The 121896-nt window shown below is 37.2% G+C and overlaps 1 protein-coding gene and 1 pseudogene across 4 annotated transcripts; one reads left to right on the top strand and one right to left on the bottom strand.

Annotated features, from left to right (window-relative positions):
- Positions 1-947: 947 nt before the first annotated feature.
- LOC744313 (putative uncharacterized protein encoded by LINC00158) lies at positions 948-47765 on the top strand. 4 transcript variants are annotated; one of them, XR_010154484.1, is made up of 6 exons: positions 7380-7775; positions 11528-11620; positions 31074-31157; positions 32956-33077; positions 35616-35851; positions 45968-47765. XR_010154484.1 is itself a non-coding variant. In XM_016938440.4 (5 exons), exons 1-2 carry the CDS (start codon positions 1028-1030, stop codon positions 2437-2439), a joined length of 246 nt encoding a protein of 81 aa, XP_016793929.1. In that variant the 5' UTR covers positions 948-1027; the 3' UTR covers positions 2440-2575; positions 7683-7775; positions 11528-11620; positions 45968-47757. The 4 variants fall into 4 exon arrangements, 1 of the variants encoding a protein (XP_016793929.1); XM_016938440.4 differs by lacking the exons at positions 31074-31157; positions 32956-33077; positions 35616-35851 and adding exons at positions 948-1165; positions 2332-2575 and having other exon boundaries at positions 7683-7775; positions 45968-47757; XR_010154485.1 differs by lacking the exon at positions 31074-31157 and having other exon boundaries at positions 7421-7775.
- Positions 47766-69957: 22192 nt separating this feature from the next.
- Positions 69958-70615, bottom strand: LOC101059334 (large ribosomal subunit protein uL13-like; annotated as a pseudogene).
- Positions 70616-121896: the final 51281 nt, after the last annotated feature.

Below are 121896 nucleotides of genomic sequence, written 5' to 3'. Positions count from 1 at the left end.
CTTCCTGCAACCTTTTATATGACATTTACTCACATTGAGTGAAAAAAATGGGTTCAATGGATTGGACCAGAAATCAGGAGGTAAAGTGTACTAGTGAGAAGGAGATGAGAAATCATGTGAATTAAGAGAGATGATCTCAGTTTCCGATTTTCCAGTTCCCAATATATTTATAAGAGGTCTGGGTGTATTTTATTTTTCACTTGTGAATGTCTATGAAGTTGTCCTTTATAGTCTTCCAGCAAAAATGTTTTTATTTGCCCTCATTTGGGAAAACTTTTTTTCATCACTGAATAATCCCTGACCAGCACAAAAATTAAATGGGGGTAATGTCATGTATATAATATAAACTCTTAAAGATAACGGAATACATCTACTTAAAAAGAAAAATGTTCTTTCTCTTGTGGAACTTAGGTTTCAGAATGGAAATGTATTTTATATTGGCCGATTGGACTGGCTGTGAAAGACCAGTAACCAAGCAAGAGAAGTAGATGTTGCTTTAATGAGGTATAAACTATATCTTGTTAAATAGGTCTTATCTTAGACAAGTAGTATAAATGCACACCCAAACATCATTCATTTGCAATACAGAGGCATTTAGAAGTGATTCACATGGATTTTTTCCTTTTATTTTTGGAAAGGATTAATCTAAGCTTCTGCTGTGTATGGACCTGTGGCTACATTACAAAATTCAGTTGTGAAGCTATAAAATCAATTAGTCTAGACCTCAAATCTTATTTCCTATGAAAAGGCGCAAACTTGTAGCTGTATGAACAAGTGTTTTTGGAATTTTTTTTTTTTTTTTTGCTAGAATGGAGAGAACACACTGGAGATCACAAATGCATTTATTCTTTTTCACCAACTGTTTCATTGGCCTTAAAAAATACTAGGCTAAACTTAAGTGGTAAAGATCTGAAATAAAAAGATTCATCTTTATGTCTGAACAGCAATTTTTCATAGGTCTCTAATATCTTGCATTTCCTTATCTATGGATAAGGAGATCTGAAATTGATCTACATTTTCTTTAGTAATGTTTTCTCTGTTTATTGAGAACAGATATCTTCATCTCCTTCATGCATTATCCTTAGTAACAGATGTCAGTAGGATCCAGAGCCATTTTGGAACTTTACCAAGGATTAAGGATGAGCACAGATCACATCAAGAGTCTGTAAGAAGACGGTATTTCTGATTTAGACCCATAAAGACAGTATCTCATAATTGTGAGCAAAGATTGCATTTGAAGGATTATGTTTCTTTTTCCTGACAAGATGTTGCATACTATGGAATGTAAATTTTTGTGATGATTGGAGAGGAACTGAGCTCCTTTCTAGCTCAGTTCCTTTCTAGCTCAGTCCCTTTCCAATCACCATAAAATGGAAGCACAAACCTTCAACAAAATATATTCCTTAGCTGAGCTTGAGATTTTGCATAGCCTCTCATTTATTCTTTCTAGAATCAGTAAAGTGCATTAGGATTCAGAAGACTCCACTTGTTCTATTTGCTCTCCATTGCATTATGACTTCATCAGGCACTGCTATCATGGGGCACTGGTAACAAATGTATGTACTTTCTAAATACTTACGATGTAGTAGCTAGGTGGCTACATGTTGGGCAAAATGGGATAAGACAATATCATTTTAACATGCTTCAAGTACTATGTCAAGGTCTTACTATGTACTATTTCATTTTAATCCTAAAAAAAAAAACACTCAAAAGAAGGTATGATCGAGTATATTTTATAGATACAGAGGCTAGAGTTCAGAGACATGAACCTACCTGGCCCCCTCTGCACATAAACAATTATTAAGTAAGTGGATGTTTCGGGAGTCAAATCCAAGTTTATTTTGTTCCAAATCTGCTTCTCTTAATTAATATATTCTGCTGCTTCCAGATACCATTATTTACCTTTAAGTGACTGAGATTCTAATGATACTGGTAAACCTGTTAGTAATAAACCGAGCAGGTTACGATGAAAGAAAGTATAGACTCTAAGAGGCTATAGAGAAGGCACATAAGCTGGGTTGACAGGATGAGACAAGGCATTCTGGAGAAGGTAATTGTGGTGGGGGAGTAACAGGCAACCCACAGTGATGGAGGGCAGCCATATTTCAGTCATTGGGCAGGGAGTGTGCACATTCTGGAAACAACACATCATTTTTGTAAAGTTGGGACCTAGAGTGAAAATACGGGAGTGATTGAGGATGAGAGTAAAGGGTAGGAGCCTTGTATGGCATCATTTATAGCACCCTTAACAGATTGGATTTTTCTATAAATCAATGGGAAGATGTTGATGATTTTATGAATACGAGTAATATGATTGAATCTGAATTTTAGAAATATCACTTTGGAGGCTATGTGCAGATCAGATTTGGAAGTGACCAAGACTGGAGGCAGGGACACCAGAGTTTTCTGTTAAAAACTGGTCCATGCAAGAAAAGATGACTCCTGAAATAAGACAGTGATCATTAGGATGAAGAGGAAGAGAAGATTTGAGGAATACTTAGAACAGAATTTACTGAATTTACTGGTTGAATTGAATGTGAAGAGGAGATGAATAAAGAAGAAAACACCCTCAAAGGTAATAACTAATTTTCTGTCTCGACTGAGTGTTTGATCAAACGAATGGCTATTCAGGAGGAACAGTTTATTGTGAAAATGATGGGGTACCTCTACAGGACACCCAGAGAGGGAGGTTTAGGATAGTACATATGTATCTGGAGCTCTGCAGAGAGGTCCAAGCTAAAGATATCCTTCTGGAACTCATCAGCATAGAGGTGGTAGTTCAAGTCAGTAGAGAGGAAGAGAACTTTTAGGGACAGTGTGAAGAAACAGAAAGGAGAAGATGAGCAAAGAAGCTCCAACATTTAGAGGGTGGGTAGAGGAGAGGAGCCTGTGAAAAGCATGTAGGTTTATTAAATGACTATAGTCAATAAAACAAAGGGAGGTGAGAACGACTAGAAGGGATGAGGAGCAGCTTCATATTCTACAGAGAAGTGAAAAAGTCTGAAAAGAATCTTTTGGATTTAGCACCAGAATGATGATTGAGATAACATTTCTCTTCAGTTTAATAACTTTTGTTCCTCAAAAAGTTATTAAAAAAATCCCTATCACCTCCTCATGGTGATAGGGCTTAGTGTGGTTAGAGTTGGCTCAGGAGAGAGGCGTAAGTTCAGGGTTTATAGACCACTCCAATATTCACAAAAGAGGTGGCATAGTAGAAGAGATTTTTTTTTCTCCTTGAAATAAAATTATAAAAATAAGCCTTATTTAATATCTTTCTCTGTTTGTGTACCCCACCCAAGGAAATCAAGGGATTTCTCCTCATTAGAAGGTATTGCCCTAGGAGTAAGAATTTATCCCTTTCCACTTTCAGAGCCCCCTCTGAGCATACACTATACAGCAAACATTGGATGAAGAATGTGTATTTTCAGTTTCAGAAGCTGTGAGTGTTCAAATTATATGTTAGTATATTAGCTTTAAGAACATAACTTCTACCACTCAAACAAAGTTAGAATTGTGTTCTTACACCTTGTGACACTGAGCAATGAATCAGAAACAGAAATTTTCAGTGCATGAGCTTGAGTCAGATAGGTCTGTGTTTGGACACCACCTCACACTTTCTAGGACATCATGGGGAATTAATTTATTTTGGTTTCACTTTCTTTGTAGGGGAAGTGGGAATGATGATATCTACCTTGTAAGGTTTTCATAAGTAGTTAAGGAGATAATGTACATTCAGCATTTAAACAGTTCTGTGCAAATAATCACTGCTCAATAAATGTTAACCGGTATTATTTTTATTCTAATTTTAAAAGTCAACCTTTCTTCTCTGCTTTGGGACACATCCTTGATTGTGGCTTTTCAGACATTGCTCCCACACCTTGCCACACTCCACTCTTCTTAGGGTCCTCAGTCTTTCCTTTTTAAATTCTTTCTTGTTACCAGTCATGCCCAGGGATCACTTGCCTTAAAGAAATCAACGTTTTTCTTTGGATATTGATACCTATTTAATAAACTTAAAATTTATTTCTCTTCATGATCAACTCTTATAATGAGTAGTCTGTGCTTACTCTCATTTTTTTCATTTCGTTTTATTTGTAAACTTTGAAATTGAATCTTAGCCTACTGGAACATAGACTCCTGAAATGGCTCATTGGTGACATATTGCTAGTGAAAATAAATGGCCTTTTAAAATCTTCCACCTCTTGGGTCATTCAGCTGCATGTGATTTTCTTGAGAACCTCGTCTTTGAAAAACTTCTTACTCTTCTATTATGTGTCACCACAACATCTTCAATCTTTTCTTCACGGGTCCCGCTTTTCCCTCCTACATCACAGTCATTGGAGTGTCTCAAGGATTGGTCCTTAGCTTTCTCTTCTCCTTTTTACACCAATCCCTTCACAGAGTTTTATCTACTTAGAGTTTTTACCATGCTTTTGATGATGAAAAGCATCACATCTACATCTGTGTTGTGACCTTTTAACTCGTACCCAACCTCCGTATCTGCAAATATGGGACCCCCTAGAATTCCTGTCATTGTCTCATTGTCTTCAGTAGATAAGGTCAACTTTCACCCTTTTTTTGAGCTTAACTATTTTTCAGTCAACAAAGACTTCTACCCTTAAAAAAATTATTTTTTGGCTGTACCATTCAGATTAGAATCTGCCTTAAACTATGTGAAAACCCTATCATCCCTAGCTTCTGTGTGCTTTGAGGTCAGCACCCACATTTATATTTCTTGTGTGACATTCAAATACTTCACAATCAACTACTGTGTCCACTTAAAAAAAAAGTCAGTGTTGTAGATGAAAAACAAAACATAGGTAAACATCAGATTAGAAATACTATTATTATACCCTAGAGTGGTCTAATACTTACTTGGGAATTTGTATTTATTGTCAGGCTAAAGTTTGTTTAATAATATTAATAGACATAATTAGAAGTGAGATTTAAGTGATTAAATATTGAGGGTCATATAAAACAGACATACTAAACAAATTTTTTTTTTTTGTTAATTACTTGGCACTTGAACTTAATATAATTTAATGTGTTTCTCCATAACTCTGGTTAAGAAATGAATGGGAAATTTTCAATGGAAGTATTAAATGGGGTATTTAGCAAACATTTTATGAGCCACAATTTGAAGAATGTTGTTAATTCTTAATATAATTACTTTCATTAAAATCCAGTAAATCTGATTTGTGCAGTTAACTAGAAAAAAATGCTTGAGTAGTAAATTCTCTGTTGAAGAAATATTTTGCTTTGTGTGGTATTGAGCAAAGCTTTCTTAAACTTTCATGTTTTTCATTTGAAAAGATCCAGACTAAATCTCAAACAAATGGTAGATTTGGTAAAGTCAAACAAAACACTTTTTGGAACAGATCCGCCCAAAAAGGAAGCAATTTTTCATAGATTTGAACAAAAGGACTAAATTTCCCTTATTCCTACTTAGTATACAGGTCAATTTCAGTACATAGACTTGTTTTGTGTATTTTCTGGTTAAGAAATGACTTAAATTCTATTATGGATAGGGATACTTAGTAGGCCTCTTCCGGTGGTCAAATAATAATTTTGATACTATTTGGGGCTATATGTTAGTATATCGAAAGTCCAGTTTGAATTATTTTCGACAGCTGAGTCACCACAGTGATTTTGCAAATGACTTTTATTTTTTCGCTTTGATTTCTCTATCACAATTCAAAGAAGGATTTTGATCAGACACTATACTAAATTATTTAATAATGAGAAAAATTTGAAGTCATTAACAAGAGAAAAGTTGAAAACTAATAAAGTTTAGCAGAAATTTTGCCGAGAGAGATGAGGGCCAGATGTGGCTGACTTACAGCTGAGACAAGTCAACAGCATCAATGTTTTATCTTAGTCTATCCAAAAAAAAAAGTGTCTCCAAGATGCCATATTTATGCCTCCAGGTATCTGTTTTATTTGATGTGTTGCTACTGTACTTTCATTTCTTCACTTCTTTATTCTATCAAAAATATGTGTATTACAATTTGCAATTGTAAAAATTTGGAACCAGCCTGAATGATATACCATGGAATACTACTCAGCAATTAAAAGGAATGAAATAATAGCATTTGAAGTAGCCTGGATGGAACTGGAGACTATTATTCTAAGTAAAGTAACTCAGGAATGGAAAACCAAACATCATTGTTTTCACTCATATGTGGGAGCTAAACTATAAGGATGCAAAGGCATAAGAATGATACATTGGACTTTGGGGACTTAGGGGAGAAGGTAGGGGATGGCAAGGGATAAATGACTACATGTTGGGTACAGTGTACCCTGCTTGGGTGATGGGTGCACCAAAATCTTGGAAATCACCATTAAAGAACTTATTCACGTAACCAAACACCCCATGTTCCCCAAAAACCTATTTAAATAAAAAATTGACAAATTAAAAAAATAAAATAAAATGAATTAATCATAAAAAACCCCAAAACCAAAAAACAAAAATAAGTGTATTAAATACCAAATATGTGACCAGATACCAATGATTGGCATTGCCTCTAAAGCAAGTGAAGTTACAGCCCTGACTCTTGCTAAGTTCTTCTCATTCATCTTTACCCACACCTTATTCCCAGATGGGAGTCACTTGCAAGAATCACAAGATGTGAATGTGGGTTTTATACTTTGGGGATTGTGGGATTCATGGAAGTTACAGTTGGGAAAATATGTATCTGGTTTTGAACCCATTGTATTTCCTCTGTTGTCTCTATACTGGAAACACCAAGGAATTCAGTAAAAAGAGGTAGAACTTGGAAAGGCTGAAGCCCATTTTAAATAGATCAAGTCCTCCCGGAGTGGGGGAAGATGGCCACTGTGAATTACAAGACTAGGCTAATGATGCTGTAATATACATTTAGGTAGTAGTTGAGATGTAGAAGGTGGGAGACCCAAAAGAAAGTTAGCATAACTCTGTTTTTTTATTCTTTTTCTTACTGTAATGAATCACCTGAGCTTCCTCTTTCAATTCATGGGGTAATCCTTAAATAACTACAGGAGAAGTGGGCATAATTATAGATAGGTTCATTCTTTTCAAGATATTTTTATTCCAGCTATGCGTTTCTTGATATTGTGTCTCCTTTCTCTCTCTTATTGTCCTTTATGTTTACACTCTGCATATTTTAAAAGAGTGATTCCTTTTCCTTGTAAATAATTAGAAATCATAGAAGTTTCTAAATAAACACAAAATAAACAATGGGATGGTGTCTCCTTTTATAGTTAAAGTTATAAGATTGTAGAGAAAAATGATTGGAAATAGGTTGATTCCATGAAGCTAGGAATAGAAAGAATAGAAGGGAAGAGGATTTGCATGGCACTTTTTTATGATATCTAAAATCCAAGTTATTTTCATAGGGGCTTGTCAGTCCTACAGAACATTCTCTATGTAGAGAGGAAAGTCACTACTGCAGAAGAGATAACCTCCTAGGGTGCGTCCCCAGGGATCCCAGCTTCTTCAGGCTTCTCTGATCCAGTAAAAGTTACAAAACTTACAATCAGTGGGGAATTTCCTTATTTGAAGTCTTGCCACTTCAGTGACTTTCTAAATAGAAATTAGAGAACCCAGAAAGGTTTTGAAAAAATTTTTAGTTCTTCCTGGCAATTGCATGTATATTTTTTTCTGCATGTTATTTGGATGTGAGGAGCTGTCATTATTATTTTAGGAACAAATATGAAACAATCTCTGGAAAATGGAATTTGATTTTGATTCAACAACAGGAGAATTCTGTTTTTCTCCAGCAGCTCCACGATAAAAGGTATGTTCAATATCATTGAGAAGAAAGGCTACAAATGCTGCTTTTTCTTCACAATTATCATTTGGAATAAGTATAGTGAAGGCAAACTTTGAATAATTAAGGGCATAAAATTGACATGTGCTTTGCTTTTCTTGATATTAAAAAAATGTATACTATGGATAGTCATCTAGAAGTTTACTTCAAATTTCCACTGACTTTCTTATGTAGAAACAGATATAATATTCCTTTTCTAAAAAGTGAAAAAGGGAAGTGACAAAGAACAAATGTTTCACGGTTCATTGATTATAGGACCGAAAATAAGAAGACTGCATGTGTGATATGTGTGTATGTAAAAGTGAACGAGAGAAAGAGGCACAGAGAAAAAGGTGTTTGAGGCAGAAAGGAGAGTTTTTGGTAAATAAAAAAGGCTCATCTATACTTAAAACATAAAAGCTTAAAATAATGCAAAGTAGAAAAACATGGCTATAAGGGAATACTAAGAAGAGAGAAATTGGTGAGATAGGATATTTTCCATAACAATTTTTAAAGGTCATAACTATATTTTTATTTCCTAAGCTCAAAGCTCTATGATTATAAATAACTGACATGACTAGGTTCTGGTCACAACTTTGAACTTAGTTAGATTTGATTTTTGTGTTTTTCTTCATCTATCTACCAAGTTGATCACATTGTTGATAAAAAGGATTTAGTAAAACTAATGTAATCATTTATAATAATATTAGATTAATGAATCAGACCAGAATAATTCTCTAAAATGGTTTAAAGTCATTTAAATTAAATCTATTCAAACGTCTTTATTCCAATGGTACTTTTCTTAATATTCTCTCTCTTTTCCCTTTCTCTTTATCATTTTAATTTAAATAATCAAAAATAGAGTGGTTAAAGGGACCATGCCAAGATACTGGTAAATATGAAACTATTCTACTTATATCAGAATTTTTATTAATACATTTGTGTTCAAATAGAAATCAATTTCCCAGGATAAATCTTTCTTTGATTTATAAATTGTTAACTATTAGACCTCATTTCTGGTGCTCATAGATATGTAACATATTAGCAAACTCAGACATCACTTTTCTTCCTTCCTTGTTCAGTTAGCTGTAGAATACAAAAAGAATGGTTTCATGCTGACTGATTGCTGTCCTTCATTCTAGTATATTTATAGACCTAGCATACATTATGAAGCTTCAAAATGTTTTCCAATATAATATAAATAGCAAATTTAATTTTGAACCTATTGATATTTGGAATAAACATGTAGCACAATGTTTGACCCATAGTAGATAATCAATTAGTTTTTGTGGAAAGGATGAAATCTTCAAGTTGACTGTTCTAGAAAAATTGGCTAGCTGAAATTTGCTCCATGAACATAGACTACTTTCCTGAGCTTATATAGTATTTTGCAACTTCCTGCTGTAATTCAGAACTAAACCAAAGCCTCTTAACTATAGATGTGTCTGAACCAATCTATCACCAATTCAACAAAAATGCTTAAAAATAGACCAAGAATTATTCCTTTGGATAAGTAACTGATATACTAGTTTATATTTAAATTAAAAAATAATTCAGACTTATAAATTGAATGCTACCAAAGTATACAAAATTAAAAGTAAAAATAAAAAACATAACCTTAAAGCACATGGCTGTTGTTGAATTGGGAATGTAGACAAGCTACTGTTACTGTCGACAGTACTTGCCAAGGTCAGGTTCAATTAACGGCCAATGCCATGAGCAGGGCATCAAAACCACCCACCTTCACAAAAAACACTTGCAGGCACCAGGCACCATGGGCACATATTCAAGAAGAGGCCAAAAACTTAGAGAGAAGCAAAGGGACTCTCATATTTCCCCTTATTTCCATATTGTTTGTGATGAATAAAGCCTTAATATTCATAAATATCCAAATAATTCTAATAAACTACTCAAAACATACTTTTTAGATGACAAAAACACACGTAAAATGATTTTTTTTCTGGAACATCAATTCCCTATGGTTTCAGGGAAGATAAATATTAAGTGTCTTAGAGATACATGAAACCTCCTGGGTTTCATGTTTGCCACCAATTGATGAATCTGTCTTTTCTAATAAGAAATGATCCTAATATTCTTGTAGGTTATAGAATTTAAAGAGATTATAAAAATCACTCCTTCCTTCATTCTTTAAATCATTTACGAAATACAGAGAGTCTCTTAAGTTTGTAGTGGGAGTAGAGAAATAAGAAAGACAGAAATAGCCTGTCTTCATGGGATGAAACGTGAAAGTTATTACACCTAAAAACCGTGAAGAAAAAGCTATCATCAGTTCCAAAAGTTGGAGGAACATTTCAGTTAGACAGGAAGAATAAGTTCAAGAGATCTATTGTATATCATGATGACTATAATTAATAACAATATACTGTATACTTGAAAATTAATGAGTGTGAGGTAATGCATATGTTAATTTGTTTGATTTAGCCATTCCACAATGTACACATAAAATTAAACCACGTTGTACACCATAAATATATAAAATTTTTATTTGTCAATTCAAAAACAGTTGGAAGAAACAAACGAGAAAAACAGAAGCACACAGCATGGTGGTTTGCTTTTTACTACGGTCTTTTTCATGTTCTTCTATGCACCTGTAACGCCCCCTTCAGGCATTCGTGTTCCACTTTCTAGGCTGGGCTCAGGGAGCCATCTCTGCCTTTTTCTAGTGCCTTGTGTCTGTGTATGTACCTCTCTCATCCTCACTATGCTATTAAAATCGATCTCTTTATATGTCTGTTTCTATCAGTGAATTACACACTTCTTGAGGGTGGTGACAGATATTATCTTTCAGCCCTACTCATCATGATGCAATTGAAAAGTGGATGAGTTGATTTGCTGAAGGTTGAATTCTTGGCAGGAGGCATGATGAAGAAGAAAAGCTTCACTTCTCTGGAGACAGGAAGTCTGAATTCTACTCTGTGGCTGCCACTTACAAGTACATAGGAACTGAAAACAAGGACACCATGTGAACTTGTGTGGCCACTTTCAATGCTGAGCAGTGGCAGATGCTTTTGGTACTTTGCATCTCTTCCTCTCGGCCCCTTACTGATTTCAGCCACTGTGTCAGTGGACAATCTCTCAGAGTTCAGAGACTCATCTCTTGCTGGCAGCTATCTCCTGTTTTCCTGGGATTTGGCTCAGGAAAGAGGACACTGGAAGAGGCAGGGATTTTTGTCCTTGGGCAATCATTAACCAAGGACAATGGGAAGCTGTTGGAGAAAATTTTCAGCCTCCTGTCTTTGGCCAGAAGTGGGAGAGGTGGAAGGGGATGACTGCAGGGCATTTGGTTTGCTTCTCAGAGGGCCTGGCAGAAAAAACCCACATTTATAACACAGCCTTATGTTTCCTTTCCTTCTTCTCACTCTTCTGCTCATTTATTTCAGCTTCCTGATATCTCCTTCCAAATAAACCACTTGCCCCCAAGTCTAAGTCCTTGTCTTAGGCTCTGCTATGGGGAAGACTCAAACCAAGACACCAGCCTAAGCGGCAGGGTTCTTAAGTGGTAACCTAATAAGGCCAGTACTTTTCTGTTTTGTTTCCACATAACACGTAATATGATTTTCCTCCCAGCCTGTGCATGCATTTTCTCATTGATGGTTAGGTCCAGCCAAGGACAACTTGACGGACTATTTTTTTTTTTATTGTCATTGTCTTAGAATATCTTCCCTCTATTTACTAGGCAAGATTTATGTAATTTTTGTATTTGTCTCATTTGTTGACAGGGAACCCTGAGCAGAACACATGCACAAACTCATGCCATACCCTAAGGGACAAGGTTCCCCACATCTACTTGGAAATCTTCGGGATGCTCAATGGTAAGTACTGTAAGTTGCAAGATTTCAAAAATATTCAGGAAGAAGAAATTTGTGAGCCAAGTAGCTCCAAGTCATTCAGCCTTCTGAGGTTATGCTGTCCTTTCAAATACAAATTCAATAAATGAGCCCTTCCTCCACAAATTCAATAAGTGATGCAGTTGGCTAATACCCTTTCTCGTATTTCCCTGAGTCAATGAGTGAAAAGAAGTGGGTACAAGATGCTCTTGGCTTATATATTCTCCCATTTGACAAACTTCCTAGTATCCATTTCCTATATCACTTTCTTTAGCTCTGGAGCTATTATCCTCCTGGTACCTGTCTCCTGCCTATACCAATTCATTCCAAGCCAGAAAGGAGTACCTTTCCTTCAAAACCTTCTGTATCATTAACTCAGGGCTGTAACAGAGAATTTACTTTACCTGAAGGTTTGGTCATATAGCACAAATAAGGAAACGACCTCAAATAGAATAAGTGAATCAGCTTTCCTAAGTTCATTAGCCATTTCTGCTTTAGGGGACTCATATTTTTTATGCTTTTTTTTTTTTTGGCTCCTGGCCTGCTACTATTTTTGTGGGTCTGCTCTCTTGTGCCACAGTCGTTTTCCCCTTTTCTTCAAGTCCTTAAATTCACCTCCCACCCATTTCAGACAAAACCTTTTTACAACACACATTATTACTGCATGTGGAACTTACTGATCATTTGTTAAATGGAACAATTTAGCTATTTAGCTTCCTTTGTGTCAACCTTCTCATTCCAGACTCTGCCCTAGACATTGCCTTTTGTAACAAAAAGTCCCAATAAAATGTTCTCTCAAACAAACTGCCGGTTGGCAATGCACACTTAACAATACAAGGATTGGCAGAAACTTTGAAAATCACAGCTCTTCTTTAACTGTTTAAAGATAAAATTCTTAGGTGGTCTCCAGGTCGAAGCATTACTCATGACTGTTCTGTCAGGGGCTTTGTTAGAGGAAGCAGGATGGTGGCAGAGTTCTTTGCTCCTTCTCGGGACATAAAATCTGCGGGTCAGAGTGGCCCCACCTGCCTCCCTGTCCTCCACAGTCAAACACAGCCTAGACTGCCTGATTTGGGATGCAGTCCTACTGACAGCTCCACTTTATGTCTCTGGTGGATTTCCCAGGTTTGCATCATGGTCAGGGACCAGAATAAAAGAAAGTGAACTGGGAAATTTTTAGGGTCAGAAAAGGAGTTTTAAACTCATACACACTTTATCAAAATCTTTTTTTTTGAGACGGAGTCTCACTCTGTCGCCCAGGCAGGAGTGCAGTGGCACGATCTTGGCTCACTGCAAGCTCCGCCTCCTGGGTTCGAGTGATTCTCCTGCCTCAGCCTCCTGAGTAGCTGGAACTACAGGCATGTGCCACCACATCTGGCTAATTTTTGTATTTTTAGTAGAGATGGGGTTTCACCATGTTGGCCAGGCTGATCTCGAACTCCTGACCTCAAGTGATCCACCCGCCTCAGCCTCCCAAAGTGCTGGGATTACAGGCATGAGCCATCGTGCCCGGCCAAAATCTCTTTTCTTGAGTTGGGCTTAAGGTGCGGCACTGACTGCTGTTGGACTGCTGCATCACGAGGCTAATAGAGCTTTTCTAAAATTCAGCAATCCAGGCTCTAGCTTCTGAGGATGTGTGGGGTGGGAAATGCAGGGAGCTAGTATTGCTGAGATCTTCAGACTCTTTCTCTGAATACTTTTCCTAGACCCAATCTCTTTCTCCCTCCTTTCTGAGACTAATCAGTGACACGGATATTAGATATTTGGTGATTGTCCCATAGGTCCCTGAGGCTCTGTTCAGTTTTTTCCCAGTCGATTTGCTCTTTGTTGTTCAAATTGGAAAAGTCCTATTCTACAACTTCACTGATCCTTTTTTCCTCTCCATTCTGCTGTTGAGACTATCCATTAATTTTTTTTAAGGTATAGTATTTTTCAATTCTAAAATTTCCATTTGGGTCTTCTTTATATCTTCTATCTCTTCACTGAGACTTTCTGTTTTTCGTTTGTCTCAAACACATTCATAAGTGTTTATTGAAGCTTTTTTATAATTGCTGTTTTAAAATTATTGTTAGATATTCCTGGCCTTTGTGTCATTTTGGTGTTGGTGTTTGTTGATTATCTTTTCTCATTTATGTTGAGATTTTCCCAGTTCCTAGTATAAGAGATTTTTGATAGAAACCTGGACATTTAGGGTATTATCAGACTCTGGATCTTATTGATCTGGTATAACAGTCTTCTTCTGGTAATGCTTTGGTGGGTGAAAGGGGCACTGTCTCCTTATTTCCAGGTGGGGCTACAAGTATTGAAGTCCCAGTTCCCAAGTCAGCCTCTGTTGACTCCTGAAGATAGGCAATTCTTATTACTGCTGAATGGGCAGGAGACTTCAGGCTTTTCCCTGGTTCTCTGTGACATCACCCTGGCATGGAGAGGCAGGAGTGGCTCCACTGTCACTATGAGACAAGGATGTCCTTTTTACCACTGAGCTTGTTCTAAGTTTCCTCTGGACCTCCTCTGTTGATAAGCTAGTGGGGACTCGAGGAGCGAGGCTGGAAGTCCAGCCTCCCTGCCAACACCTCAGGGATGAAGGTGAGGTCTTCTCATTGCCTGGCATCATAAAAATCTCTGCTTCCATCTGGGCTTTCTTTGATATTACTCTGGTGGGAGGCTTGGGGTGCCTCATTAGAGTTAGCAAAGGTGCCCAACTTGGCCTTTGTTTGGGAGCATACAGTTATTTTCTATAGTGCCTGGCTAGAGTAGAATGCTTATTTTCTAAAAATTTTCTATCTTTCCGGGATGCTCTTTTTTGGATAATAAGAGCAAGCTTTCTTTGGGCTTTTTTTTTTTTTGCCCGTACATATTGGTATTTCTGGATTGTTGACTTGGGATAGATGAGGCATAGAAAACCCAAAGAAACAGAAGCCCAGAAAACTCACTACTATGTCTTTCCTTGGGTCCCGAGGTCCCTAGGCAGCCTGCATTCTTCTTTCCACATTTCAAAGTCTTCTTATGTCTGTTTTTTATATAATGTCCTAGTGTCTTTTTTTTTTTTTTCTTTAACTCGTAGTTGGGAGAAGAGCAGGAGGAATGGGGAAAAATACATCTACTTCATTTTTCCAGCAGTGAGAATGTCTGATGTATTTAAGATAGAGAACTCTAAGATAGAGTGGGATTAGAGCCTTTGAAGTGTGCCACTCATCTAACCAATCTTCAGAGCTGTAGAGGATCACTGGGCTCTGACCAGACTCTCACTGTCTGGTTACTTGATCTAGGCTACCCATGAACCACAAAGTCTCTGGCTGTAGAAGGGGTGGTGCCTTCTCCTGCCCTGATTTCTACCATATCCCAACCCATACTTCCATCTCTCTACCCTTTATTGTTAGATATGTGTCTTTTCACTTACTTTCCCTATGTATTTCCCAATGTCTGGTCTATCTCTGTACTACATTGAAAAATTGAATAAAAATACTCTGTAGTCTAAAGAATGAGTACCAAAAGGGAGAAAATAATTATAATTATGCTATTATTTGGCAGGTTTGTTCATATCAAATTTAATTTAGTAATTTCCCCCTTTAAGTGGGCTTTTTAAACTTTTCTAAAAACAGAAAAATAACTTTCCTTAAAAGAAAACGTTTTGATTCTCTTCATAAAAGAAGTGTGTGTGTGTTATATTGCTGAATGGTAGAGAAAGACAAAGTAATGTTGGAAGTAATACATGCAGAAAAAAGGTCTCAGTTCAGATACTGTCTCTGTGCTGTTGGAAAAATGTTTGTGTAGTTATTTTTAATTCCAAATGCCGCAGTATTCACAATAATTACTGTTTTTTCCCCTGGTAATGAGAATTAAGAAAGGCCAGACAGAAAGAAAGTGAAATAGAATGATTACTAATGCAGAAAGTGTGTTTAACCCCAGAATCCTAATATCAGTTAAACTAATATTATGGCTTCATGATTTTGTTTAAAAATTAATTTTCCCTCTCTAAAGTGTTTGACAAGCTAGTTTTTGCTACCAGCCATGTCTCAACGGATATGAACTGACTGGAAACTTTGGACATCCATAGAAATGTTTATTGAATTTTTGAATAATAAGGTTATCCACCAAACAATAAGCAAGCACATGTTCATGTTTGTTGAGCAACTGTTCCTAGTTGAAGTACAAATTTGGGTTAGAGAATTCAGAAGAAAGAGCAAAGTATGCTAAGTTGTTTGCATGGATTATACATCTATAGATAATAAAAAACAAATAAACCAATCAATCAACCAAACGAACCTTAACTGAAAACACAATGAACATAAGACAAGTTTATTCTCTATTAGGACAAAAAAACATGACAACAGTGTGTGTTAAACACAGTTCTTTTCTAAGGAGTTCATGTTCAACTTTTCTCTATGCAACTTTTTATGCTTGGGATAGCTTAAAGGAAAGAAGGGTGAATATGAGTTTCTACTATTCCTTCACTTATAAAGGAAATCTAACCTGGTGGAAAGACCATAGGATTCATACTCTACAACTGCCTGTTCAGTGAGAAAATACCTTCTCAAGATCATGCTTGTCTCCACTAGAGCAGAGTGGGGCGGGGTGGGGGGACTGCTCTTATTTATTAAAATGGATGCCACTTTTTTGTTAGCTTCTGATTGTTAAAGTCATTCTTTATATGGAGCTGAACTTTTCCTCTGTGTTCTAGTTTTGTCTTATGCAGCAAATCTCTTCCAATATCTCTTCTGTACGATGGGCTTTATTTACTATTTTACATGCGCATGTTTTAAATTCAATTATTTGAGAATTAGTTGCTTTAGCTTTGCATGACACTTCACTCCTTATTCATGACACTTCACTCCTACATACTTAAATGAGTATCTCAGAAGAACAAGAAGATTCTCCTCATACCCACAATGCAATGATCACACTCAAGACATTTAAAATTGATATAATACCATTATCTAATATATAGGCTTTAAAAAAAGTTCTTCAATTGTCTCTATGCAGTCTTTAAAATGTTTTTTAACTTTATTTTTAATTAACAAATACTATAAATAATTGGTATATATTATATATTTATGGGGTCTTGATGTGATGTTTTGATATTTGTTTACATTGTGGAATGATTAAATCAAACTAATTAACAAATTCATCCCCTCACATACTCATTATTTTTTTGTGGTGGGAACATTTAAAACCTACTCTTTAATTGTTTTTTATAATCACCTGTGCAATAGATCACTAAAGCTTATTCCTCCTATCTAACAGAAATGTTTTGCCCTTTAATAAACACATATGATAGACTTTAAATGCTTTTTTCTTCTGTAAGATCTCTTCAGTAGACTATTCATTATTGACAGCACTTGTAGACATTTACCATCATAATAATCTCCTTCCTTCAATGTTCCCTGTTATGGATAGAATGGTTGTGTCTAACATTTGTATTTCAAAATCTAACCCACAATGTGATGGTGATATAGTTTAAATATTTGTCCCCACCCAAATCTCATACTGAAATGTAATTCCCAATTACATGGGGCCAGGTGGGGCCTGGTAGAGGTGTTTGGATCATTGAGGTGGATCCCTCAGGAATGTCTTGGGCCATCCCCTTCATGATAAGTGAGCCCTCGCACTGAGTTCATGTGAGATCTGGTGGTTTACAAGTGTGCAGCACCTTCCCCCACTCCCCAGTGTTACTCTTGCTCCCGCTCTGGCCATGTGAGAAGCCTGCTCCCGCTTTGCCTCCTGCCATGAGTAAAAGCTCCCTGAGGCTTCCCCAGAAGCCCAGCAGATGCCAGGGCCATGCTTCCTGTACAGCGTGTAGAACTCCAAGCCAATTAAGCCTCTGTTCCTTATAAAGTATCCAGTCTCAGACATTTCTTTATAGCAAAGCAAGAATGGCCTAACACAGATGGTATTTGAAGGTGGAGTCTTCAGGAGGTAATTAGGTCATGAGGATGGAGCCCTCACGAATGGGATTAGTGCCCTTATAAGAAGAGGACAAAGAGCTCTTGCTCTCTTTCCACCATGGGAGGATACAATGAGGAGTTGGAAGTCTGCAACCCAGAAGGGGATCTTTGTTAGAATCCCACAATGATTGGACCCTGATCTCAGACTTCCAGCCTCAAGAATGTTTGTTGTTTAAGTACTAGTCTATGGTATTTTGTTACAGTAGCCCAAACTGATCAAGACACTCCCTATATTGCAAATGCACCTTCTAAAATGTGATAGAAATATTGGTTTAAGAAAATTTCAATTCAGCACAATTCAATTCAACAATGCAGGGAACAATTATCAAGCATTTATAATTTGCCAGGCACTCTATTAGGCCCTAGGGCTATATCAGTGAACATGAAAGATGATCTCCATTTGTCTTCCTGAAGATCACAGTCAGCCAAGACAGATATTCAATATTATTGAATAATTCATTAGTGGTAACAACTGTGATGAGCATTGCAAAAGAGGTTGTAAAGTTGTCTAAAGCAAGGGGAATTTAATCCTGGAGAATCATGGAAGCCCTCTATGATGAGGAGATATGAAGTGAAGACTTGAAACATGAATAGAAATTAGAAGGATTTCTAATAGAAATTTTCTGGGATAACAGAGGTCCAGGCAATGGAAGTGGTACATGGGGAAGATGTGGGGCTGAGAGGTGCCTGAGAGCCAAGGGAGACAGTGTTTAAGAAGAGGATTCCAAGTTCCTCTATCAATGCAGCAGGTCCTGCGTGGCCATTATTAGGTAATGGGGAACTCGCTGTTCAAAAAGGAGTAATACCTCCACTCTCTTCTTTCTGGGTCTTGCTATTTAGCTTTTACACTCTTTCCTTTTATTTCCTTGCACCATGGTGTTGACAACTATCTTGGTTATGTGAACATATTACTTCAATAATAAAGCTTTAAATGTTTCACTTATGGAAAAAGTGCTCAAGGCAGATAATCTCTCTTCTTCCTCCTTAGTTATATTTTTGTGTCACAATAATCAATTAGATAAAGACCAATCAGTGTCCATTGGGTTTAGCAGCAAGTAGCTCACTGGTAACATCACAAAGAGCCCTTAGTGGCTTAGTGAGAGAAAACCAGATTGCAGCGGGGTGGGGAGTGAATAGGAGGCGAGCTAGAGACTACAGGGAATGCAGCCACTCTTAAAAATCTTAGTTGTCGGGGCAAGAAGAGAGATAGTGTAAGCATCTAGAAGAAAATAGGAAAAAAAATGTCTTTTTTATTATTATACTTAAAGTTCTGGGGTACATGTGCGGAACGTGCAGTTTTGTTACATAGGTATATACGTGCCATGGTGGTTTGCAGTACCCATCAACCCGTCACCTACATTAGGTATTTCTTCTAATGCTATCTCTCCCCTAGCCCCTCACCCCCTGACAGGCCCCCATGTGTGATGTTCCCCTACCTGTGTCCATGTGTTTTCATTTTTCAACTCCCACTTGAGACCATGGCAAGCTTAAATATTTCTGGAAGAGCAACAGTATTTTGCAAAAAGTTAAAAATAGAGAAAAAGTTTTTCCTAAATGATGCCTCATCTGTGAATTTTGATGATTTCCAATTTGGCTTAAAAGGTAAATTTAATATACAAGTAATGACTAGGACAAGAGCCTAGTTGTATGATTTTTAAAAAGTAAAAAAAGAAAATTAAGTAGTATGTATTATGGAGACACTTGGGTAGAATGGACAATACATTCAAAAGGTTACCATCTAAAAATCAACTTGGGCAGGAGGTTTAGAAATAGAAAAGATTTTGAAGCTTGCCTGCCTTACCAAAGTAAGGGAGTTACTTAGCCTTTCCAAGCCCATGCTTTCTGCCTGTAAAAAGGGGATTATGATGCTGAATTTGAATGTTTTTATGTTTGTGAAGAAGAGGTAGTCCTTGTAAAGTTCCTGGTATGGTTGATGTACAATAAATGATAGTTCATATAAAAGACTTAATAGAACACAGGCCTTGAAGGACAGAGAGGTTTTATGCTGTCATGCTTTGCACAGAACAGTTGTTCTGAGAATCAGGAATAAAAGAGAAGTGAAATGCACACTGTGAATAAAATATATGAAGCTACAGAACATATGTGAGGGAAGATATGTTGGGTCCACATATCATGTAGGAAAGTTTAACTGTGTTCATATTAGGAAAATCTGGGCATCAGATATGTGGAAGCTAACTCATACCCTGTAATTCACGATATAAATGGTAATTATATTTTCTATCATAACAGGTACAAATCTCAGTCCAAACTAAACCAGGTGTGTAAGAAACATTATTTTTCTGTGTATCAATGGAATTTTTCTTTGAATCCTCCATTTCCCTAGGATATCAGACACTAAAACTCTTTCTCTTTTCCCTGGGCTGTGTTTAAGTTCAAGGGAGACTTATGTAAGTGTGAGGTATTGCATGACTCGTCTTGTCCTTGAGCCATCTGTCCACACAGATATCTGCTGACCATTCCATGGTGCCACTTGGTCCTTGCTCACCAATCCATGCAGTAAACTGTCAAGACAATTCTCATTCTTGTCTACCTTGGACTTCAGGTCTAATGGATCACTCTGGTACTTTCATGCTATGCTTGAAAACTGGGGCATCATTCCATTTCTTCCATGCTATTCTCTGGCAAAGGATTTATCCTGGGACTTATCTATGACCCTATTTGCCTTGATATGGAATGTGGGGCTTTATCACTTCTTGGGGTTTATTATCTAAGAAGAGGGGCAAATATCCAAATTTATTCTCTGGCTTTAATACTAAATTGGTATCTTGCTCCTTCACTGAAATTCTAATTTGGAGAGTGGAGTCAATGTTCTGTCTCTAAACCACCTTAATTTGTTTTTCTTCTGCTATTCCCTATGCTTTTAGCCTTCTGGGGAAATCCCTTCCTGTTCACATCTTGATAGGTTCCTCCCAAATTCATTTTTGCCCCTAAAAATAAACCCCTTTTAGCTTTAAGATTTTGGAAACATATAAATCAGAGACTTAGAGGAAGTTTCCTTTTTGCACTGTACCCTGTCACACCTGCATCCTCAGGAAAGAACTCAGAATGGACTATTTGCCTGAATTGGCTGAATAGATAGGAAAGGGAAAGTGGGAACTTTAGGGAAAAATAATTTATAATTCAACAATTAGTGACAATGACAATACATTGCATTACTTTACAACTTGCTATACAATTGGAAATTGATAAAGACCCTATATTGGTCATTTCACTTTGGCTATTTTCCTCCAGCAATGCACCTCAGTACATTTTTATTCATTTGCATTCTTCATTTTCATGTCTTGGAAAAAAAATTTCTGTACAAATTCCTTTAGCTTAACTGACCAAAGTTTAGATTATTTGGCAGAAATGTTAGTGTCTGGCAATCACAATTCCGAGATTGTAGTGGCAACATTTTAATATGGTCGTATGGGTCTCGCCGTTCATCTTACAAAGGAAATTACTTCAACCCAGACTTTTTTCTCCGGAATATTCCTGGAAAATCAATATTGATTCTTGTCCAAGGTTCTCGGTCACTTCTCAGTGACATAAAGTCACTTTTGGAAGGTTTGTGCAAAGTTGTGTAGCATATACTATGTTAATATTTTATTCAATATAAATATTTTATCCAAAAGTTACCGATTCTACTGTCTTGTGTTGCCATGTTGAATTTTTTTTTGCATTTTCTTTTGCATGCCAACTTTTTACTAGTACTATTTCTTAATATTACATGTTTACCTGTAACATGTATTTTAACTATTTTCATATACTGTCAATAGAAACATGCACATTTTGTACATTGTGCTTTGTTTTTTTTTTTTTTTTTTGGTGGGACATACGCAGTGTGACCCAGTTTTCCATCATTTCGTTGTGCTAAATTAGGAATGTTGGTCATATCAAACATTAAAAATGACCATTCTTAAATTAAAATTAACTTTTAAGTGTTTATAAGAGTATAAGCATTTAAAATAACTTCGTGCTGTGAAGCGATCTGAGATCTGTAATATTTTTGTCATGAACTGCACTGCTCCTAATTATTGTAATAAAAATAGTTATGGTAAAAAAATTGTATTCAATATAAAAATCAATTAACGGGTTGGTAGATTTCCACTTTCAGTCAGTGCCTTCATAGAAATACATTCCTGATCTAGCTATGTAAAACGAACAACATGGATGAGTTCCATTTGGAAGGAGATTTTCTATTTGTAAGTGCTTTTATTCTCCAGGGAGTTTCTCTACTAGATATCCTCTCCACATGAGCCTTAAGATAATTTACCAACCCCTGAGACACCTGTGGGATATGTTCTAACACCAGTATTTTCAGTGACACAACACAATATGATGAAAATTTAATATTGCTTTTCTAAATGTCCAAATATTTAGACAAATATGTCCTAGGCTTTGGACATATATCTTCAGTACTGGATAAAGGAATTTATAATTAAGAGTAGTACTACCCTTTGGGAGGAGTTATACATGTATTCTGAGTGGGTATGATGTTATTCTTGAATAACTGATATCTTGGGGCCATCTGGCATTTTGTGGCTAGTCACTGCATCAATACCATATGGTGAAGTGTCAGGGGCAGGAAACCGTGGTTTATTTCATTTGCTTTGATAATAAAGACTCAGAAGTCAGTAACTTCTTGACAGTCTTGAAAGTGTCCCCAAGTTGGAGAGCAATGAAATAATGAAAGGGTTAGACAATAAAATAATGAACAGGCTGAGCAAAGAATGTATGTGTGTGTGTGTGTGTGTGTGTGTGTGTGTATGTGTGCATGCAACACATAGAGTTGCCTCAAGGATATGTGAAGACCTGATTTTGTCTCTGGAGCAAGTAAATTATAGTTGGTGTTACTATTAGGGGTAAGAGTGAAATAATTCAAGCAGACAAATATTTTGAAAGGTAATAATTTCATTTTTCTCTTTCCACCTGATGTGGAAAAGTGAGGGTGGCCTTATGAAGTCTGTCTCTGAGTATGTCCAATATTAGTCCTGTAGTTAGGATTATTCACCTAGGATCTCACAACAGGAATCCCATATATCAGGGCTTTCATCAGAAGCATTGAAGCATTCTGGGGGATGCAGAATTTCCAAACCACTTAGCCTAGAGTGCTTCTCAGTAGGTATCAGTTTGAATGTTTGTAGTAACATCTGTAATGATCAAAATCATTGCCATATATTTGGACCAGAACTTTAAATACAGGTCTTACCATGTTATTGTATTTATTTTAAATTTCTTTGTCTTTTTAAGTGTTATATTATTTTAAATTGACAATAATTGTGTATATTTATGGGATACAATGGGATGTTCCATGCATACATAGTGGAATGATCAAATCAGGATAATTGGCATATTGATCACAAGTATTTATCATTTCCTTGTCATGAAAATCCTCTTTTCTAGCTTTTTGAAACCTAAAATACCTTAATATTAAGTTATTAATATTCACTATAGTTACTGTACTGTGCAATAGAACACCAGAACTGATTCCTCCTATGTAACTGAAAGATTGTACCTATTAACTCTCCGCATCCACACCATCCCTTCATCCCCTGCCTGTAAAACCACCATTCTACTCCCTGCTTCTATGAGTTCAACTATCTGAGATTCCACATGAGTGAGATCATATGGTATTTGCTTCCCTGTGTCCGGCTTATTTCATGTAACATAATGTCCTTTAGGTCCATCCGTGTTGTCACAAATAACATAATTTTATTTTTTAAAAAAGGCATATACATATAAGGTGGGTTTGCTAGATGATATGGTAATTTTATTTTTAGTTTTTTGAGGAACCTCCTTATTGTTTTCCAAAATAGCTGTGCTAACTTACAATACTACCAACAGTGTATAAGGGTTTCACATCCTCCTCAACCCTCTGTGGGTACATAGTAGGCGTATGTATTTATGAGGTTCACGAGATGTTTTGATTCAGGCATTCAATGTGAAATAAGCACATCATGGAGAATTGGGGTATCCATCCCCTCAAGCATTTATCCTTTGAGTTACAAACAATCTAATTACATTATTTAAGTTTATTTAAAATATACAATTAAGTTATCATTCACTATAGTCTCCCTACTGTCCTATCAAATAGTAGGTCTTATTCATTCTTTCTAAATTTTTGGTACCCACTAACCACCCCAACCTGCCCCCCCAACCCCTCACCACCATTTCCACCCTCTCATAAACCATCCTTCAACTCTCTATGTCAATGAGTTCAATTGATTTGATTTTTAGATCCCACCATGGGATGTTTGTCTTTCTGTACCTGGCTTATTTCACTTAACATAATGATCTCCAGTTCCATCCACATTGTTGCAAATGACTGGATCTCATTCTTTTTTATGGTTGAAAAGTACTCCATTGTGTATATGTACCACATTTTCTTTATCTATTCATCTGTTGATGGACACTCAGGTTGCTTCCAAATTTTAGGTATTGTAAACAGTGCTGCAAGAAATATAGAAGTGCAGATATCTCTTTGGTATACTGATTTTCTTTCTTTTAGGTATATACCCAGCAGTGGGATTGCTGGAGTATATAGTAGCTCCATTTTTAGTTTTTTGGGAACCCTCCAAACAGTTCTCCATAGTGGTTGTACTAATTTACATTTCCACTAACAGTGTACAAGGATTGATTCCCTTTTCTCCACATCTTAGCCAGCATTTGTTATTGCCTGTCTTTTGGATATAAGCCATTTGAATTGGGGTGAGATAATCTCTCCTTGTAGTTTTTATTTGCATTTCTCTGGTGATCAGTGATGCTGAGCACCTTTTCATGTGTGTGTTTACCATTTGTATGTCTTCTTTTGAGAACCATCTGTTTAAATATTTTGCCTATTTTAAAAATCAGATTATTAGATTTTTTTTTCTGCAGAGTTGTTTGAGTTCCTTATATATTCTAGTGATTAATCCCTTGTCAGAGGAATAGCTTGCAAATATTTTCTCCCCTTCTTTGGGTTGTCTCTTCACTTTGTTGATTGTATCCTTTGCTTTACAGATGCTTTTTAACTTGATGCAGTCCCATTTGTTCATGTTTGCTTTGGTGCCTGTGTTATGGGGTATTGCTCATGAAATCTTTGCCCCGCCCAGTGTCCTGGAGAGATTCTCAATGTTTTCTTTTATTAGTTTCATAGTTCGAGGTCTTAGATTTAAGACTTTAATCCATTTTAATTTGATTCCAAAGTGCTGATCCCAAACTTGAGTGCCTGCAAACCTCCCATCAAGGGCCAAAGTGCTCTTAGTCCATAAGTAAACTTGAAAGGGAGTCTAGGCCTTAAGGACTGTGACTTATAGGCAAGTCCTAGGGCTAAACTAAGCCCAGAGACAGTGGATTGTGAGGGGCATGTGACATACTGAGACACCAGCTGGGCCAGCCAAGGGAGTGCTGGCATTATTCCTCCTCTAGCCCAGAGGTGGCACAACTCACAGCTCCAAAAGACACGCCTTCCTTCTGCTTGAGGAGAGGAGAGGGAAGAGTGGGGAGGACTTTGTCTTTCATCTTGGATACCAGGTCAGTTACAGCAGGATAGGGCACTGGTCAGAGTCAAGAGGCCCCTGTTTCAGGCCCTAGCTCCCAGAAGACATTTCTAGACACATCCTGGGCCAGAAGGGAAGCTGCTGCCTTGAAAGGAAGGACCCCGTCCTGGCAGCATGTATCTCCTGCTAACTGGAGAGCCCTTGGGCTCTGAATAACAAGCAGTGATACCCAGATTCTAAATCAAGGGACCTGGTGAATGTCTGAGACTTGCTGGCTTCAGGTACTTATACCACCACAGCAGGGTAGAGCACCAAGTGGGTTCTTGGGGTCCCTGATTCCAGGACTTGACTCTTAAATGGCATTTCTGAGCCTACTGCCCTGAAGTGTGAGTCCCAGGCCATGCAGCATTTACTGCAAGCTGATTTAAGAGACCTTGGGCCTTAAGGGAACCTCAGTGGTAGTCTGGCAGTACTCCTTATGGCCAGGAGTGATGGTGGTGGTTGCTACAGAGTGAGGCTCCTCTGCCTTTGGAAAGGGGAGGGAAAAGTGGGAAGGACTGCATCTTGTGGTCTGAGTGTCAGCTCAGTCAAAACAATAGAATACCAGGTAGACTTCTACCTGTAGACTTCTATGTTTTTTGACTCTAGTCTTTGACTCTTGGACTGCACTTCAGGACCCATCCAGGGCCTGGGGAACCTTGCTGCCCCGGAGGGAAGAGTGTTATGACATGTTTGAAGTGCTTAAGGAAAAAACTTTTATCCTGTAATAGTATATCTGGTAAAAATATCCTTCAAACATGAAAGAGAAATAAAGACTTTCCCAGATAAACAAAAGCTGAGGGGTTTCATTAATATCAGACTCATTCTACAAGAAATACTAAAAAGAGTACTTCAATGAGAACAAAAGGACATTAATGAGCAATAAATAATCACCTTAAGGTACAAAACTTACTGGTAATAGTAAGTACCCAGAAAAACACAGACTATAATAACACTGATATTGCTGCATCATATGGTAGTTCCTTTTTCAGTTTTGGAAGGAACCTCCAGATTATTCTTCACTGTGGCTGTACTAATTTACACTACCACCAGTGGTGTATGAGGCTTCCTCTATTTCCACATTCTCACCAGCATTTGTTATTGCCTATATAAAAGCCATTTTAACTGGGGTAAGGTGGTATCTCATTGCAGGTTTGACTTGCATTTGTCTGATGATTAGTGATATTTGGCCTTTTTTTCAATACCTGTTGGTCATTTGTATGTCTTCTTTTGAGAAATGTCCATTCAGATTCTTCACCCATTTTTAAATAAGATTATTTGATTTTTTTCTATCAAGTTGTTTAAGCTCCTTATATATTCTGGTTATTAATTGCTTGTCGGGTGGGTAGTTTGGAAATATTTCCTCCCATTCTGCAGGTTGTCTCTTCATTTTGTTGGTGTTTCCTTTGCTGTGCAGAAGCTTTTTAACTTGTTTTACCTATTATCATTTATTATTTATTTATTTTTGCTTTGGTTGTCTGTGCTTTTGAGGCCTTACTCAATAAATCTTTGCTCAGACCAATGAGTTGGAGATTTTCTGCGAAGTTTTCTAGTAGATTCAAAGTTTCAGGTCTTGGATTTAAGTCTTTAATCCATTTTGATTTGATTTTTATATATGGTGATAAATAGAGGTCTAGTTTCATGCTTCTGCATATGGCTGTCCAGTTTGCTCAGCACCATTTATTAAAGAGACTAAAGAGACTATGCTTTCCCAATGCATGTTCTTGGAACTTTCGTCAAAAATGAGTTCACTGTTAATGAATAGATTTATTTTTAGGGTCCTTATTCTGTTGCCTTGACCTATGGATCTGTTTTTATGGCATTACAATGCTGTTTTGGTTACCATAGCTCTCCAGTATAATTTGAAGTTAGATAATATGATTTCTCTAGTTTTGTTCTTTTTGCTCAGGATAGCGCCTGTTCAGGCTCTATTATGGCTCCATATAAATTTTAGAATTATTTTTTCCTTGTGAAGAATAGAATTGGTGTTTTGGTAGTGACTGCATTTAAACTGTAGATAGCTTTGGGTAGTATGGGCATTTTAACAATATCAAATTTTCCAATCCATGAGCATGAGCATCTTTCCATTTTTTGTGTGTCCTCTTCAATTTCTACATTTATTATTATTTTCAAAAGTCATGAAGAACTATAGACAACTTCTTCAATCAATATTTTATAGTTTTCATTGTGGAGATCTCTTACTTCTTTGGTAAATTCCTAGGTATTTTATTTTATTTGTAGCTATTATAAATGAGATATTTTCTTTATCTCTTATTCAGATTGCTCATTGTTGATATATAGAAATGCTACTGATTTTTGGCCAGGTGCAGTGGCTCACACCTGTAATCCCAGCACTTTGGGAGGCCAGCAGGGAGATCACCTGCGATCAGGAGTTTGAGACCAGCCTGACCAACATGGTGAAACTGTGTCTCTACTAAAAATACAAAATTAGCCAGGTGTGGTGGCACATGCTTGTAATCCCAGCGACTTGGGAGGCAGAGGTTGCAGTGAGCCGAGATTGCACCATTGTACTCCAGCCTGGACAACAAGAGTGAGACTCTGTCTTAAAAAAAATATAAAAAAAGAAATGCTACTGATTTTTGTATGTTGAACTTTGTATCTTGAAACTTTACTGAACTTGTTTATCAGTTCTAACAGTTTTCCTGTGGTCTTTAGGGTTTTTGGTTTTTCTCTATATAAGATCATATAATCTGCAAACATGGATAATTTGACTTATTTCTTTCCAATTTTGATGGCCTTTATTTTTTTCTCTTGTCTGATTGCTCTAGCTAGGACTTCCAGTACTATGTTGAATAACAGCGGTGAAAGTGGCCATCCTTGTTGTCTTCCAGACCTTACAGGAAAGGTGTTCAGTTTTTCCCCATTCAGTATGATACTAGCTGTGGGTCTGTCTTATATAACTTTTATTATGTTGAGATATGTTCCTTCTATACCAAGTTTTTTTTTTATCATGAATGAAGGGATGTCAAATTTTATCAAATGGTTTTTCAGCATCGATTGAAATGATCATATACTTTTTGTCCTTTGTTCTGCTGATATGATGAATCATATCAGTTGATTTGTATCTGTTGAACCATCCTTGAATCCCTGGGATAAATTTCACCTGGTCGTGATGAATGATCTTTTAAATGTATTGTTGAAAATGTTTGCTAGTATTTTATTGAGAATTTTTGCAACAATATTCATCAGAGATATTGGCTTGCAGTTTTCTTTTTTTGATGTGCCTTTCTCTGGTTTTGGTATCAGGATAATACTGGCCTTATAGAAGGAGTTTGGAAGTATTCCCTCCCCCTTGAATTTTTTGGAATAGATCGAGTAAGACTGGTATTAGTTTTTCAAATATTTGGTAGAATTCAGCAGTGAATCCATCAGGTGTTGGGCTTTTCTTTGATCGGAGACTTTATTACAGCTTTGATCTCATTACTTGTTATTTGTCTATTCAGATTTTGGATTTTTTCATGGTTCAATCTTTGCAGGTTGTATGTATCTAGGAATATATCCATTTTTTTTCTAGGTTTTCAAATTTTTTGGCATACATTTTCTCATAGTCGTCTCTAATGATTCTTTGAATTTCTGTGGTTTTAGTTGTAATGTCTTCTTTTTCATCTCAATTTTATTTATTTGACTTTTCTCCTTTTTTCCCCATAGTCTGGCTAAAGGGTTGTATTAGTCCATTTTCACACTGCTGATAAAGACATATGTGAGACTGGGAAGAAAAAGAGGTCTAATGGACTCACAGTCCCACATGGCTGGGGAGGCCTCACAATCATGGCAGAAGGCAAGGAGGAGCAAGTCAAGTCTTGCATGGATGGCAGCAGGCAAAGAGAGAATGAGAATGAAGCAAAAGTGGAAACTCCTTATAAAACTGTCAGATCTTGTGAGACTTATTCACTATCATGAGAACAGTATGGGGGAAACCGGCTCCATGATTCAATTATCTCCCACCAGGACCCTCTCACAACATGTGGGAATTATGGGAATACAATTTAAGATGAGATTTGGGTGGGGAAACAAAGACAAACCATAACATTCCACCCTTGTCCCCTGCCAAATCTCATGTCCTCACATTTCAAAATCAATCATGCCTTCCCAACAGTCCCCCAAAGTCTTAACTCATTTCATCATTAACTCAAAAGTCCACAGTCCAAAGTCTCATCTGAGACAAGGCAAGTCCCTTCTGCCTATGAGCCTGTAAAAGTAAGTTAGTTACTTCCTAGGTACAATGGGGTACAGGCAATGGGTAAATATACCTGTCCCAAATTGGGGGAAGTTGGCCAAACAAAGGGGCTACAGGCCTCATGAAAGTCTGAAATCTAGCAGGACAGTCAAATCTAAAAACTGCAAAGTGATCTCCTTTAACTCCATGTCTCACATCTGCATCACGCTGATGCAAGAGGTGGGTTACTGTGGTCTTGGGCAGCTCTGCTCCTGTGGCTTTGTGGGTACAGTCTCGCTCCTGGCTGCTTTCATGGGCTGGTGTTGAGTGTCTATGGCTTTTCCAGGCACACAGTGCAAACTATCAATGGATCTCCCATTCTGGGGTCTGGAGGACAACTCGTCTCACAACTCTGCTAGGCAGTGCCCCAGTAGGGATACTGTGTGGGAACTCCAACCCCACATTTTCCTTCTGCACTGCCTTAGCAGAGGTTCTTCATGAGAGTCCTGCTTCTTCAGAAAACTTCTGCCTGACATCCAGGCATTTCCATATATTGTCTGAAATCTGGGCAGAGGTTCCCAAACCCCAATTCTTGACTTCTGTGCACTGGCAGGCTCGACACCACGTGGAAGCTGCCAAGTCTTGCAGCTTGCACCCTCTGAAGCCACAGCCTGAGCTCTACATTGTCCCCGTTAAGCCACAGGTGGAGCAGCTGGGAACCAGGGCAGCAAGTCCCTAGGCTACACACAGCAGGGGGACCCTGGGCTCGGTCCACATAACCACTTTTTCTTCCTAGGCCTCCAGGTCTGTGATGGGAGGGGCTGCTGTGAAGACCTCTGACATGCCCTGGAGACATTTTCCACATTATCTTGGGGACTAACATTCAGCTTCTTGTTACTTATGCAAATTTCTGCAGTTGGCTTGTATTTCTCCTCAGAAAATGGGATTTTCTTTTCTATTGCATTATCAAGCTGCAAATTTTCTCAGCTTCTATGCTCTGCTTCCCTTATAAAACTGAATACCTTTAACAGCACCCAAGTCACCTTTTGAATGCTTTGCTACTTAGGAATTTCTTCTGCCGGATACCCTAACTCATTTCTCTCAAGTTCAAAGTTCCACAAATCTCTAGGGCAGGGGCGAAATGCTGTTAGTCTCTTTGCTAAAACATAACAAGAGTTACCTTTGCTCAAGTTTCCCAAAAGTTTCTCATCTCCATCTGAGACCACCTCAACCCAGACCCTACCATCCATATCGCTATCAGCATTTTGGGCAAAGATATTCAGCAAGTCTCTAGAAAGTTCCAAACATTCCCACATTTTCCTGTCTTCTTCTGAGTCCTCCAAACTGTTCCAACCCTTGCCTATTTCCCAATCCCAAACTTACTGCCACAATTTTGGGTATCTTTTCAGCAGTGCCCCATTCTACTGGTACCAATATCTGTATTAGTCAGGGTTCTCTAGAGGAACAGAACTAACAGGATATATATATATCTATGGAGTTTATTAAGAAACTCACACAATCACAAGGTCCCACAATGGACCATCTGCAAGCTGAGGAGCAAGGAAGCCAGTCTGAGTCCCAAATCTGAAGAACTTGGAGTCTGATGTTTGAGGGTAAGAAGCATCCAGCACAGGAGAAAGATGTAGGCTGGGAGGCTAAGCCAGTTTAGTGTTTTCATGTTCTTCTGCCTGCTTTTTTTTCTGGCCATGCTGGTAGCTGATTAGATAGTGCCCACCCAGATTAAGGGGGGGGTCTGCCTTACCCAGTCCACTGACTCAAATGTTAATCTCCTTTAGAAACACCCTCACAGACACACCCAGGATCAATACTTTGCATCCTTCAATCCAATCAAGTTGACATTCAGTATTAAACATCACAAGGTTTGTTGATTTTGTTTATCTTTTCAAAAAACCAACTTTTTGTTTTATTAATCTCTTGTGTTTTTAAAAATTTCAATCTCAGTTGTATTTGCCCTGATCTTTCTTATTTCTTTTCTTCTACTAATATTGAGTTCAGTTTGCTCGTTTTTCCAGTTCTTTAAGATTCATCATTAGGTGCACATTAAGTTTTTCTGCTTTCTTGATGTAGGTGCTTCTTGCTATAAACTTTCTTCTTAGGACTGCTTTTGCTGTATTCCATAGGTGTATGTGATACTTTCATTTGTTTTAAGAGATTTTTAAGAATTATCTTGTTAATTTTTTCATTAACTCACTGGTCATTCAGGATCATATTATTTAATTTCCATGTGTTTTATGGAAATACTTGTGCATGTTCATTGATATTCGGAAACTGAAGATTTATTCTAATCATCACATTCTGGGCTTGTTTGGACTTGTCCTTGTTGAGAAGGCTTTTCATGTATTCAAAGAGAATTGAGTGTTGTGATCTAAGTCTTTGGTCACTACATCCGTATCCACACTAGAGGTTGCTCCAAGCCCAGTACCTCAGTAATTCTTACAGACTCCTAGAGGTGCTGCCTTGGTGGGCTTGAATAAGATCTGGAAAAATTCCCTGGATTACCAGGCAAAGTCTGTCATTATCTTTCCTCACTTTCCCCAAACAGAAAGAGTTTCTCCCTCTGTGCTGGGCTGACTGGAGCTGGGGGAGAGGTGATGTGAGCAGTCCCTTGGACATCATAGCGGGGACTATGCTGGGCCACACCTGAGGCCAGCACAGCACTGGGTCTCACCCAAAGCTTGTGGAAACTACTGCTGAGCTACAGCGGATGCTGATTTAAGGCTTAAGGGACGATTGATCAGCAAGTGGGGAATCCTGCCAGTACTGGGTCCTTACCTTCAGAGCAGCAGGTTCCCTTCTGGCCCAAGCAGGTTTAGAAATGCTGTCCAGGAGCCGGGCCCTAGAATCAGGGGCTTTAAGAATCTGCTTTGTGGTTTATTTTACTGTGACTGAGCTGGCACCCAAGTTGCAAGACAAAGTCCTCTGTATTCTTCCCTCTCCTTTCTGCAAGTGGAAAAAGTTTTTCCTGGAGCTGAAAGCTGCGCTGCCTGGAGTTGGGGGAGGGGTTGACACAAACAATCCCTTAGCCACCACAGCTGGTGTTTCACTGGGTTGTAGGTAAATCAAGCCTAGTGGCTTCAAGCTCAGCACAGCACCAGGAATGTCCTTGTGAAACCCTTGTGGCCTGATTGCCTTTTTTTTTTTTTTGAGATGGAGCCTCTCTCTGTTACCCAGGCTGGAGTGCAGTGGCGCGGTCTCAGCTTACTGCCAGCTCCGCCTCCCGGGTTCACGCCATTCTCCTGCCTCAGCCTCCGGAGTAGCTGGGACTACAGGCGCCCACCACCACGCCCGGCTAATTTTTTGTATTTTTAGTAGAGACGGGGTTTCACCGTGTCAGCCGGGATGGTCTCGATCTCTGACCTCGTGATCCGCCCGCCTCGGCCTCCCAAAGTGCTGGGATTACAGGCGTGAGCCACCGCGCCCGGCCCTGATTGCCTTTTAAATTTATCCTGGGCCCCAGGCCCCTGTAGTCAGCTGGTAGCAGAGCTAGCTGGGTCTCAAACTCCTACCACTGGGACACAGCGTTCCTCTCTGGCTGGGGTTGGTGTTTCCTTCAGAATTCAGCTAAGTGAGCACTGGCTTGTGTTGTGTTCCGTTGTGACAAGACAGCCCTGAGTTCCAATGCAAAGTTCCACAGTCACTCTGTTCTCCCTCCCCCAGGCACACAGATTCTCCCTCCACTTGCTGCTGCTGGAGGGTAAGGGAGAAGTGCTGTATACAGGGCAGGCCTGCCTTTCCTAACCCCATCGGTGCCTCTTTCCTTGATATGATGTCAGAATCAGGTACTGTGATCGTTCACCTGATTTTGGCTTTTATGAAGGTGCTTTTTTGCTTGAGTAGTTTTTCAGTTTGGTGCTCCTGTTTGGGAGTAATTGCTGGAGGGTTCTATTCAGCTATCTCACGCCTTAAAGGTTGTCTGTTTAATTGAAATTAAATGTTCTAATATAAACCCAGCCCAAGGAAAGTACAAATTTATTTCAATTAGCATTTTTGAGGACTATAATATATGAGAACTTTTTTTTTTTTTTTTTACTTTACATATGTCCTCAATAGATATATCAAGCTTGTCTGGGTGCACAATTACCAATGGAACAATCACTTCTGTTCGACTACTATAAAGCAATTCCTACACCAAGAAAGTTGCCCAGGATTTTTGTATGTTTTTAAGCAGGTCCTTAAAAAGGGGGTCACTTCCCCTTTTGTAGGAGAAAAGAGCAATAAATATATTTAATGTTATACTCAGAAATATGAACATAAAGTGTAACTTCATGCATCCTGATTCTAACTGCAAATAATTTTCATTCTTCTGTGGTCACAACGCAGATAATCCGTTGTAATTAGAGGTCACGGATAAAAGCTAATCCTTGGCCCAGCCTGCTTATTCTCTCCCACTATCTGTATCTTACCCTCAGGCCCTCTGTGTCTGCTGCTCTTCTGTTACACTCAAGGTCCCCATGTAGACTTTTATTTAAGCCAGCAGTGTGTGGCTCTAGAACTTGAAACCATTCATTTTTAGAATACAGTGATACCTCAAGCCTAGATGAAATAACTGCTTCAATTAAATAGCGCCTTAAATGATAATTTGTGTTAACCCATATGCTATTTTAGTTTTTTAGTTGAAAATAAATTTGTATGTATTTATGGTATAAAATATGATGTTTCGAAATATGTATGCATTGTAGAATGGCTAAATCAAGCTAATTAGCATACTGATAGTAAACTTTTTTTGTGGTAAGAAAATTTAAAATCCACTCTCTTTGCTATTTTCAAGTATTCAATACATTGTTTTTAACTAGTCATCATGCTGTACAGTAGATCTCTTGAACGTATTTCCTCTGTGTAACTGAAATATTGTATCCTTTGCCCAATTCTCCCCTCTGCCCTCAACCCTGGGTAACCATCATTCTAATCTCTGCTTCCATAAGTTCGACTTTTTTAGTTCTACATTTCAGTGAGATCATGCAGTGTTTGTCTTTCTGTGCCTGGCCATATGCCCTTTCATCTATGTTGTGAGTGGCTCTCACCAAATCAACAGCGACAGATTTAAACTAGGGAAATAGATAGCCAAAAATTACATTTGCTTTAAGTTTAAATGGGCAATGAACCATACCTAAATAAAAAAATTAAAAAAAATCTTTTACACCAAGAGTGGCTACAGATATACCTAGAATAGTCAGCTCTAACACACATGGTGTTACTCAGAGTGATGTAATACCCCTTTGCTGCCTAATACATTCTTGTTGTCTTTTGACCTGTTAACAATAAACAGTATATGGCACTCACTTGTGCTGAGCACTGTTCCCCACCTCTCCTGTACCTTGACGCCTGGGGATAAACCCTGTATTCGCATATCGCGCCTTCCATACCCACCTGTAGCCTATATGCGCCAGGTAGAAGTGTTTCCATTCTCCCCTCTCCAATGGACTCTTTTCCCTGGTTTGGTAGCTACCTTTCCAAATCCCATCAGAAGATACATGTTTTATTCTGGCAAAACATATATTCTAGAACACGTCTTCAAATCTCATTAAAGGCCACTCTTTACCCCTTATGCCTTAGTCCAGTTAATACCTTCATTAATGATTTTTTAAAAATTCAATGATTAGAAACCTTTTATCCTTCTTCCAGGGAAAGACTTTAGGACTTAACCATTAGACTTCCCTCATAAATATCTCATTCCCTATGAGGCAGGCATCTAAAAGCTTATAGCTAGTTGGATTTTAATTTGAAGGTTAAATTACAAACAGATCATTCTCCCTGAAATTAGTTAAGACTCTGTTTGTATAGAATAAAAAATTAATTCTGTAAAATGGGATATTAGATTGCAATGCTTTTTAGAATATTTTATACAATTATAAGATGATTATACATCTTAAATTCAGAAACAAAAGAAATGATTTTTTAAAAATGGAATATATTCTAAGACTATTAAAAGATTACATTGCAAAATCAATCAGAAATTTCAAATATACATAAAAACAAAGATGGCTTTCAAATATCTTTCACTGGAGATTTTAAAGTAAAATAATTCTCTGAAGGAGATATATATATATTATGGAATCAATTCATTCCAAGTTTCTAAAATTTTAAAAATCCATTTAATCTCTATCTCTTCTGTGTTATAATGTAGAATGTATTCATATTCAGATTATCTCTTTAAGTGGCCTACTTGATTTAAAGGAGAAAAATATAACCTAGGCATTGCGTTGACTGAAAAGATATGGCATTTTAAATGGCATCAAGATTGCACTTTCTACAACATTTATGATTTTCCTTTTGATTTTACAGCAGCAATACTGTAAAAGGTTTAATTTATTTCTCAGATTAGCTCTTTGGAACTGAGAGATGAGATGAGGCCTGGAAAACTTCCCCCAGTACAGTCAAGTTCCTGTTGACTAATTCTGTGACCACCAGTGACAGTCTTTGAGTCCGTGAGGCAGCGTTGCGGCAGCACAGGCTTTGCTTGGAGTTGGATGGTTCGCACCCTGCTTGGCATGGTTTCTAAGAGACATCCTCTGAGTGGATGAGGGGAGAATCCAGCAGGCCTCTAGTCACACTGGTACGAATAATTTTGATGGTGGGAGATGGTGGTGTGAGTGGAGGGTCTGTGGGTGTGATGAACACCTGAATGACTCATGGGGAGAGGGGTGTTAACAGGACAGATGCCACTTGCTGTAATTTTCATATGATGTGTTTGGAAAGCCCCCTGCATGGAGGAAAGATAGATCGAGGTCCCTTTCAAAAGTGCTCCAGATGAAGAGGCATTTCCACTTTCAGAAACCCTGAGAACCCCGAAAGAACCTCTAACTAGTCATTGTACTGGAGGCCGCTCCTCTATTGCGAATACTGCTGTTCACTGTCCCTCTCAGCAAACTGTACTGCTCCTATTGCAACCTGAGTTTAGGAAGACTTAAAGCTATGTCAACTGTTTAATTATTTCTCTCCTTGGAGAAGTACCTGTGTCAGCTACCCAAGGTTAACGTCTCCACCAGGTTCATTATTTTATATTTTAAATATATTTTAAAATCAAAAGTGTTTGAAGGACTTGCTTTTTTCCCCATGATAAAGGTAATAACTCCTCTCTATAAGAAATTTGGAAAAGTAGCCTGGGCGCGGTGGCTTATGCCTGTAACCCCAGCACTTTGGGAGGCTGAGGAGGGCGGTTCACTTGAGGTGAGGAGTTTGAGACCAGCTTGGCCAACATGGTGAAACTCTGTCTCTACTAAAAATACAAAAATTAGCTGGGAGTGGTGGCAGTTGCTTGTAATCCCAGCTACTCTGGAGACTGAGGCAGGAGAATCGCTTGAATCCGGGAGGTGGAGGCTGCAGTGAGCCAAAATTGCACCACTGCACTCCAGCCTGGGAGACAGAGTAAGACTCCATTTAAAAAAAAAGAAAGAAAGAAATTTGGAAGTAAAATTATTTATAATTCCAGTCAATCAAAATAAACCATTGTTAATTTTTAATTTTTTAGATCCAAACTTTCTCATTTCACACTCTTTGCCCCATAAACACTTGTCTCACCCCTTTTGGTGTTGGGTTTTATTGTATAATTATAACTTCCTTAAGAGTTATACATGCTCACTCTTGATAACAGGTAAATGAAGACAAGTACATAGAAGCAGAAAAAATACAACCAATGTTAACATTTTGGTGTATTTCCCTAATAATGGTTAAAGAAAAAAAACTCAATGACACTTTAAAGTACTACCATACTTCAAATAAACAGGCAGTTTATCCAGGACCATTATAATATGGGGACCATTGCAGTGGGATTTTGCCGTGGGGAGAAAGATTGGGCTTAATTCCAAATACAGTATTGGCAAGAGGGAATTTATAGCCAAGGTGCAAGGCGGGAGTCATGCATGAAAAATTACTAAGAAATAACACCAGGAGTAAGCAGGATTCTGGCCAAACTGAACTAATTAGATTCTTGCTGAGGATAGACCAGGATGATCAGATATCATCTGGGGGATGGTGGAGGGTTATGATCAGATATCAAGGATGGAGGGTTCTTGCTAAAGTTAGCAGGGTTCTTCTAAAACCGTGTTTTATAAGAAAGTGCACAGATAGGCCTCGGAGAACATTCACAAGCTGGACCAAAGTCTGGTCAAGCACAGAATCTTTGTCACAATCATAATTCATAAAAAGTTTCCTTTTTAATCAAAAACTTTTAATAAATGTCACTTATGGAAGCTGAATGAGATAGAACATTTTGAGGATCCATCCAAACTATTTTTCTTTTTTCTTTTTAACATCGACACACAATAACTGTACATGTTTGTGGGGTACATATTGATATTTTGATACATATAATATATGGTGCTTAGATCAGGGTAATTAGCATATCTGTCATCAAGCATTTATCATTGCTTCATATTGGGAACATTCAATATCCTTCTTTTACTTATTTGAAACTCTATTGTTTATTATTATTCAATATAATCATCCTACAGTAGTGTAGAGCACTAGAACCTATTCCTCCTATCTAGCTTTTTAATTTTGTATCCTTTAACTTTTTAAAAACAATGTCCCCTACTTTGGGAGGCCGAGGCAGGTGGATCACCTGAGATCAGGAGTTCGAGACCAGCCTAGCCAACAAATAATAATAAAAAAAAAATTAGCCAGGCATGGTGGCGTGAGCCTGTAATCACTGCTACTTGGGAGGCTGAGGCAGGAGAACTGCTTGAACCCAGGAGGTGGAGGTTGCAGTGAGCCAAGATTGCGCCATTGCACTCTAGCCTGGGTAACAGAGCAAGACTCGGTCTCAAAAAAAAAACAAAAGGCCCCAAAGTGTTTCCAGTGTATTATTTTCTGAGGAAACAAAGCACATGGATCATCTTGGAGGAACCTGCATCCCAGAGTGGCTTCTGCATAATCCTAATTCCCCTCCTTTCCCTTCATAGGCTGTGACCTCAAACCCCACCTCCCTGTTTCTTCCAGAGAGCCCTACCTGTGACACTCTAATGAACACCTGAAAAACCTTTGTTTCATGTTGATTTTTCCTCCAAATTCCTGCAAATATAGATTTCCCCCAAATGTACAAAGATTTACAGAAAGAAATGGTAATTTGTGTTTTTTCATTTATATACTTCTATTTTATTTTTGTTTTCATTACACTCTCTGCCTTATCTGTAGTTCATTAGCAATATTCCAAAACACAAAAAATAATAATTTTTCACATATGAGTATTGAGGAACTACTAAGGGCAAGGCACATACCAGATGCATTTTCTGCTGTTGCTAAGCAATAAGACTGAGTGAGTGAGTTGTATTTATGTTATCTATTAGCAAACATTGAAAATTCCAGATTCCCCTCTGGAGTCCAGATTTGACTTCAGAATCTAGAGAACCTCATCATTGCATCATACAGCACACACAGAATAAGATGAGGGCAACAAAGATCCCATCTTCCAGCTGTTTTGGAAGAATCACAGGTGCAAAGAATTTCAAATTATAATCCTTCAGCTTAAAAGCTTTTGTTTAATTTTTCCAAATAACTGCATTTTCCCTAGACTTATTAACAAAAATTTACAGAAAAAGTGGTGTTAGTAGCTTTTCACTAACCATGATTAATGCAAGCAAAATAAGTTAATATTTTAATTACACTTGGAAAAGTAATGATTAATTGATCTAATTTTCTACACGATTAATAAAGCATTGCATCTACTATATTAACGTGATTCGAGATGTGTTTTTCCCTCCTCTTTCTCTCTACCTCTTTCTTTCCTTCCTTCTCTCCTTTCTCCCTTTCTTCTTTCTTACTTTTCTTCTCTCCTTTTTTTAACCCCATTTTCTCTTTATCCCTCTCTCCTTCCTTTCTCTTCTTGCTTCTTATTTCCCTTCTGTCCTCCTACCTTCTCTCCCTCCCATCTTCTCTTCTGCCTTTTTCCTCTCCTTCCCTTCCTTTTCCCCTCAATTTCTTCCTTTTTTATTTTGTTGTTTAGTTTTTTGAAAAGGACCTTTAAGTCATAATATTAATGTGTGCTATAAGAGAGATTTCTTACATTATTGAGAAGAGCTTGGACATTCTAAATTACCATTTCATCTATCATATTTAGCCCAGATTCAAATAAGTGTATTTCTTTTGAATAAATTTGTTTTAAAATAAGTGCATTCCAGGCTGTGCACAGTGGCTCACACCTGTAATCCCAGCCCTTTGGGAGGCCAAGGTGGGTGGATCATTTGAGGTCAGGAGTTCTAGACTAGCCTGGCCAACATGGTGAAACCCCGTCTCTACTAAAAATACAACAACTAGCCGGGAGTGGTGGCATGCACCTGTAGTCCCAGCTACTTGGGAGGCTGAAGCAGAATAGCTTGAACTTGGGAGGTGGAGGCTGCAGTGAGCCGAGATCACGCCGTTGCACTCCAGCCTGGGTGACAGACCAAAACTCCGTCTCAAAAAATAAATTAAATAAATAAATAAATAAATAAATAAATAAATGAGATAATATCATTTGTTGAGGCTGTAGTCCAAAGTCCAACTTCCAGAAATCTGTTATCAGATCTGGAAAAGGTAGAGACTTGGAGGAATCACCAGACTCTGGAGGGAAGCAATCTCTACTCAGACACAGAGAATGTTCCCCTAAAATGCCTCCCCAATTCTGGTAACCTGAGGATACCAGAAAATATCTTGTGCAAATGAGAACCAATCTGTTTGGCATGGGTGCAAGCACAGGAGAGGAAGGCCAAGTTTGCCCCAGGTACCTGAACAGGGAAATACTGAGGGTTCCTGAAAACAACAAAACAAAACAACTCAGCCATCCTCTTCTCAGAGCACTGAGATCTACAAACCAAGGACCCCAGTGGCGTGTCAGACATGACCTCTTCAATGGCTGAGACATCCCTTGGTACACTCTGGCTGCAGCACTAGTCAGAGTTCATCTTCCCGCTGCCCTGGTTTTGATTCTGTTTTCTAATCTTTTCGGCCTAGCTGAATCTATTATGGGTATTCATGTGTGATTATACTATAGCTGCTCTTTTGCTAATAGCAGACTGGCCCTGTTGATCCCTGGCAGAGTCTCTTGCTCTCGTAGCTAAAGCACTCCAAGAAATATGCACATAATTTTAAGTCAGTGGCAGTGGGAAGGGAGAAGTAGGTTTGCATTAGAGAGATCAGGAAAGTTGAGTGATCAGGATTTGGTAATAAATTGGGTGTGGCCATTACAGAAGAGAGAAGAGGCAGAGCTGAGCCTGGGTCATGGTGTTTAAACTCTTGTTTAAAGCTAAAGATACATTTTTGCCGGAAAAATCCAGGTAGGGACATTTTGCCTACAATATCAGGAGGCTCACAGAAGCTTTAGCCAAATGTTAGAAACCACTCTGTAGAGGAAAATCCTAGAGGTTGGATAGGATGACCTGAAAGATTCCTTCTGCTTCCTCAATATTTCAATAGTTATAGAACCCAAATATCGATATATTTTTGGGCCTACTGGTAGCTACAAGGAAGTCAGGAAGGGGAGCTGGTGCTTTTGTGAGGCACTAGGAAATGTAGGAGGGAAATGTATTTTGTTTTAGTCCTGGAGGTTGAAGTGCTGGGAGGGCATTCTTGGGTAGATGTTGAGTGGGTTACCAAAGGCATACTTTGAGAAAGTGTTTAGAGCATTAGATCTGCACTGTTGAATATGGTAGCCATTGGGCACATGTGGCCATTGAAGACTGTGGCTAACAAAATGTGGCTAATCCTAACTGGGATATACTGTAAGTGTAATGTGCATCCATTTCCAAGACAGTTAAAAAATGTAAAATATGTCAATTTAAGAATATTAGCTACATGTTGAAATCATAATATTTTGAATATATTCAGTTAAATAAAATATATGATTAAAATAAGTTCATCAGCTTCTCCTTACTTTTTAAATGTGGCTACTGGAAAATTTAAAAATGTGTAGTTTTTGTTTGCAGCTGACGTATTTCTGTTGGGTAGCACTGCTCAAGGTGGTGTTTGGAGGTATTATCAGGGACAACTTGGGAACATTTGAGCTCTCTGGGAAGAGGATATCCAGAGAGAAAAGCAGAAGGTTGAAAATGTACTTGTGGAGCATGTCTACATTCATAGGTCTAGAATGAAGAGGAGGAGACTGGAAAGGAGCTATGGGATAAGGCCAGAGAAGGGGAAGTAGATGACATCACAGGAATGTGGTGAAGAAGGGGCATTAGGAAAGAAATGGATAGTGATTAGGATTATGCAAAGTAATTTGACCTTTGTTCTATTGCTATTGGAGAGCATATGGAGGTTTTTTCCCCAGAAAGTAAAATGATCAAATTTAAATTTTAAGAAGATGATTTTGGCAAGAAAATAATGAACCAATTGGATTGACAGAGAAACTGAAGTTCAGGTGGATAGCTAGAAAGTCAGGGAATAATAACAACCAAAAAGCCCTTAGGCACTAGAAAGCTGAGCAGAAAAGAATTGTTTTGACTTTGAGAAAGAACTTTTTATTTTATTTTCTTGCCTTGAAAAATGAGGTGTTTTTGAACAGTGTGATTTTGGTAATTTAAAGCCTGTGTCTCTGTTTATAGAATCCAGGAAAATGGGTTGCCATAAAAATCAGTGTCACAGATGATTAAAGATGTTTTGTGTGGGAAAAATAGAAGGCTATAAAGAATCTAAAGACACAAAAGTTATAGGATTTCTAAGAAACAAAAGTCATCTTTTTGTATAATTGTCTCATGTAGAGAAAACAGAAAAGAACATTATTCCCCACCCTTAAGAACATGAAAGTAGAAAAGAATGGTTTCTAAAAAGGGTTTTCCTTGAGACTCTGCCACCATAACTTGTGACCTTTTAAGGTATTTCTAAGTATTTACAAATTGAACATACTATGTCCTAGAATGTTCTTTGAGCAGAAATTTTGGTACATAAAATTATTTATTTGGAGTTTGGTTTAAGACAAAGAACAGGTTGAAATATATGAAAGTACAAAATTCAGAGAATTAAGTGAAGATGAGCTGAATATTCTGAAGGTTGTGTTAGTCCATTTTCATACTGCTATGAAGAAATACCTGAGACTGGGTAATTTTCTTAACAAAAGAGGTTTAATGGACTCACAATTCCACATGGCTGTGGAACGGTAATGCCTCATGATCATGGCGGAAAGCGAAGGAGGAGCAAAGGCACATCTTACATGGTGGCAGGCAACAGAGCGTGTGCAGGGGAACTGCCTTTTATAAAACCATCGGATCTCGTGAGATGTATTCACTATCAGGAGAACAGCACGGGAAAAATCCACGACCATGATTAAATTACCTCCCACTGGGTCCCTCCCTTGACATGTGGGGATTATGGAAGTTACAATTCAAGATAAGATTTGGATGGGGACACAGCCAAACCATATCAAAGGTATTTGGATCCTGTTTAAATATATGTTATAAAGTCTTTGCTAGTTTAAAGGGAAAAGAGAAAAAACTGATGGCAAAAGGAAGCCAATGAAAGGGGCCATATGAGGAGACTAAACCAAAAGGAAATAGTCAATTAAAGACATTTGGAAAATTTACCTAGATGGAGTACTATAGGATTTGGACACTCTGCTGGATACTGAATACACAGGATTAGGATAAAATCAATGCTGTTGAAGAATAACTGTAATATGCAGCAGCTAACATTTATTAAGCATTTATTATATACTCATTTATATATTACAACAGCCTGACGAAGTAGGTATTATCTCAATGCTACAGATGGTGCAGTGAGATTAGGTAACTTGTCCAAGGTCACACAGGTAGACAGTGAGCCCACTATATCATGCTGTCTCCTTAAGTGTTGTTAGGGAGAAATATGATTTATTAGGCAGTGTTGGCTGAGTTATGTGTGGTAACATATGACTCCAAAAATTTTAGTAATCTATAATAGCACAGTTTTTTTGTTTGTTTGGTTTGGTTTTGGTTTTGGTTTTCTGTTTTTTGTTTTTTGTTTTCTTTTTAAATTTCATTGCAGGACACTTGCTCTGATTCATTTCTGGACTTCAGTGGAAGAAGCAGCCCTTATTTAGGATATTGTTAGTCTTTGGCAGAGGGAATACAAAGCAATGGAAGGGTGATGTGATGGCTCCAAAAGCTTCTGTTGGATGTAGAATATAAAGTTTGCTCACCTTTTTTAATCCAAAGTAAGCCATGCGGTAAGCCTGACAGTGGGGTGAGGAGTGAAATGTTCCCACTAGGGAGGGTCTTTAGAGGGCCCATACAGAGAGTTTAGGTTCTTTGTCTTTTGTTTTTGTTTGTTTTTATCGTGTGAATCTTTAGCTTTACAAGGAAGAGAATCAATGAATCGTTGGTCTGACTTCATTTCACACTGAGGAGTTAATAGTATGACCCAAAAATTTAATCCCTACACTGTCAGTTTGGGAGTGGCAGGTGGCAGAGAGTTACGCACACGGGAGACAATGCAAGGGAGGGCGCTACCTCTCATAGTGATCAGTAAGAGTAGTGAGACAGCCAAGTGGAAAGGGGTCCGCCGAGAAGCTTCAGGCAGCCTGCACACTGGGAAGAGTGAGCACTGGGGTGGAGCCACAGAAGTTTGCACCGTTTGCAGTGGGGAGGAGGCTGACCCCTCCTCTTCCCGGGTGGAAACTGGGATTCAATCTGTGAGGAGGGAAGCATGTATAGCAGGACTCTCTCTCTGCTGAGTCCGTTTCCCATTTTTTCCTTTTTGCCCCATAAATTCCATTTTTCTCACCCTTTAAAGTGTCTGTGAGCCTAATATTTCATGGCTGTGTGACAAGGACCTGGCTTTTAGGTGAACTAAGGAGAAAATCCTACAACAGTAGGACTAGGGCATAGCCAAAATCCAAACACAGCAAAATCCACTCAACCAAAATCTTTGCTAAGCAAGGCACCTGGGAAAAAAACCTGTCTCAACAGTAAGTCAGGCCACATCAGACAGAAGCTAAAGGCTGGCCTGAGTGAGAGCTGGTAGGGAAGGAGAGATGAAGCAAGGTGATAGGAAACAAGATCCGGTTAGGGCTGAAGGTCAGTTCAGCTATCAAGGGCGGGGGGAAGCCAGTCTTTGAGGAGGTCACTTCAAGCCTTGAGTTCCTTTGTCTAACCCCCTGTTCTCCTGGCTGTTTCCCATTAATTTTGGGGGAATGTGCTATGAACTGATGGGCACAGATGTGTGTAAAACAGAGACGGTTATAGACAGTCCTATTTATTCAAATGTGACAGGATGATGGACCTAGTCATATCCATAGAACCAATTATAAGCTAAACCCATGCAGGTAGTTAGGTGGAACAGACACATTTAAAAATGAAGAGCACTTTAATTCTTGAATTAATGTTAAATTCAGCCTGAATTTATTGGATAAATGTCTCATTTCATGTAAGTAAATCTAACTAAAGACTTTAACTAAATCTAACTAATAACTCTAACTAAAGCTATTTCCACAGAGATGTAAATTGTTCTTCATGAATACAATAAAAGCAAGTAATAATCGCTTTTTGGAACTTAGAACAAATTCACTTCAGGTGAAGGTTAAGCACTTGAGAATAAGACAATTATTTTTCCTTTCAAATACTAAAGAGTTGCAAAAACTCTGGTGATAAATTGGAACATTTGGGAAATGAAGGCAACAGTAAGATTTAATTTATTGCCCATGTGTAAGAATTCTAAGTTTTGCACATTCCTTGTAATCTTTTCCTATATACATGTAAAAACTGTGTAATTACATAGTTTAAAATTTCACTGTAATATAGCATGTTCCATAAATGATTTTTCAGGTTCTAGTACAGTCCTTATGATTATAATGGTTGCAAAATAGTTCACTGCATAGAGTTAACCTAATTTTATTTATTATTTTTGTTATTAAACATGTAGTTTCTTTCAGTTTATTATCATTATTAATAATACTGCAGTAAATGGCCACATGGAACCTACGTGTTTCTTTGTTTTGGATTTTTTTTCATTGCAATACATGTCCTAAATTGGGATTACTGGGTCAAAGGTTATGAAATTTTAATGACTATGCAAACTGACTTAAAAATAACTACTAATTTAACAAAAACCTGTGGGTATGTAATCCACTGAATTCTTGCTTGCTTTAGAAATTATATTTAAAGGTCACATAAATTGACTAATTAATATTGTAGAAAAAAATGATACTTTGTGTTAATTTGTGTGTCTGAATACTTGTGAGGCTAAACACTGTCCCGTAGGTTGCTTTAGCCAACAGAAGGAGTCATAATTCTTTCATTCGGTAATTGGACAAATATTTTTTGAGCGCCTACAATGTGTCAGGCAGTTTTTTTTGTTTGTTTGTTTCAGAGTACACAGCAGTGAAGTAAACAAACTCCCTTGCCCTCATGGATTTTATATTCTATGGTAAAAAAGACAATAAACACAATAAGTATTAAAATTATGTAGTATGTTAGAATAACTGCTGTAAAAAATAAAGTAAGATAAAAATAATGAGTTTGTTAGCAGAAGTTGCATTTCTAAATATGGTGGTCATTGAGAAACAAACATTTGAACAAAGACTTGAAAGAGGTGGAGTAGGTCCCATATGGTATCAGAGGAAAGTGTTGCAGCCAGGGACGTTAAGTTGTAGAAGACCCTAAGGGGACCATGTGTGAGGTGTTGCAGGAGAATCAGGGAGGCCAGTTTGGCTAGAGTGAAGTGAAATCTTTGATGTGATGAAGTGATGATCTTTGATGAAATCTAATAATGCTTATTTGTTTCATAGGAGAAAAACAAGGAGAGAAAAATCTAAACCCAGCAGAAGAGAAAGTTTAAGAAAGCGGTCGTCGCCAATACCAAAATTAGCTATGATATTCAGGAAGAAAAAAATGGAAACACGATAACCACATTCAATAAAGACCAAGGCCGGATTCCATTGGCCAGAGCTCAGCCACGCGCCACACCTGGCTAAAGAGACTCTGGCTGAAGAATTCCCTGAATATTTTAATGTAGCTCTAGGTTATAACACAGAACAACCACAAGGTGGCAGAAGAACTCCATTCTTGTAAATCTCTTAGTTGCTTCTTTATTTCATCTTCCCTATTCCATCTAATGTTCCCTGAATTTTACTATTTTGTTGGTTTGAAAATATGTGTGACTTACGTCCTTTAAAGGATTTGGTTCCTAAGGTTTTGAATAGACTGGAATATAAAACATTTATAGAAAAGAAAAATACCTACAGTATGATGTTAGTGAACTATTAATAATTAATCCAATTAAATAAAATATATTTGCTTTGGATTAATACATATTTTGTTTTGATGTTTGCTAAATAACACTAAGCATTAGGAGGTCAAATAGCCACAACGAACATTTTCATATTATTTAATAAGCCAGTTTCAAGGCATACATGCTAAATTTGTTCTTAAGGAAAAGTTGAATTTTTGCTTTCATGAAATTACAAACTCTAAGGCAATTTTACACGTGTAAATCCAATGTGTTCTGAAGTTTAAAGTGTCAAAGGCTGTTGGATTTAAACAGATCTTGTATGACTCTCTGTTTCATCTCTTCAGAGGTTGATAGTAAGCAACTTTGGCAGCAACTCACAGCTTCTGCTGTAACATGAGGCTAATAATGACGACTTTATAAGGTTGTTGCAAAGAGTCAGGGATGCCACAAGCAACGTTCTTTATATATGCAGAATTTTAAAAATAAAGTAAATAAAAATATTCCTTCCTCTATTCCCAATTTTTCTAACATTATTTGCAACTGGTGTTTTAATGCAAGACCAAAGGCTAAAATATACATGTAGCTAGCAGAATCAAAACCTAGATCAGATGTTCAAAAGCATCATGCTGCTAAAAGATTTCAGAGTCTAAAACCTGTGCTCACTGTTCTGAAACATCTTTCCACTTCCTGTTTAAAAAAAACCATGATATTCTTTGAAGCTCATTTTTTGGGCTTCATGTGTTGTAATTATACATTTGTTATATAGGGTATATGATGACTTACGCTCTAAGGTGTTATTCAGTACATTGTAGAAAAAGGAGAATAAAGAATGTTGTTTGTCAGTAGGCAGCTCTGTCCTCTTTATCCTTGACTGTAATTTACTAAAGAGCTGACAAAATTACAGCACAGGCAGCAATTCACCATATTACCCTGCAGACAGCCAAGAGACTGACATTGAGACGATGCGTTTTAACTTGGGTCCATGTAAGGAACCTGATGGGGTTATATGAATTCTTTTCTGTACTATGAAAAAATGAAGTTGCTTATAAGAAGGAGGTACAAAAGTGTGTACTCTGCGCAAGGCTACTGATAAAGATGCTACAGGGATGCGTGGAAACCCAATATGTAACACTGAAATGGCTTTTGATTCATTTGTATTTGGTCTCAGACAAGAAAATAGATTAAGAAAAGGTCTGAAAAAATGGAGCACTAGGAAAAATGATAGGAAATTTTGTGTTGTTGACTAACAGTTATCTAATATGAAATACACGTTTGTAATATTTTGACATATATGATTTAATACAACTATATTTTGTAATAAATATCTTTAATTCTAAGGATTGAAAATCTTAAAAGGATCTCAATTTTATAGTTATAGCTGTTTTGTTTCAATAGGCTGATGGACTTGAAATTCCAGGTTTCTTAAACATATTCGATGAACTTGAAAAGCAGGGGGAGATACTTTCAGATGGCCTTGAATGGGAGTGGGGGGACCCTGGATTTCACTGGACACCTCTTTCTTCCTTTCTTCTCTGTAGTTTGGGACCTCTTCTTCTCAACTAGTCAGCAATTATAAGAATGAAAATTACCAGCCGGGCGCGATGGCTCACGCCTGTAATCCCAGCCCTTTGGGAGGCCAAGGCGGGGGGATCACGAGGTCAGAAGATCGAGACCATCCTGGCTAACACGGTGAAACCCCATCTCTACTAAAAAATACAAAAAATCAGCCGGGCATGGTGGTGGGCGCCTGTAGTCCCAGCTACTCAGGAGGCTGAGGCAGGAGAATGGCATGAATCCGGGAGGCTTATGTTGCAGTGACTGCACTCCAGCCTGGGCGACAGAGCGAGACTCTGTCTCAAAAAAAAAAAAAAAAAAAAAAGAATGAAAATTACCTTAGCAGCTATTCAGAGTAGGTCCAAAAGATAATCAAATAAAGAAGATTTCAATATTCTCAAGGTGGAAGAGACAATGTCTTTGCATCTGCAGTTGGAAAGCCTGGAGTAATCTCCTTCCACTGTGGAAATCCCTTCTGTCCTCAAGGTCTCGAGCATATGATACCTTCATGATGAGTTTCCTGACTCCTGGAGTTAAAACGTTCCTTCCCTTGCCTGCACTCACGTAGTCATTAGTTTATCAGGTGTTACATCCTCAAACAGAGCTGCTAGGCCACGTGTACTCTTTACATACAGCCTCTGACGTTGGCTAATGACTACTGGGCTGGCATTTTTCTCAATTCTTAAGAAAAACCAAAACCAGTTTGGTTTTCTTTTTAAGTAGTGGTAAAATAGACATCATGTAAAATCTACTATTCTAACCATTTTTAAGTGTACAATTCAATGGCATTAAGTACACTCACATTATTATGTAATTATCACTACTCAACAGTTTTTTGTGTGGATTTTTCAGGGTTTTCTAAATATATAATCCTATCATCTGTGAACAGAGATAAATTTAATTCTTCATTTCCAATTTTATTTCCTTTTTTAGAACTTCTAATATTATGTTGAATAGAAGTCAGAAAAAAATGTATGATTATACTTCTATGAAGCACTTAGAAGTCAAATTCATAGAGCTAGGAAGTAGAATAGTCTACGAAGGGCTTCGGAGAGGGGTAATGAGAGTTATGGTTTAACGGGTACAGTTTCAGTTTGTGTTGATGAAAACATTTTGGGCATGGAATATGAGCTTTTGTCTTAGGTTCTGATTTCAGAGAAAAATGGCCAATATATGCTGCTTTTGTTTTGCTCATGGCTAGAAAACTGGGGTCTGGGAACCAAGGGATGGAAGTGGGATTGGCCTTTTTCACTATCACTTCCAGCGATACACTTTGGGAGAATATTCATCTTCACAGCCTTAGGATCTTCCAGAATAAAATGTCTGGTTTCTCACGGGTATAACACACCTATGGGAGGACACAGTAAGAGTTCCAGTGAATGAAGCTACTCTACCCCTGGTCACTCTTGAATCCCCAAATCAGAGGATCAGTAGGCAAAAAGGGGGTGTTCTATATTGGTAGGATAATTGAGTCTGATTATTGCATGAGGACTGATGTTGCATCATGGTATCTGGTAGGAGTAGCTCTGGAATTTGGAAATTCACTGGGTTATCTTTCGATGCCTCCATGTTCATTGACAACTATAAATGAGAAATTGAGCAACCTTTGCCCAACCAAGACAAGACAAATAAAAACTAAGGTTTCTCAAGGATGAAGGTCTAGGTTATCCAACCAGAAAAGCCTCGAGCTGCCAAAATACTGGTCAAGGCAAACTGAAAATAGATGATGAAGAAGATTGATGGTGGATATTAGTTATGGCCTCAGGTTGATGACAGCAGCAGGGACTGGTCCATCATTCCTTTATACTATGCTGTTGTAGACACCGGGGTTGGTTGGAGATTGAAGAGGCCTCTGTAACACTTGGGACTTAAGAGAAGCCATGCCAGACTGCTGCTTTTTGTCTTATATTGAAGGGAAATATCCACGCTTGAGTATTCTACTTGATTTTTTAAAAAATAGCAAAGTTATCATTAAATCATTGCTTGTTATGAAATCCAGCCATTGTCAGCTATGAGAGTTGCTGGGGTAGGGCGTGTTTGAGTATGTATGTGTCTGTTTCCTTTGCTCTATTTCAGTTCTAACCCTTGAATTGCTAATTGGGGGAGGGAATGGCCTCTTTTTAGATTGTCCTTGTTTTGACTTATCTGCCAAGGCAAAAGAATGTCAGAGGGTTTGCCACACAGTCCCGCAGGGACCCCTGCACTTTGCCAGGATTTTTGTATCAAATACTTTGTTTGGCCAAATTTAGAGAATAGTTTAAAGGGGGAAAAGGCTTGCATGTGATATGTCTAAATATTATGTTAGAATACTTTTAAATAATATGCTGTGATTGGAATCTTTCTTCCTGAAGGTTGCGGAGCATGCTGAGAGAGTGCAGCTGTGTCTCTGCTCTCTGCATTCTTGGGCAGGCATCACTGTTTGTCTCCTCATACAGAGGGCTGAATGCACTATTTCACACTGATGCCACATTTTTAAATCTAAATATGATTAACATGTTTTAGGGTGTTTATCAAATAATTCACTTTTTTTGCAGATATTAAATGCTAAGATATTAAAAAAAGAGCAAGAGAGAAGGCATGCCACAGACTGTGTAATACTAGAGGAGGACTGTATTGGACACAGTACCACCTTTTATTCCATATACTTCTGTGACAACCAGGTCTATGCAGGATTTGACTAGCTCTGTACAGATACCATCTGATGGAGTTTTCACCTGGTACCTTACCATGAACCTCTGACTTTTGTTATAGGCTTTTCTGGAGCATCGGCATTGGATGTTCTTGGAAGCTTGCTCACCTCTCATGAGTGTGCAATCTGAGCACTGGAGGAGATAATGCCGTGTGAAGGATAAAAACCAATTGATAAATGGCTTCTTCTTTCTTTCCCCAGGCAGATAGTTTTGAGATATATTCCATAAGAGTCCTTCAAAGAGTCCAGGAGATCAAAACCCAATCACCAATTTGAAAAATCATTCTCATATTGAATTTGTCTCGTACCTTGTTCTACTTTCTTTCATTCCTGCTCTCTAGGATAATCACTTCCCAAATAGAGTGCTCCACCTAAGACTTTGTCTCAGGATCTTTTTTTAGGGATCACAGGTTAAGACACAGCAGAACCATCATATGAGCTAATTTTGATGAAAAAAACAATCTTTGGAGGAGACTTCTGGTTCCAAAATGGCAACATAGAAGCAAACTGGCCTTACTTTTCCCCATAGAATACCAAAAACAAATATGCAGTACGAAGATTATCACCAGCAATATCTCAGAACTCAAATATGAGGCTGAGATGTTCCTGGGGCCACAGAGAAGTGAAAAAACTCTAAGAAAACAGTAAGAGAATTGGACCTTCATATTCATGACATCCATCCTCCCATCTGCCCAACACCAAGCATGTGGAAAATTTTCCCAACTCACAGTTTCTATACTGGAAAAAGTGAGATCAAGGTGATAATAAGCTTCTCCATAATCCTGGGTTCTTTGGCAGGGTAACTGTCCCTGCCTCAACCCACAGGAAGCATTGGGAGTACCTGAAGGGAGAAATATCCTCGAAGACAGTTAGAGACAAAGAGGAGAGGCTGGACTACTGTTCTTAGCCCAGGAAGCTCTGCTCTGCAACTTGGTCAAAGAGATGGCAAATCAGAGTGGCTGTTCAGCAGCATCAAACTGTAAAAGGTTTGTTCCACAGGTCACTGGGCGTGAATCTTTAGGCACAGGCACCCTTCTAATACTATTAAGTATCTCCTTTGTGACCTCTCTCATTTGAGATGGCAGCACTCTGATTGTTTCCTAGAATCAAGGGAGACTTGGGTGTAAGACACCATCTAGTACTGAAAAGAAGCAGTGACCAAGCAGAGGAAAAAGAAAATCAACAGAGAAATTACAAAGCATCTCTAAGCAAACATATCCAATAAAAACCCGAACAACTTAGACAAAAAGACTAGAATAAATAATAAATCCTTCAATGCAAAGGCATAGACATATATCCACAAGAAACAATAGCAAATAGGGAACCATCATTTCTCCAAAGGAACAAAGCCAGGATCCAGCAACTGACTCTAACTAGATGCTGATATGTGATCACTCTGACCAAGAATTCAAAATAGCAGTTTTAGAGAAACTCAGTGATCTCCAGGATAACACAGAAAAACAATTCAGAAATTTACCAGAGAGACTTAATAAAGAGATTGAACTAATAAAAACAAACAGACAGAAATCTTGGAACTGGGAAATACATTTGCTGAATCAAAAATTCGTTAGAAGCAGCAGAATGGCTTAAGCAGAGGAAAGAATCAGTGAGTTCAAAGATAGGCTATTTGAAAATACACAGACGAGAAAAAAGAAAAAGGATATAAAGAAATAATCACCAAAAAGAAATCGAAATTTAACTTAAAAGACTAAACCTAAGAATTATTGGTGTTCAAGAGGGAGTTGAGCAAGAGCAGAGTGGAAAACTTATTTAAATACACAATAACAGAAAACCCTCCAAAACTAAATAAAGAGGAAAATATCTAAGTACAGGAAGGTCAGAGAACACCAAATAGGTGTCTGACCTAAATAAGACTACCAAAAGTCATATTATGATCAAACTTTCAAATGTCAAGGATAGAGAGAATCCTGAAAGCAGAGAAGCAAATAACGTATAAAGGAGCTCCAATTTGCCTAACAAACCTGTCAGTGAAAATCATACAGGCTGTGAGGGAGTGGAACAATATTTTTTAAATAACTTTTATTTTAGGTTTTGGGGTACATCTGAAGGTTTGTTACATAGGTAAACTCATGTCACAAGGGTTTGTTGTGCGGATTATTTCATCACCCGGGTACTAAGCCCAGTGCCCAGTAGTCTTCTTTTCTGCTCCTCTCCCTTCTCCCGCCCTCCATCCTCAAGTAGACCCTGGTGTCTGTTATTCCCTTCTTTGTGTTCATGAGTTCTCATCATTTAGCTCCCACTTACAAGTGAGAACATGGAGTATTTGGTTTCCTGTTTCTGCATTAGTTTGCCTAGGATAATAGCCTCCAGCTCCTTCAGTGTTCACACAAAAGACATTAACTCATTCTTTTTTACGGCTGCATAGTATTCTGTGGTGTATATGTACCACATTTTCTTTATCCAAACTGTTGTGGTTGGGCATTTAGGTTGATTCCACATCTTTGCTATTGTGAATAGTGCGGCAATGAACATTCACATGTATGTGTCTTTATGGTAGAATGATGTATATGCTTCTGGGTATAAACCCAGTAATGGAATTGCTGCGTCCAATGGTGGTTCTGCTTTTAGTTCTTTGAGGAATCACCATACTGCTTTCCACAATAGTTGAACTAATTTACACTCCTACCAATAGTGTATAAGTGTTCCTTTTTGTCCACATCCTTGACAGCATCTATAGTTTTTTGACTTTTTAATAATAGCCATTCTGACTGGTGTGAGGTGATATCTCATTGTGGTTTTGATTTATATTTCTTTAATGATCAGGGATAGTGAGATTTTCTTCATATGCTTGTTGGCTGCATATATGTCTTCTATTGAAAAGTGTCTGTTCCTGTCCTTTGCCGACTTTTTAATAGGGTTGTTTTTCTCTTGTAAATGTGTTTAAGTTTCTTATAGATGCTGGATACTAGACCTTTGTCAAATGTATAGTTTGCAAAAATTTTCTCCCATTCTGTAGGTTGTATGTTTACTCTGTTGATAGTTTCTTTTGCTGTGCAGAAGCTCTGAAGTTTAATTAGGTCCCATTTGTCAATTTTTGCTTTTGTTGCAATTACTTTTTGCACCTTTGTCATAAAATCTTTGCTCATTCCTATGTCCAGAACGGTATTGTCTAGGTTGTCTTCCAGGGTTCATATAGTTTTGGGTTTTAACTTAAGTCTTTAATTTATCTTTAGTTGATTTTTGTATATGGTATAAGGAAGGGGTCTGGTTTCAATCTTCTGTATATGGCTAGCCAGTTATCCCAGAATTATTTATTGAATAAGGAGTCTTTTCCCCATTGCCTTCTTTTTGTCAGCTTTGTCAAAGATCAGATGGCCATAGGTATGTATCCCTATTTCTGGGCTCTCTATTATGTTTCATTCATCCATGTGTCTGTTTTTGTACCAGTACCATGCTGTTTTGGTTACTGTAGCCCTGTGGTATAGTTTGAATTGGGTAATGTGATACCTCTAGCTTTGTTCTTCTTGCTTAGGATTGCCTTGGCTATTCAGGTTATTTTTTTTTTGTTCCATATGAATTTTAAAGTAATTTTTTCTAGTTCTGTGAAGAATGTTAATAGAAAAACATTTTCAAAGTGCTGAAAGAAAAACATCCTGTCACCCAAGAATACTGTATCCACAAAACTATCCTTCAACTATAAAGGAGAGATAAAGTCTTTCCCAGACAAACAAAAGCTGAGAGAATGTGTCACCAGCATACCCATCTTACAAGAAATGGTAAAATGTGTTCTTTGATCTGAAAGAAAAATACACTAATGTGCAGAAGAAAACTTTTCAAAAAGTATAAAACCCACTGGTTAAACTAGTCCACAGACAAACCCAGGATCATCAAATATTGTAATTGTGGTGTGCAATTCACTCATAACTTTAGTATGAAGCCCAAAAGACAAATCTGTCAAAAACAATAATAGCTATGGCAACCTGTTAAAAGGTAGGTAACATAAAGGTAGGCAAATAAAGCCAACAAAACTAAAAATATGGGAGGATTGAGTTTAAAAAATGCACAATTTTTTTATTTTTCTTTTTTCCATTCTTTTCTTTATGATTTAAGTTGTCATCTTTTAAAAATAACTTGTTATATCTATAAGATGTTATTGGCAAGCCTCATGGTAACCATAATGCAGAAACCTATAGTAGATTCACTGAAAAAAAAAGGCAACAAAATAAAGCATACTACCAGAGGAAAAGGAAATCACTTAACCACAAAGGAAGACATTATGAAACACGGAAAGAGAGAGAGAAATCTCAAAACAAACAGAAAAAAAGCAAGAAATGGCAATAGTAAGTCTTTGTTTACAAAAAATAACACTGAATGTCAATGGACTCAATTCCCAAATTAAAAGGCATAGAGTGGCTGAATAATAAGGAAACAAGGCCCACGTATATGTTGCCTACAAGAAACTCACCACACCTATGAAGACACACATAGATTGAAAGTAAAGGGATAGAAAAAGATATTATGTAACTGGAAACCAAAAAAGCAAGTAGCTGTACTTATATTGGATAAAATAGACCACAGTTAAAGACTGTAAAAAGAGACAAAGAAGGTCACTATGTAATGATAAAGGTGTCAGTTAAGCAAAAGGATATAACAATTATAAATATCTATGTACCCAATATTGGAGTTCCTAAGTATGTAAAGCAAATGTTAATAAATCTAAAGCGAGTGATAGATTACAATACAATAATAGTAGAAAATTTGAACACTCCACTCTCAGTAATGGACAGAATTATCTAGACAGAAAATCAACAAGAACATATGGAGTTAAACTACACACTAGACCAAAGGGGCCTGACATTTATAAAACATTTCACCCATCTGCTGCAGAATACACATTGTTTTCATCAGCACATGAAACATTCACCAGAATATACCATATCTTAGGCCACAAAACAAGTCCCAACAAATTAAAAAAGGCAGAAATCTTATCAAGTATCTTAATCTATCAAGTATCTTATCTATCCACAATTGAGCTAATCAAGAAATCATTAACAAGAAGAACCTCAGAAAACATACAGACATATGGAAGTTAAACAACATGCTTATGAATGACCAAGCCAATAAATTAAGAAGAAAATTTAAAAAATTTCTCTAAACAAACAAAAATGAAAATACAACATACCAAAACCTATGAGATATGACAAAAGCAGTACTAAAAGAAGAGCTTAAATCAATAAACACCAATATCAAAAAAGTAGAAAGACTTCAAATAAACAAGCCAATAATTCATGTCAAGGAACTAGAAGAGTAAGAATAAACCAAACCCCAAATTAGTAGAAGGAAAGAACTGATAAAGATTAGAACATAAATAAATAAAATTGAGAAAAAATAAACAAGATCAGTGAAATGAAAAGTTGATTCTTTAGAAAGATAAACAAAATTGACATACCTTTAGCTAGACTAAGGAAAAAAAGAGTGAACACTCAAAGAATTCAAATCAGAAATGATAAAGGAGACATTATAAATGAGATGATATAAACACAAAGAATCATTAGAGGAATATTATGAACAACTATACACCAATAAATTGTAAAACCTAGAGGAAATAAATAATTCCTGTACACATACCTCTTACCAAGATTGAACCATGAAGAAATAGAAAACTTAAACAAACCAACAATGAGTAACAAGATTGAAGCTGTAATAAAAAGTCTCCCCTCAAGGAAAAGTCCAGGACCTGAGGGCTTCACTCCTAAAATTTACAAAATATTTAAAGAAGGACTAATACCAATTCTACTCAAATTCTTCAAAAAAAGGAAGAGGAAGAAATACTTCCAAACTCATTCTATGAGGTCAGCATTCCCCTCATACCAAAACCAGACAAAGAAAAACAAAAAAGGAAACTGCTGGCCAGTGGCACTGGTGAACATAGATATAAACATCATCAACAAAATACTAGCAGACTGAATTCAATAGCATGTTAAAAAGATCATTCACCATGGTCAGGTGGAATTAATTTCAGGGTGCAAGGACGGTTCAACATATGCAAATCAATAAATGTGAGACATCACACTCACAGAATCAAGAACGAAACCATATAATCATCTCGATGCTGAAAATGCATTCAATAAAATTCAAAATTCCTTTATGATAAAAACTCCCAACAAACTGGATATAGAAGGAACATACCTCAAAATAATAAAGGCCATATATGACATTTATGGTTATCAGAGGTCAGGAAGGAAGGGTAGGGGAAATGGGGAGATGAAGAGAGGTTTTTTAAATGAATACAAATATACAGTCTGATTAAAACATAAGATCTAGCATTTGATAGGTCAGTAGGGTGACTACAGATTACAATAATCTACCGTAGGTTTCAAAATAACTAGAAGAGAATGAATGTTTCTAGCATAAAGAAAAGAGAAATACTTAACATGATAGATATCCCAATTACACTATTTGATTTTTACAAATTATATGAATGTATTAAATTATCACATGTACCCCCAAAATAAAAAATAAAAATAAAAAATATGAATGAAAATTAAAAAAATTATTGAAGAAGTGATGACATAGGTAATACCCACTCAATAAAAGGAATGTGGAAATATTGAAATTAAAAGGCCATTCACAGGATGCATGTGAATTTGCCTTCAATATCTCTTAGTGAACTCCCATGATATATTCATTTTCCTTCATTTTGGGGTTTTACAATTAGCAGTTGGCCCAGTGATTGATTGATTGATTGAATAGAATCAAGTATGGTAATTATACTGAAGATTGGAAGGTTTGCGTATATTTTAAAGGTACTAACTGAAGTCTCAGGAATGAGTGGAAACAACTTTGCCACTTAGAATTTCTCCCTGACGGGTGTTGTATTAAATAGGTAACTCAAGGATTAGAGGTGAGAAAAGGAGAAGAAAGTGAATTTATTACTCGCTCTCAATACAGGCTCATTAGCTAAGTCAAAGAAAGGACTTCTTTTCTTCTGGATCTAATACTACAGTAGGAGCTCCTAATCTGAAGTTTTGCTTTCTGCGGTTTCAGTTACCTATGGTTAATGGGTGTCCAAAAATATTAAATGGAAAATTCCAGAAATAAACAATTCCTAAGTTTTAAATTGTGTGCCACTCTGAGTAGCGTGATGAAATCTTGTGCCATCTCACCGCACCTTGCCCGGGGCCGGCATCACCCCTTTTTCCTGGTGATCCACGCTGAACATGCTCCCCATCTGTGAGTCACCTGGTAGCCTTCTAGGTTACCAGATCAACTGCTGGGATATTTCGGTGCTTGTGTTCAAGTAACCCTTATTTTACATCGTAATGGTCCCAAAGCCAAGAGTAGTGAGGCTGGCATGGTGTTATAATTGATTATTAGTTATTGTTGTTAAACTCTTATTGTGCCTAATTTATAAATAAACATTTTTGTAGATATATACGTACAGGAAAAAGCATCACGTATACAAGGTTTGTGCTATCTGTGGTTTCAAGCTTAGGGGTTTGGAACGTACCCCTTGAACGTAAGTGGGAACTACTGTGTTCGATTGCGTGCTCACAAGGAAAGAAAGGGAAGAGATTGACAGAGACAGAATGAATTCTGGAAAGTCAGATTTGCCTGGGTCTGCTTAAAAGTAGGGGGGAAAAGCAGAGGGGGAAAAAGCAGAGAGCTCTCGTGGATACTCCTTAAGGTACTTAGTATAATGTGCCTACGATCATCTCCATTTCTGACAACCAGCAACTTCTTTCTTGTGGAGGAGTTAAGAAGTGGTGGGTGAGGAGCAGAAGTGGGTGGGGAGAGAGGCTGGAAGTGAGAGGTCCCCAAATGCATCCTCCACTCTGGGCATAGGTAGTAGTGTGAGGAGAGGAGGGGGAGGGGAAAGGGGAGGGGAAGGAGGAGGAGGAGGGGGAATGGGAGGGGGAGGAGAAGGAGTGGGAGGAGGAGGAGCAGGAGGACGAGGAGGGGAGGGGAGGGGGAGTAGGAAGAGGATGGGGAGGAGGAGGAGGAAGGGAGGGGGAGGAGGAGAAGGAAGGGAGGGGAGGGGGAGTAGGAAGAGGATGGGGAGGAGGAGGAGGAAGGGAGGGGGAGGAGGAGAAGGAAGGGAGGGGGAGGAGAAGGGGGAGGAGTGGGAGGAGGAGGAGGGGTGGGGAGAGGAGGAGGGGTGGGAGAGGGGGAGGAGGAGGGGGAGGAGGAAGAGGAGGAGGGCCGGGGAGCAGGAGGAATTTCCTTTGCTACAGATGTCAGCATTAGTTGCATTTCCCATGTGTTTGAGGTTTCATCTTGATCCCACAATGCTTGAGCTCATTATACCTGGTGAGTTCAGCAGTTTCTTGAACCTGGAAAATGTATTTAAGGTGCTTAATCAAACATTCAGTAAAGGAGTCTCAGCTGAGGACAGAGAAGTCTGTAGTTCACTTATATAAGGACCTTTCTAGACCACAAAAAAAAGAAGGTAAACAAGATCCTTTGAGATTTACACAAGAATGCAGGGCATGTCATCCTTTGGGTGAACATGTTTCTATTTTGGCATTTAACTGTTGTTTGCATGCACTAAAATATAATAATGAATCTATTCCAGCCATTTTAAGAGGGAGGGTTATGTGTGTGGGCATTTTAACTGTAGAATTCTTTGAACTAGAGATTATTCAAAGTTTACTTAGGCAAGTGCTATTATGTACTAAGTAAAATTTCAATTGTGTGAAACAATGCCTCTGTAAAAAGCAATTGCTGCAACCTAATGAATTTCAGACCCTTCAGGTACAAAGGAATTCAACCAAGTAAGGCTAAAGCCAATGATCCCCCAATACTGACTGCTTTGGTAGTGTCAGTTGACTGTGACAAAAGAAAGAAGGTAACAGTGAGCAACTGAAAAAGTGAATCTCCTGTGGTTACCGACTAGCAATAAATTAAGAAGGTAAGACCCACAGAATGCCTTTGAGCATAATGTGATGGGCGGGGGGGGGGGGGTTTGTTTAAATCAGATTATGCAGGTTGACTTTGAAAAACTGCATTTGTCTTGGATATGCCTCCCTCTCCCTTCTACCTAAGGATTCTGCTAACCCTAGAGTCACATCTGAATATGGAGAAATACGATCATTTTGGAAGAAATCTCAGATTTGATGTTAGATAAAAGTGATTTCCAATTTCTGCTATGCAGTTTGCCAACTGTGTGACTTCGAGCAATTTACACAACCCTGTTGTGCTTCCATTTTCTCATCTCTAAAATAAGGACTATTATAATACCTATGTCATAGCATAGACTATCAAATGATGTGTGTGAAATTGTTTATAAATACACAAGTGCCATCCACCTCTAATTCACACAGCCTCTTCTTTTCCACAGCATGCGCTGGATGTCACTGATTGGAAAATGTACCTTTTCCTATGTCTGTCCATTTCTTCTGCATTATTCATTCTTGTCCCTTTTGGAGGGAATGGTGCCATCCAACTGTGCATGGTTCTATACCTCAATAACAGCTCCACAGAAATTGAACTTAATGTATGCTGCAACACGTGTCTGAAAATAAATGGGCTGTGAGACAGGAAATGCTAGTTCTGCCTCTCTCCCAGTGAAGTCGAGATGAGACAGCTGTGCCTATAAATGAAGCCATTTGAAGAGTTAACATGGAAGACAGCTCCACGTAATTGCGAACTTCTGTGGAGCTACTCACAGACCATGCTCTAGAAATTAATAAAAGTAGTGAATAAGATGGGAAGGATGCACAAAATGAAAACCAAAGGAACAAATTAGTTTTCCTCTATGGTTCAACAGCACTAAATCCAAAGGCTGCCAGGCTCTGCTGGTCTGTGGTTTAAATGGGATTTTTAAATGATTTACATCAAGGCTATGTAAGAAATCAAAGCAAAGCAGGATAAAAATAAGGAATGATGTCACTTGTGATTCTAGTGGGTAAAAATACACTGAGACAAGGAAGTAATTGGTAATTAAAATAATTAAAGAATTCATCATGTTTGCCACTAAATTGAAAGCTAACATGTCATGTTTGCCAATATTTTCATCATTCACTTAATTTCAAAAAAGTTTCTCATCCACTCAAGTGTGTGTTTGTTCATTCATCCATCTAGACAAAAAAATTTCAGAGATTTCTCTATATGCCAGGTACGATCATCAGAGCTTTTATACGCTTTTCACTTAATTCTTATAACGATCATTCTCCACAGGTAATATTATTCCAAGATTTAAGTCAAAGAAATTGAGTTGCTTTATCACATATCAATACGATAAATTTAGCCAGAAATGAAATTGTGATTTGAATTCAGTTTTTTTTCCTTTAGTATCTGATATGATACCTTTTCCACTACAATAGAACTGCCTGTTATGCACTCAACTGGTATATTAAAGTAAATGAAAATTTTTGAATTAAAATATCAATGTAAGATCTTATTAGTAATTTCTTAATAGCCTCTGAAAATTGGAAACAACATATGAGGCGCTTACACTTACCTATAGTGTAGCCAGAGTGAGAGGGTGGTAATGGCAAATTTCTTTCTTTGTACTTATGCCATGGAACCTTATTTGTTGGATTATATATATTATGGTTCATCCTGCCAGGTGGAATTTAAGATATTTATCTTATTTATTTCATTACCTCCTAGACTATGCTTTCTCGTCAGAAACCTACACTGTAAGTTTTAAAAATGCGGATTTGTGAGTTCCATCCCTGTCTTACTGAATCTGAACTTCTGGGATTGGGCCAGAGAATCTTCATTTCTTTTTGAGACATGTTCTCACTCTCACCCAGGCTACAGTTCAGCAGTGTGATTACGGCTCATTGTAATGCCTTATTCCTAGGTTCAAGTGGTCCTCCTGCCTCAGTCTCCCAAGTAGCTAGAACTATAGGCAAGCACCACCATACCCAGCTAATTTATTTTAAATTTTTTTGTTCAGACAGGGTCTCACTATGCTGCCCAGGCTGGTCTCTAACTCCTGGCCTCAAGTGATCCACCTGCCTCGGCCTCCCAAAGTGCTGAGAGTACAGATGTGAACCACTGCACCTGGTCTGAAATCTGCATTTTTAACCAGCAGACCAGTTCATTCTGACATGCTCGAGTTTGAGAACCACTGACCAGGCAATCCTCTATACCAAGCCCACCCACAGTATTTGCTGGCAGCATGGCTGACTCTTTCAGAAGCTAATTCATCTGACAGGTCCTGACCCCCAAGTCTGGGCCCAGCACTGTGCCAGGAGGCCCTTCCAGCTACACCACATCACATGAGGTCACATCGCATCAAAACCCATCTGTCTCGTTCATCTTCCATGGCGACTGTTGGCTCACCACAGTCCTACTCAGAGTTCTGAGTCAGCCTCAGAAACACTGGGAGCTCTGGGCCACCTCATATCGAACATGAGTCAGAGCTGTGATCTCTGCTTCCCATTCCTGGGCTATGCTGCTGATGTGGTACTGGATTCCTTCCTAGTCAATCAACACAGACCTTCATTTCTACAGAGTTTTCTCACCCCCAAGTAAATAGACTAATTTCTTTCTGGTTGATTTAGGTATTAAAATTAAAGATGTAAAAATATTTATTTACTTAGGTAATGATGAATGAGTGCCTTGCAGGAGTAATGATTAATCATGCTCCACCTGGAAACCAGTTCCAAAACGACTCTGCTAATAGAATCCATCAACTGCTGAGATAAGTGATTGCACTGAAGCTTGCTTTATTGTAAATTCCTTAATTTTACATTCTAGTTACATGTTGTCATTTCCTAATAAAAATTGTTTGGATTCCTTCCTGAAACATTTGGGGTGAGTCTCGAGGAGGTATTTTGCATTAGCTAAACACTGAATCATAAAACCATATTCGTTATTCTGGCAAGGCGACACATATTTTATTCTATGAAATTTAAACAACTATTTAAAATTAGAACAATCAGTAATAATTGTTAAAAATATGAGAACTATAATATTTTATGAAAAGAGCTCTCAGTCACTAACTAAAAAATATTTATTTGCTGCCTATTATACATGGGTAGGTCAACATTCGGTGTAAGTAATGGCGTAACTGGAGTTAGGTGTAACCTTCAGGAAATCTTTACTACCAGTAATTGTCTAACCCAGAAAGTATTTCTGCTGCCAACTCCCATCAGGGGAGCTTTGGCCATCCAAAAAGTACTTCAGAACTCTCTATGTTACTGTTGTCAACTTGTTCAAACTGCATTTTGTTCTTCATGGGAGCAACAGGGTAAGAAAACCATGTCCTGGAAAATCACAGTGGTGAGAGTTGGCTCTAGATACACCTGTGAAGGATGGAGAGGCCGTTGTATATGCATCTACTACCATTTTCCTTTCTAAATTTTGGTGGAAGTAGAATAAACACAATCTTTGGAGTCAAAGCTGAGTTTAAATCCTGGTCCTAACTTTTATAAGGAAACTGAGACTTAAACTTTGTTTTCTCTAATTTGTACATGGAGTTTCCTGGCTGCCCTTGCCTCGGTTTTTCAACTGGATAATCCCAGGTAAAATGGGTTTCTTATGCTTCAAGAGTCAGTTTGGATGTTATCTTAGAAGCCTACTCTCAATCCTCCAGCTAGACAGGTGATCATTTTCTCTATACTTCATATCACTTATTATATTCTACTTCAATTGCCTACGTACTTTGGAAAGGAGACTTTATTTTTTATAAAGGGTTACAGACTGCAGGGTAGCCATCCTGCCAGGCTGGGAAGTGTAGCCTCCAGCAGAGACTGTTAACAGGCACTGCATAGGAGGAGGGGGGGTTGGGGCAGGAGCTTTACGCTCAACAGGTTGGCTACACATATATATTCAATAGTTATAGGAGAAGCTATGAATATTTACAAAGAAGGTCCTGATGCATGCATATTGAATAAACATGCATGTTACATGTGTCCCATTTCACGTTGGGAGTGGAGACTTAACCTTTAAATGCATTACAATTGGGTCAAAAAAGTGAAGCAAAAACACGAGGCACTCTAGCATGCAGCCTCTGTAAACTGGCCAGAACCATCCTATGGTCAGTGGCCTCTTATCAGAAGAAAGTTACTGAAATCAGCTTCTGGTTCAATCAAAGCTATAGTTACGGCTTGTGGAACAGGGAGTTAGTCTGCATCTGGTGGTGGATGAGCTATAATTGTTTTTAATATTGCTTATCTTGAGGCCGATGCTCGTTTAGCCACTATGGAAAAAGAAATCTGGTGGCAGTTAGAACAGAATTTATTCTTTAAGTGTAGGGGTGTGTGACTTAACCCTTGCCTGGTATGGTGTTAGGTCTTTATAATTTGGTATCTTATTGCCACAAACAGTCTGTTCCATCAGTCTTATGATCTGTTTCAGTGTTAATGCTGGTCAGTTTTCATGTCTAAACCACAAAAAGGAGGGTATCATGAAGCATGTTTGAACTCCCATTCCATCATGGCTAGGAATTCAGTTTTTAATATTTCCCTGGGGTCCCATTGGCTAAGAGAGGGGTTCATTCCATCCTTGGGGGCTTAGAATTTTATTGTTAGTTCTCACTTTTTTTTTTTTTTTTTTTGAGACAGAGTCTCACTCTGTCACCCAGGCTGGAGTGCAGTGGAGCAATCCTGGCTCACTGCAACCTCCAGTCTCCCAGGTTCAAGTGATCCTCCTGCCTCACCCTCCCAAGTAGCTGGGACCACAAGCATGCACTACCACAACAGGCTAATTTTTTTGGTATTTTTAGTAGAGACAGGGTCTCACCATGTTGGCCAGGCTGGTCTTGAACTCCTGGCCTCAAGTGATCCACCCGCCTCAGCCTCCCAAAGTGCTGGGATTATAGGCGTGAGCCACCATGCCCAGCCAGTTCTCACTTTTAAGACAGATAACTTTATGGTGCAGTATATGTCACATAAGAAGGTGTGAATAAATATTTGGAAAATTTGATCCATAAAATATGGATAGTAGTAACCATTTCAAAAAGTGACCATAAGAACTAGGAGATGATCACATCCGTAAAGTTGCTGCCACATAGTAGGCACTCAGTAAGTTCTTGATTGAATCTTTCTCCCACTCCTAGCAATGGCAGCAGCCCAGTGGCCTGTCCTTTCCCCCCAACTCCACCAACAGTTTTGTGAGCCAACCCTGCATGGTCTTTTCTCTGCTTTACATCATTGTCATGAATCTCAACTGACACATCAGTGTCTCTGCCACCCCAAGGGGGCCCCCAGGACAAATATTTGTTCATTAGAGGGGTCTTGCCTTGGCTGGAAGTGTTGAGGTCCTTTGTAGCGCTGCCAAAACAAAACACAAACCAAACAGAATTGCCTTCATAATACTGAGACACAGGTGAAAGATTGAGCGGGAGCCTCTATGCACCTTTCAAAAGCTCACCTAAACTACCTGTTGCCAAAGTTCTAAAAATGGATGTGCATATGCTGTCTCTGCTATTCCTTCTACCCTCAATCATGCCTCTTGGGACAACTGAGTGTTGGGGTCTAGTCGACTCTTGGTCTGAACCTTTCTTATTCAAGGAAGAGGGGCATGTGGCGAAGCAGGCTTGTGGTTACAGAAACCCTTGTCCCTTTATAGACGGCAACCAGATATCATCAGCATAACAAAGGGGAGTAGTATATTTTGATATACACAGTATTTTTATAACAATGATGGATGTGATATATTGCTGTCAATTTTTACAATTGGCCAGAGATAGAGATGCTTTTTTCTTAAATCAGAAGGTACATATCTAGAACATCTCTCTCCAGAAAACTAGAAGATGTATGATAAAGAGTAGAGACAGCAGAGTCAGAAGGTGGACAGAGCCACAAGCAGAGCACTTAGGGAGAGCTGGCGTTTGGCTGGCTGGATAGAGTCTACTCTAGTTCTTGCTTATTAGTCAGTCACTGTTTAAGCATCATAAATGTGTGCAATGTTTTGCAAATATGTGTATAATATTTTGCTAAAATAATTTGGTTAAGAGAGAATTTTCCTACGTGCTTTAAAACACAACTAACTTTCAGAGGATAAGAATACAGTGAAATATGCATGACACATGAGTTGCATGGAATAGATTTGTGTTCAAGATTTGGAAATTGACTGAGATTTTTGTAGTATTTCATAGCTGTGTAGTCTAGACAGATAGGGCTTATCGGTGGACATGAAAACAAAATTTGAGGACTCACAGTTCAGTCTAGACTCGGGGTCCAGGGTTAACTATGTAATGGAAGATAGCCTTTGAGAGGGGATGTAGATAACAGATCCCCATGAGAGGGTAGTACAGTGTATAAAACCAAGGTATGAGTTTTTTCCAAAAGAAGAGGTCTCTTACCAAGACCGCTGTGGTCCTCATGAGTCTATTCTTGAGGTAGAAATTCTGGAAAGAAAAAGCCTGCTGTGACTCTGGGCTGGCATTCTTATTTTCAGAGTGCACAAGACCTCTGTTGATGATACCTGCTGAAGAAGCAGTGAGTTGTACAGTATCACAAAAGAAACTTGGATCTTCCCTGGGGTTGGCAGGAAGCGCAGACTCACCAGCTTCCATTTTACTGAATTACACATTTGTTTTTGATGTGTAGGAGTTTAGTGGCAGGGATTCCATCCATCCTGCACAATTTCAGTGAGTCCTTTCATGAGAAAGAAAAGAATAGTAGAAATAACTATAAGAAAATACTTCTTATACTTCATATCCTGTCAGATTAGTCATGGTGTTCTCATAAAAAAATATAGACCAAGAGCAGACTTTATTTGTCTGTATAGTTTATGAAACACTTTGTTTCTTTTGGTTCATAAATAATCACAGATGGTCCCTAAAAAAAGTATAAGATGAAATGTAAGAAGAAATTTGTTAAATGATAATTTTCATTTCTTGATGAACATAAACTATACCTGAATTTTGTTTTCCACAAAAAGTTTATTACATGTTTTAAATTACTAAAATATATTACAGATAAATCAAGTGCCCTTAAGCTGCCATCCTTAATTTATTTTTTCTCCTTTTTTAAATAAAGCTTTTATCATAAATTTAATGTTTTATTTTCTATTTTTTATTATTTAACACAAACATAGTATTCATGAGCAGTATAAAATATGATGTTGGTATGATTTAAAATTTTATACAAATTGTAGCATATCTTCACATATTCTGAAATAAGCTTCCTCCACATTTTATACTTTTGTATTATATCCATCTTGATATGAAATTTTTATTTTTTACTTCTCCTAAAGAAATCTATTATATTCTATGTCACATTTTATTTATCTATTTCCTCACTGGTCAGACATTTTCAAAAAGTATGCCACTTAATTGCATTTATTGAGTTAGTATTTATTTACAAAAGATTTTCTGTATAAATTCTTTGTATAATATGGTGATTTTAGTAAATAACTATATATCGTATACTTGAAAATTACTAAGAGTAGATTTTACATATTCTCATCACAAAAAATAAGTATGTGATGTAATGGATATGTTAATTAGCTTGATTTAGCTATCCCACAACATATACCTGTAGAAAAACATCATGTTGTACGTAATACATACATGTAATTTTTATTTGTTGATAAAGAAAAATGAATTTTCTGAACTAGTACTAGATATAGGGTATCTGAATAAAATGGATTGATTAATTTGATTAAAGAACGTCTACCTATAGAGATTATGACCCGTTTTTAGAGTTTTTAAAAACAGAAAGACATGTAACCTGAAATGTTTACCAAAAATGTTTCTATTTTATTATGTTTCAAATAATTCTTAAAGATATTGTCAAATTTTATGTGTACACCTTGTATTTGAGTAGGATGGTTTTGGGGTTTGGCAGATACTAATTCTGCTATGGACAAGTATTAGTTATGGACTAATGCTTTCGTTTTCCCATGGTTCTAACTTATTAGAGCAATAGATACCAGAATGACATGGTGAAGAAGCATACCGGTACCTTTAAAAAAAAATCCCTCGGCCGGGCGCAGTGGCTCACGGCTGTAATCCCAGCACTTTGGGAGGCAGAGGTGGGCGGATCACGAGGTCAGGAGATAGAGACCATCCTGGCTAATACGGTGAAACCCCGTCTCTACTAAAAGTACAAAAAACTAGCCGGGCGTGGTGGTGGGCGCCTGTAGTCCCAGCTACTCGGGAGGCTGAGGCAGGAGAATGGCGTGAACCCAAGAGGCGGAGCTTGCAGTGAGCCGAGATAGGGCCGCTGCACTCCAGCGTGGGCAACAGTGCAAGACTCCGTCTCAAAAAAGAAAAAAACCTTCAAATTACAAGGTATTTTGCAAACATGTTGGGGAATGTGGCTTGATCCTGAGGCTAAAAAGAGCCTTCTACTATTCTCCCACTGGCTCCTCACACCTACATACCCCAAAGTGTACATCCTCTAAGTACCTTTAGAGTACTAGAGATGTTGTATTTCTTTTCTAGCTCTAGTTCTGAATTTTCACTTACGGAAGCTATTAGTCATTGGGTCCGAACAGCTATGGCTTATAAAAATGAATCCACAGAACATATCCTGTGGGTAGTCAAAAACTGTGTTAGCAAATTACAGGATGTAACTAGTTATATAATTATTTTAAGCTGAGATATAACAGGTGTACTATTTTGTAGAGTGGACTAGATAGTTTATTCAATGATCTATTTTATCACTTTGTCTTTCTTTTCTTTAAATCATAGATACACATAAAAATATGCGTAAACTTGATGAATATTTAAACTGAATCAGAATGTCTAGTATCTTAACGCAAGATACAATATATAGTAATATATCCTCAAATCTGTAATTTTATAAAATTTGTTGCAATTATGAGTAGAGAGCCATTTTGAGTAATTATTTTAGTGTTGTAGAAATATTCCCATTAGGAACTTATATAGACAAAATGTTAATATTCTTTCAGAACATAATGTATTTGCAAAGTGTGGAAGCACTTTCCATTATCCTTATACACAGGAGACCTAGGTAATAGCATTATGTAGATAATTTTACCTCAACAGAAATAATATAACCATAGACATTGATGATAAGAAAAGCTCAAGAGGTACTTTAGGCCATTAGCCTGAAAAATTTCTGCATATCTTAAACTTTTGTGTCTGATCTAATTTGTCTGACTTTAATGGTTTCACTTTTAACAATTTCCAAAGAAAAGTTTTTGAATTTTTAATTGAGATATTTCTTATTTTACCTAAGGTAATAATCAGAAACTATATGATAGAAATTAGAAGCAACAGAATCTGTTAGGTGGCTGGCTTCAAGCTATTTGCTTTCTCTTCTAAACATTAGGTTTAGTCTCATATTATCAAAGATGTAACACCAACCAGCTGACCAGGTGGTCCTTTATGCGTGCAGCATACTTCCCTCGTCAATGTTAAAGAGATGGAGACACCTGTTTATGTGCCCAACACTCTAAGAGCCACGTCTGATTTCAATTAAAAGTAGATCTGGTTTCTATACCAATGTTTAACCGATGTTTCCATGGAAAGTCCCTAATGCTTGTTTCCTTTTTAAAAAATATCTTTTAATTTTGAAATAATTATAGATTCACAGGGAGTTGCAGATAGTATGGACGGGTCCCACGCCCCCTTCCTGCAGTTTCCTCAATGACTACACCTTATGTAACAATAGCACATGTCAAAACCGGGAATTTGACACTGGTACAATGTTGCCATTTTATCACCTATGAGTGAGATGTCCTTTTATCAGCATTGTGGATTTGTGTAAAAACCATCATAAGCAAGATAGAGGACTATCCCATCATCACAATCTCCTTTATGCTACCTCTTTATAGTGTTCATCCTCCTACTCCCCACAATCTCTAACCCCTGAGAACCACTAATTTGTTTTCCATAACTTTTGTCATTTCTAGAATGTGTTATAAATGGAATCAATCACTCACCATACATCGTGGTTTAATGGAAAGTCCCTAGTTCCCGCTTCTCCCATTTTTATTATTTTATGTTTTTCTTTAAAAGCAATTTATTTCTGATTACAAAATACAGGTGAGCACGGGCGATGCCTGTAACCCCTTGGTTGTGCATCTTCCCAGTCTATTTCTGCTTCTAGAAATACCCTGTGTACAACAGCAAGCTCATGCTGTCCCCAAGTGCTTGCACATTCTAACAGCTGCAGAGTATATGACCAGGTGGAAAGTCCAACAGACGCCCCGCTCACAAGATAGGGCCCTCCAATCAGTCTTCTGGCTCCCTTTCACTAATAGTAACTGGTTGCTCTTCCTATTGGTCATAGATAAATGACACCTGCACAGTTCTCCGAGTGCTTTCAAGCAGCTTCGGGAGGCAGTGACTAAGATCCTTTCCTTGCTCCCAGCTTTCTATGTCCGAGGCTGCCTGTGGCGCCTGGACTGCTGCTGCCCCTGGGTCCCGTACATTCCAGGGCGACGATGGAGGAAGGGCAGGCCACGCATGAGGAATTAACAGTCTTTATTGGGCTCAGACCAGGAGTCCGTGGGTCTTGAGGACCTCTGTGTATTTGTCAATTTTCTTCTCCACGTTCTTCTCGGCCTGTTTCCGTAGCCTCATGAGCTGTTTCTTCTTCCGGTAGTGGATCTTGGCTTTCTCTTTCCTCTTCTCCTCCAGGGTGGCTGTCACTGCCTGGTACTTCCAGCCAACCTCGTGAGCCAGGCGCCCCAGATAGGCAAACTTTCTTGTAGGCTTCAGACGCACAACCTTGAGGGCAGCAGGAATCACCATCCGCTTTTTCTTGTCGTAGGGCGGTGGCATGCCGTCAAACACCTTGAGGCGGTCCAGAGAAGCCTGGCCTCGCTTGGTCTTGTGGGGCAGCATACCTCGCACGGTCCGCCAGGAGATGCGGCTGGCGGGCCCGGAAGTGGTGGGGGGCCCGGAAGTGGTAGGGGACTCGGTAAGGGTTGGTGTTCATCCGCTTGCGGAGGAAAGCCAGGTACTTCAACTTGTTTCTGTAGAAATTGCCAGAAATGTTGATGCCTTCGCAGCGTACGACCACCACCTTCCGGCCCAGCAGTACCTGTTTAGCCACGATGGCCGCCAGGCGGCCCAGGAGATGGCCTCGACCATCGAGCACCAGGACCTGCACCTCTGCCATCTTCGGCAGCCGCTTGGGAAAAAGCGCTTCTCCCGTTTTTAAAGCTATGTCCCACGTCTTCTCCATTTCACCCCAGGTACAGCTATTTTTAGCTCTGGCATTTTATAATATTAGCCAAAGAATCAAGTTCAAAAAAGTAAAATGACCTAGTCACTTTGCTAATTGATAGAAAAATTTGTTTTTTTGTAGACAGAAAACCCGTTAACCTATTATAAATACATATATTATTGCTGTATTTCATTTCTATGGAGAGCTGGGCTATGTCTTCTTTCCAAGAACATGCTTCACTCATGACTGTATCTTCATACCTAACAGTGTTTGACATCTATCAGGTATTTAATAAATTTAGGGGGGAGGAAAAATGAATAAAGACCTTTTTACTTCTATTCAGGGTAAAGTTGATGGCTTATGAGATTCTGCATCTGTGCAAGAGGACATCTTGTGTTAACTGGCCATTGAGAGGAAAAGCAGATGATGGAAATGTTAGTAATGACTATCACCTGTTTACTTTGTGGTCCCTTCCTCCTCATTCTGCAGGTGGAGCTGCAGCCCAGCTGGAGACACAAACGTTCCCATTTGTAGCTGAGAAGTCCCTATTTGGTGGATCATGGGCTCCTTCCACTGGTTTTGGTGAGAACTCACTTGTTTTTTTTTTCAGAAAAATGTATTTTATTCACATTATTATGATAAAAATTCACTTCCATCAGCCTTGAATTAGCACACAAAAGCCTCTTAACATAATCTTAGTGCCCTAGGTACTAGGTTGGCTTCAGGGAAGAAAGGAACCTGACTGCTCTATAAATAAAACACAAAACAGCAGACTCAGTTTGGATGAAATGAGAAAGAGGACTGTGGATTCCATCTCTAGATCAAGTCTTCAAAAGTCATTCCCCCATAAGCAAACAATTGGCCAACACAAGCTAACAGAATATACTTGTTGCCTGGTTTTCATTTCATCTTCATAACAGTGTTTTATGAACTGTTCAAGTTGTCTCTGACCTAGCTCCCTTCTGCTGCAGCTGGAGGCAGCAGAGAGCAGAATTATTTGGAAGCCTTCATGGGCTGCAGCAGTGATGAAGGGCATTCTCATACTATGGTGACCTAAGCTATCACAGTCCCTGGCACAATGATCATGGGTACAACTAGTCCAATCTTAGCTATAGGTGTCTTTTTCCAGGCAGTCTGTGGACAACACCCTCTTCCAGTTCGGTCACCTCCCCTTCTGAGGCTCTCAAGGTTCCTCTAATGTCCTCTGACTATCCAACACAGGTGTCCACCTCCATTCAACCCTCTTGCTGTACCTATCCATTTTTCTTTCTTTTTATGATGATGATTATTTTTTATTACACTTTAAGTTCTGGGATACATGTGCAGAACGTGCAGGTTTGTTACATAGGAATACATGTGCCATGGTGGTTTGCTGCACCCATCAACCCGTCATCTGGGTTTTAAGCCCCACATGCATTAGGTATTTGTCCTAATGCTCTCCCTCTCCTTGACTCCCCCACCCCCTGACAGGCCCCGGTGTGTGATGCTCCCCTCCCTGTGTCCATGTGTTCTCATTGGAGAACTCAGACACTCTTCTGGGGCATCTATGAGGGGTGCTGTCCACCTCTATGGGGCATGAAGTTTCTCCTTTAGCCAATGATCTCAGGAGGTCTTGGTGCTCAACTTTTCTCACTGGTCATTTAGGTTAGTTCATCTTGGTTGCCAAATATGAGCTATTGCCTTAGCTTAATAAGCTTTATGGGAGTATTTTTAAGATTATATAATAAAAGTATACTCTATATGGTAGAAATAAGAGACTCTTAGACAAGGTGTTTTGTTTTCTGCTCTCTGATAATCTTTCACTAGATCTTCTGGATATCTTCCCAGGTCCAAATCACAGTCAATTTCTGGGAAGGCAGCCAGCAAAAGCTGACCAAAGGCCATCAAAACAGAGAAATATTTATTAAGAAATGACTAATTGTAAAATTAGTTTTCTCGAGTCCCTCCCCTCAGCACTAATGACTATCCCCGCCCATTGTATCGACATATTTGTTGGCCTCAAAATATGGGAGGATGGGGATATGTGGTAGGAATGGGGTTAGATTGTGGGATTTTTACTCACTTTTTAGGTTATGGAGCATCACTAAAAGCTTTGCATTGGTGAAGTGCTACCTGAGTAGTGCTTTAGGGAAGGTTAATTCATTGAGGAGCAACATGGAGGAGAGGAAGAGTACAGGTGGGCGGGCAAGTGGGTCACCTGGGCTCAAGCTAGCCAGTGAATGGAAATGTGTATGGGTCACAACACAAGTGAAATCCATTTGTCAAATGCCTTTAAAAATCTTACTGTGTTCACACATTAAATATTCATAATGACTGTGTGAGTTAGGGTAGGTTTTAAAGTTGAGAAAACAAAGGAGGAGAGAGCAGGTGACTTGGTCTTGGCTACACTAGTAAGAAAGTAGAGCAGGGCTAAGTAGAGTACAGGTGGTCGCTAATCATTGTTGATTTATTTTATTTCTGTTATTAAAGCCTGACCGGTGAGCTGACCAGTGGAGGGTCACCATTTTGGCCAAGGAAGAGTGAAACAAGGTGCCTTGGGTAGGGGCTGAATCATATAGAATTAGGATATTCCTGGAAGGTGGAAAAGAGGCCTTTTGTTCAGGGATATCTTTTGACCCAAAAGGTGTAAAGACCATTTCAGGTATTCAGGTAAAATAGATAGTATTTCTGAAGTTATCATTAGGAACTTTACTCTATTTTATAGTGAGCCAGGTAAAAATGCATGATCCTTAATACTGTACAAATTGGCAAATGGCTCTATGGGTGCATGAGTAAGGTATGTTTTGAAAGCATAGCTGGCATCTACACAGACTTGTCAATTAAAAATCTACCCAGAGTAGGCCAAACATAAAAAACCTCATTGCAATTTATGCCCTATTTCTGTTAATAACAGTAGCTACTAAGACTCTCTTATAAAAGGCTACAATGTTAATTTAGCAAAATGATTCCAATTGACCCATATGAGACATTTTTCCATCTGTTATGTGAATGCTGGCAACATAATAGATGTCTTAGTTTAATGAGCATATTATACTAATTGAAATAAAGACCTAGGGGTGTAGAGGAGCAGAGTAACATTTGCTAGTTACCACCAAAGTATTAAATTCCTGATACAGATGATCACTTTTACTATTATAGAATTAAAGGCAAGATATTAATTTGAAAGAAAAAATAACACTTTCTGAGAGATGGATGACAACTAAATGGAATTGATTTTAAAATAATTTTATAATTATTAAAAAACAAAAAACTTAAAAAATCAAATGCCACTGGAACAAAAATTAAAACAAAAAGTTAAATAAATTTAAGTAAGTATATTAATTTTAGAATAACATAGACCTGGAAGCCTGAAACTCAATAAATATCATAAACAATGTTAAAATAAAAATCTATATCTTAAAGTTATCCATTTGGTAGAAATGAGAAACTTTGGATATCATCTGGCTCTATCCTGTCTTGACAAATATGCATTTAAAAAGTATTTCTGAGTACCTACTGTGTGCCAGGAACTCTGCTAATAACTGAGAATGCAGTAATATGAAAGCAGTAATTTCACCTGCCTTCATGGACCTTATAGTTTAACAAACCTTAATAAAATTATCCTATAATCATAAATAGAAAGTAATAAAATATAAATATAAAATTTCAAGTATTAAAAGCCAAGCAGATAATGAAAGGAACTGAATTGCAAAAAGACTAATTTTATAATTGGTCATTTTCATAATAAATATTTCTCTGATTGAGGTCAGAGAAGTACTCCCAGAAGGAACAATATTTAGATAGAGATCAGAAGGCTGAGAAGGATCAACTAATTAACATAGGAGGAGAATATTGAGAACATTCCGGGTAAAGAGCACCAGATCTGTGGCAAGAAGGAGCTTGGCAGGCTTACTGACCTGAAAGAAAGCCACTCTCCTGGAACCTAAGGAATGAGGAAGTACAATTTGCACGTGAATTTGCATGATGGGAGGGACCAGAAAACATGGAACCTCATAGAAGACACTGTCTGGAAGGTATTTGATGGTATTTTGCTACCCCAAAATACCATTCCGGGAAACATTTTGCTACCCCAAAATACCATTCTAGAAAACATGGAACCTCATAGAAGACACTGTCTGGAAGGTATTTAAGGTATTTTGCTACCCCAAAATACCATCAAATTTATCAGAATGGAAACATTAGTGAGCTTGGAGCTATTTGGTTGAGTGGTGGGAATGGAAGTCATATTGGCGTGGGTGGGGAGTGAGAGGTAGGTGAGAAAATGAAATCAGTGGGTGAAGGCAAATTTTTAAAGAGATTTGCATTTGAAGAGTGAAAAAGAGACAGGAAAGTAGTTGGGGAATGAGAGCTTGAGTTTAACTTTCTTTTTAGGATGAGAGAAATGTGAGCCTGTTTAGAAGTCAATAGGAGAGGTTAAATATACAAAAGGAGGAAGATATAGATAATAGCACAAATTAATGGGAAGATGAGAAAAGACAGGATCCAAGGCACAGGTGGATGGAATGGTTTTTTGATAGTCTCCTATGTTTAACGTAGGCACGAGAAGAGAAAGCAAAGGAGATCAACTGGAGCTAGACTTTTGCTAAACGGGTGCAAAGACAAAGGGAGAAAAGGTTTCACGGCTCAGAAAATAAAGTACTAAATTTATGGCTCATGGAATCTATAGAGTGATGAATTGGGAGGTCTGATGGGCTAAGAGGTTAGAGGTGTTGATAGACTAGACTTTTACCTTATCAGCTGGTATCTTTGTTTTCTTGTAGCTTCAGCTGGCCTCAAACAAATGGACCATTTTCACTGGCTTTTAAACATACACACATCTCTTCCATATTAAAGAGTTCTCATAAGTATACTAGAAGTTAGTCTAGAAATGATATAATTTTGTGATAAAAAATCAGGAGCCTTGATTTAGGGATTTTGGAGGCAGCAGTTATAGGTTGGTAGATTATGGCCATAGTTGCAGGTGACGTAAGTGAAAGATAGAGAACATCTTTAGGAGAAGGAAAATGTCTTTAGAGATAAAGATATTAAGGGGTTTGGGTAAAAATAAAACTCCTTGGTGGGCCAATGCCACTAAGGATAAGGACCTAAACTCTGTGTGAATGGAATGCCTGACAGCATAAAATCAGTGGTGAGCATCAACCAGGAGAGAGACAGTGGGCATAGCTGCATAGCAGGAGCTGCAAAGGGACATGTTTTATTTATTTACTTTTAAAGAAAATCTTTTCAGTTTCAGAGTTTACCTAATTAGAAGATATGGGTGTGTGAAATAAATGCCATAAGAAGGAAAAGAAAGACGGGTGAAAAGGCATCAAGAAGCATATAGAGGAATCTACACCTAACAAATTCTATGCAGAAAGAGACATTATCTCTTCCCTTCCCACTTCATTGAACAGCCGAGCATCTCTTGTAGCCAAAGGATGAAACCAGTTTTCACAAAGATTTGTCTTGTTGCTCGAAAACAGAGAGTAGATTAAGAATGCTTGATCATAGCTGTACACCATGGAACCCTTTGGAAATATGTAGGCTTCATTAAGTACTCAAGCCCTAGTTGAGGGGCCCAGCCCCTTAGGTGAACTTTGAAGATCCCTTTGCCCTCCTCTTCTGTCTTCTCTTGAACTTTCAAAAGAGTAGTGTCTTTCTTAAACCTCTACCCCCCTGGTCCTTCTCAGTCATCCAGCTGAATTTTGGGGAAGAAGAAACAAGCAGAAGATGTGAACTTTGGCTCTTATTTCATCCTCACACCAAAAGCTTCACAACCTTGTATAACAGATTCATTATGAACCCTTGGCGACTGTATTTGTCCCTTGATACAGATTTGATATTTTGTGCTGGGTAAGGATAAGGTGATGGTAGAGATCTCAATGAGCGTGGAGAAACTTGAACTCCCCCAGGGAGGCAGAGGGTTGCCAGGAAAAACTTTGGCATTTGCCAGCCAATCACGTGTATGGTTTTTATTTTGAGAAACTAAGATTTTCAAAAGCCATTACTATTTATTCCTTAAAATAAGATGCAAAATTATTTGGCTTAGAGTTCCTTTGGATGAATTATGAAGTGGATGAATGATATTTAGTGAATTCTAGCTTTAACAGCAGCGCTCTGGGGACATACATAGCCCCCTTTTTCTCCCCTCTCGGCGGTATAATCTCCTGCACATATTGTAAGTGGACACATTGAGATTGATAAGCCACATTTAATGTGCAAGTTCCACCTCTCTCCTTCAGATAACATTTGTAGTTTATTTTGGTTTTATGATGATAATTTAATGTTTATCTGTTGCAGCTAGAATTCAAGGGTGATTGCCATTTTATAATGTAAGTAGGCTGTTTCATGTACTATTGTTTTATGTTTATCCTATTTCAAACAATTTTTTGTTCTTTTTTCATAGAAATCCATTTTTTTCCATCTATGGGATAAAAATCTCGTGATAGCATCCTAATAGCCCAAATTAGCATCTTTTGCATTGGAATTTTAGCCTAAAACTCTGATTATAAACAAAATAAAACAAACACTCTGCCAATTATTGAGCATTTCTATGTTTCAGAGGTTCTATGAAATATTGCCATACATTAAAATTTTTACTCTTTACAACAGCTATGTGAAGTAGGTGTTATTCATAATTTACGTCTCATAAAAGTAAGTCTTTGAGTGGCTACATTGCTCAAAACATCTTGGCTGATAAATATCAGAAACAGGATAACACCCCAAGACATAACGAAGACTCAATTTCATTTTTTAACCATCCCTCTAAACTTCTGGGGGAAGTGGGGTACCATTTTAACTCTTTAATTGCTAGATTTTCATTCAAATGTTATTTGTTCACTGAATTTACCTAACTTCACTACATTCACAGCCTATTTAAGATTTTTTTAAAAACAATTTCAACTTTTATTTTAGGGGGTATATGTACAGGTTTGTTACATGGGTATATTACATGATGCTGAGGTTTGGGGGATGGATCCCATCACCCAGATAGTGAGCGTCATACCCAATAGTCAGTTTTTCAACCTGCCCTCCACCCTTTCCTCTCTACTAGTCTGCAGTGTCTATTGTTCTTATCTTTATGTCCATGTGTACTCAGTGTTTAGCTCCTACTTATATGTGAGAACATGTATTTGGTTTTCTGTTTCCGCATTAATTCACTTAGGATTATGGCCTGCAGCTGCATCCATGTGTCTGCAAAGGACATGAATTCATTCTTTTTAATGGCTGCATAGTATTTTATCGTGTGTACGTACCACATTTTCTTTATCAAATCCATCAATGATGGGCGCCTAGGTTGATCCCATGTCTTCATTTTGAATAGAGCAGCAATGAACATGCAAATGTATGTGTCTTTTTGGTAGAACAATTTATTTTACTTTGGATATATACCCAGTCATGGGATTGCTGGGTCAAATGGTAGCTGTGTTTTAAGTTCTTTGAGAAATCTCCAAACTGCTTTCCACAGTGGCTGAACTAATTTACATTCCCACCAATAGGTATAAGCATTCTCTTTTCTCTGCAGCCTCACCAGCATCTGTTGTTTTTGACCTTTTAGTAATAGCCATTCTGACTGGTGTGAGATGATGTCTCAGTGCGAATCTCAAAGAATTGCATTTCTTTGACTGGTGATATTGAGCATTTTTTATACATTTGGTGGCCATGTGTATGTCTTTCTTTGAGAAGTGTCTGTTGATGTTCTTTGCCCATTTTTTAATGGGATTATTTGCTTTTTTGCTTGTTGATTTAAGTTCCTTATATATCCTGGATATCAGAACTTCGTTGAATGCACAGTTTGCAAACATTTTCTCCCATTCTGTAGGTTGTTTATTGATAATTTCTTTTGCTGTGCAGAAGCTCTTTAGTTTCATTAGGTCCCTCTTGTTAATTTTTGCTTTTGTTGCTATTGTTTTTGTGGACTTAGCGAAACATTTTTGTGCCAAGGATGATGTTGAAAAGAGTATTTTCTAGGTTTTCTTCCAGGATTTTTATAATTTGAGGTTTTACATTTAAATCTTTAATCCATCTTGAGTTAATTTTTGTATATGGTGTAAGAGAGAGGTCCAGTTTCAATCTTCTGCATATGGATAGCTAGTTATCCCAGCACTTTTTATTGAATAAGGAGTCATTTCCTCATTGCTTGTTTTTGTTGACTTTGTCAAAGATCAGATGGTTGTGGATATGCAGCTTTATTTCTGGATTCCCTATTCTGTTCTGCTGGTCTGTGTGTATTTTTTGTACCATGCTGTTTTGGTTACTGTAGCCTTAGAGTATAATTTGTAGTCAAGTAATGTGATGCCTTTAACTTTATTGTTTTTGCTAAAGATTGCTTTGGCTATTCAGGTTCTTTTTTGATTCTGTATGAATTTTTGGATAGTTTTTCTAATTCTGTGAAAATTGACTTTGGGAGCTTGATAGGAATATTGTTGTATCTGTAAGTTGCTTTGGACAATATGGACATTTTAACAAGATTGACTTTTCCAATCAACAAGCATAGGATATTTTTCCATTTATTTGTGTTATCTCTGATTCTTTTCAGCAGTTTTTTGTAGTTCTTCTTGTAGGGATCTTTCACCACCTTGGTTACCCGTATTCCTAGATGTTTCTTTTTTTGTGTGGCTGTTGTAAATGGGATTGTGTTTTTGATTTGACTCTCAGTTTGAACATTATCAGTGTATAGAAATGCTACTAATTTTTGTACATTGATTTTGTATCCTGAAACCTTACTGAAGTCATCTATCAGTTCTAGGAGCCTTTTGGCAGAGTCTTTGGGGTTTTCTAGGTATAGAATTATATCGTCAGTGAAGAAAGATAGTTTGACTTCTTCTTTTCCTATTTGGATGCCTTTTATTTCTTTCTCTTGCCTGATTGCTCTGTCTAGGACATCTTATTTTTGTTCTTTTGATGTCATGTCTTTTTGATTTGTGTGTGCATGCATGTGTGAAGGATGTGGAGGAGGGGTCAGAATGTATAGTCAGTGTGCTCCTACACCCATGCTTTTTGTATTTCTGGTTGAACAGGTCTGCAGTGGTGTGATTACTATAGAAAATTCATCTTGGTGCTTTTTACCCATGGACCTAATATCTCTAGTTTTGCTTTATTAGTCAAAAATAAAGCTTTATCATGGGCTTTTCAGGGAGATATTTCTGAGATTTGGTCCTTCACCTGCAACCTGCTAGTTTTCTGACACTAACATGATGACTTACTCTTTCTGAATCTCATCTTTCTTCTTCATAAAATGGTAAAGATTCTACCTTCATCCTACATTTTTTGAGAGCATTACGTGAGATATGTATCTGGGACATGTACACAGTGTCCAACACATATTGGTTGCTCAATGGTTGTTTGTTCTTTTCCCTATACTGGAATAATACAATTAAAAAGCTTCAACAAATTGCTTGTCACTTTTATGATACACTAGAAAGAGGAAATACCTATAGTTTTTTATAAAAGTTATAATAGGAGGAGGAATTGCTTTGTGTTAATCCAATCATTCTATTCACACTTGTTCTTAAAACTTCATGATTTATTTCAGCAGGAATTTTTTTTAGTATCTTTCATTATGATTTCATACTGTTGGATCTTCAGTGCTGCTAACATTTATTCAGGGAATAAAGCTAAGTATTTCTTTAGTAACATCACAAAGGAAGCATTTTGGGAGGCAGTTCTATTTTTAAAAGTGTATTTTTTTTTTTTGCAAGAAAAAGGGCATATATGTGTGCATCTGTGTTTATACACTCCATACCATTTAAACAGACCTCAGGGATAATAATGTTTCTAAAATCTCTTTTGAAAATGGCATGCATATTTGGTTATTTTAGGGAGTTTTTTTTTTTTTGGAGGAAGAAGGGGGGCTAGTTTCCTCTCTCCTAATAAAAGTTAAAATAACCTGTTTAGAATTTTATTAAAATATCATATGATATTGTCTTTAAGAAATTTGGGATTTCAGCATCATTATGACATGGTGGGTTGAATGATTAAATTCTAGCTATTTTTAAATAACATAATCTTAAATTATGGATTTTTCGGGGACAAAGAAAAGGTCAGACGTTTTCATTGTATTTCAAGACTTCAATAAGCACACATTTTTATTCAGTTTCTTCCCCTTATCTAAGCTTACATATTCCTTCAAGATAAAATTGCCCTGTTAGTTGTTGTCAGGTTTTATCCCCTAGTATTCTTATGTAAACATTAGGTATTCCTTGATAAGGTTGTCTATTTTTCAGGAAACCCACTGAATTCAGAGTGAGTAGTCATGAACTTTGAGGATGAATATAAAAGCAGGCTTACCATGAATTTCTGTTTTGTTTTTACTCTTCCATGTGACACATGGAAATTAATGACTGTTTTCTCTTTTCCATCACAATACCTTATCTAAATTTATACTAAAATATTCTAGAGTGCTTCTGAGACAGTTAAGATATTTTTAGCTAGCTCGAGTTCAAAGAAAGCAATGACAAAACCTCTAAATGTAACAGCATGTAGAAGATTGGTAGAAATGGTTCACACCAGATATTATTGACCATATTATTTCATATAATCTTTTCAACACCACTGCCAGGATCAGGATTATTATCACTGCATCGATAAAAATGAGAAAGTCAGTACTATGTGACCAAGAAAGCTGTCACATCACTGTGTTCTCCACTGCTATTGAGCTCACCTACAACCTTAAGAAACTAAAACAGCACATAAAAAGCTTGCTTCCAGTCAGAACATTGTATAAAACACGTTCAAAGGTCTATAGAATGGTGCCGAGGAGCTACATTCCAAGAAAATATCAGTTAGGGTAAAATTATTGGTTGTTTTTTTTCCTGTTCTTGGCTCTCATTTCCTCCCCCAGGTTATGTAAATAGATCTTGGACGATGGTTTTGTTCACTATAGGCTTGCACCATATATTTATCATCTATAATTAAACTTGTAAAGCAATTTTATTATAAGTTCCTGCAACCTAACAGGAGACCAGTGGGTCAACATGGGCAGCACCAGAGAGCTTGTTAGAAAGGCAGAATTTCAAGCCCCACCCTAGACAGTTTTGTTTGTTTGTTTGTTTGTTTTTGTTTTAGATGGAGTTGCCCAGGCTGGAGTGCAGTGGCATGATCTCGGCTCACTGCAACCTCTGCCTCCCGGGTTCAAGTGATTCTCCTGCTTCAGCCTCCAGAGTAGCTGGGACTATAGGCACCCACCACCACGCCTGGCTGATTTTTGTATTTTTAGTAGAGACAGGGTTTCACCATATTGGCCAGGCTGGTCCCAAACTCCTGACCTTGTGATCGGCCTGCCTCAGCCTCCCAAAGCGCTGGGATTACAGATGTGAGCCACCGTGCCCGGCCAGAAAGTGCATTTTAAGGAGATCCCTGGGTACTTGGAATGCACTATTTTCAGCCAGTATCTCAAAGTAAGGATGGACACACCCAGGGTGGTGCAAAGTAGTCCATTTTGGTACACCTCAAATTTTATTTAAGAAAGGAATTGCATTTATGGATATTTACAATACTGACTGACTCTGGCGCCCTCCTGTGGTTCTCTATGGGGTAGCCAGGATACTCGAGATGCCCTGAGAGGTCCTCAGCCGTCTGTGATGGCCCCACAGCTGTGGCTTCCACTTGTTCATTTGCTTTCTGTGTAATGTAATAAAGTGCAATTTCTTTGGGCCTCTTTAAGTATAAATATCCAGTTTTACCTTAATAAATCCTCTGCATATGGACAAACTTTAAAAGATTCTCCCACATATTAGAACAAAGGTCAACTAAATGCGGGTAGAGATGATCAAGGACATTTTTAGGGTTGTTAATTCCAGTCCAAGTAGAAGCTCTTGGTAAGCCAATTATGTCATTAGACAAAACCCAGACCACACAATGATCTAATCAGATCTTATAATAAGTCAATAAAATTAGGAATCATCATGATTATTGAAATATGGATTTACATTCATTGCCATTAGCAGTGAATGAACCATCCCCTAAGTGCATATTTGCATATTTTACATATTATAGCTTTGTGAAGTATCCTCAATTTCGACAGACATTAAAATCAATGTAAAAATAAACTGAACTTAGAACTGCATCTATGAATAACTGGATCTCAAAGTATTAGAGCAACCAAAACCAATCACATAGTTCTCACTAAGGTAGTATTGAATCAATATGAATTATTTTCTCATATGATAAAATTATTAAGTATTTTCAATAATTTTTAGTTGAAGACAGAAGATTTCTATGCCCGTAATAATTAAAATTAATTTAAAATATAGTTTTTTCGTTACCAAAAATTCCAAGATTTGTTTCACCATGTATATATTAATTCAACAATGAGAGCATGTAAATATGAATTATATATGTATTTCTATATACTGCCCATACACAAATACAAACATATATGCTAAGAAACTTTGCAGATAGAGGTGGAATATATACATATATATGTATATATATACACATACGTATATATATACACACACGTATATATATACACACACACGTATATATATACACACACGTATATATACACACGTATATATATACACACACGTATATATATATATACACACACACACACACACACACATATATATATAAAAGAAATTCCTCCTCTTTAAACTCTGGAATAAAATCAAATATATTTTTTCTCCTCAAAGAACCTACAAAATGGTGAATCAAGGCAAGTAACAAAATACTTGTTTTTCAGTAGTAACCCTGGGAAACAGCATAAATGGAGACATTCATTACGAGACAAATTACTCTTGAAAAGATTTTGTTAAATTAAAAAAAATAATTTAAATACTGAGTTAATAGATCATATAATTTTACTTGTTTTTAGAATTTTAAAAATTGAGCTCAAAGAATTAGTATTCTTTTTTTCTGTTTTTATTTATTTATTTTTTATACTTTAAATTCTGGGATACATGTGCAGAATGTGCAGGTTTGTTACATAGGTATACACGTGCCATGGTGGTTTGCTGCACCCATCAACCCATCGTCTACATTGGGTATTTCTTCTAATGCAATCCCTCCCCTAGACCCCACCTCCAGACAGGCCCCGGTATGTGATGTTCCCCTCCCTGTGTCAATGTGTTCTCACTGTTCAGCTCTTAGGAGTGAGAACATGTGGAGTTTGGTTTTCTGTTCCTGTGTTAGTTTGCTGAGAATGATGGTTTCCAGCTTTATCCATGTCCCTGCAAAGAACATGAACTCATCCTTTTTTATGGCTGCATAGTATTCCATGTTGTATATGTGCCACATTTGCTTTAGCCAATCTACCATTGATGGGCATTTGGGTTGGTTTCAAGACTTTGCTATTGTGAATAGTGCTGCAATAAACATACGTGTGCATGTGTCTTTATAGTAGAATGATTTATAATCCTTTGGGTATATACCCAGTAATGTGATTGCTGGGTCAAATGGTATTTCTGGTTCTAGATCCTTGAGGAATCGCCACACTGTCTTCCATAATGGTTAAACTAATTTACACTCCCACCAACAGTGTAAAAGCGTTCCTATTTCTCCACATCCTCTCTAGCATTTGTTGTTTCCTGACTTCTTAATGATTGCCATTCTAACTGGTGTGAGATGGTATCTCATTGTGGTTTTGATTTGCATTTTTCTAATGACCAGTCATGATGAGCTTTTTTTCATATGTTTGTTGGCCACATAAATGCCTTCTTTTGAGAAGTGTCTGTTCATATCGTTTGCCCACTTTTGGATGGAGTTGTTTGTTTTTTTTGTTGTATATTGGTTTAAGTTCCTTGTAGATTCTGGATATTAGCCCTTTGTCAGGTGGATAGATTGCAAAAATTCTCTCCCATTCTGGAGGTTGCCTGTTCACTCTGATGATAGCTTCTTATGCTTTGCAGAAGTTCTTTAATTAGACCCCATATGTCAATTTTGGCTTTTGTTGCCATTGCTTTTGGTATTTTAGTCATGAAGTCTTTGCCCATGCCTATGTCTTGAATGGTATTGCCTAGGTTTTCTTCTAGGGTTTTCATGGTTTTGGGTCTTATGTTTAAGTCTTTAATCCATCTCGAGTTAATTTTTGTATAAGGTGTATGGAAGGGGTCCAGTTTCAGTTTTCTGCATATGGCCAGCCAGTTTTCCCAACATCATTTATTAAATAGGGAATCCTTTCCCCATTGCTTCTTTTTGTCAGATTTGTCGAAGATCAGATGGTTGTAGATTTGCAGTGTTATTTCTGAGGCCTCTGTTCTGTTCCATTGGTTTATATATCTGTTTTGGTACCAGTACCATGCTGTTTTGGTTACTGTAGCCTTGTAGTATAGTTTGTAGTCAGGTAGCATGATGCCTCCAGCTTTGGTCTTTTTGCTTAGAATTGTCTTGGCTATATGGGCTCTTTTTTGGCTCCATATGAAATTTAAAGTAGATTTTTCTAATTCTGTGAAGAAAGTCAATGGTAGCTTGATAGGGATAGCACTGAATCTATAAGTTACTTTGGGGTAAAAAATGTTAAGGGCACCCAGAGAGAAAGGTCTGGTTATCCACAAAGGGAAGCCCATCAGACTAACAGTGGATCTCTCTGCAGAAACCCTACAAGCCAGAAGAGAGTGGGGGCCAATATTCAACATTCTTAAAGAAAAGAATTTTCAACCCAGTATTTCATATCCAGCCAAACGAAGCTTCAGAAGCAAAGGAAAAATAAAATCCTTTACAGACAAGAAATGCTGAGAGATTTTGTTACCACCAGGCCTGCCTTACAAGAGCATTTGAAAAAAACACTTACTATGGAAAGGAAAAACCGGTACCAGCCACTGCAAAAACATACCAAATTGTAAAGACCATTGATACTATGAAGAAACTGCATCAACTAATCGTCAAAATAACCAGCTAGCATCATAATTACAGGATCAAATTGACATGTAACAATATTAACCTTAAATGTAAACGGACTAAATACCCCAATCAGAAGACACAGACAGGCAAATCGGATAAAGAGTCAAGACCCACTGGTGTGCTCAATTCAGGAGACCCATCTCACATGCAAAGACACATATAGGCTCAAAATAAAGGGATGGAGGACCTCTTCAAGGAGAACTACAAGAATTAGTATTCTAAAGATGTCTTATATATATAGCCCTACAATATGTCAAAGTATTTTCTCTATTTTATCTCATTTTAAGTCTGATTATCACAGAAATCCTATGAGTAGTTAGGGAGAAATCTGGTCATGGTTTAAAGAAAAATTGGAATATGAGCAAAGCAAATAGAAAGCAAAAAAAAGCAGGGGTTGCAATCCTAGTCTCTAATAAAACAGACTTTAAACCAACAAAGATCAAAAAAGACAAAGAAGGGCATTACATAATGGTAAAAGGATCAACGCAACAAGAGCTAACTATCCTAAATATATATGCACCCGATACAGGAGCACCCGGATTCATAAAACAAGTTCTTAGAGACCTACAAAGACACTTAGACTCCCACACAATAATAGTGGGAGACTTTAACACCCCACTATCAACATTAGACAGATCAATGAGACAGAAAATTAACAAGGATATTCAGGGCTTGAACTTAGCTCTGGACCAAGTGGACCTAACAGACATCTACAGAACTCTCCACCCTAAATCAACAGAATATACATTCTTCTCAGCAACATGTTACACTTATTCTAAAATTAACCACATAATTGGAAGTAAAACACTCCTCAGCAAATGCAAAAGAACAGCAATCAAAATAAACAGTCTGTCAGACCACAGTGCGATTAAATTAAACTCAGGATTAAGAAACTCACTTAAAACCACACAACTACATGGAAACTCAATAACCTGCTCCTGAATGACTACTGGGTAAATAACAAAATTAAGGCAGAAATAAATAAGTTCTTTGAAACTAATGAGAATAAAGACACAATGTACCAGAATCTCTGGAACACAGCTAAAGCTGGTGTGTAGAGGAAAATTTATAGCACTAAATGCCCACAGGAGAAAGTGGGAAAGATCTAAAATCGATATCCTAACATCACAATGAAAAGAACTAGAGAAGCAAGAGCAAACTAATTCAAAGCTAGCAGCAAGACAAGAAATAACTAAGATCAAAACAGAACTGAAGAAGATAGAGACACGAAAAACCCTTCAAAAAACCCATGAATCCAGGAGCTGTTTTTTTTGAAAAGATTAACAAAATAGATAAAATGCTAGCCAGATTAATAAAGAAGAAAAGAGAGAAGAATCAAATAGACACAATAAAAAATGATAAAGGGGCTATCACCACGGATCCCAGAGAAATACAAACTACCACCAGAGAATACTATAAACACCTCTGTGTAAATTTGAGAATCTGGAAGAAGTGGATGAAGTCCTGGACACATACACCCTCCAAAGACTAAACCAGGAGGAAGTTGAATCCTTGAATAGACCAATAACAAATTCTGAAATTGAGGCAGCAATTAACAGCCTGTCAACCAAAAAAGGCCCAGGACAAGACAGATTCACAGCCGAAATCTACCAAAGGTACAGAAAGGAGCTGGTACCATTCCTTCTGAAACAATTCCAAACAATAGAAAAAGAGGGACTCCTCCCTAACTCATTTTATGAGGCTAGCATCATCCTGATACCAAAACCTGGCAGAGACACAACAAAAATAGAAAATTTCAGGCCAATATCTTTGATGAACATTGATGCAAAAATCCTTAAGCTGATAAGCAACTTCAGCAAAGTCTCAGGATACAAAATCAATGTGCAAAAATCACAAGCATTTCCATACACCAATAATAGACAAACAGGGAGCCAAATCATGAAGGAACTCCCATTCACAATTGCTACAAAGACAATAAAATAACTAGGAATACAATTTACAGGGAATGTGAAGGACCTCTTCAAGGAGAACTATAAAAATTAGTATTCTAAAAATGTCTTATATATATAGCTCTACAACATGTCAAAGTGTTTTCTCTATTTTGTCTCATTTTAGGTCTGATTATCACAGAAATCCTATGAGTAGTTAGGGAGAAATCTGGTCAGTGTTTAAAGAAGAAAAATTGAAATATGAGAAGGTTACTTACTAAGTCTCATATGTTTAATAAAAGGACTTACATTCAAGTCTTAAGAAAACCATTTTCTCCTTTCTATTTTCCATTAAGTTTCTGAATTGTTTAAATTACATTGATGTCATATTTGGGTGATGGTCACAAAATTAGTATCCTGAAATTTGTTGCCACTTGTGTTTTCAAAGTAATGTTTTTGTGATAAGACATCAAAATGATCGATTGTAATTATTTTTACACTTGTGTGATTTTATATCATAATTAGTCTAACTTCCTTTTAATGTCTTAAAATATTTCCCCAACAGTTACATTTGTTAGAATGGCTATGTCAACATACATTTTTGGGTCTGTATTTTCCTACTGGACTGCTGACGTCTTCAGCTCTCCAGGATATGATTTCCAAGTTTCAGAAACTTCTCCCTTCATGAATCATAGAATTGTTAGGCTGGGAAAATCTTGGAGAGAATATCTGATTCTAGTTCCTCCCTTTCCTCCGCAGTCTATGGAGCAAAGCAAATTCTTCAAAATGATGAATATTGTACGTACTCTTCTTATTTCTGAAATTTGCTGGGCACCAACAGCCCTTCTCTTCTTTCTGGCCACTCAGCAGGGCTGTATTTTCCAGCCTCCCTTGCAGTTAGTGTGTGATTTGACTGAGTTCTTCACGGAATGAGAGTTGAAGGACTGTGCGTCCAGGCTGAGGCCATTATCTCAGTAGGTGTGGCCTCCATATCTTTTTCCTTCTACCACTTAACTCGCAACATGGCAGAACAGCTGACATGATGCGGGCAATGAAAATTCCCTAGATGATGGCAGGATCCGAGATGGAGGAATTCCAGTGCTCAGGATCCCTGCAGAGGAGAGCTGCCTGCCAGCCGGGAACACCTGCCTAGACTATTACGGAGCAAGAAATATAGACACCACACTGGTTTATTTGTTATAGCCATTGAGCCTATATTAACAGTGTGTTTTAGTACGTTATATTTAATGCAGTATGCTTAAGGCCATGTTTTAATTTGAATTATTTTAAGTAGGTTCTTTCAAATTTCACAATCTGCGATTGTGTGTCACTGTTGACCTTGCTTTGTGACTTTTTTTAGTTTCTGGGCTGTGACTTCTGGTTCATACACTGGTGGGCAAACCCATATTTAAATGTTATTTCCCATCACATTTGATAGGAAAGCCTCTCTCTCACAGCTTTTGTCTGCCTGCTTATGGTTTTCTGCTAGGCTTGCTTAATGTACTGATTTGCACAGTAGGATAAACTAGAGAACATATTTTAAATCTGAAAGTTTATATTCTGCTGAACATAGCAAACATTGTGAAAAAACACTAAAATGTGCAAAATCTGTCAATTCTCCACACCCCTGCATTGTAAAGGCTCTCGTTAAAAACTAAAAAATGGCAGAATACAGATTGTGTTCAGGAAAAGTTGTCTTCCTGTGTACTACACGTAATACATTGGATGCTTCTGCCTGAAGAAATTATATGCTGAACATTAGCCATTTTAGAAAATAGTTATACATTTGACCACATTCATAACTATTTTATACTCTGCTTTGCAAGTCCCTGGTGATTATGGAACCTTGAGAGCAATTATAATAGTTCAGAAACTATCCAAGAGTGGTTGACTTTGTGACACCTACTGGACTGCTGACTTCTTCAGCTCTCCAGGATATAATTCATAGCCATTTCCAAGTTTCAGAAACTTCTCCCCTCATGAATCACAGACTTGTTAGGCTGGGAAAATCCTGGAGAGACTATCTGATTTTAATTCCTGCATTTACATAGACCACAGACAATGGAGCAAAACAAATTCTTTTAAAATCCCTTGATGAATCATTTCCACACTTAAAACTATCCTTACGCAAATTACTTGAGGATGGAGATAACAGATTAACAGAAAAATAATGAGTGACAGTTAGAAAGTTAGCCCTAAATCAAATGTTCCAAACACAAGGAAGTAGTGGATAGAAGTCACTTACCTGGAATAGGAACACATATAATATTAAAAAGCCTTACATTTGACCCTTAAAGTGGTCTGTGTACTAGAATAATTTGAAGTTTAAAGAGATTCTGTAGCTTGCTTTGAAAGAACAAAGTAGGGATTCCTGGAGCTGTAATTCAGGTTTTCATTATTCTGCACCACTGCCATTTCCTCCTTGCCATGGGTGCCCCCTATAGCCTTCTCCACATGAGATGATTTTATCCTTTATCTCTTCTTCTTAATTGAAGAAACCAGAGCATGGCAGTGGCAATTCCTATTAGGGGTACATCTCTAGTTTGGAATTTCAGCGATTTTGCAAAACCAATGATCTTGAGCCCAGTTATGTATTAAGTGGGGGAAGGTTGTCAACTACAGGAAAGATAAGGAGAGAAATGCAGAATCTAGCAAAATAGCTTTTTTTTTTATTTAATGGGTATATTAGTCCATTTTCACACTCACAGTTCCATGTGGCTGGGGAGGCGTCACACTCGTGGCGGAAGGCTAGAGGTACATCTTACATGGCAGCAGGCAAAAGGAAAAAATGAGAGAATTTGTGCAGGGAAACTCCCCTTTATAAAAAATACCAGATCTTGTGAGGTTTATTCACTATCATGAGAACAGCACGGGAAAGACTCGCCCCCATGATTCAGTTACCTCCCATAAGGTCCCTCCCATGACACGTGGGAATTGTGGGAGCTACAGTTCAAGGTAAGATTCGGGTGAGGACACAGCCAAACCATATCAACAGGCAAGCATGGATTTACCAAAATGTATATGGTGGAATCTAATACCCAAAGTGTTGCTATTATGAAGTGAGGCTTTGGGAGGTGACTAGGTCATAGTGGAGACCTCATGGATAGAATTAATGTTCCTATAAAAGAGACATAAAGGAACCCTATTGCCTCTTCTGCCATGTGACTACACAGTAACAAGGTGTCATCTATGAGGCAGAGAACAAGTGCTCACCAGACACCAAATCTTGCCTTGATCTTGAACTGCCTAGCATTCAGAACTGAGAGCAACACATTTCTGTTGTTTACAAGTTACTCAGTCTGAGGCATTGTTACAGCAGCCCAAATGCACTAGGATGTCATCTAATAAGTGTGCTTTAGAGAAAGTGATTTGAAAAATCATTTCTAAAATTATACTTCTGATGTTGAAAAATGTGGTTCTGCATACATTGAAAATCAAAAATGGCATCATGTTTAGCATTCAAGCAAACACATGTTTTAATTTTGATGAGTAAAATTCTTGAGAAATGAGAAAGCTATGAAAATCATTTATATGGCTTCCCCCTTCAATGTGTAAATTAATTATATTAAGCTTTCTACTTTTATTCTTGTTTTTTAAAGGCTGACTTCAGTTGTGTTTATCCCCATTTAATTCTATGAGATAGTCTTACTACAATAAATTGTATTATTTTCTGTGTTTTGCCATCTATGGAGAGAATGCTCTGATGTGTATATTTCTAGGGGACTTGGGAACTTGCAGTTTTGGTGGCAATCCCAGATTATATAAACAGGAAATTATTCAATATTGAAAATGTGAAGCCTAAGCAAATTTTAAATCATTGCTTAGGACATGCCATCTACAAATGTGCTTTCCCCACTGGGGCACCAGACTGAAGAAAGCAATGTTGCTTGGATCAACATGTTAAGAGCTTCTTAACTCCTAAAAAGTATTCTTTGAAATTCAGACTTTTAAAGGGTAACAAAGGAGTTTGCATCAGGTAATATGTGTTCAGGAACAATCAAAAGAAACTCATTTCAAAGTGGCCTAAAGATTGAGAAAGTTTATTGGATCATGTAACTGGAAGTCCAGACCTTTAGCAATCCAGTGGCTCTGGCCTCCTTTTCTTGCTTTTTTCTTGGCTGCCATTACTGAAGAGGATTTTGCAGTTTTGGTAAATTGCATTATGGTATTCACAGGAAAGTAGTGAGCACTTTTTTTCCCAACTATTCTAAGCAAGAATTCTTCAACTTACTCTGAATTAGAGCATTTAGGAATATTAACTGTGGCTGGGAGAAAGAAGGGAATTGTTTAGATTAAATGAAAAAGAGTCTATTCTTGGAGCTGGAGGTGGTCAGCTTCTGAACCACAGGTGCTCTGCAGGAATAAGGTAATGAATGCTAATTCCCTTGGGATATGGGATGACTATGGGAGATTTGTTGAGACCAAACCAACACTGTGGAATGAAATACATTCAGTGTATTAGAATGTATACTTAATAAAGAGTAAGGTAAGGGCTTACAAATAACTACAGGAGTAACTGTAGTGTGGTTGTGGGGTGAACCTACCAATCTTTCCTGCCTAAAGTATTTATTTCTAAAGAGTTTACTTGTGGATTTCTAGAAATACATTCTATACTTCCCATATTCTGATATATTGCTTAATATTTTTTGCTACTTTTATAATGATTTAGATATAACTTTTTATATTATTATAATGAAACGAAATAAAATGTACTAGAGCCCATATTTAAAAAGTCACAGATTGAAATTTCTATTTAATATGAGAGATTATATGTTCTTTCTTTACTTCCTCCCCCTCTTCCTGGCTTCCACTTTCATTCTTTTTTCTTTCCCTTCTATCTTTTCTCACTCTTTCTTTTCTGTTGAATGTCATATATTTAGAGATTTTACATGTTGCTGCTGTTGTATGACTAGATTAACAATTCTTTAGGAAATAATTCTGATAACTACAGATTATACTGCTTTCCAAAAAGACATCTATTTTAATCGCATCAAAATTTGCTCTAGTATCTCGTTTAAAAAAATAATGCATGTGAAGGATATTTTCTAAGTTCTTGCATATAATGTCTTTATTGCTTCTAAACACGAATAATATCTTCCCCAGAAGTAGATTTCAATCAATAGTCATCTGTACTTTGTAGATGTTGAGCAGTTTGCTATTTATATATTTAAAAAGGAGAATTTTAGTATTTATATGGTTTTCTTTTTCTTTTGTATGTTACCTGGTTTTCTGCCTGGTTGGTTTTAGGTGGTTTTGTTTGTTTGTTTGTTTTAAATTCTTGTAGTTATCAAGACCTGTTTTGTCTTCTTTTTCTCATCATTTTTACCTAGTATTCAGATGGTCTTTTTCTGATTTAAATTCTTAGCTCTTTTTAGCTCAGTGAACTTGTCTTCAATTTTGTTGTCTTTGCTACTTCTCCTCAATCTTCTGCAGAGAGCTTTTCTTCATCAAATTATTGCTTTTTGAATTCTTATTATGAACATAGGAGAACTTCTGTATCAATCGTCCTTCTTTCTATGATCTTTTCACTTACCATATTAATCCGTTTACTGTTCTAAGTTCTGCAAATATTTCCTGGGGTATGCTAGGGCATATTTCTATTTGCTGTAGCAACCAATCGGCTGCTCACTGCCGCCATTAATTAATATTTGGAAACATAATTTCAATCTGGATGCAATTTCTCATTATCCCAGACTGTTCTGTTTTACAGATGTACTACTCTTTCAAACTTCACAAATTCAGAATAAATTTATGACTTTTTCACCATAAAAATGAGAAGTTTTAAAAGTTTTCTTCTGTTTAATTCAGGAAGCTATTTCAAAGGTGGCAATTGGCTCTGATAACTTAGATAGGTCTACATGCTTAGAAACATTTTTATTTCCTCTGCATCTTTGCTACTCAAGTTTCAGTTTATGGACCAATAACATTGGTGTCAGCTGGGAGCTTGTTAGAAATGCAGAATCTTGGGCCTCGCTTCAGACCTGAACCAGAATCTGCATTATAACAAGATCCTCAGGTAAACACATCATGTCTGAAATTTTAATGTGAATACAAATCTCCCGAGAATCTTGTTCAGCAATTTTCAGATTCTAACACACACCCAGATTAGGCTGATGTTATGGGACCCTGTACCACAGTTTTGAGTAGCAAGACGATAGAGCAGCCCTGTATTCTAATGTACACTTATAATATTTGTAATAGATCTTAGGTCTCCTTTAATTAAATAATATGATTCTTGTTTTAACCAGTGTAAATATTTGTTAGTATTGTAAAATGTAATCATTCAGCAGATATTTATCGATTGAAAACATAATAAGAATAAAGGAGGCTGTGATCAAAGGCAAGGCTAGTGGGCACCCAAGTTGGAGAGAAAATGCATCTAAGAGAGGGCAGTGGGCGGAGTCTGAAGGAGCCCTGATCCAGCAGGCAGTTAGACCTAGGCCCAAAGAGACGCTGCCTTTTTCATTTTCAGAGTCCATACCTGGAATGAAGAGTTGATTTTCTTGTTGCTTTTTTAAAATACTCAATCACTGAGTTAGAGCGGGCAATTTTAAATTGCTATTTAAAAGCATTGCCAATGTCACATTTCTTCTTTATCTTCTTCGGTTGATTAGTCGCTCCTTAATTTGCAGTCTCAGGGGCAGCACTGTCTCCATAAGCTTATTTATCTTTATCAAAGGGAATAGTGGAAAATATGAATACTAGACCTAAAGCACATTAAAGCACAGTTGTTAAATCCATAAGAAGATGAGATCTGTGAGTATTAAAGATACCCGGGAGCTGAATGGGAGCTTACTTTAGAAGTGTCATTGCTTTTGTACTTTGAGGATTTGTTGTGAGATTGTTTTTTTCACTTTCTATTTAGAAAGTGGGTCATTAAGAATTGTCATTTGCTAAAAAGTTAACCCCAAGTGCTATAAGTGCCTTGAAAGAAAATAAAGTAGATTTTTAAAAGTTAAAGAATGTGAGTACTTTAGAAAGTATTTATAAAATGAAAAGGATTTACATTTGGTACATTCTAGAAGAGACATGGTATAAGTTTACCTGCTTCAAACAATGCAGTATGCTACTGCTTTTGCTCAGAAAAACACCCTTGTCAAATTTCCTTTGTGTAAATGAAGGCTCTCCCTGCAGCACTGGAATTGATTTAACCTTCCAGGTAAGATGAATTTTACAATAGGTCAAATCTGACATTAATATTATGGCCTTCTCCATTCTTCTTATCTATAATAGTCTTCTTTATACTTGATATAAATACCAGGTTAAATAAAACTGTGGCAAGTGTGATGCTTCATTAAAAAAAATCTTTTTTACAGAATCCCAATATAACTGTAAAAAGGTTGTTGTTTTGTTTAGCTTGGGAGTATTAACTTAGTACCTGATGGTTAGAGGTTATTAATGCTCTTCTGTGAAACAATCATATATTTTCAATAAATTGTCATATTCTTTTGTTTAGAATTATTTCTAGCACTTACTAGATAGACATTCCATAAGTATCTGTTGAATAAATCAATGCATAAAAAATGAGCAAATTGTAAGACTGAGCATGGAAATTAGCCAGTTACTAGCCTAAAGAGGGAATTTTTATAAATAGGGTAATTCAGAGTATATTCAAACAGATTCTGGTAAAAATGGGAAGAATGTATTTTTTATTCTCATAACTTTAAACCACATACATTACAGTAGAATGAAAACAATATGATTTATCAGTAGGTTTGTGCTTAACAATTCTTGAGCCTTTGGGTGGATAATGTAAGTTAAATCTTTTCTCTTCCCCCAACACTCTGAAACCAGCTGCACCCCTTCCCCTGGAAGATCTCTTCTGATGTTTGACATTACACATATGCTTCCAATGGCCTTGCTCACTGGCTTCACTGAATTCACTGTCAAATAAAAATTTCTATTTTTATTTTACAAATAGAAATATTCTTCCTTTAAGGTAAGTGGGAAGAATGACAAGGCTTCAATTTGTGAAAAATTTTTTATGTAGTTCAATTTCACTATGTAATTTTCAACTTTATAGTTTTCACTCTATGAACTTCAGAAGTAATCTAATTTGTTGAGCCTAATTGAAGTTTCCCTACATACAGTAAGTTCAGAGAAACACTCTCACGCTTCCATTGTATTCAGTTGATGATTTTGCTATAATGACCAGGAAAATAATTAAAATTTAATAACCAAAACTCATGTGAAGAGTGAGAGTTGACGTAAGTCTTGATATTGATTGTTTCTACTGAGCAAAATCACCAAATTCCTGCATAAACCTCTACAGCAGTTCACCCAGGTTAGCATAAAATTTATAATCTTGGAGGCAGAAATTACTAGAAGCTTGGAGAAAAATATATACATATAATCTAGGTTTATACAAAACCTAAACTTTGATTAAATATCTTCCTATTTATATCTTACAATGAAGAAACCAGAAATTACATCTAAGCAGTCTTGGGAGAAATATGATATATTTATCAGATGAATAGCATATACTCAAGTGTGGTGTTCTGTCTTACAAATTTTAATATATCTTTATTTTAGGAGAAAAAATAATAATGCTTTACTGCAAGCAACACTTTAGGTGCAGTAGGTTCAAGTATTCTAGTTGTTCCCTTTGTGAATATCTTATAGTTTTTCAGTTAATTGATAACTTTTTTTGCATTTGTACAGTTTATCAAGGAGATACTTATGAGACCAAAACTGATTTTATGGCTTTGCATTTCCTTTACCATTTCACATTTTTAAAAATGTGGAATTACACATTTTCTTACTTAACCAGAGTGTGTTAGTTAATCTCACTCATATATTCATGATATGCCATTCTGCATTTTCATGGGGGAAGGATGAGGCAGTGCCAAGCATTCCATTTGATCCATATTCACTTTTTGCTGAAAGCTATAAATCCACATGTTGACCACTGCCTAGGGGAGCAAAAGAGAGGGTTCTGATACCCCAATGCAATATTCAGATGCATTGGTGATGGTAATTTTTCTAGATGGGAAAATCATAAGGAGTATGAGCATATACAAAGTATTTACTGTGTACATTGTGAGTCATTTTACATATATTGTGTCCTTTAGAATTAAACTCCAAAATCTTACCCCATTCTACACATCAATCAGGGTACTAGTAAGAAAGAGATGGCACATTCATTCTGGATCAGTTGAGGAAACTTTAGTACAGGGACTAAACCCTGTACTAGGCAGAAGTTAGGAAAAACAATTGGTACTGTACCCACGGTACAAAACCCTGGGGCTAGCAAAGGTGGTAGGCCATTCCCACCCTAAGGCTGTGGCTTTCGTAGAAGAGTAGAGCTAAACATTAGTGACTTAAGCTAAACATTAGAGTAAACATCTTCACTTTATTTTAGGCTTCTGAGCTCCTGCTTGTAACCTATTGCTATGGTTTGGATATGTGTCCCCACCCAAATCTCATGTTGAATTGTAATTACCAGTATTGGAGGTGGGGCTTGGTTGGATCATGGGGGAGGATTTCTCCTTAATGGTTTAGCACCATCCCCTTGATGCTTTCCTCGTGATAGTAATTGAGTTCTCATGAGATCTAGTTGTTTAAAAGTGTGTTGCATTGGCTGGGCTCAGTTGCTTATGCCTGTAATCCTAGCACTTTGGGAGGCCAAGGCAGGCAGGTCACTTGAGGCCAGGAGTTCAAGATTAGACTGACCAACATAGTGAAAGCTTGTCTCTACTAAAAATATTAAAATTAGTCAGGCGTGGTGGCGGGCACCTATAATCCCAGCTACTCAGGAGGCTGAGGCAGGAGAATCACTTAAACCCAGGAGTTGGAGGTTGCAGTAAGCCGAGATCCCGCCACTACACTCCAGCCTGGGGGACAGAGAAAGACTCCATCTCAATTAAAAAAAAAAAGTGTGTGGCGCCTCTCCTCTTGCTCGCTCCTGCTTTCACCATGTGATGTGCCTGTTCTCCCTGTTTGCCTTCTGCCGTGATTGGAAGCTTCCTGAAGCCTCCTCAGAAGGAGTTGCCGCTATACTTCCGGTACAGCCTGTAGAACTGTGAGCCAATTAAACCGCTTTTCTTTATAAATTACCCAGTCTCAGGTATTTCTTTATAGCAATGCAAGAATAGCCTAGTATACCTATACTGGCTGAACCCAAGTGAAAAGGATCCTTTCATTGGAGTGGAAGTCAGCCTCCTGGTCACAAAGTAGGAAGGAGAAGCATGGAGAGAGGGAAATAGAGGACATCCACATAGTCCCTAAGCTTTTCAAGCACAGTCTACCTCCAGCCCAGTCTCCACTGCCCAGGCTGAGGGCTTGGGCCATCTTACCCACTATTTGTTCCATCGCTTATTTTGCTCTGGCCTTTTGTATTTTTCTAAAAGTCAAGTTCCTACAACCCCTGGGACCTTTGTACCTTATGATCCACCTGCCTAAAATACTCTCTTCTAGGTTCTAGGCTTGGCTGGCTTCCACAAACCATTTGTCAGGTATCAAGTGTCACTTCCTTTTAGATGTCATCTCTGACCATGCCATCTACAACGCCTTCCTCACTCAGTCACTTTTTTACACATCATTCCTTTGATTTTACTCATAGCACATATCTCATCATGAAAATTATCTTGTTTCCTTCTTTGTTAATTAGAATCTAAGTTTACAGGTCAAGGACTTGCGTTCTTTTTGATCACAGTATTTCCAGTGATTAGAGCAGCTTTTGGCATATCGAAGCTATTCACTAATTTTTAAATTATCTTATGGATAATTAAGTCTGTATATGGGGACAAGAGTGATTCAGTTTAAGATGAGAATCCATCATGTGACTCCTAACTAACCCCAAGTTCAGGAATGCCTCCGAAATGTCTAGTTAATATATTACTCTTTGTGTAGAAATACCTATTCACTGTAAGTTTTGGCTTTCCTCCGAAACAAACTTTGATGTTGCATACATTGTAGGCTGTGATGCCCACAGCAGTTACTTACACATTCCTTCCAGAGAACATATGCTGTTTCCTTGAGATATAAGTCCTGGGTCTGAGGTCTTTCAGTACAGAAATCAACCTGTCTTGCGGCCACCCAAGACCACCTCTGTCTGTAAGTTTACCTAATAAATCAGCATTTACTAACAAACTAGATTTGTTTGCTTCATTCTTTGGTTTCTTGGCTCCTTATGCATCTGGGGGTAACTTTGCTTATATGACCCTTACATGTAACATCATATAATAATGTTTTTGATTCTACAGATGAATACATGAAGGATAGGTGTGTCTAAGACTATACAGCTAATAAGTGATTGGAATAAATAGAAGCATTGACATCCTGAGCTGTAAGGTAAGAGACCTGAACCACTAAGTTATACTGCCTCTTATAAAGGAAGCAGAAAAGACGTTGTCTTTGTTCATGGCCTGTCAGAATCAATGGAGCTTTAAAGGATGACTAGCTTGTAAACTAGGAGACTAGTTTAGGAATATAGAAGAATCTGAGTCAATGATAGCAGCAGAGTAGAGAGGGGAATGTAGGATCCTTAACTCCAGGTTATGTGACTCTATATCATGGTAGTTTCAGAATATGCCTTTGGATTGTAAACATTTTTCAATCTACCATATTTTATACAGAAAGCAACTTCTGCTCTGCATTGCTTTTCATGATAGTTGGGCAAAAACAGAAACAGCTTGTTTGCCAAAATGTTAGCTGTTTTGACTTTTAAAAAATGTAAATTCAGCCCTTGTTGAAAAGAAAAGGTACAATTTATATCCTCTCTCAATTTTATATTTCAATTAAGCTCCTTTCTCCCCTTCTTCTCTTGCTTTTTGAATCAGATCCAGTTGGAATTTGGAGGGTAATGTCACCTCTAATTGAAAATGAACATTTTTTTGCATTTACATAACAATTTCCACTATTCTTCCCTGGCTTTTGTTACACAAAATGAAAACAAAAGCTGATGAAGATGTTGGTATGAGAGGTGGAAGTGGGCGGTAGCAGGAATGAGAAAAGAAGAGGCAGAAAGCAAAATATGTTTTAAGCATTTACCATGGTATTGTTTCTACAATTTTTTTTTCTTTTGGGACCAGCCCTTCTGCTGGATGCCCGTTCTTTCTGTACAGCATGCATTTTCCATTCACATCTGCTGCTCATTGTTGTATAAAAAACTATGTGCAGAGTGGGAGATAGACACTACCTTAATTGACATTTCCTCCTACAATTTATAAATTTGTTTTTGGTTGGCAGTGGGAGATAAAGCATTTGTCCCTGTAATTACTCCATTTTATTTATTTTGCCTCCTAAGCTTTCAAGCCTATCCAACTTACCGGGGTCGTATATTTGTGTGAACTCTTATATTTCCAAGTTAGGCTATAGGTCAATAGATGTTTTCATACTCAATGGTTGATGTAAAGACACAAAGTTGTCCAAAATCCTGTCCTAAAAGTTCATTCTGTTGAGGGTTCTAAACATCTGCCTGGAGAACCACACTTTTCACCCAGTGATTGACATTTTTGTAATGAACATGATCCTAGTTCAAGATTTCAGCATTTCTTTACTTGTTTCTTAGTGTCATTAAATGTAAAATGGTTTGAGATAATATGCTTATTGTTTTCAAACATCACAGTGATGTAGAAAATAATATTTGGCCAAAATATGGGACAGCTTGAAATAAACCCATTAAGTTTTCAGATGCAAATAAATAAAACTTCATCTCTGAAAGGAATATGCAGAGAAGATCCTTTTTATGCCACTGAAGCATCACTTATTATCATAACTATATATATATATATATATATATATATTTAGAGATGGAGCCTCGCTCTGTTGCCCAGGCTGGAGTGCAGTGGAGTGATCTTGGCTTACTGCAAGCTCTCCCTCCCGGGTTCACGCCATTCTCCCACCTCAGCCTCGTGAGTAGCTGGGACTACAGGCGCCCGCCACCATGCCTGGCTAATTTTTTGTTTTTTGTATTTTTAGTAGAGACAGAGTTTCACCGTGTTAGCCAGGATGGTCTTGATCTCCTGACCTCGTGATCCGCCTGCCTCAGCCTCCCAAAGTGCTGGGATTACAGGCGTGAGCCACCGTGCCCAGCCATCATAACTATAATTTTTTAAAGGTTGCAATGACTTTAAATTTTTCTGGTCATATAGTAAATATAGCTCTTTGTAGTCCTGCTTTAGTGAAGTGAAATCTGACATGAAGCGAATTATTGTCAATCGTAACTTGAGGCATAGGCTAATGCTAGCTACCTTGGATTGAGATGACCATATGGTTTTGTAAAACTCCAAGTTGGAATGAAAATTAAATAAGGAAATAATGAATTTAGAAGTTTAAGAAAAGCTTCACTGCTTACATGTCATCTCAAGAATGAGAATCAAAGGAGATTTGGGAAAATGAGTTACCATGAAGAGCTTTACAAATTTAAGGCATTGCTGTTACCATGCTGACGGAATCATTCATTGCTGGATTGTGTGACTAGAGTCAGTCTATTGAATTTGCAGAGATAGCAGTTGAGATTTGTGATAGTTTGTTATTGGCATAACTGGTTGGATGCATTTTTGAGGTTGTGTTTGCCACATACCCTTTGTTGCTTCTGTACTTGAAATAGCCCACGTGGCTAATAGGATATAGAACATTCTGTGCCTCCCTCATGATTCAGTGGGGCCCAAAGATAGGACTTCAGTTGGCTACTAGCTCATGACTTTGCTGGCAGGTATTGTTCACAAGCCTGAATTCAGTGCTGGTGTTCAAAAGGGAAAGTGCACAGTCCAAATCAAGACTCATCTCTACTTCCTAGTGGGTTTTAAAGTTCATCTGCTAAAGGTGTTTGAGGCTATGTAGAGGCTGCTGGCCCATTTGAAGTGTTGAAACATCCATAGTTCAACATTGGCATATGACATGTAGTCACTATACTCTTTAATTGAACTTATTTGATTTGTAAATACATATTCATTTTTTAATATCAGGTAGTAGTAAGTTTATGAATAAAGGCAATGAATCAGTGGTGAAAATTAAAGAAAGTATAACATAGAAGACATTATCATGGGAGCAGTAGGAGCAGATAAATTTAGCAGAAGTTGTATCAGCCTACTTTTTGATTGTTGGAGTCTGAGTCTAAGGAAGAGTTAGTTGGTAGTGTTGAGTAGATAGGTCACACTTTCTTTGTTTTTTGAAGCCCCTCAGAATGACAGCTACTTGCAAGGCTGAGGCAAGTGGATCGCTTGAGCCCAGAAGTTTGAGGCATTTATTATACTTCGTGGGAAAAAAATACTCTCCCCTTTCTGATGCAACCTGCTTGTCTTCAATTCTTCAAACAACAGAATACCAGGGGGGACACTGTGATCTTTTGCCCTGTCCCTCTGACCTTGTTTACTTATTTGTTTTTGTTTTCACTCTCTTCAACTTCTTTAAAATTTTATTTATTTATTTTTGTACTGTTACTCTTTTTTTCTACTCAGCGTTTTCATTTGGCCAGAAGGTCTTGTCAATCCATGCCTACTCTTCCATGGTTCTTATTCCTCTGAATGTAATTCACAAGAGGCAGTGCTCTACTTTAGATTCTAATCCCTCTAGCTCATTCTTTTGATGGCCTTAAACAAGATGATGTGGCTGTGTGCCGAATAACTGAGTGGATCGACTATCCGAAGAGTTGGTTGGTATGTTTTGGCCTCAGAGTGGAAATCTAAGAACTGTAACTGAAATTTTTGAGTTGGAATATTTTTAGCCATGTAACCTATGACCTTTCTTACAGTTTTTCTTTCTTTTTTCTTTGTTTCTGTCCCCATTATTGTTGTATTTCTTTTTCTCAGTCATCTCCTTGACACATTGACTTTTTCTTGAAGACTTTTAACCTCAGTTTCCTACCTAGTAATATTGATATTCATATATTAGCCTTTGACTATCATTATCATAATAATGATAATAATAATGATAATAATGACTAACATTTATTGAACATTTAGTGTGTGCAAACGTTCTTTTTAGAATTTTACTAACATTCTCATTTAACTCTCAACACTTTAAATTAGGTACCCTCATTATCCTCATTTTGCAAGTTAAGAAACTGAGCACAGAGCAGTTAATGTACTTGCTTCAAATATAGTTGGTAAGTGACAGAGAAGATTCTAAGATCTGTGTAAATTCAGAGCCTATATTCTTCACTGTGACATTGCATTGCCTGGCCTACTAATGGAGTATTTATAACCATACCATGATCACTGTCCTAAGGTTACAGAGATAGAGGTAAAAAGTATGAACTACTTATTTCTCTTTTTATTTTATTATCTTTTTATATGCCAAATTGAAAAATATGTCTGATAGAGATGAGCTAACAAAATGGGAGATGAGAATCCCCACACATGGCTTCAGCCTCACCAGGGTGGGATTGGGAAGAGACTAGGCAGGACCACAAGCCAGGGAAATACTTGAGCAGCCATGGCTGTGGGAGTGAATTAATTTTGCCTCTGGGACCCACAATCTGGCAGTCTCTCCAAGTCTTCAGAGCAGCACACAGCCCGATGTGTGATCTGCTGCCTGCTCAGAACTCTTTACTTTTTCAGAGAGAAAATGGGACTGAAATCATTCTTGCTTGAAGTCACATTTGTAACCCAGCTGAATAAAATGATGATTCAGATATAGGTTTAATCTGATAAATTCCAATGGGAAAAGTCACCCAGATTGAGTATATGATTCATTGAGAGCTCTTAAATTTCCCAGATGTTATTTCTCAACAATTATCATACCATTATATAATGAGGAAGATAAACTTCTCCATGGCCAGGATATCATGATGTTATGGTTATGGGAAAGTTAAATGTATAATCACTTTGGCATGTGATTTCTTCATATTTCTACAAGTTGTCTTTCAATTCTACATTAATTATAGTCAAATATATTTTTGGGGGGAATATACAGCAGATGCGATTTTTTTTTTTAGTCTTTGATTTCTGTCTTGAGAGCCCACAGCTTTGATGCATTCTTGAAACAACTCTAATAAAGCAATGTATTTTATTCCCTGTTTAATAAAATAAAGCCAGCAGGATGTCTTACTTTCAGAAATGTTTGATAAAGTATCCCCCTCACTGAGCTGAGAGAAAAAGCAATGGAGTTTTTTTTCATTTTATGAGCTCTAGGATGCAAAGTTCCTAAGTATAATTCATTGTTCTTTATGTGACCTTCTCACAACATCGAGTTTTCTCTCTTCTAGTTCTTTTGAATAATTCTCACAGTTCCTGGTGAGCTGCTAATCAGTTTAGCCTGTGAAATCTAGGATGGAACAAAGTACATTACTGATGCAGGGAGATGAGTCTTTTACTTTAAAGTAATTCAGCATGGCTATTTGACATCCTTTCTCATTTAATGAGAACTAAGATTTAATAAAATTCTTAGTAAATGGTAACTTTTCTTTGCCTTCTTAAATTAACATATTAATAATTAACATAAATTAATATTAATATATACTACACACTGAAATAAAATATAAATCCCTTTCAGTTTACAAGTGTAGGTTTTACTCTTAGGCTTTTTATTAACATATGTGAGCCACTATTAGAGATAGCTTAGTCTTGACTTGGCAAGTACCCATTGCAATATTTGGGTAACACCTAGCGGGATGTTTTAATAGCTAATCATGAGTAAATGACAGCAGAAGCATTTTATCTTCACTTACGAAGTTTCTGTAATTACCTACAGCATTTGAAGCTATGTTCATGTTCATCTACATTTCACAGTTTGCTTTCATTATTATAATTGATTGTGGAATAATTGCTATGGATTTAGATGGTAGTACAAATCAAATCGTAAACAGTTTTGAAATTATTTAAAAAGACAAATCTTTTTTTTTATTTTTTTATTTATTTTTCTTTTTTAATTATACTTTAAGTTTTAGGGTAAAAAAAATAAATAAATAAAAATAAATAAAATAAAATAAAAAATAAAAAATAAAAAGACAAATCTATGTGGCATTTTGCATAGACACCAAACTCTGCCATTGTAAGTGAAGCTGAACCTTCATCTTCAACACAACCATTTCCCTGAAAGCTAATACATGACATGTTTGATGTTGAAATGTGAGGTTTTTTTTTTTTTTGAGACGGAGTCTCGCTCTGTTGCCCGGGCTGCAGTGCAGCGGCGCGGCAGCTCACTGCAACCTCCGCCCCCAGGTTCAAGTGATTCTCCTGGTTCAGCCTCCTGAGTAGATGGGATTACAGGCGCCCACCACTATGCCCAGCTAATTTTTTGTATTTTTAATAGAGATGGGGTTTCACCATATTGGCCAGGCTGGTCTTGAACTCCTAATTTCATGATTCACTGCCTCGGCCTCGCAAAGTGCTGGGATTACAGGCGTGAGTCACCGTGCCCAGCCAGGAGTATTTTTAAAGTAATTTTAAGAAAAAAGTATGTTACATTTTTACATATCATAGGAAGCTCTCTTACTCTGTTATTATTTTAATGATACCTGATTTTTAGATCTCAGTTTCCTTCATTTTTGGCTTTATGGTGGGAGTTCACCAGTTATGATGAGAAAATGCTCTTTGTCCTTGGTAAGCATTGTTTCAGTATGAACACTCATGCTTTATGAAATGGACATGCAAATCAATCAAACATCATGATTGAGAAAATAAACAATAAAATGAGTTTGTTAAACAAGTTTATTTGAAATGAGAAACAAGTATTTATATAGTTCGTCTTTTTCATATGGCTTAAAGGTAATTTTAAGAGGCTTCTTGACACACATAAAGATTGATCATATTTGTTTAAGCTTTTTTTTCCTCTGAAAGTTTAAGTTGAATATTTCTCTTTCATGAGTGCATTACAATAAGAAAACACTAGAAAAGAAAAATGTTAACAAAACGTATCGTATTCAAGAAGACTTTTTGAATTAGTATCAAAGGAAATAATTGTACCTAAACTTTTGTATTCTAACTTTTGTACTCTAAGTTTTGTACTCTAAGTCTAAATAATTGTACCTAACTCTAACTCTAAATAATTCTACCTAAACTCTTATACTCTAACGTTTGTCAATTTTGGAAAACATAATGAAAAATATCAAAGATTTTGGATAAGTTATTTTAAAACTGGATATTACTTGATTGTAAGTCTACTCAAAGAAAAAATCCACTTTAAACTTCAGTTCTGTCAGGAGGCAGGTGGTCTTAACTTGTGTCACCTTTTTACACCCTCTTCCTGGCTATAGATAATTTCTTTTATTTAATGCCTAAAAAAACAAGCAGCTTAAATGAAATTTAAATCAGACAGTATCAACAAGAACCTCTCTGACCTCTCTGGAGAGAACTCTGTTATGACCAAAATCAATATTCTTTGTCAACCTGGAGAAGGAAATGAAAAACATTTGGGTGCAATTGAGGGGAAACTGTACGAATTTCAAAAAGAAACAAATTGAAAACTCTACTCAAGCATATGTATTTTCAGGCAAAGACTCCTGAACCATATGGGGTTCAGCTTTGGTGTAAAGATTTGAACTTTTCAGATTTAATCTAAATAGCTTTGCAGGATAAACCTCCAGTGGTTTCAACAGTGTTAAGAGGCTCCTTGTGATCATCTCAAGTTTGATTTATTTGCACTTTTCAAACGAAAATTCATTTATTTACTGAGATGCAAAGCAAATTTGGCTTCCATTTTTGATAATGACACAATGACCACAATAACAGTTTGATTTTAATATTCTTGCTTAACTCTGTGAGATAGAGGCTATCATTATCTCCATTTTCAGAAGAGAAAGTGAAGAATCATGGGAGATTAAGTGATACACCCAAGCTGTGTAACTAAGAAGGGCCAGAGACGGGATTTTACTTAAGTACACTTGGCCTCAGAGCGCACATTCCAAACTGCTCTCTGTAATATGTGGAATGACAGTTATGGTATCATCTATGCTTCATTTGTTAGAATGGACAATTTCTAATTCTTGAAAATGCTTTGGATGCTTTTGAAATACTAGAGTAGAAATATATAATCTATTGATATACTTAGAAATAAACAATTACAAATTAATATGACCACCATTAAGACCTGATTCTGATATATCATCCTTTATCCTGAAAATGTAAATTTAGCCACAAATATTCTGGTCAATATGCTTGAGAGTGTTAGTCATATCTTCGGTATCTTTGCTGATTTCTAGCTGATCTATCAATTGCTAACAGAGAAATTTAACAAATCGCCAACTCTGACTGTGGATTTGTCTGTCTCCCTTTAATTTGTTAAATTTCACTTTTGTATGTTCCTGCTGTGATATTAAAAACATACACTTTTTAATCATGTCTTTTTAATGAATTGATCCCTTTACTTCTATGAAATAGCTTCTTTATCACTAGTAATAACTTTTGACTTGAAATCTCTGTTATATGGCATTAATACAGCTACTTTATTTTTTTTATTTATCTGCTTTGTTTTTCCTTCTATTTTTTCCTGCCTTTTTATTATTTAGAAATGTCAGAAATCCATTTTGATTTTTCTGTTGACCTTCCAGCTATGTGTCTTCTGTCACTTTTTAAGTGGTGGAAATAGAGGTTACAATATATATGCTTAACAATCTACTTACAGTTAATGTTACTTTACATAATGTGGAAACCTTGAAATCATATAGGTCCATATCAGACTCCCTCCCCAGTTTTTATTCTGTAGTTGTTATATATATTGCATTTTAACATGTTATAAATCCTTTAAGAAAATATTATAATGTTTGGTTTAAGCAATTATATGTATTATAAAGAAATTAAGAGAAATACAGCAAAACAAACTTCTTTCGTTAACCCAGATACCATTTCCCATGTTCTATATTCCTTTCTCAGCATTTGAGTTTCCATATGGTTTCATTTCCTTTCATTCTGAACCTTCCTTTGTCATTTCTTGTGTTAACAGATCTGCTGGCAATAATCTTTTATTTTCTATAAAATGTTTTTATTCTGCCTTTATTCTTTTTTAAAAATGACTTACTGAGGTACGATTGCCATATGAAAAGCTATAGATATTTAATATATAAAACTTGATTGTTTGGCGATAAGGACACACTTGTAAAACCATCAAATATCATCACCAACAATGCCATAAACTTATACATCAACTCCAAAGTTTCCATCTGCCCACTTTGTTTTCTTTTTCCCCTTTTGTAATAAGGTTACATAAGATCTATCCTCTTAGCACATTTTAAGAATATAATACAATACCGTTTGTTAATCATAGACCCTGCGTTTTATGGTAGATCTCCAGAACTTTTTTCTTTTGCGTGAATGAAACTTTGTACCTTTGGATCAACACTGCCTCATTTCCTCCTTCCCTGAGCCCCTGGCAACCACAATTCTACTCTCTGCTTCTCTGTGTTAGACTATTTTAGATTCCATGTATAAATGAGATCATGCGGTATTTGTCTTTCTATGTCTGGTTTATTTCACTTAGCATAATGCCCTCCAGGCCCATCCATGTTACAAATGGCAGGATTTCATTCTTTTTTAAGTTCTGCCTTTATTTTTGAACTATATTTTCATTGGATGTAGAATTCTAGTTGACAGGCTTTTTTTCTGTGAACACTTTGAAGACTTCATTCTATTTGCTTTTGGCTTCCACAATTCCAAAACATTGAATTACTCTCCTTCTCTGTAATGTGTTTTTCCTTTTCTGCTTTCTCATTGCTTTTCTCATTCCATTTTCAAAATTACTTCTACCCAACTGGTTAATTATAATACGTCTCAGTATGGCTTTGTGTTTAATGTACTCGGGGCTCATTAAATATCTTGAATATGTAAATTTGTTTTACTTTAAATTTGAGAAATTTTTGGCCATTATTTCTTTACATATTTTTTCATATTCCTTCTCCTTTTTTCTTCTAGATTTCCTGTTAGACATATGTTTGAGCATTTGATATTATCCCATAGGTCACTAAGAAAGTGTCCATTATTTTTCATCCTGTTTTCTCTTTTTTGCATTGTGTAATTTCTATTGATCTGTCTGTAAGTTTAATTATTCTTTCTTCTGTCATCCCCATTTGAATACTATGTCCCTGCAGTAAAATTTTTATTTCAGATATTGTATATTTTGTTTATGGAATTTCTTTTGCTCTTTTTTATTGTTTTTATTTTTCTGCTACAATTTTCTATCCTTCATTTATTGCAAACATATTTTATTTTACTTCATTAAGGGAATTATAACAGCTACTTTAAAATTCTTGTCCACTAGTTCTAACATGAGTCATTTTGAGATTGAAAACATTAGATTTTGTTTTGAGAATGTGTTCCATTTTCTTAGTTCTTCATAATTCTGAAAGATTATATACTGGACATTTTGAGTGTAAGAACAGAAACACTGGACTCTGTTACGTTTCTCGGATGAGTGTCCTTCCCATTGCTTCTGAAGATATTACATTGATTGGATTTGAACTGCAAACACTTGAGCGGCAGCCCTGGTCTCAGATAAGATCTTCTGTCTGTAGCTGAGCTGCTTTGAGTCTGTTTTGCACATTTTGGGTCACGAGTTGCCAGAGACTGACATGGCAGACAAATATGAGTATTCTCTTTCTGACTCTGTACCTTCTAAGATTCTTCCACTCCTTCCAGCAGCTGTGCTTTCCTTAGATTGTGTTCTGCTTCTCCACATTAGAACATACTGTTTTTTTCCGTAGTTTCCTCTGTTGTCCTGTGTTCCACAGGGACTGCATCTGGCCCCAGGCCAAAAGCTGCAAAAGGTTTAATCACATTGTATGTCTTCCTTTCTCTGAGTGTTACTTCTCACCAGAATCTACCTGCTCTATCCTGATAGTTTTCTTCTGGAAGTCAGCCGACTAGAATTTCACTCAGTACTCAAAGAGAAAGACCAATGAGATATATTCTTGACAAAAATTTTGATGAAGAAAATTCCTTGATTGTCAGTTTTAGGAAGGAGACTCTTTTTTTTATTATTTATTTATGGAGATAGAGCCTCACTCTGTCACCCAGGCTGGAGTGCAGTGGGGCCATCTTGGCTCACTGCAAGCTCCACCCTCCGGGTTCAAGTGATTCTTCTGCCTCAGCCTCCTGAGTAGCTGGGATTACAGGTGTGTGCCACCACTCCTGGCTAATTTTTGTATTTTTAGTAGAGATGGGGTTTCACCATGTTGGCCAGGTTGATCTCGAATTCCTGAGCTCAAGTTATCCACCTGCCTCGGCCTCCCGAAATGCTGGGATTACAGGTGTTAGCCACTGTGTCGGCCAGGAAGGAGATTCTTGATAAGTCATTGAAATTTATTTTATTTTGTACTAAAGAAATATTTAGTACTGGCCAGGTCCGGTGGCTCAGCACTTTGGGAGGCTGACATGTGCAGATAACCTGAGGTCAGGAGTTCAAGACCAGCCTGGCCAACATGGTGAAACCCTGTCTCTACTAAAAATACAAATGTTAGCCAGGTGTGGTGGCAGGCACCTGTAATCCCACCTACTTGGGAGGCCGGGGCAGGAGAATTGCTTGAACCTGGGAGGGGGAGCCTGCAGTAAGCCGAGATCGCGCTGCTGCACTCCTGCCTGGGCGGCAGAGTGAGATTTCGTCTCAAAAAAAAAAAAAGAAAGAAAAGAAACATTTAGTACTGTGAAAGTGTTGGAGTCTGCATTAAATGATAAGCTAATGTAATTTTATTGGAGTTAGGAACAGAACAACAGCCTATATTTACTACTATACTTATGCTAGTTCACTGTTTTAAAGCGATACAAATTGAGGTAGCATCTGCAAAATATATTCTCTCGCTCTGTCGCCCAGGCTGGAGGGCAGTGGTGTGATCTCCACTTACTGCAACCTTCACCTCCCGGGTTCAAGCGATTCTCCTGCCTCAGCCTCTCGAGCAGTGGGACCACAGGCACCTGCCACCACACCCAGTCAATTTTTGTGTTGGCCAGGCTGGTCTTGAACTCCTGGCCTCAAGTGATCTGCCAGTCTTGGCCTCCCAAAGTGCTGGGATTACAGGCATGTGCTACCACACCCAGGTTGCACAGGGCACAGGTTTTTTTAAAATTTAGATTTGTCTGTGTTATTACGTGATGATTCAATTCTCCCAATTAACTACTGTGAAACTTTTTTTTTAATAATATGACATGACATAATGTGACGTTAATGTAGACTTCTACAATTGTAAATATGAACACAAAGTGCAACATTAAAAGGGAGCAGTAGAAATTTTTAAAAAAGATACCCATTCCGGATCATCTAGAAGATGTTTGTATTGTATGTATGTATGTATTGTATTGTATGTTTTATGTATTCTAGATTTTTATTTAAAAGAAAACACAATTTCAAAATGTTGTGACCTCAGAGTACCTTGAGATTACAAATCTGTCGGTCCTACTGGTCTCATGTTTCAAGTTTGGAAATTTCAGATATATTGCTTTTGATTAATTAAACACCATTTGCATAGTATAGAAAGGGAAAAATGGGAGAAGAAAATGCATTAGGAGACTAAAGAGTAAAAAAGATTTGAAAGGTCAAGGAGATAAATGGAAAAGAGAAGGGGAAAAGATAGTCTTCAAGGATTAGAAAAGGGAAAGAAACAATAGAAAAAGAAACAAAACATGACAAAAAGTCTTTGCTGTAGGAAAAGAAAAGAGGAGGACAAAGAAGTTAATAGAGAGTGCAGAGGAAACAGTGAAACAGGGATAGCTTGACAGATGTGGGTGGTGGAGGGGGAGGGGAAAGAACAATTCTTACAACGACACTTGCTCCTCGTTTCTGTTTTCACAAACATAAGAAATGGTGAGTGACTAAGAATTATTTTCCCCAGTAATTTTTTTATGCCGTTTTTGATTTTCTGCTTATCCTTTCTTCTCTTCTACCATCCAAGATAACTTCTCTGACCTTGTTCTCCAGTTTGCACTGTTTCTCAGAGAAAGTGGGGGTGAAATGTGGGTAAGCCGTAGAAACATGGCCCAGTCTCAAGGCTGTGGTGGATCCCAACTACATTGCCCTTTTTGTAGATTTCTCTTTCTGCTCTGAAGAGTGTAGCAGGAAAGTAAGTCAGTATTTACTGCTTAGCAAGCACTAAAATGTCATAACATGGTCTTTGGAGAGCATCTCTAGAAACCTGTGATTCAATTTGTTCCTGTAAGTGTCTTTCTCCCAATAGTGAATCATTTTTCCAATAGAGAGAAGCTGGTTAGTTGAGCAGAGACTCATTGGAATAGTTTATGGAGAAGAGATGCCTGAGTTGATCAATGCTAATGGAAAGACTTTTATTTTTAAAATCTAAATGCACAAGGGGAAGGAATATATGTCTTGGGTACTTGCCTAAGCGAATAGAAAGGAAATTGTTTTAGTTGTACAACTAATGCTCTAAAAACTTCTCACAATTCCTTTGCTGATAGAAAATTCCACATTGCTCTAAAGCAGAAGGTTTCAAATTTCTGTTCTCAGGACATCGTTACCATCTTAAAAATTAGGCCGGCACAGTAGCTCACGTCTGTAATCCCAGCACTTTGGGAGGCCAAGGCAGGCGGATCACTTGAGGTCAGGAGTTCGAGACCAGTCTGGCCAGCATGGTGAAACCCCATCTCTATTAAAAATATATATATATATAAATTAGCTGGCCTTGGTTGCGCACGCCTGTAGTCCCAGCTACCTGGGAGGCTGAGGCAGGAGAACCGCTTGAACCCAGGAGGCAGAGGTTGCAGTGAGCCGAGATTGAGCCACTGCACTCCAGCCTGGGTGACAGAGCAAGACTCCGTCTCAAAAACAAAAAAAAATTATTGTGTTCTGAAACAAGCTTTCTTGCTGTGATATGGGTTATATCTGTAGGTACTTAACAAATGAGAAGTTAAAACTGATGAATTAAAATATTTATTAATAATTTTAAATAAATCCATCACATGTTAATAAAAATGAAATATTTTTATTTAAAATCATTATTCAAAATTAATATAATTTTTGCAAAAAGGATGTCTTAGTTTCACATTTTTGTCAATCTCTTTAATGTTTGGCTAATTAGAAGGCAGTAGAATAATTATAGTCACATCTGTTTCTGCAGTCAGTCACTTGTAATACCTTTTGGTTGAAGTATCTAGCCTTACACAGATGAGTTTTAGAAAAGGGAGAATTATTTTATTAGTCTTCTCAGATAATTGTTGATGTTTTCTTGATACACCATCAAAACATAATGTCTTTAGTTTTTTAAAGGTTAGTTGTAGCAGAATCTGAAATCAAGTCAATAAACTTTGTATACTCCCGGCTTAAAATGTATTGGTTTCTATTGCCCTTTGAATGTGTCTTATACCCCTACATGATTTTGTAAGATTATGCATTGATTATTGGAAAATATTGGTTCCTGAGTTATGCAGAGCTTCCGAATTTTGCTGTATCTTATTATACAATATAAAAATCATATTTATTCATGTATAATAAATCTCATCACAAAAGTAAGTATTGTGAGATAGCCAAGCTCATTGCCATATGGATATAAGTTTTCCACCATTCTAATTTTTGCTTAAAAGTGGAATTTCATCATTGGTAACAAATACTGTAAGTTGTTTTCCATGAACTGACAGTCTCACCTTGTTCATGTTCAAGAAAATGTCACCAAATCTCCAGTTATTAGTAAATGTAGCTTGTCATTGTTCTTTTAAGCAAACATGGTATTCGATTCAAAAGGCAGCTGGTTTAGTTTGCACCCTAAACAACTGCCACCTGCTTTTCTTGGTGACACCATCACCCTTTAGTATGAGTAGGAATGCTTTCTGTGTACTTCTCAGTTATTACACAAAATTTCTCAAAGGACCTCAACTCAAGGTTGAGACAGTATTTTCTACTACATCATCAACAATGTTATTAAGTAAAACTGGCTTTTAAAATTGCTATGAACTTAACTAATATATTTTCAATGACATATACAATGAATGTTATTACACTTACTGCTACTTCCTGGATTCACGGTAAGACAACAGCAGTTTTACCCACCCCCCCCCCCCCCGCCATTGCTTTTGCATCATTAGTGCAAATGTCCACACAGTAAAAAAGGCAAATGATATGTTAGTATTATTGTGAAAACAGTTTTAACTTCACGGACCCTCTGAAGGGATCTCAGGGAACCCCAGGGCGCCATAGAACACAGCTTAAAAACTGCTATTCTAAACCATGTAAACAACTATCAATATAAAGTTTAAGTTTTGTTTTATTTGCTTATAAGGCAGAGAGAAACTAGATGTTTCATAGAATTCTGAGACTTCTGTGTACACACACGAAGAGGAAGAAGAGTAAGGGTGTCTTTGTTGATTAATTTCCCAACAATGACATCTATATCCAGGGAAATGAGATCATAAACACTTGGATAATAATGTCAGACATCAAATCATTATAATAGCACAGCCTTATTTGACTTATATTTTTGTAAAATTATTCACATTAATAAGAACTGGACACTTAAATACTCTAAGAAACAAAATATTGGGTGAAAATATGTATAAAGAAAATACAAATAATAGTGGGAGAAACACAGTTTGAGTTTTTCCACATTCAAGCTGCTTTGTCAGGTTGGCTCCCACAGTGAAAATGACATGGAGAAGAATCCTCAATTGACCGAACGTGTCCCAGGTGTGATTATATGGCATGGAGTCCCAAACAACGTGTAACGAATATCTACATGAGGAAGAAATAAATCTTTGTTATATTAAGCCCCTCAAAAAAAAAGAAGAAAGAAAATGCAAGCAAATAATTTAAAAAGATATCAGCTATAAAAAGCATTTCCTCAAAAATGTAAATAATTTTTCTGTCATTTCCTCATGCATCCTGAAATGTATGATGAGAGTTTTCTGATAATCAGAGAATCATGGAACTGAAAGGTAGGAAGTAGCTATCAAGGTTATCTTGTCCAAACAATGCTAAGTTGCTTGAGTCCCAGTATGTCACCCCTTCCAAATGGTATTCTTATTCATGTTCATTACTTTCTGCTGTGATCACTTCACTACCAGTTTATTTTCACAGTGAATGCATTGCTAATACTGCCATCACTATCTTGTTCTAATGCTCATCTTATATATGGAAATATCTTGAACTATGATTATCTTGGATGGGGGTGCTAAATCAGATTTTAAAAAGTCATTTATAAGAAGCTGTTTTTCTTGAACTCTCTTTAAGTGTCTTCATTGCCTCAGCAAGTTTGGAGTTTGTAATCAGGCATTCCAACTATATGGCTGGCCCAGAAAAACTGACTTTGATTTAAATTGCTTTAATAATAACAGTTCTTGCACAAAAGAGAGCATGTAATATTGTTCTTCCACTTAAGTCACAGGAAATTTCACAGTCAGCATTGATGGTATTTTCTGAGACCAGCTTTAAATTCATGACATTTTGGCAAGTGGAACAATATGATATTCACTGTTCTAGAAATATATACTAAGATGGATGTCACCAAACCACCAATATTCCCTCAAGTTGAAACCCTTTTTGACACTTTATGTGAGACTGTCATTGTTATTTTCATCTTTCAGTCAAAGCTTTCACCCTTACTGAAACAAGTTATGAGTTTTCAAAGTTAAAAAAAAAACCCAAACCTCATAAAATATTTGCAGGTAATGTGCAGCAATAGCAGTCTGAATTTTGATAAATAAATTATATTTTTCTTTAAAAATGAATTATTCTCACAGGAAACAACATTGACAAAAGAAATGCCTCCCCATCTTGTGGGTCCAGGAAATCATAACATACCATGGGGCTAAAACCACCACAAGAAGAATTTAGAAATATTATAGTGAATTAAATATAAGTCTCTTCCAAACAGTCTGAAATAGGAACAGCACTTTCTCCAAAATAATGATGCTCTGAACTGTTTATTATTAGAAAATGTGAATTAAAATTAAAGCAATACATATAATAAAACCTATTCTGATATATTAAAGATGGCATTATATGCAACTTGTTTCTAGGTTTATTTAATAACAATTATCTTTCTCTTCTGTCTTTCTTATGTCCCCACATCCATCTATTACGAAAACATCAGGCTGGGGGCGGTGGCTCATGCCTGTAATCCCAGCACTTTGGGAGGCTAAGGCAGGTGGATCACCTGAGGTCAGGAGTTCGAGACCAGCCTGGCCAACGTGATGAAACCTTGTCTCTACTAAAAATACAAAAATTAGCCAGGCATGGCGGCGGCCGCCTGTAATCCCAGCTACTCGGGAGGCTGAGGCAGGAGAATTGCTTGAACCCAGGAGGCAAAGGTTGCAGTGAGCCGAGATCGTGCCATTGCACTCCACCCTGGGAGAAAAGAATGAAACTCCATCTCAAAAAAAAAAAAAAAAAAAAAAAGACATCAAATGCCAAGTCTGAGATTCTGTATGTCTTACTTGGATAAAGAATGAGTTAGTGAAGTAAATAACCATGCCATCTTGCTTCTTCTACCCTGGAAGCTTATCTGGTTCTAGATTATCTCTGTGATTTCCTTTTCAAATTAGGATGGGTCATGGGAGTGAAATTACCTACAGATGTGGCCTAGAGGAGCCTCATAGCATTTTTATATTTCAAGAAATGTGTGGGAACTGGGTTCTGGATTTAGCTTTCTTCTCAGCACAGAGCCACCTCTGGATGAAACCACAGAACGAATTCAGGTTTTCTAGAAGACTTTGGACTAGGGTTGCCAGGTAAAATACAGGACCCCTGGTTAAATTTGTATTATGGATAAATAGGGAATACTTTTTTTCCTGTAGAAAGTATGTCCTAAATATTTCATGGGACTTACTTGTCCTAAGCATTATTTGCTGTTTATCTGCAATTCAAATTTCACTGTGTATCCCCCTTCCTCACCTCACCCCTTGAATCTGGCTAGGCCATTCTGGGCTGAAGGCGTCTTCGTGCTGAACTGGATCTTGGTACTGAAATAGACTACCTGAGAAGGGTCATACAATCTAACAAGTGTAGACACTGCCTTAGTGTTATGTAGGGATACGGGAAAAACACTACATCAGTGATACCCGAGGCTGGCTGTGGCCCACTGGCGTTAAGCTTGAGATTAGTTGAAAACTAAATTTGAGTTTTATGCTGGAAACCACCTGAAACTTCACCCAACTTTAATTGTTTATAATAAAAAAACAGATTATATATAATACCAAATACTTATTTGAAATGCCGGAATTACCTTATACTATACAACAGCTTTGGCTAAAGAGTTTGAGACATTTGTGAATATGCTGGGACTTGGTGGGAAGAACATGATGCATAAAGTGAGAATAAGGTTTTGAAATTTAACAGGCAAGCATCTTAGTACTCCTGAGTCTTGTATTTCACATCTATGAAGTGAGGATAGTTTAACTCTACCTTATAGTATGATGTTGAGAATTAAATTAAACAATATAGTTGAGAAGCTTGTTTGGTGCCTTCTTCCTTATGAATGGAAATTTTGATGTTAGATATCAAAGTCTTGTTGATTCAAGTTAGCCACACAGAAATTTGGACTGTTAAGGGTCTACCCTCTTCTATCTTTTTCCTGCAACTCCTCAGACAGACTGACTCAAAGTTATCTTTTACCTTAAACACCATTTAGTATTGTTAAAGTCTGACTGCTTTGTTGGAGTGGGCTGGTTGGTGTTATCACGGCTCAGGAATTGTGTAGAAGTTGATGGTTTGGAAAAATGACTTTTTGACAATCAAGAATGTCAGTGAAGCCATTTAATGATGCAAAATAACTGACAGTCATTTTTATTTAATGTGAAAGGGTTATCCTACTTATAAAAATGCTTTGTGTGTCACTGACCCCATTATTCAGCATTTCTAAGATTAGGACATACTTATTATTTTATATGAATTTTATCTTCTCATGAATATGTGATGGAGGGAGACTGTGTGTAGTTGCTGTAGGGTAGTGCTTTGTGTTAATTGGATTTATTGTTATTCATATATAGTAATGTTAACAGATCAGTAGACAACTGCCATTGAAAAGGTAGTTTGTTATACCTGCAGATTCCCAGACCAGGGGGCACACTCTGCCATGAAGGACCACACAAGGAGGTAGCAGGGTGGGCACAGGTGATATAAGTCTTTATTATGGTTTCTGTGGGAAGGAATAGGTGAGGCAGAACAATCAGGTCTATGATTGTTTAGGTTGGATATTTTCAGTGGGGCTCTGGGTCATAGGAGTTTGCCCTAGTTGTCTGGTACCTGGCCATAGAGTGATTTGGTTTTCATTTTAAAATTGGGCTCACTTTTGAAAGATGAGTTGTTTACCATCTCCAGGAATTGGCTAATCCTGGAAGGAAGGAGGAGTCCTTGTAGGGTCAGCAAGGCAAGCAGATATCAAAGCATCAGAAAATAAAAGAAATGGTTAATTGATGAAGAGAGTGTGGACACTGAAATCATAGCTAAATATCTCGGTTTTGCTAGATTTTTGAAAATGCTTTTTAAAAGAGACCTTATATTTAGAGACACATACTGAAATATTTATAAATGTCTGTGATTTGCTCTGAAATAATCTGGAGTGGAGTGAGGAGTGGGCATGGAAAATGCTTTTATATTCCCTTGTGTTCTAAAAATAATCTAAGATGATGATCTGCCATCAATGGTTTACAACCTTCCGATAATTATATAAGTTTTATGAGTCTCATTTTTCCCACTCCTCAGATGAGAATAATAGTATTTCTCTCACAGATAGTGTATGAGAGGAGACTAAAATGTGAAAAAATTGATATTACTAATGGGTGGTCTTTGGCAATGTGTTGCGTCTTGATGTCTGATGTGTCTGTGTCTAGTTATAAACTGATGCAAGTCATAAACAAGGAACTGGTTCAACAAGCATCCAACTCAGAAACAGTACTCCAGTCTGGGTCATTGATAATGTCACCATGTATTTTCGCTTTTATTTTCTTTCTTTGTGGTGATGATTTCTTTCTTTTTAATTAAAAGTTCAATCATTTCAGTTATAATACAAGTAGTAATTTCAAACTCTTTGCACTCTTTTAAAGTTTATGGATATGCATTTTTGATGAATCACTTTTTTTTTCTATGAGGAGCTACAGATACTAATGTGTGATAGTATTACTGAGATAGCGAGTCACATAGGAAAAATATTTCCTGAAAAGGAAGTATCATAATAGGAAAATACCCATGTGGGAAGAAATCAGAAACCAATGTAAATGTAAAACATTTTTTGAGGATCAGCAGGGGGCACTAAGATTCCACAGGAAAAACATCCCTGTACCCTTCATAAACGATTTTTCTTTTGCTTTAACTCCAAATTGATAACACCATAAACTCTATGCTTTTTTATCTTTATTATAGCTGATAGTGTATCTTTTCTTTTTAACCCTCAAAATGTAGGTGCACTTAACACATCTTTTTATCTACCAATTTAAAAAACTTCTGATTCCCTTATCTGCATTCTGGTTTGCTTCTCATTTAGCATTCACATCCAATGCTATTTTCCTCCCTTTGACAAACATAGAGTAATTAGAATTTTTCACAGACAAGTGATTACCTAATAAATGACCTTCTGCAGGCAGCTCTATTAAAATGGAGCAAAAACGATGTTTACTACAAGCGGTGGCCAAGAAGTAAGGTGCAGGGACAAGACAAGCTCTGCATAACCAAAAGCTTCTTCAGCTCTAAGAATAATGAAAGCATTTACTGAACTAGCAGATCTGTACTAAAAATAATTATAAGCCAGACAGAACGCTAAACCATAAACACAAATTATGATTGGCTATTGCAACAGTTCATTAATTCCAAGGAAGTCCAAGGATAAGTTAAGGTAATAATGCTGATGTTCACACAGGACATCAGCAAGTAAGAAAAAAAATCAAAATATATAAACTAGGAGAGGATGAAAAGAATACTGATCGATTTTCATATGTCTTTGCTGATTCTAGTACATTTAAAGGGTGAGAAAAAGTATGAACTCTCAGTGGAATATCTTTGAAGATATTTTTGTGAAGATGTAATTTTTTATAAAACAAATTGCTGCAGGGATCTTGAATAGAATATTGGATATAGCCATGTATTTTTGCCTGTACTCTTATTTATATTTATAAACTACTGTTATAAAAATATAACTTAAAAATGTAGGCTTTGCTTTAGGTTATACAGACCATGGCTTTAGGCAATTTGTAGATTCCTGGTAAACAACTTTAGATCACAAAACTTTAGACCTGTGAGGGGCTTTGTCAGTAATCTCAGCCAATCCTGTAACTTTTTACAAGTGAAAACTGTAGGTATAGAAAGATCACTCAGAAAGCTTATAACCTGAGCTAGTCAACAGGTAGCTGAACAAAATTATAGGTTTCCTGACTGTAGTCCAGTCTTCGCCATGCTTTCTTTCTTTTTTTTCCTCTTACATATTTTATTTATTTTTAAAATGGACAAATAAAAATACTTTTGTACAGAATGATGTTTTGAAATATGTATACACTGTGGAATGGCTAAATTGAGCTAATAACATATGTATTACCTCACATATGTTTTTTGTTGAGAACACTTAAAATCCACTCTCTTTGTGCTTTTCAAGAATATAATACATTATTAACTATAGTCACCATGTTGTTCAATAGATCTTGAACTTATTCTTCTTACCTAACTGACATTTTGTATCCTTTGGCCAATATGATCCCCTAACCTCTGCTTCTATGAGTTCAACTTTTTTAGATTCTACGTAAGTGAGATCATGCCGTATTTGTCTTTCTGTGCCTGGCTTATTTCACTTAACATAATATCCTTTAGGTTTATCCATGTTATTGGAAATGACAGGATTTCCTTTTTTTAAAAACAACTAAAGAGTATTTCATTATGTATATATACCATATATTCTTTATCTATTTATTGGACGCTTATGTTGATTCTGTATTTGGGCTATTGTGAACAGCACTGAAATAAACATGGGAGTGCAGATATCTCTTTGGCATACTAACTTCACTTCTTTTGGATATACATTCAGTAGCGGGGTTGCTGAATCATATGGTGGTTCTATTTTTAAGTTTTTGAGGAGCTTTGTATTGTTTTCTGTAATAGCTCTATTTATTTACATTCTCACCAACAGTGTGCAGTGATTTCTGTTTCTCCACATCTTTGTCAACACTTGTCTTTCATCTTTTTGATAATAGCCATTCTAAGTAGGTTGATGCGATATTTCACTGTGATTTTGATTTGCATTTCTCTGATGAATAGTGATGTTGAACACTTTTTCATCTATCTGTTGGCCATTTGCATGCTCTCTTTTGAAAAATGTCTATTCAGGTTCTTTGCCCATTTTAAAATCAGATTGTTTTCTCGCTATTGAGTTGTTTGAGTTCCTTATATACATTGGATGTAATTATCAGATACACAGTTTGCAGTTATTTTCTCCCATTCCATAGGTTGTCTCTTCACTCTGTTGTTTATTTCCTTAGCTGTATAAGTTTTTAGTTTGACATTTTCCCATTTGTCTATTTTCTGTTTGTCTATTTTCACTTTTGTTGCCTGTGCTTTTAAAAGGGGTTGTATTAAAAAAATATCAGCACTCAGACCAAAGTCATGGAGCTTTTCCTCTATGGTTTCTTCTAGTAGTTTTATAGTTTCCAGTTTTAAGTCTTTAATCCATTTTGAGTAGATTTTTAAAAATATGTTGAGTTGATTTTTGCATAAGGATCTAATTTCATCCTTCTGCATATAGATAACCAGTTGTCCCAGCACCAATTACTGAAGAGAAGCTATTCTTTAATTATTGTGTGTTCTTGGTAACTTTGTCAAAAATCAGTTGACTATAAATGTAAGGACATATTTCCAGGCTCTCCATTCTGTTTTATTAACAGATGTTTCTGTTTTTATACCAGTACCCTGTTGTTTTGATAAATATGGCTTTGTAGTATATTTTGAAATCAGGCAGTGTGATGCATTAAACTTTGTTCTTTTTGCTTAAGATTGCTTTGGGTATTCTGGGTCATTTCTGGTTACATATGAATTTTAGAAGTTTTTTTGTACTTCTGTGAAAAATGTCATTGGAATTTTGATAGGAATTGCGTTAAATCTGTAGATTGTTTTGAGTAGTATGAACATTTAACAATATTAATTATTCCAATCTGTAAATATGCAATATTTTTCCATTTATTTGCATCTTCTTCAATTTCTTTCATCAACAGTTTTTAGTTTTATAGTTTATTAGTTTATAATTTAATAGTTTCATAGTTTTCCTTGCAGAGGTCTTTCACCTCTTTAAATTTATTCCTGAGTATTTTATTTTTTATTTCTTCCTATCTATTGTAAATGAGTTTGTTTTCTTGTTTTTGGATAGTTCATTGTGAATATATAGAAACACTACTGATTTTTGTAAGTTGATTTTGTATCCTGCAACTTTATCGAATGCATATTTTAGTTCTCACAGTTATTTGGTGCAATCTTTAGGGCTTTCCACATATAAGATTATGGTCATTTGCGAACAGGGACAATTTAACTTCTCCCTTTCCAATTTGGATGCCCTTTATTTCTGTCACTTGTCTAATTGCTCTGGCTAGGACTTCCAGTACTATGTTGAATAGAAATGATAAGTGGGCATTCTTGCCTTGTTCCCAATCTTAAAGAAAAAACGTTTAGCTTTTCACCATTGAGTATGATGTTAGCTGTGAGTTTGCCAAATACGGCCTTTAATATTTCATTTGTGGTTATCATG

The sequence above is a fragment of the Pan troglodytes genome, chromosome 22, assembly GCF_028858775.2.
Source record: "Pan troglodytes isolate AG18354 chromosome 22, NHGRI_mPanTro3-v2.0_pri, whole genome shotgun sequence".
In the NCBI taxonomy this organism is placed as follows: Eukaryota; Metazoa; Chordata; class Mammalia; order Primates; family Hominidae; genus Pan; species Pan troglodytes.
The sequence above is the reverse complement of the archived record's forward strand: the minus strand, read 5'-3'. Positions and strand labels throughout refer to the sequence as shown.

Bases quoted from the DNA above. Each gene is read 5' to 3' on its own strand.
- LOC744313 (XM_016938440.4), top strand. From the start codon at position 1,028: ATGTTTTCTCTGTTTATTGAGAACAGATATCTTCATCTCCTTCATGCA. The intron at 1,166-2,331 runs GTAAGAAGACGG...TCTGAATTTTAG, and splicing joins ACAGATCACATCAAGAGTCT to AAATATCACTTTGGAGGCTA.